The 144,179-nt window shown below is 44.9% G+C and overlaps 1 protein-coding gene and 1 long non-coding RNA gene across 2 annotated transcripts in view; both read right to left on the reverse strand.

The window, feature by feature from the left end:
* Positions 1-8,920: 8,920 nt before the first annotated feature.
* PRKCH (protein kinase C eta) lies at positions 8,921-116,220 on the reverse strand. The gene is made up of 14 exons (XM_042863459.1): positions 115,780-116,220; positions 92,069-92,132; positions 74,963-75,113; positions 74,158-74,192; positions 72,692-72,780; positions 70,565-70,694; positions 69,594-69,721; positions 67,280-67,423; positions 66,406-66,579; positions 52,862-53,016; positions 28,300-28,438; positions 27,214-27,402; positions 11,171-11,314; positions 8,921-9,852 (listed from the first exon to the last, which is right to left on the reverse strand). The coding sequence occupies exons 1-14, from the start codon at positions 116,137-116,139 to the stop codon at positions 9,706-9,708; spliced, it is 2,049 nt and encodes a 682-aa protein (XP_042719393.1). The 5' UTR covers positions 116,140-116,220; the 3' UTR covers positions 8,921-9,705.
* A 24,478-nt stretch (positions 116,221-140,698) lies between these two features.
* Positions 140,699-144,179, reverse strand: part of LOC122175261 — a 15,990-nt gene continuing 12,509 nt past the window's right edge. Inside the window, exons 2-3 of the long non-coding RNA XR_006177365.1 lie at positions 141,113-141,184; positions 140,699-140,710 (exon numbers count right to left, since the gene is read on the reverse strand). This is a non-coding gene — a long non-coding RNA (uncharacterized LOC122175261). The remainder of the gene's footprint in view (positions 140,711-141,112; positions 141,185-144,179) is intronic.

The raw sequence follows: 144,179 nt of genomic DNA on the forward strand, positions 1-144,179 counted from the left end.
CCCAGTCCACCATGCCTCCCTAGCCACCTTCCATGGCCTTGTTGACAAAGAGAATGAGGAATAATTGAGGCACGGATGGTGGTGCTGGTAGTCCCCAGAGAGCAGCACCCTCCTCTTGGTGGAAGCATGCTGCCCATGCTCAGCCACCGGTGATGAAGAAACACTGTGGAAAGTGGCTGTACACAACAGATTTGGGGATATCCTTCCCACCAATGCATGGGTCAGCACATGGGAAAAACACAGAATGTTCATCAAGGGCTTTTTGCCACAGGTGCTTGCTCCTAAACCAACTCAGCTCCAAGATATCATGCTCTGTCTGTAGAGCAGCCATGAGTCATGGATGCTCACAAATCCATTTCAATGCCTTAAGATGAGTTGCGGGTGCCACGCAAAGCTATAAACATTCACACCCCACCTACCCACCAGGCACAGCTCTGGTACCACTTTCTCACCTCCATCCTCTCACCCACAGGAGAACAGGCAGAGAAACACCAGGGATCTGCCAAGGAAGCAAACTGCCCTGGCAGCCCTTGTGCAGCTGCTCACTTGCCCCGCACCAGCCCAGGATCGCAGGCACCGTGGGCGCTTTCCCTGTGCCAGTGGTGCAAGAGCCACGGCCCATTGCATCACCCTGTGCCATTGCCTCAAGGCACGGCTCCAGCACCAAACCTGGCAGCTCCCCGGGGCGGGGGGGGAATGTTGGCAGCAGGCTCTACCATATAAGAGGAAATAGGGAAATGCTTCCTTTGTCCTCTCCAAAATGCCCGGGGTCTGGAGACATTTCTGGGCCGCGCCAAAGCCAAGATCTGGTGAACAGAGACAGAAACACTGTGCCCTCCTTGGAGAACTCAGCACAAGCTTGTATCTGCTTGCAAAGACTCAGCCCAGAAGGACAAGGGTTTTAGTTGCTTGAAAACGCTGTGGGTGCATATTCAGATTTACCCATTATGGACTGGGTGATTTTGCCCAGCAACGCTTCCTTGCAGACCAGAAATTAGGGCTGAAGTGGAGCAATTAGCATCTGATGAAGGAATGAGGAGGTTACACTTTAAGGTCAGGACGGTTGTTTCTCAGCAAAGCGGAGCCTGAACGCTTTCAGGAATTTCTCAACAGTACTGTGAGAAAGAAGTTGCTCAGAACAGCAGCTCCACTTGGGCTGGAGAGTGCTTGGAGATGCTCCAGCTCCTGCACGGTCACACTGCAGTGAGCTCCATTTTCCTTGCAAAGCCTCCCTGGCTGCATGCAGCCTGCAACTGTGCCACCAGCACAACAGGGGAGGTTTAAAAAGAGTTGCAAACATCATTCATAGAAAAATACAACTACAAAGAGCTTCTGGCCCAAGGGAGTCCCTGGAAGCCCAGGGATAATGGATACCCCTGGTCAGAGACAGGTCAGGACCTCGGAGCACCCAATTCTCACTCGGGCAGCTGAGGCAGGTAGAGCCATCACTGAGCATCATCACTGTATCACACCCACAACTCTTAGGCCTTCCTTTGTGGTCTTTTCTATTTTTGACCTGCTATCTAATCGTGTAAGCCGCTTTCCAGAGCACCTAAAGCATTTGCAGCATTTGTTGACCTCCACCTGGTGCTCAGCCCTTCCACAAAGGGCCAGGAGGGAGGTGGAAGAGACAGGTTTGGTTTGACCTGGTTTCCTCACCCAGTGCTCCACAGGTTTTGGATAAAGCCAGGTGGGCATGGGGGCAGTGGCCGTGCCAGCTGGCACTGACATGTTTGCTTGGTGGAGACCCAAAGCAACATAATCAACAACGCTTGTGTACAGCTCTTCCCACACAGCAGGGCCTGAACCAGACAGCCGAATCACTTTGGTGCACTCAGCTCCACAACAAACAGTGGGCGTTGGGTTTAAAGAGCGTGTCACCATGACCTCAATGGCCCACTTTGTGTGTGGTGGCATGGAAGGGAGCCCATAGGTGAAAAGGCTTAATTAGTAATACTGCAAGCTGATTAACCAGAGTCCATATATAGGGTGACCTGCATCTACTATCACTTAGCATAGTAATGACTAAGTACAGCCCGTGGTTTAAATATCTCCCTAATGCTAAAGCTAAATGCATCCATAGCCCTAACCCTCTAATTGAATGATTCTAAATATGATAGATTAGCTTTCCATCTCATTATATGCATCTAATCAGAGGATGAGGGCGTGTATACCCTGAGATGCACGGTTTTTCATTTCTACTGCACTACAACAGCAATTACAAGAAAATTACCTGTATACTTGGGCTTGCCGCACACTTATCTCGTACCTCATCTCAGAAAGCTGCCATATTCACTTCATGATGGTAATAAAACCAAGCCACAGAATCCTGCTTCTATTTGGACACTGAGACACAGAAATGTAGGTGTTGCTTTCTGACTTCTGCCTGATGATCCTAAAGCAGCGCCGGGCTCCTGCAGCCCCATGACTGCCCCAGGCAGCAGTGTGCTCTGGGAGAGGTTGGAGTAGGAAGCAGGGCAGGGTCGTGGCACAGCAGTTTCTTAGGCTTTGACTGCTGATACTCAGCTAGGCCGGATATTGCTGCAAAATCTCCCGCTTCCAGCCACCAGCTGTATGGGGTGCTCTCTCAGGAGCTGCTCACTGCCCCAGGAACTGCTTGCCATGCCCCAGCCTGGGGACACGGGTGGGTGGAGGACGGAGGCGATGAATGACCTCATCGCCTCTGCCAGTCCAGCCGAGCACTAACGAGCTCGCTCTGTTGAGGCTCTCACTCCAGGTTGGGTAGCTCCAGGCACCTTGCCTCGTGCCTTGTCTTTTGTAGGAACCAGTCCCACCATGGGCTGGCTGCCAGCGTTGGGCTTCCATCAGGATCTCAGCAGCGTCACCAGCTCCTGGTTGTGCATGGTTGTGGGTGCTTCACTTCCTCTTTATTTAAACCATGTAGAGGCACCAGAGCCGAAATAGAGACCCAGAGCACCTTTACGGACACGCTGGCTGATCCAGACCCACACAGATAGGTCTATATGCAGACACAGACTAATTCATCACAGGGAGATGAGCCACATGGTAATTTTCTCATTTTCCACTCAAGTGTCCCAGGCAGCGATTGCAGTTTGGGGATTTTCCAGCTCAGACAAATTACCAGGCTCCAACAATGTAGCTGAGACAACCCATTTTTGGGTTATGGCATCTTCACCAGCTTGGCAATAGCTGAGCTCCCTTCTGTCTGCACCAGGAAAATGCCTGCTGTGCATCAAGACTCGGGGCCATGGTAAATTGTTGCAGTGCAAGGAAAATTAAAGGAGTAAGGGCAACAGATTAGAGAAGGCATCCTGAACTGGCAGTGGAAATTCTTGCTCATTAGGAACAAAACCAGAAGACAGCTTTCAATTTCCAGGGTGTAATTTAGACCCTGGCTCTATGCAGCAATTTTCATAGGTCTGCATGGAGCCCCAGTGACACTCAGTGATGAAGGTTCCCCCAAGTGGAAATCCAGGCTTAGCTGAGCAAGTCTAGAGGCCATACTTGCCTTTTTTGCTCCAGTTAAAACTGAATTAAGAGTATTGGGAGTGACCCAGAACAATGTCCTGTGACACAGTGACATAGGGCTCACTTGTCCAGTCTCAATAGGCAGCTGCAAGCAGGTTTTTTCCAGTGTCCAGTGGACAGTGGAAAATGCTCTGCCTTCTCCATGAAGAGAGGATTAGCGAGGAGTAAGCATAAAGGGCCTGAGAAGTGGCAAGAGAAATGCTGCCCCAAGGAGAGCAACATGTTCAGATCCGTCTATCAGATAACAATACTCAAGCACAAGCCCAAGAGTGTGTTCACAGAGCGTAAGAACAACAGTGACTCAGCTCTAGATGAAATACTTACTCATCCCTACCACTGCCTCCCTGCCACAAGTCAGAAGGTTCTAGCTACCGATGCTGTGTTCACTCCAAGTTTGGGAGACACCAACACCCCAGAAGCTGGAGGAGATCTCAGTCAGAGGCTTGCTGTCATTTGCAAACACAATGACCCATTTCTTAGGGTAAATGTGACATTAAGTCTCATTTCAGAAGAAATCTGTGGTTAACACCAAGCTCCAAGGCAACTGAGATCTTCTTCCTTCTAGTTTTTGCATTTGGGAACAAGTAAGACTTGTGCAAAAGGTAGCTCTGGGCAGCAGACAACAACTAGGAGCCCTGGAAGTGTCCTGCGTTAGAGTCTAGAATTAAATAAGATGGAAAAGTATAAAATCGCCTCTCATGCTCAGTCCAACCACAGAGCACCTCAGCTGGTCTCCAAGAACAGCATTACTGCCAGTTATCGCAATGCTTTTCTGCCTTGGTCTATTTGGTGGCTGCACTGCTCGTGTTGCAAGTGTTGCACAGTTTTGAGGACCTTGAAATCTTGCTCCTGGAATGAAGTGAGATGAAGAGGGAGCAGGTTTCATTTAAGAAAAAACACATTTCTCACTGTCGTAGAAAAACTGAAACCATGACCCCAGCTCGCATTAAATGTTAGGAAATGAGAAATCAGATGAAAACCAAACCCCACTTTTGAAGAGAGGAGAGGGAGGGAAGGGAATTCTGGAGGAGCTGAGTCACCAGTTTTGAGCAATCCTGAACTCAGTGCTAAAATCTCTTATCTCCACTTTTACAAAACTCATTGCTAACAACAGCTGTGGGAGCTCAGAGCTGGAGTAACAGCAACCCAGAATTGTGACCCAATTCTCAGAGGTCACGCTCCTGTCCCTTCTCTTTCTTAGCTTCAAGCACTTGCACAAGAGGGGAGATAACCGGGCTTTCTCCCACAGCTTCCATATGGACATCACTAGGACTCTGGCTGACTCAGGGTCTCCACCATCTCATCGAAGATTCCCAGGTGCCAACACTGCTTGGTAACCATGCACCAACCCTTATTTATTGTTCCTCCACGCTTTTTGACCTCCTCTTCCTCCTGTGGGCTTGGCTTCATCAGCAGAGGACTTCCAGTTGGCGATGGCCTAGGGGCGATCCTGAGCACCGTGCAGTGAGTGGGGATGGATGAACAGAAGGCAAAAGTGACATTCTTGTGAAGGACTGATGCAGGAGGTCAGCAATGCTGCTCGACGAGCTCTACGCACAGCAACGATACAAGTCATCAACGCCTTCCCCAGCCTTCCTCTTCACCTTCCTCACTCCCATGTTGCTAAATGGGTTTGGAGACAGCGAGGCAAGGAACCACACAGTGGTGACCATACAGAAAGAATAGGAAGAGGCAGAAAAATATGTAAAACCCATCACGCCTTCTGTTCTTGAGGTTTTATCACTCATCTTTTGGTATCTGGCATTTCTCCCCAAGATCCAATGCCTGGATTCTTGTCAATTCACAGACTCCAGCTTTCATCTAAAAAAAATGTGATTACAAGACATTCCACCTATTGATGTGGAGAACTGCAAGTCAGAATCTGAAATATTCATAATCCAGATGTTAAAAAAATGAAAAGATTTTGACATTTATTATTTTGGAAAGCTCTTGACTTCTGAATGAGCTGTGATTTTTAGAAGACCTGACTCATCATTTCTGAATGCTGGGGTTTGGCAGCCTTGTGTCTATTTAGTAATACAAAGCCTTACTTGCAGCTTCCAATAAGAAACCTAATGGCATGATAAGACAGATTTTTATCTCATTCAAGTCATTTCTAAATATCAGGAAATTTACTTAACAGCAAGAGCTGTAAAAGCTGTGAAATGATTCCCTGGGGAGGAGCAAAAATCTCATGACTGCACACTGCTGAACGAACCAACAGCTCTCTTCTTTCTGGCCAGGATGGAGTGGATGACCCCAGACACATTTTCCCCTTCACTTCTCTTGGCTCTGGCTAACCAAGTCCTCATACTGCAGGCACTGAAGCCTATCTCCTATCCAGCCGGGGAAACAGCAACGTCTGCAGAAGGAACACTCAGCTTCAAGCAAAAATACCGTTGGCAAACCATTTCACAGAATCACTGAGGTTGGAAAAGACCTCTAAGACCTAGTCCAGCCATCAACCCACCCCCACCATGCCCACTAACCACGTCCCTCAGTGCCACATCACCACAGATCCTGAACACCTCCAGGGACGGTGATTCCACCACTCCCTCTGCAGCTGTGCCACTGCATTAGCCCTCTTTCTGAGAAGAAATATTTCCTAATATGCAACCTGAACCTCTCCTGGTGCAACTGAAGGCCATTAACTCTCACTTAGGACTTCACAAAGAGAAAGGAAGCTGTGCCAACCTCTGAGAATGTACACAAAACATCTTTATCCAGCACTCAGAATTGAATTTTTTTACATTAAAATCCCTTAGGCACTTGGAGTATAGTGAGATTTTTTTCCCACTGCCTATCAAGTAGTGGTATTAAAAATGATGGCTTTGGCAGCACAGCCAGTATGAGTAGATGCAAGATGATTTTAATCTATTCATTCTATACCATCTGCTTCTTACCCTCAACTTTCAAAGGCCTCGAATGAGATGTAGGCCATTGACTTTTATAGCTAAATTTCATCAACCTCTTTGAAAATGAAAGGATTGCGCAGAAGACAAATTTTGAGACATCAAAGGGACCTTCCCTTTTCATGCAAGCACTAAAAGCAGTGCAATGGGAACTAATTACAATTTGCTCCATTGCCAGTTTTCACACTGGAGCAAATACAAGCATTTTATGCTTTAAACCTTGCAACCTGTGTCTGCCAGCTTACACTCCTGAAGCCAGAACCAAATTAATAGGCTAAAACCATCTTGCATTCACTCAGGCAAGCAATGAAGCCAGAAGAGCTGGCAGGCTAGCTCATGGAAAAGCTCTTTTTTCCCCCTTCCTGCTTTGTTTTAAAAATCAACATTTTTTTACATATTCAACAGCAGTGTAAACATTAATTCAGCTTTTCCAAAAGCAGCTCTATCGCACAGATACTTTTACATGAGCTGATCTTCATCTGTGCTGCTGACAGAGTTTGGAGGGAGTGCGGTTGAAATGGCAGCTACTCGTAAAAGTACAGCAGAGCTCACGGATCTCGGCCAAATGTGGCTGACTCAAGATCTGCTGACTCGAGCGGCTGAAGTCATCACGTAAACAGGCAGGCAATGGAAGGGAAAAGCTACCCCGAATAGTGAAGCAAGATCCAGGTGAAATTGTGAAAACCAAAGGCATTATAGCAGAACATGAGACTTCTAGTCCCAACATGCTGTCCAGTGAGGTTACGGGTAGGGTGGAGTGACCCTGACGGCACTGGAAATCAATGACAAGTGAAGCTGGGGAAGAACTTCCCTTTGATATTTCATCCCTGCCCCATCAAGTCAAAAACCTCTAGGCCAGAGCAGGCATTGGCTGGCCAGGGCGGGAGCTCTTCCTGCTCTGTAGGATGGCCTCAGATGCCATTTTACATCTTCCAGTGACCTACAAGCCTCAAGCTCGTGTGAATTTACACTTCACACAAATCACAACGGCACACCTACAGAAGCGTCCTAGTTTCCATTCCCCAAGCTTTCAGGATGGATTGGTTGGGGTGGGATGTGTTATTCCAGCACAGTTCTCCAAAGGTGTATCTTCCACATGCTTTGTGCCATCAGTAGTATAAGCAGAGCTGCTTGGACTCTGTGGTTGTGGAGACAGGATCAAATGTTTTGATGCTGAAGACAACATCAGCTCCTCCAAGAGGAATCAGTCCAGGAGGTTTCCTGAGCCCCAAGGAAAGCACAACCAACGAAAAGCTGGGATGTCACCAACATGTTGGCAAGACCACCTGTCCCTTACTGTTCTCCTGCACTGATCTCCAAGGGAAGATGGCTCATTCATAATCCTCAGCAGAGAGTGAATCAAAAAATTGTCACAAAATTCGTAAAAGGCTGCATCAAAAGTTTTGGTGCTCCCAGTCTCAGTGGTCACATTTGCTGCAACTGCCCCTGGGAAGCCAGCAATGCTGCAGTTAGTAATGCTGGGGCTACTTAGGGTCACATTTGCACCAAACACTATGCTTAACACACATGCCAGTGAGATGCCACAGTGACCCCTTCACACAAATGCATTCATTCCTGTACCACTTCTTCCTATATAAGAAGGCAACTCAAGCTAGCTTGCACATCTGGCTCTTGGATTAGTTTTCTGGATATCCACTCTTCTTTCTTTCACACCCATCTGTCCTTCCTCCTCTCTTGCCCCGCTTTGATGAAGCCAGCTACCTACAGATCAGCAAAGGCCTGAGAGCCTGGCGGGATGCAATACAGCCAGAATATGTCCACGGAAGCAAGGAGACCAGAGGATGAAGCCATGTTCAGATTATAGAGAAAATACAGGAAATAAGGAGGGAGGTGTGGTACAATACACAAACACAAAGGCAAAAGAAGTCCAAAGGTAACAAAACCTATGCTGCACCTGCCATACAGTTCAGTGGAGGGTTTAGGGGTAGAAGTAAAAGGTAAAAGTAAGGAAAAGTAAACACCCTCTCAACAGTAAGTTTGAAATCCTTCTTCTCCTGTAATTCATCAGCCCAAAAAGAGGTTATAATACTGACATAACAGCTTCAAGCCTAGCACAGAATGCAAAGTTGTACCACGGAGCTATAGGAAAATCATTCAACTCTCAGAGGAGCAGGGAAATCACAGAAATATCTCAGTCTGACTTCTGTCTGGTTTTCACAAACAGCACTAAAAACCTGCCTCCATCTGCCTGGCAGAGGCTTGAGGATGCAATTGAAAAGAAGCGCTCCTGTGAGTAACAAGCCCTTAAATCTAAGCCAGACCAAGTCACCCTTTTCTCAGATAAGGCTTGTCATTCTCTTGAGAGAAAGTCTTTCTTTTACTTTACTTACTGGTCAGCAACTTTGAGGGATTTCTCAGCTTCACAGCTCCCATCACAATAATGCTACAAATTAGCAATACCACTTCGGATCAACATTTTAATGAGGCACTAAACCCACAAAAGGGGCTCTGTATAGCATAATTAAATAGAACGGGCCTAAATAAACAGTAAGGTTTTACTGGATACATTATAGTTGAAAACAGCTGGGAGGCAAAGAATGGAGCATTGAAGATGCATGATGTAAAAAGGCATTTCACAGAATGCAACACTGAAACTTTTCATATCGCACAAACGGTAAAACACAACCAGCACATGACTTCCCTTTGATTTGGAAGAATCTGTGTGGGCACAGGGCACTTGTTTTTTTTCCTTCTGCCAGTTAGCACAATGAAATATTTCACTTGCAAACCCAAACAGCGGCAAAGAGAGTCATTTGTCCTTTGGAAAGAAATAAATACTTCAGAAACAGGTAAAGTCAGCAGGAATATCTGGTTCAATCAGGCCATGGGATGCTGGATCATGGCTCTCAAACGCTGGACAGTGCTGGACTTCACAAAACAGCCTTGCAAACAATCAGAATTCTTACAAATCTGTTTGGCTCAGAGCTGCAAGACACTTGTTTCGTGCTCATGTCAACTCCTCAAATTCGCTGCAAGCGATGACATTCAGGCTGAGCCAAATAGCTCAGCATCCAATTCTCCGTCTGCAGCAGCTATTTACAATATCACATTTGTTCCACCCTGTCAATATTTGATCCAAGAGCTGAATAAATCCCACAAACACAGGAAGGTTTCGATTTCACATTAAGGTAACGTCGACGGTGGTGCTTCTGTATCATGTAAAGTCAGTGCACTGTTACTCTTTGAGAATGAAATTTCTGGTAAACCTGGTTTTCATTTCATCCCCCCCAGTCCTCTAAGCAGCCCTTTCTCAGAATCGTAGCTATTGCTGCAGTTCTGGGCTTGTGAATGAAAAGTTTCTAAATTCATCCTGGTTTATCATTGGAAGAATTCCTTCTTCAATGGGAGTCAGAATGGGCTCCTCTTTTATAAAATCGGGATCAAAGTTGCTCACGTCATCTTTGGATTTCTGTCAAATGGAGAAGACAAAGGGAAGAGATGTCACAAGTATGCATCATCAGCTTGATACTCGCTTTGCATCTTTAGCCCAGTCTTTAGTGCAATGAACCGTCACCTCAACAAAGCTTACAGAGATTTTTCTGGGTCTGTACTGGGAGCAGCTGAGTGCCCCTTAGAGCCTCTTACAGCGTAAAGCCTTTTAGAGTCTTTGCAGGCTTTTGACAGGCAAACCTCTCGCTGATTTAACTGATACTGCTGCTGAAGGGTTGCCTGCCTTGATGCAAAAGGACAGGGCACATAAATCAGTCCCTTTCCTCCAGTGTTAGCACAGATCAAGGCATTCAAAATGGTCCATCAGCAGTGTTCCCAATTAGCTGACTCCACACAGTTCTTCCTCATCTGCAGTGCCTCAGCTGGGCTTGCTGGGGGGTACACTCCTCTACATGCAGTCATTAAACTTACACGATAATGAATTATGAGGTAGCAGGAAGATGGCTTGACTCCAGGTGTTGGACTTCTAGCTTCACCAAAGTGGGACTGTTTACAGTGTACACACACAAATTGGGCTCGTGACACATTTTCACAAGACATATGTTTTCCTTGAATCCAGAACAAGATGTTTTATCAACTTCTAAGTCTAATGTTTCCAGATTTGGCCCAGATCGTGGATGCACTAAGGAGGATTCCTTTGTCTTTGATTAACATTAAAAACCAATCAAGTGGCTGATCCTGCACCGCTGCGGTTCCCCTGGATGCCCTATCCTGCACGCACTGAGCTCTGTGGAACAGGACCAAGCTGCCCACTGCCGTTAAGAGTTAGCAGTGTGACCCAGCATGAGATACAGCCAGCCTAGCCAAAAACTTCAAAGGCAGTGAAGCCATAGAGAGTACCCTGGAAAGTCTCTCCATAGGGAAGATGAGAACATTACAGAGCATCATTTTGGACATGTGGCACCACTGGCAAAATGGGCAGCACTGGTAGTGGAGCAGGTAGAACGAGGATTATTTACCCTGTTTTACATGTGGGCAAGGCAAAGGGTAGCTAGGTGCCTGACCTGCAGCACAAACCTGCCTCTTTTGGCACTGAGCTGACTTTGAAAATCCAGCATGGAGAGGAAAAGCAATCTGGACAACGTCATTTGTCCAACCAGCAGCCAAGCCAAGACCAGAGACCTCACCTTCTGCTTCCCAGACCAGAGCTTTCAAGTCAAGGCTGCATTTCCTCCTCCGCCTTTTGGATGTCACACCAATGAACCTGCTTAAAAACCCCAGCAGAGACAAAACAAAAACAGGCCCCTTTCTTTCCCCCACCCCTCCTTCCCACATACAATTCGGGGTCTGAATGGTGGCTCCATCTGGCGCTGGTTCAGCAGCTCCCAGTCCAGCTCTTTGAAGTAGGGGTGCCGCAGGATCGCGCTCTCACCACCCAATGCTGTGCTGCCCAGCCGCATGCTGGGGTTCTTCGTCATGAACTGCAAAACAAAAAGGGCTGTTTGTTTCCTCCTGCCCGGCAGGGCCAAGGGAGAAAGACCTATTAGCGGTGGCACAAAAGCTTGTCCTCAGCTTTCCTGTTGAACCCAGTTGCTGGCCAGACTTCTCGATTTCATTGTACTGGAACTGCATGCAAGGAACTTGACTCATTCTCTAGAGGAAGAAATCTGGGTGTATTTCTCCCTGGTCTCTTATTATTTCAGTCAAAACCTTGGTAACCACAACAAAAAAAGAAAGTTGAAGTGCATCACTTGTAACGTTGTAGATGTTACACAGTGTCTGGGGTGTTATTTATTTCTGTATTAATTTCTGAGGAATACAAGCTCTCACTCAATGCTGTTCACCCACCAGCCAGGCTTTGGATGAGAGCCTGTCCTGAGCTGTGTCTTTTTCCTAAGCCTCAGCCCGCTGAAGTGCAGCCAGAAGCCTACGCTTTCCTTCCTGTCATCTTAGGAAACAGAAAAAAAACAGAGAGGCACTGGCTTTCAGAGTTCCCAAAACTTTGAGCAGATGAATACTTACAGGTGACTGTCTCCTCCTCTCAATGGTGAAACTCCAAAAGAGGGCTTCCTTTTGTAATACACTTTACTCTACTACTAGCAAAAAGAAATCTGAAACTTCAGCCAAAGCGCCCTGATTTGACCAAGGAGCAAAAGGAAAGCCATAGACCGTGCACACAGTGTGAGAGGGCATTGATGGCTGCCCTCGTTAGGTCCCAACAAGAATGATGAAGTGTGAGTGCTTCAGATATTTCTTAAGGGGAAGGGAAATATTGGGGGAGGAGAAGAATCCTTTCCCAAGGCAGGAAAAGAGCTAGTGTGCTTGTTAACTTAGGATTATAGTTCTTAAAAACTCAGTAACACACAATCTTTTCCTTCCCCTCAAGTATTTCTAATTCGTAGGAGAAACCAGGTTATGTTTAAGCTGGGAAAATAGCTGCTTTTATTTGCCTATTGAAACAGCAACATAAAGCAAGCCCCACTCTGGTGGAGGTGTCCAGACGATTTCCTCGAAGATGAAAGAGCATTATGTTTAGCAAATAGCTGAACCAGCCAAACCAGACAATCGGTCACTGTTTCGGGAATGACCAAGTCTGCTGCATCTGGGCTGTGAGGAAATGAAAAGAAGGGGAGATGCAGCAAGAAGCCAACTTGTTTCTGACTGCAGGAGCTTTTCAGCAGGGACAAACTCTGCTAGGTCGAGAGGATAAAAAGTCTGGTCATTCCATGCCTAGAGAGATGACAGAGAGAAGAAAGAAGACTGCCAGAGTACTCCCCAGGGCTCTGTCTGGGGGGGCCTTCAGAGCCAAAGATGAGGGGATATCTGCAGCTCAGAGACCTCACAGGACCCCAGAATCTGGTAAGTTGGCACAAAATCCCAGCTCCAATGTGACCTCTCCCCATCCTGACACCTCTCAGGACAGGTACTGCCACTGCATTTCCTATGGCAGAGCTGTTTTCCACCATCCCACCCCAAACCATCAATACAAGCACTGCTGAGAGCATCTAGGTTGTAAGAGCCATCACCAGGACAGGAGCAAACCAGCATGGCTCTCCCCAGCTGGGGTGTCCACATGCTCTCCTTGGATTCTTCACTCATGCAGCTTTTTCAAGGCCAAGCCAAAGGAACAGTACAACTTCTATTTTTCCATGACCCTTTCAACACTTTTTTGTCCCTTCCTACCAACAGAAACCAAACACAATTTGCTTCCCACGGGACTCTGGCCCAAAATTTCTGTGTAATTCTGATCTCCAGACAATATCTTGGTTTCCAAACCAGAAATAGGTCCAATCAAAATCTCTCAAGAGACTTGGTTCAAACAAGCCTTTTCAAGTCTTTAACTAAACTTCTCTGGTTTGCAAAACATGCCAGAAATCTCCTGGTAAGCCCATATTTCTCTAGAAATTCCCTGCCCAGATCTTTGTCCCCACAGATGGATATCTGCACCTCACTAGCTCTGATTTGCATTGCTGGAACATCTAGAAAGCTCAAACAAGATCAGAGCTCGCTGGTTCTGGGAGTGGTAATGACTGAAAGAGTCCAAAAGACGAGGCAAAGAGGAGACAGAGAGCTGGGAATAAGGCCCATATCCCCTGGCACCATTATGCCAGGAAGCTTTTGCTAAACGTGTGTAAGGAAAAATCATGTAAGACTTCATCTCTGGAAAGTTAACATATTTTTCTCAGGTTCCCATTCGTGCGCAACCGTAAGAGACCAAAACCTAAACCAGACTGCTCATTCCCAGACCAGTTCAGGGCCCTGGGATATGAAAGTGTGTTTACATTCCTATTTGCTTGCTTTGTTCAAAATGATGCCAAAATTGCACCAAGCAAAGGCATCCGATGCAACAAGCAGACAGCCAATGTAAATGCATTCCTTACTGCTTAAAACACCCCTTTTGTTAGGATAAGGATTAGCCAAGTGCCATTCCTTGAGGTGGGCTGTTTTGGGCTCTGAAAAAAAACAAAAACAAGAGTCAAAACAAAGACTGTTTAGAGCTGACCAGCTAGCTCTAGTTTGTGTGCTCAACCCGTGTATTGAGAAACCTCAGCTGACACCAAGCGTCAGGCAACTCTAGGCTCCATCTGCTCATGTCTGCTGCACAGAGAAGGCAGGAGGTGAGTGAACACTTCAAACTCACCCACTGCTGGAACACGTTCTCCTCACTGGCTGCTGAGAGTGATGCTGAGCTGCTGCAGAAACTCTCTGAATTAATCCTCACCACAAAAGCAGTAAGCTGATGGATGGGATACACAATCAAGCAGCACAATCCCTAGCCACCAGGCACATGCTCAGTGCTGCTGCCTCTCTTCATCGGTAAAAGCAAGGTGCTAGAGTGACCCACCAGCACTCAAAAGATTTTGGCAAGGCTTTTTAAACTCCCAATAGCTTCTCTCTCAGATAATGCAACCCTCTGAAGTGAGCTAATGGAGTGTACGTATATCATGCACTCTATAATGAGTATCAATGCAGCACGAAGAGGCTTCTCTTTCATGGGAGTCAACCTCTAACAATCTGCTTCAACAAAAGGGTGGGATATGATTTCAAAGGACGACCTCTTACTGTTAACCTCCAACCCTGATAAGTGTACTGTACACTGTGCTGAGACCTCTTGACTGCATCTGCGCATGGGAACTGGCACTGCGAATGTTGCCTCCACAAGTCAGGACGTGAAACACACTCCTGTCTCCAGGCAGCCACAGCTCCCTGTCAGATCACTCAGCCTGTGAATGTGCTTATATGTCCACATCCAGCTGCTGTGACAAAAAAACAGATAACAGCCATTGCTGCTCTTCCCTTGCATGAAACGTCCTGGCGAATTTTGGAAGCAGCAGGCCTGCCTCAGCAGCCTGGTGAAGGTTGGGCTGTCTTATCCGGGAAGCAACTCCAGTCCTTACCAGACAATCAAGCTGAAAATCAGATGTGCAAACCATGATTCCAACAGAAAGAACACTGCTTTTGCACCTGCTGTCTTGTATAAGAGATATAAATTAATATATGGCATTATTGAAGTCAGTTTCCACAAGAACATACAGCTAACACACTCAAAGCCTACCTGAATTCACCAGAAATTACTGCACTGACAAAAAACTGGATGATGCACTTTGCATTATACAGGAGGTCAGAAAGAAAGAAGAATATAATGACCTCCCAAGGCTTAAAGTCCACAAACTCTTCTCTCTCTGTACCTGAGGCAGCACTGACATTTCTCTGCTGCAATAGGGCAGTATCTGAAAGCCTGTCTCAAAATGGTTCTGGTATCTGATGGCATTTAGAGCACAGCAAACAAAGAACTAGGGGTTTCTGAGGAGCTTAATGACAAGCCCAGCTTTCATCTCTGAAATAAGTACCTGGAGCCTGTACCCACAGCTCTGACCATATAAGCAGCACCTTTGAAGCAATCAGCAGAATGACAGGTAGTGCTGGGTGCTCAGAGCACAGATGCTGCCCTCTACACAAGGGCAAGCTGTGCAGGGAAAAGCTTTTTGGAAGTGCAGATCACCTTTACTGCATTCAGAAACAGTCAGGCTCTGGGGCTGGAAAAAGCCTTACAGAGTGTTGGCTGCTCCTGGCATCCACAGGAAGGCCAGGGTCAGACTCCTGCTTTACAGCTAGGCTCAGGTTGGGTAGTCCTAAGTTTCCTTCCAAGTACAATTCTCCAGTGTTTTTGCAGGTGGTGAAAGATGTTCTGCAGAAAGTTTTCCATGGCAAAATGTAATCTCCCAGTGTTTATTATCTCTAATTTTGCATGATTACCCAAAATCCATAATGAATGTCACCCTCTGGTACGCTAAGTCCAATGAAGAAACACAGAAAAGTCCAACAGCAACACCAACAAAGCAAACTAGCAACGTTTCTTAGCAAAAAGAAACACGTCATCACCGAAAATCAGAAGGCCTCCCAGCAAAATCAATAGTAGGTCAACCAACTTGAACTTGGCCACCAGGCCTTGGCTATGATCACATCCAGCCACGGGTAGTGCAAAGAGCACCCCTGGGCTAGGTCCCTAAGGGCAGACTGGAGCAGGGCTCTCACTGACCTCAGCCAACCCCTCAGTAACAGCGCAGCCAAATCCAGCAGCAGGAAAGAGCCAAAAACATGACTTCATGAAGCCATTTGAAAAACATTTACTGAAAGAAAATGCAGCAAGTCACGACAAGAAGTGAAGAGGTGGAGATCAGCCCCTGTGTGTGAAGTTACAAGGAAAAAATGCAGAAGCAGCAGCGCCAAGCAGTGGGAAAAATCTGCGTCAGCCCTCGGAGCTCAGCCCACGGCAGGTGAGGGAGTGCAGTGGGGCACAGGGCCCCACATTGCTGGGACCATGCTGGGAAGGGTTGCAGTCCCCCAGCTGCAGGACAGGGCTGTACCGTGCTTCTCCAGCACTGCCCACGTGCTGTGCTGCAGCTCCCGTCTCAAGAGGCAGCAGCGTGTGTAAATGAGTGCAATGGTTGGAGGTCTGTGAGGGGATGTCTGTACAAGGCAGATGTTTGTAGGTGCTCATTTCCTAGTTTACAGGTTCCCCCTCTCAATAGTGACATTCTGATAGGTTTCTGGGTAATTCATTTGCGCGCTATTTGCATCAGGATAATTCATGCTGTGAGTAATATTACGGCGAATAGATTCCATGAAGTTCCTTCATGTTCTAGGAAAGCAGCAACAAACCCAGACTCCTCCATGGAAGAAACGCTCCAGGAATACAATCATTCCTTTCACACTGTCAGCCATCTGGAAGAGGAGTCCATTGTTATTTCTTGTGTTGAAGAACATCTTGGATGTGCCAGCTCCCCCCAGCACTCTGTTGCACTTGGCAGAGTGCATTCACCTTGAAAGAGAAAGCACTGCCCCCAAGCAACACATCTGTTAAATGCAAGCCCACAATATTCCCCATCTTGCAGACTGGCAGGACAGAACCAGAGGAACTCCTGCTTTGCTTTGCTGAGCCCAGGGCAGCCTGCCATGGGTATGAGAGCAGATCTTCAGTCCCACCTCCTCACCACAACTACTTCCATTTGCCTCAAAATCTTCTTTACAGAACTACAGAATCGCAGAACCACAGAAAGGCTTGGGTTGGAAGGGATCATGAAGATCATCTAGTTCCAATCCCCTGATGCAGGCAGGGTTGCCAACTACTACATCAGGCAGCAGCCCAGGGCCTCATCTGTGGCCTTGGGCTCCTCCAGGGATGGGGCACCCACAGCTCTGGGCAGCAGTGCCAGTGCCTCACTGCCCTCAGACTGAAAAATTTCCCCAATATCTAACCGAAAACTCCCCTCTTTTGGTTCAAAACCACCCCTCCTCATCCTATCACTATCCACCTGTGTAAAAGTAGATTTTTAGTTGATTTCTTCAGGATTGTGCATATGCAATCATCAATCCCGAGCTGTTAGAAGCGAGAGAGATTTGCCAGTTCATGACATTAACTCTTCCTGCCTGCTGGTGCTCCTCGTGTTGCTATCCAAGTGCAGACCAGCAGCAGAGAAGGTTAAGGCCCCACAGTCTCCCCTAGTAATGAGGGACAGCGGGGAGATTGCGAGATACTGAACATGCTCGTGTTCATTAGGACTCATATGCTGAACTAACAGGGCAGAAATTAACTCGAAAGGAAATAAGATTTCTCAAAGATCCATTTGATGTCAGACAAAAGGGAATCGTTACATAAATAGAGCAATTACTCTAATTAAGGCTTCTCTCCATGAATCTCCTGATGGAAGGCTGCAGTTGCTGAAAACAGTTTGGTTGTCCATTATGTAAGGCAAACAGGCCTGCAGTCTGAGGTTTCACTACCCCTCATCCACCTCTAACAAAGAGAAGAAAGATGGCTCTATGGCTCCAGTTGTCAAAGTCTATATTATTTTTAACGACTGGAAGTCAAGAGGCTTTAGTATAGCAGGGAGACTTTTTTATTTCTTCTTTTATTCTGAAATGAAACGCTGCTCTTTTGAGCCAGCTTTGCATTTTGCTCTCTTGGGCAAGGCTCCTACCTCCCTCCATTGCTGTCATACCACAGTCTGGTCCCACTGACCACTCTCGACTGCTGCCTCAATTTTACACCGAGGATTTGCTCTGACAGCAGCCACTAATGGCCATGCAACATTTCAGCTTCCCACCCCGCACACAGCAGGATCGATTGCCAAAAGCCATGACTTGCACCACTGCAATCCACTGCAAGCAGGGATACATGTGCATGTGGCACCATGACCCCATCCCGGGGTCCTGGTTCTGGCTCACAGAACTGTGAGCAGGTGAAATCCTCCAGTGCTAAACAGGTCTGGTGAGCACAGTGCCAGGCTGCAGCACAAGACTGCCCTGAGAGCATTTTAAAGGGGAAGTGAAGGAAGAGATAAAGACAGAATGAGAAGTCTCAGTTATTTCCCTCTCCAGATAAAAAAGGAATGGGAAGGGAGGTAACAATCAATTGTCAGCCTTGCTCCTAAATGAACTAAGGCAGACAGAGCACCTCACATATGGGACGGACGCACCTGGCTCCACATTTCCTGGAGGTTCAACTTTGCTCACTATCATTAAGTGAGACTAGGGCCAAAAATAATCATGCTTGAATAGTTACACACTTTGTTGCTGTGTTGAAATCTGCCTCCCTGCCTCCTCCCACCCTATTTAACTCATCCACACTAATGCAGAATGAAAAGGCCACAAACATTAGACGCAGGAGCCTTATACTGGGCTCTGATGATAGCTAGTGATTTTAGACACTCCTGACTTTGGTACTCATCTAATAAATAATACAGAGAAATTAACTTTAGTCATCGGATTATTTAACATAGGTTTGAGTCAAGATGTCACTCTATCAACCTGTGTTTTGAGAACGAATGGGCACAGCCCAGCTCCCACAGCCCAGCTCCCACATGGGTCACCCGCCGTACGGGCTGCTTGGAGCTTCGATATCAAGCTGCTGTTGTTAAAGTGCCCCAGTTGGATTATGGATACACCATGGGGATACGCAGGTCAATGACTAAATCAATACATCAATCAGGGTAACACAAACGTGCAGAGGGAATGAGCAGCGCGCTCATTAACGGACAGGGGCACGATCCCACTCTCCTTTTAACCAGCTCTAAGATCTCCCTAGGGTTCCACAGGAAAACAATTAATCCTTTTCTGATAGTCTTGTCAAGAGGAGCCGGGAATTTATTACACAACCCTGGGTGGCCTATTTACATAGGGTCAAGTACAAAGGGGACTGAAGTGCCCTAGACAAACCTGTAAAGGCCAATTAGGAAGAAAAAAAAAAAAAAAAATCACAGGAAAATACTTCAAAGGAGCACTTTCATGGTGGTTATATTTCAATTCTTCTAATTTCAAAGTTCCTGAAAAGACACAGTGGGTCAGAAAGGTCAATGCTGGGAGGACGAGTGGACAGAAAGACCTACAGCCCTGAACAACTGGGACAATTGGAGATTTACGGCCCCGAGGGGAGCGCTGAGACCCCCCAGCTGGATGCACTGGCTCTCCATGGGCAGAGATAGCCCCAGCCGCAAGGAAGTGGTTATTCCCATGTCCAGGTGGCAGCCGGGTTCTCAAGGGAGCTCTCGTCCCTTCCCCAAGATTACCTTGTAATGAACTCCACCAAAACACTCTTGAGGGTCTATAATCACTGTGTTTATCTGTGGCAGAGCTGAGCAGTCAGCCCAGGCCGCAACTTTTAGGCTTGGCCACAGAAATTGCCTCTTCCTATGCACCGAGAGCAAGCAGAAAAAAAGAAAAAGTGGAAAATTGGCACAATGAATGCCGCTTCACTTTTTTTTTTTCTTTCTAAATCTCTGGCAGGAAAGAGAAGGATGAATCATAATTGCCACAACAATAGGCAGGGTTAGGAGCTTTTGTTGTGGAGCAAATCAGAGCCTGCATGCTGTGGGCTTAAATAAGAAGCCAATTTCAGCCTATTGAGAAAGGAAAGGTAAAAGATCTGATGACAACTTCAAGATGAATTTGGCATTGGCAGGCTATACAAGGATGGCATTAGCTTTCCTTCACAGTGAATTATTCAGAAGCATGAGGCTATTACTGCAGGGAAGAGGAACACATCGGAAAGGAGTGTGATCAATCAACAGAAGAGATTAAGATCACTGGGGAATGCTGATTGCTTTTTAAGAATTACATGGCAAAGGGACAGGACATTATAGTAATGGAGATGCCAGCTCAGGCAAAAGAAGTAAGACTCGGCTCTGTCACTTAACCACACCGCATGTTTATTGCATAAATGGTTCAGACAAGAGGCCGTTTAAAGCTGCAGAATTCCTTCTTGCTTGGGAAACAACCGGCTCCAGGGTCCTGCTTTTCCTGCAGAGGCTCCAGAGCCAACCAGGAAATGCAAGATGAAAGCATTTTAGAAAACAAAACAAAGAAAAAATGTTTACACAGATCCGGCATAGAGTTTCAGAGAGATTCAAATATCTGCCCGAGTGTGACAGCCAAAGCTTAATCAAACTGTGAAAGGGATTTATGGAGCCGGCCAGCTCTGAAGGGATGCCAAGGAGAATAATTTATTGGAATATTTGAAGGCATTTTTAATATCTGCCTCTGTTAGCTGTCTCCTTGGCTCTGAGGATAAAGCAGTGAGCCCATCTCACTCCCTCTTTGATTTCAGTGGGTCCACCACTGTGTTGTTCCTTTTCCTTTTAATCTTTGTTTAAAAAACACTCCCAGCATCTGGTTCATTCAAAACCAGGTTCATTCTGACTATTCCAGCACTGCATGTGGAACAGATTATGTGCATTTTTCTGTCTGTTTGAAAGAGCCCAGCTCAGATCTGCAGGATGCAAGTGCAAAGAGGAGCCAAACTGACTGCCCAGGGCTGAGGGAAAAGGTGAGGCAGAAAGGCAGTGGGAAGCACATATGTATGGTGCTTGGATGTGCCAGGCCAACTACAGTAAAGGTGCTCTGAGTCATGCATTGTTTACTGCAGCATGCAGGGAGGATTCAGGCATCTACCGTGGTGTCTGAGCTGATGACAGTTCCTACTAGTTCTGACTTCCCAGCCTTCCCAGCATCCAAGTGTGCTGGACTGCAAGCAAGCACAGCGAATGAAGAGAAGGACCATCTCCTAAGAACAGTTCAGAAGACCTCATCCTCTGTATTGATGTTCAGGGAGCAGCTGTGGAGAGCAGGCAGCTTGGAGCATGCACATCTCTTCACTCAGATGTCTAAAAACCAGCTCTTTCTTTCCACTCTTCTGTCACTGCAGGCTGTTTGCTTAGATTATGTTAAAATCTGCCTCTAAGTCTTCCTGCTGCAAGAACCCTGGCCTCTCCCTTCTCTCCACATTAATGACATTTTCAAGTTACTTACAGGCTTGGGGCCAGTCTGGTTCAGCAAGTGCTCACCAACCAGAAAACCTTCCTGAAAACAAGCTAAAGCACACACAAAAGGGACGCTCACCAAGACTTTGGGTGCTCATAATGTTATCCCCTCACCATGCAGTTCACTCCTCCTGTACCTCAGCTCAGTCCTCACTTTGTTTTCTGCTGCCGTGCTGTGTGGAGTGCCCTGAGCGTATTTGTTTTGCTTCTCCCTAGTCTTTCCTCTCAGCCTGTTACAGTAAGCTCTTGTAGCACAGCCCAGCTCTCCAAGGGCTCTGCTGGAGCAGTTATCCTGCATTCAGCCAGACTGACCTGCCCTGTGCTCTGGGCATGTGGGTTAACTGAAGCTCCTAAGAATTACTTCACAACAGTGGGAGATTATTATCCTCAATCTGCACTCTCCACGGACTCGTGGATTTAACTCTTACACACACAAAAATAATAGTAAATAACATTTATATCTCATTCGGAGTCACCACTTACAACTGTACTGAAACAAAGACAAACACTGCTCATTTTCATTGGAAGAAGGGAAAGTGAATACAGAACATTTAGTTTTTCCTTGCCCTGCGCTACTTGCAGATTTAGGGAAGAATAAAACTGTAATGTACCCACACTTTTTCTACTGTTATTTAACATCTTTCTATATATGAATATAAAAAAAAAAACCAACCATCACAAAGCACTTCTACAATTGACTACCCATGCTCCCTAAGTCAACCTCTTGTTTTAAGGCAGAATTTGGCCCCATTTCCAGCAATATGCATGCTTCACCCTCCCCAGCTGGAGAGAACTTGCCTCTGGAGCCACACACAAACGACTGCACACCTGCCACCAGCACTACATTGCTGGAAACTGGAGCATAGGAAGTTCCGCACAAACATGCGCAAGAACTTCTGTACAGTGAGGTAACGGAGCGCTGGAACAGGCTGCCCAGGGAGGTGGTGGAGTCTCCTTCTCTGGAGATGTTCAAGACCTGCCTGGATGCCTACCTGTGCTACCTGGTGTAGGGAACCTGCTTTGGCAGGGGGGTTGGACTCGATGATCTCTGGAGGTCCCTTCCAACCCCTACAATTCTGTGATTCTGTGATCTTACATTGTGGGAAATTCTCCTGTGGCCCTGCCTGCTCTGACATTAAGTGACAGTGGGACCGAAGACAGCCTTGTATTCACTTCTCTAGGCACCAAAGGAATAACAAACTCCTACAGGAAGTTTTGAGCGGCTTTTTTAACTAGCAAGCTGAACGTTGGCCGAGTGGTTGAGAAAGGGCCCCAATACTTCTTTCCCACTGAAAATTAAGTGACTTGGTGCCATCTGCACTACAACGTTCCTGAGCGGCTTTTTTGCTCTCCAGAAAAAGCTGTGTGTGCTGCCTCCTAGGAGAGAGGGCTGAGTTACACTGCCAATGAGCTCGTGGCATTAAATACTGCTCTAAGTACTAGCTACACAAGCTACAAGAGCTAAGGAACTCACAGAAATCGTTGAGTTTCTTGTCTTTGGTCTGTCATGGGCTCACAGAAACGGGACAAGAGGCTTTTCCTTTTAGATCAGGCTTCAAGGCTGTCTGGAGGCCATAGGGTTGGATTTAAAGTGTGGCACAATCATAGAATCACAGAATCATCAGGGTTGGAAAAGACATCCTCCAAGTCCGACCGAGCCCAACCCCACCATGCCCACTGCTCACATCCCTCAGTGCCACATCTCCGTGGTTCTGGAACACCTCCAGGGACAGTGACCCCACCATTCCCTGGCAGCTGAGCCACTGCACCACCACTCTTACTGAGAAGAAATGTTTCCTAACATTCAACCACTTCCCCTCCTGCTGCTCCCACACAATCTCGCTCCTGGCTGCTGATGAAATCCAGGCACAAAATCCCAAGTCCCTTGTGCTCCAAAAGCCAAAAATGTATCCATAACAGTTCGGCTCAGAGCTGGACCTGGCTTCAGCTGACCCACAGAGCATCATTATCTCCACATCTGAGCTTGAAGCACTAATTCACAGATGGTACAGCCCCTTGATGTTAACTTAGCAACAGAAAGGGAATTCAAAGCTAGAGCAAAGCCTAAGGGAGCTTAAGCGTGTTCACACCTCAGTAGTGTCAGAGTTCACAGAATGCCAGAGGGGGGAACTGAACTCAATGGCCCAAAGCAGCAGAGACTGCACTAAACCAGAGCACTTCCCTTTTGACTCAGCATCACTTCCAGGCTATTATTCTCTAGAAAAACAGATGAACTTCAAGTTTTGCTTTAGGATCCTTTTCACTGTATTGCTGGTGTCGTGTCTTCCCCGAGACATGGATCAGGTTTGCTTCCTCAACTGAAGTCACTAATCCTTCCATCTCTCCCAATCCTTACAGTAATGCTCATCGTGCTAATCCTCCTGCATCAGTGCTACCTGAGCCAGACTACCAAAACCACAGCCTCTGCATCTTCCTCTTCTCTTGCCTGATGTTTATTTTTCACAAGAAAATCACTCAGGGGAATCACTCTTTTTGCTTAGCTCTGGTGGTGCTTTCTCCAAAGCACCAGCTGGAGGGCAAACAAGCATCAGTCTGACTTGGGTCCCCAAGAACAAGTCCCCCAGCCACGTGCCCGAGCCTCACTTTTTGAAGCAACATTTCAGCTAGAGCAGAAGCACTTCAGAGCTGACATTATGACTGGAGGTTGGTACACAAATGCTAAGAGACAACCTCAGCTTCACTGAACCCAGCTACGACAGGTTCAGAAACTCAGGGTGCAAAAGGCAGAGCACTGTTAACACTTCCCCAGGGAGATACTGCTTTCTAACTCGTGCTGTCACTTGGATCGGAGAGCAAAAACACCAAGTTGCAAATCCTCATCCAAATTTCCAAACCTTTTGGCCAATCACTGCTATCTCAGAGGATTTGTCTGCGGAGTAACTCAATAGACTTTGTCCTCCTCTCCTCATCTGACACCAAAGAAAATCCCTGCAGCTTTCCCTGTGAATTTACTTCCCGTTACCCACTTTTGAGCTCCAGTTCTCACTGGAAGGTCCCTTCCTTCCCCCGCCCAAACAAGCCTGCCTGTTATAAACACAGCGTGACTGCACTGCATTTGTAAATACGTGAAGCAAGTGAAACACGCAGCCAAAATATCACCCTGCTTATGGGAAACAAGAGGGTTGTATTTCATTTTGCAATTCACTCAGCTTAATCCCCAAGCCTCCAGCTGCCTGGAAAGCCACTTTCTTTGCTCCAGCACTTCTTGCTAGTAACAATTCACAAATTCAAAACGTCAACGTGCTGTAAGAAAGCAAATCCCAGCTGCACTTTCACCGTAAAAGACACGGTCCAGCAGTCTCTGCTCCCTGCCTGCTCACAAAGTTTCTCTTTCACAGCCTCTTCGTCATCAAACACTGGTGATTACTTCACTGATAGCAGAGTATGTGAAAGAGTTTCTTTTACAGGCACAGATCGTGTAGCAGTAGGGCCAGTGCTTCTCTGGCATGCATTGTTACTATGGGTAGAGATATGGAAAAATAGAATTCTTGAGGGAGAGGGCAAGAAAGGATCGTAATCAAAGCAAAACTTCTATTCAGACTGAGATAAAGTGGTCTAAATCCATTCAGCAGTAATTTTCCTTTTCTGCAGATCCTTCCTGCCCACAGGCAAATCCATGCCCAATTGGACTTGCTTGACCAAGAAGCAGAAGACCTCAGTTCATGTTCACTCTGCCTGATTTGAATCCGTTACTCCCTAAATTTCCCAGTGACTCACTCCAGTCATGCAAGGTACTGTACACATATGGGGTTTGGGATTTCCCAGTTCCCTGCTCTGGGAGTACTGATTCCATCCAAATCCTGCTCATGTACACGTTTAGCTCTACCCTGCTTCCAGCACTTCAACAACAGCATCAAGGACAAAAAAAACCCCAAACCATTACAGATAAACAGATAAAGAAAACTTCTTTTAGAGCCCAAATCTTTCTGATTTGAATTCTAAGCATGGTCTCAGGGCACTGAGGCTGTTTTTGTTTTCCTAGGTACTGGTGCTCAAAAACATACCAGTAACACCCACTGCTCTAAATGAGGGCCTAAGAACATATCTTGGTCATTATCAGGAAACTGCAAAGATGAACAGCATGCAATCTTCAGAAATCAGGTGGTTTCTGATGAGGGGAAATTGGTGACACACAATTATGGTAAATGAAAGCAAAACGAAATAACAGCATCCATGAAACAGGTCCTAAAACCTATTATCCTTGTTTATAATGAAGCTCTTCAAGAAAGCAGGCTGATCAAGTGCTTTCTAAACCTACATGCACACATTTGTAGAGAACCTCTTAGTACCTACACCTAATCGCATCTTCCTGGCAGGGGAATTTGATTTTAGTTGCAGAGCTTTGTACCACTCAAGAGCTAAGTGAATTTTCACTTGTTCTGCTCAAGGTTATAGGCCAGAATTTTCAGTGAGGAGATAATCCAATTATTGAGGCTATTAAGGCTTTAGCCTGCAACATAAGAGACCCTGGGTTTAATTCCCTGCTCTTCCATAGACCTCCCATGCCATATAATTGCTTATTATCATTTCTGCCACTGCAGCAGTTTAGTGCTCTGATTTTCCTTACTTTTAATATCATGGGTTAGAAAGCACTGCCACAGCTGTAAATCAGGCGTCTCTCATTCACTTTCTTTTGAGATAAACAACACAACAGTGATTAGAAGGTGCTCACATAGTAATGACAATGCTGTATCTACAGAAAATAATATTAACATTAGAAGACTACAATAAGCAATTCTCCTTAAAGATTCTGGCTACCAGATTAAAGCCCTGACAAAATCAAACCCTCCTTTGAATGGTTCTTTAAATATTTAATTTCTCCATTTCTTTGAGTCAGCACTCCACACGTTACTATAAAATGCCATCTTATCCAATTATTTCTTTGACCTTCTATTACCATTTAGTAGTACCAAGCCTTGAATACAGCTGCGTTCGCAGTGCTTTGCAAGGAAAGGACATACTCTGATCCTTCTCTTACACGAAGTGTGCTTAGAAATATGAAGAGATGTGATCATGGGCAAGAACAAGTCAGTAGCAGAATAGCCAAGTTAGGGCTCCTGACTCCTAGGTTAATGCCTTTGTCATTGACTCATGACAAAGTCAGGGATCTCCAGTACACTAGGCACTGTTTGTACATGCAGAGTCTGACATCTAAAAAAGCTTCCTTCTCACATCAGAGGCAAATATGTGAGACACAGGATAAGAGAGGTCCTGGGAAAATTCATGTAACAATAACTAAGTATAGTCTGCAACTGCTCTCCTCAAACAGTTTGCTGTACAGACCCTCCCTTTTTTCCCCCAAACACAAAAATCAGAACCTTATGTACACAGGTAGGCAGTGGTCCCCAGGGGAAAGCTGATAGTACCAACAGTCAGAACAATGGATTATCAGGAAGTCTTCACTTCACTGATGCTTGAGTCACATGGAAATCACAAAATCAGTGAATGGCTTGGGCTGGAATTGACCTTCAGGACCATCTAGTTCTAGTCTCCCACCATGGACATGGACACCTTTCACCAGACCAGGCTGCTCAATCCCCCATCCAACCTGGCCCTGAGCACTTTGAGAGATGGGGCAGGCACAGCTTTGTTGGGCACGCTGTGCCAGGGTCTCACCACCCTCACAGTGAAGAATTTCTTTCTCATATCTCACCTAAACCTACTTTTTTTAGTTTAAACTGCTACTCCTTGTCCTATCATACAGTCACTGCTGGTAATACTGTATATACCTGCTACTTCTGTTCTGGAAGATAACCATACGCTGTAAATCATTAAGCCAGCAAGAGAATGCCCAGAAAGGCAGATAAGTACACACTTTGCTTGCCAAGTTGGCTGCTGGACTGTATAAAGGACATAACTATGAAAGCATACTGAAGTGTGGCAGGATATTCTTTTTTAGTTTATCTTTCAGCCCAAGATAAAAAAGGGCCAGGGTCAGGGAAACCGCGATTTCTGAGCGCCCATCCTCCAGATCTGTTTCTTTTGGCTAGGTTTAGTCTGAAGAAAGCCAGGACAGAATGAAGACAGCAAAGGGAACTCACTGCTTTGAGGATTGCCACTGCGTCCTGCTGGAGCCATGATGGATAGACAACTTCATCGTTCAGAATGGCCTCAAAGAGGTCGTCTTCATTCTCCGCCTCGAAGGGTGCGTGGCCACACAGCATCTCGTACAGCAGCACACCCATGGCCCACCAGTCAACATCAGGGCCATACAGCATCTCTTGTAGAATCTGGAAAGGGGATGAGAATGACATGTCACCCCTACAGGTTCCTAAACTGAGCCAGAGAGGAAAAGACATTTGGAAACATTGCAGAAGATCTTGCTGTGCCCTAACGGTTCTCTCTGCTATGCTGGCTGGATGTCCACATGAACTTCCAACTGGGAACCCCCTGATCCGCATTAAGGTACATCGGCTCTATTAAATGACTGTACTAGCCTGGCTGCTCACTGGGTCAACAATATCTTAGAAATGATGCTAGAGTTTATCAGGAGGAAAAAAGACATTTCAGCTAAGCTATCTGAGCCTCAGAGGTGGCAGAGCAGCCATGTGCATGAGCTATACTGCCCTTTCCTTGCCCCTGGGAATGAGATGCTTGCACAGCTCCAACAGCAGCACTTTCAGCTGGAGTGGGGAAGGAGCATGAGTGTGTGAGAAATGCACAAACACCAACCACAAACAAAAATTCATTTGTTTTGAAAGGAGGATCTGAAACCCTGTCAAAACATCTGTCAGCATCTGGAGGGCAGATGTCCCTTAAAGAGCTGTTTATTAATTTTGTAGTGAGGTTGGTGAACAACAGGGAAGGGGATAAGATAGAAAAAGGAAGTGAGAAATGAGGGAGAATGGGATGTCCTTTCAAATCAAGCTGGGCCAAGATCTGTATATGCCTCTTCCTCAAGTGTTTTTGCAGTTGTAGCTCCACTATTTACCTCACCTTTGCATAAGAAAAAGATATGGTTACCTTGGTGCCTCATGTTTTGTTTGCACCAGGGACCAGTAACAGAAGCGTGCATCTAGTAGGAAACCTTGCACCCAGCAGCCAAATAAGATCTAACTAAAGACACCAGAGAGCAGACTGGCTGCTCGAAACTGACGTTTCATGGCCAAATAAAAGATTCCTCATACCTCTGGAGCAATATAGTCTGGTGTACCGCAGAAGGTAGCTGTGGTAATGCCATCGTGAATGCCCTCCTTGCACATTCCGAAGTCTGCCAGCTTGCAGTGTCCCTCATGGTCCAGCAGCACATTGTCCAGCTTCAAGTCCCTGCAACGAGACAAGTTGCTACGTGCTTGGAGCAGCCCCAGCACAACTGGAGGCAGCGTCCCAGGCCTCAGAAGCTTAACCTGTAAACTGGACAAACCTCATCGTCATTAAAAAAAAAACAGAAGTAAAATAAACAAAAGTCACGCAGGAGGGGTCTTCTTTTGATTCATCTCTTACAAAAGGGAGGGAGGAACGAACACTTTTCTGCCAAATTGCATTTAACACGGGTAGATGCCACACAAGTTTGCCCACATGGCTTTCCAAACACACCACAGGCCTGACCTGCTCACTCACATCTGAGGCTCAGAGGAACAGAGGTTGCCAGAGCTGTCAAATTGGGTAATGATGCCGTGATGTAGGTCACCATACAGGTGACACGCTGTGATTTGGCAAAGCACCGTGCTGGGGGAGCACATCCTCTCAGCTCCTGATGGTGTAGCTCCCAAACTTCCCTGCATGGAGGCAAACTTGACTGATAAACCCCACCCACAAATTCTTGAAGTCTTTAAAATCTTCCCAGCAGCATCCCTTCCAGCAGCTAATGCAATCAACTATTTCCCTCTGTAGTGCTCGTTGGGGCAGGGGCTTCCTTGTTTCATACCTGTTCCCTGCCATGAAAGTCCTGGAGCCAAATGCCATCAGTGAGCAAGCTGCAGAAAGGCACATTTTCGAATACATCACCTGTAACTGCCAGGAAGCACCTAATCAAAAATAAGGCTGCCAAAATGACAAAGTCTTCAGGAAGCTTATCGGGAAGAATGCCTTAGGGAATAGCCTGCAGTCATAAGTATCGTCAGGAACAAGACCAGAAAGTACAGGTCATCTGCAGACTTAGGCAATGCCTTCCTAAAAATACATACTAGCTCTTGGCACCTCTGCTTCTCAGCTGTCAGACAGGCTCTAGGCACCATCACAGATGGAGAAAAGCAACTATGATGGGAGTGCAAATAGGTCACTTTTTTTTTTCTTCACAGTTTGAAGAAAATTTGCATCAATGAGTGTCCAAAAACATCCTGGTAGTTGAGCATACTAAAATAAAAGTTTATGCTGCTTCCTGCACAAGATGCATTTAAACATCTCCAATACAGAATGAATTTCCAGCTCACAGCTCACTCACAGTAACTACCTCAGCTGAGGCTACCCTTGACCAAGAGTTCTGCACAGCCTTCACAAACGCTCTGAGACAGGGAAGTGTTACCATCAGTATTTTACTGACATGGATGACAGGCTTATGGGCCTAGACAAAGCCCATTTCAAACTCACTTGGGTGCCCAGAACGAAACAAAAAAATCTAATTGTTTGAGGGTCTCAGGGCTCCTTTTTATGAAATCCATGCTGGAAATCTAATCAATTTTGACCTCTGATTAGACATCTATTTTCCTGGAAAGGAAGAGCAATGAGGAGAGTGGAACACAGGTGGCATTCCATACCAATGTGAAGATATGTGGGAGAGCTGAAATCTGAACCAGCTTGATCATTTTCTATCCTCTCAAAGTGAAAATCAAGTTGTTGACTGATGCTTTGCATCAGCATTCTACAGCCCACACTACCACCAGAAGCCTCTGCAGAGTTTGAGACAAGCTCTCTCACCTTTTCACCACATCCTGCCCTAAAGAGATACGAAAAATTATTATTAGCTTCTTTTGAATGGCTAGGTAAGCAAGGGATAGAGGTCACAGAGTTGCCCATATTTGCCAGAGCCAAGACCGAACACCGACTTCCTGAATATCAGTTCAAGATCTTAATCATACGATCACACATCCCCTCTCTCCAACTTTAACACGACAGAGCAACAGAAGCCAGTGAAAACCCCTCTGTCAGGATGCTGCCCTTCCCAGAAGGTCATTGGCTATCTGGTGGCCAGTGAAATTTGGAGGTCGAGGACAGTGCCCGTGCTTGTCTTACACTGCACTATTTGCTCTGGGTGGGATTGCTCAGCAGAAGATACTTATTTTTCTCCTTCTCAGAATTAAGCATAACCATTAAGCCGTGTGGGCAAAGGATTAGATGAGCACAATGAGCAGTATTGTACGTGCTCGTCCAGGACAGTATGTCTTCAACAGCAGTTTACAGTCAAAGCTGTTGCTGCTCTTCCCTGTGGTTACTGGCAAAGCAGGGAAGCCCTCCAAGCATAAGGGCAGGCCTTGTTTCCAGGAATCTGCAGTGATGTGGTTGAAATGCACGGTTTATTCTTGGCTTGGTGTTAAATGCAGCAAATGCCTTTTCAGCCCTGGGCAGGCCTGACTTTTTAGGGAGGGTACACCTAACCATGTGACCAGAAGGAGAATTTTGGTGAACCTGCTTGGAGATCCCCCTTCCAGGCCTCCTCCCACTCCCCAAAACATCCGCCATATCCTGAAGTGCTTAGGAAACATCTCAAAACACACCTTCGTTACACCTGAGCTAGAAGAAACGCAGCTATGTACACAGACTAAATGAAGCTACAGTTGTAGAGTCACAGAATCACTACAGTTGGAAAAGACCGCCAGGATCTCCAAGTCCAACCCCAGCCCACCCCCACCATGCCCACTGCCCACATCCCCAGCGCCACGTGTCCGCAGTTCTGGAACACCTCCAGAGACGGCGACCCCACCACTCCCTGCGCAGCTGTGCCACTGCACCACCACTCCTCCTGGGAAGAAATGTCTCCTAATATCCAATCTGAACCTCCCCTGGCACAGCCTGAGGCCATTCCCTCTCAGTCCCTCATGCACAGCCTGAGGAGCAGAGGCAAGAACCTGGCAATGGCAGGGCCTGCATTCCCTGCTGGCTGCACGATGCAGTGCCCTCATCGCAGCACTGAGAAGGCAGGAGGTGCTGCAGGCGCAAGGCCTCTCTGCTGCTTGACTCTCTCCTATGACCAAACAGACTTCCCAATGCTCTTTGCTGGCCAAGCCTCCATAAGGCCCCACACAGAAGGCTTTATGGAGCAGGTCTGTGGGCTGGCCCCACAGCAAGGCCTGGCCATGCAACTCTAGAGCAGGTCCCTCCTGCTACGCCAGGCCCATCGAGCTGGGCCTTGGTTTCACTGCCTTCACAGACTGCAGCAGCCGTAAGCTCTGTACTGGCTGCTGTATGCTGACAGCTCTCCCATGCATCCCAGCACATGAACCAGTGTGGCCATGTGAGAGGAAAAACACAGACAGGTTTCCAAGATTTACAAGGAGCTCTTCATTTTAGCAGCAAGGATTCCGGGAAGCTGATGAAACTGGAAGCCATCCAGCTCACAGGGCCCAAATCTACCTCATTTCCTTAATACTTGCATTTTCCATTCAATATTTTTAGCAGTTCCATGAAGCAAGAATGGCAGAAAGGTTCTCTGAGGACTGCGTTTCTAAGGTCCTGATGGGGCTCTGCCTTAAGCCTTTCACTGGCAACCTTCCCCTGGAAAACAAACTTCATCCCGACTCAGAAAGGCAGCCTTTGTCCTCACATGCAGTTGTGGTACATTGGGTTAACAGCGTCGTTTTATTCTAGACCCAGAAGAAATGACAAAATGAGCTGCCTAAGCGTCCTTCACCGAGAGAGGTGTTCTTCACATCACACATCTTCACACATCAGCCACTTCAGTCTGACATTTGTAAAAAATGCTATTACAATGGCAGATGATCCAGGCCTTTCTGAGACATGTCAAATACAATTTCCCAGCACCAGCGAGTTTTGCCAATGAAGAGGTGTTTGTTATACAAGTACCTGCCTCTTACTCTGCTCAGACTGCCTCACTCGTGACTTAGAAATGTATTTTAAAGGATGAACCTCTGCATTTTTTTCCTTCGTCTGGCTTCAGCACTCGGTGTTGCAAGGGCTATGCATGCAATAAGGAACTCTGCAGGAGCAGCTGGCTTCCCATTTCAATTGCCTCATGTTGAGGTCCTCCTAGGTTTGGAAATCCCAAAGGCACAGTTTAAAGCTCATAAAAGTCTAGAGATCCCATCTCAAGGCAAATGATTTAGTCACAAAAGATGTGGATACAATACAGCAACAGCTAGACACAAAGGGAGCTGCAAGGAGAATTACACTCCAGCCAAATGAGAACAAATATACATTTATATTGCATATATATCATAAAATACCCAAACCCAGAATTAGCCACATGATTTATTTTTTTGACATTCCTGAATGGGAACATTTTGGTTTTTTCAGTCTTCAGCATGCAAAGTAATTTAGATATTCCTTTGGAGTGAGCAAATGTGCTCTTAGCCTCCTTTGCACGCAGGGACTAGACTTCGATTTTTCTCCACCTCTTCTGTTGAAATCATTTTACCTTGCAGAAATACAAAAACCTCCATTACGATGAAGAAAAAATGTGTTTCTATTGCTTGCTTTCCTAGCCAGAGCAATACATGTTTCCATCTCCTGATGCTCCAGTGAAACTGTAATTCCTTTTTCCAGAATGAAACAACTTCAGTGGAGGAGAATGAAACAGACACAGCAGACAGAGCAGTGCAGGTGTTAAGGTACTTACCTAAGGGGAAGGATTTTCCAGCTAGAGGACCTACTCCAAATATGTACTGGGGACAACACATTTACACTAATACTTTGACTAAATGAGAACAGGAGGAAGCCTCTGATTGACAAAAGTCCTAAATACCTCTGTGAACAACATTCAGAGTTTTCCTTTGCATAACACCAAAATTGAAATATCTTGTGGTGCGTGAAACCATTATTCGCTCGAGCAGCAAAAATGATTTTAACAATCATTTTGGGCCCAACTGAAACTTCCTTTCCTTCCTTTCCACACTAAGTTTTGGGGGTTCACCAGCCAAACTTCAAGAATATAATTGATTTCACAATGCCATCTCCCACTGGTTTTGGAATAAGGACATCCAGATTCTGTTCCAAAGAATTAAAGAATTCTTAATTCTTAAAGAATTAAGCCTGGGAAAAGAATTAAGGAATTTAAGCAATTTATTTCTAATCCCACAAGTCTTAGGTTGTATAGAACTCACTGTTGCTTAAAAGTTTCTTCACAGAAAAGGATTCGCATCTCCCACATTCTTCCAGTAACAACCACATCTTTAGAATAGGGAGAAATATTGAAATCGCAAATGAAAAACCAGGTTACCAGCCTTTGAAAAAGGAAGCCACAAACCAGAGATCAGAAAAAGATCAAGCTGTGTGGCACTTGGGAAAGCAGCTTGAAAGCCTCAGGTTTGTTGCTGAATGAAATGAAGAGCGACTGCTCCCTTTCAGCCTCGGAGGCTTATTCCAATGCAACTCTTATGGTGCTTTAAAGGGGAAAATCAGTACAGGCTGAGCAATCCTGCAGTGCCTATGGATAGCACTGATTCATGGGAGCAGAACTGAAGGAAGAACCGAAGGTATCATACTGCACTGTTGTACAACAGCCTCTGGGGTTGACATGCTGAGATAGTAAGTGTCGCTTTACCCACCCACTACTATGTCTTCAAATCCCTCTGGGATTTAGTCTTGATCTCTTCCAGCCTCAGCTCCACAGTTAAGCAAAGCAAAAGATGTCAGAGCTGCATGTTCCATCCTTCAGGTACTGCATGGAGTTGCACCAAAACACAGCTCAGGGAATACAAAGTGTTAATTCAGCTCCAGACTTTCTTGAAAAACATTCTCCTGGGTAAAGAAAATGTTCCATCTAGTTTCCAGTCAACTTCTGAGATGCAGCGGCAAACTCAGGCTAACATGGGACAACCAAGGACAGCAATCAAGGAAGACTGGCAAGCTCTCCATATAAATGTAAGTAAATTCATAATTATGAGAAAGCAGGAATGAAATGGAGAGAAGTGCTCTTCTCCACTGCTACAGCATCCAGAAGTTATTTTTCAAAGCTGCCTGCACCTAGGTGTTCAGTGTCCATAAATATGGGCACAATTGCTCCAAACAGAACAGAATTTCTCATAAACAAATGAAAACAGAAGTATGATATCAAAATCGAAGAATAAAACTAAGATCCAGTCTAAGTGGCTTGAATGAGTAAAAACTGCCTGGGCAGTAGAATAAAAGCACAATGGATTACGGGCACCCAGCCTCCATACAGGCTCTTGCAGACAGCAGGCTGGCATGCAGTGATGCAACTTGTGCTCACGTTAGGGCCCAGACACAGAGCTTTGGGAAATTCATGCCAAGCACATGGCCAAGGACTGCTCTGGAGGGCAGATGGATATTTGAACCTGTGCAAGGTCTCATACCTACCTGTACCTGTGCCCACCAGTGTGTCCAAAGGCACTCTGCATCAGTCTTATGCACTAGCTAGGATAAGACTGATTAAGCCTTAAAATGCACCCTTGCTTGGCTGCTTGGACTTCAGACTAAGATCTTGCATCAAACACTTGCATCCAGAAGTGCTCTATTATTATGTTTTAATCTTAAAGTCAAGCAGCCCTTCAAGCGTAAGCACAAGTTTCTGCAAGCCCCCAGCCCCAGTAAAGGCAGCGCTGCGTGTTTTCTGGCAGAGATGGGCTGCGAATGGCACTCCAGGCTTCCCCTGTGCCCAAGTCCTTCCTGCTGCCAGGGGATCTCTGTAATTCTGTTCCTGTGATCAGTCCCGAACCCACATTCCCTGGGCTGCTGCTTTGGAGATGAAACAATGCCCACATGGCTGACTTCTCTTACAGCAAAGCAGCTGGCAAGCTGGCAGTGCTCAGGATCCAGGATGTCTGCTGGTTTGAAACACCAGCAATCCCACCTTCCCTCCCTCTGGGCACTTTGGAAAAGTACCTGTGGAAGCTAACACAATTACTGACATGATTTCATTGGTATTGAGATGAACAGGCATGATTCACCCTCCAGTTAAATTAGAGTGGTAGGTTAAAGTATACTTGTATAGACTACAAAAACCCCTGGCACACCGCAATATGTAATCACACCTTCCATCACATTGGTGGGTCTGAACTCAAGGGGCACAAATCCAGGGGGACTCCAAAGCTGCTCCAAGTGCCCTCAGGGTCAGGCACACCTATAAGAGCTTCGCCTTTACCATATGCACGGCAGCTAATGAAAGCTTCCACAGGCAGCTTTACAAGGGCAGAAAGACATTCTTGTGAAAGGCAGCAGAGAGCTGGGGCCATTACTGCTGAAACACAGACGCGCTGGAGATTGCTACATAATCCCAAAGATGGTGCAACCCTTAGGTATTTATATGTCCACATGTGTGCGGACCTTTTCTTTTTTATATACATGTATGTGCATATATATTATTTGCAGCACTTTTATGTGGTATTCTTGTCAGGAAAGAGGAGTTACACTCCAGGTGTTTCCCAGAATCCCAAAGTAAATGTCTCATTTACTGTGGGAAGGAGAGAGGTGGATACAAAAAGGCTTCGAGTCCTCGGTATGCACACCACATACAGCTCTCCGGATGAGCTGCCAGGCGGAGTGCCGAGCCCTGTGATAGACTCCTTGGTCCCACTGGGCAGCAACACTGTTGGCCCAGAAGTCATCATTTGCTGAGTTGCTCCCAACAGAGCTTCTATTTTATCCCTGCCAAAAAAAGAGGGAAAGAGAAAAAAACACAAATCCAAACTACAACATTTCTTTCTGTGAGTCCCTTTGCCTGAAGTCTTCAGAGGAGGCATATGACAGACTTGAGACCTAAATGCACGAACGAGACTAAGAGGTGGATTTATGATGGATGGAGCCACGAAAGACTAAAAAGCATATGCCTGTTATGTCACCTTGACAAAAATAGAGCAGTGCTGACTCAAAGTCTGATACAGAAATTAAAATAAAATCAGGCCTATGTCTGCAGTACAACGTGGTCCCAGTGCTTCCAGACGGACGGAAGATTTACCCAACGAGATCAACGCCAGCTACTCACAGCCCACCTCAGAGCTGCTCTGAGGCCACGTCCCTGTAGGATCAGTACAGGCTCACACTGCTCAAGAGGCTCCTCTCTCCAGCAGCACACTGAGATATCCTCGTGTCACCACTCCTGCCACTAATCCTGCCCTATGGGAATTAGTCAGTAGTTCAAACCCAAGTGACTCTGCGCTCACCGCTAATCTCACAGCTGCTCATGAAGTCTACCCTCCCCACGCTCAGTCTTAGGAGAACACATTTCACTCCAGCAAACACCAAAAGGGAAAAAAAAAAAAAAAAGAAAAAAAAAAAAGAGGCACTATCCACCATGATTTTATGTGCAGACTGCCTCTAACAACAGCCTGGGCAGCAAACAAACCTGTATGGGCATTTGTAATGCCAACAGCACTTAGTGGGGAAGAAGACACTCCCGCACTGAACCTGTATGTCTTGTCAGACTTCTTCATATTTGTATAACATAGCTAAGGTTCACTTTACTCTGACCCTTACCCCAAATCTTGGGAAAACAGCAGAAGATGTCCTATCATGTTCAGTCAATTTTGGATTAAGTCCTCAGGAAAACAACAACAACAACCTTCCTAAGGCTCTGAATTACAGATCCAGATTTATGAAGCTAAGGCTATAGGCACTAATCTCCTTTCTGTAATGGAATGAACAATGTTGAAGACAAGAGTATTCTGTATTTTTAGAGGGGATTTCTTAAAAGCACTTTGCTTTGGCCTGTAGATTTCCACTGTCAAATTTACTATTAACTCTGGAAGGAGCATTACTGGGACAGAACGGACAGTTTGCAAAATCACACCAATTTTCCTGCACACGATGAAAAAGCAGTCTCAGTGCTAGAGACACACTGTGGGCATAGAGCACGCAGATGTCACAGCCCTGCACAGGAGGGACAACTGCCTGGCCCCAGCAGAACAGATTTTAAGTATGCTTCCTAGGAGATGCTGTCATTAGATGTTTATGGTCATTGCTGAGAGCACCGACTCCTTTTTCTAAGGCTCCAGTGAATCTGTGGGCAAACAAAGTGCCCTCCTCACTGCTCTGATCTCTCTGCTTTTTGCCACAACAATCACTTAAACAGCAGCAGTGAAATCAGATGGAAGAAGTATTTGCAAGAGTGTGGTGAATGGGTCATTATTCCAAGATTTAGTTTCTCATTTCATGTGGTTTACTCTTGCTGTTCTCTCGTTACAAGGAATTCAATCTAGGCTGTGTGAAGCCCACATACCCTGGATAAGCAGGGCAGAGCCAGGTAAACTCCTGGCTGGGTACGCCTAGCTCCCTGCAATTCCACTGCCACTTCTGGGGACTCCTCTCAGCTTTGCATCACAATGTCAGGGATGAGATGCATCTCACTGAGTACCACGCTAGCCAGCCGGCAGCAAACAAAAGCCACCCATGAACAATTGTCCCTGCTTCCATCAGGTACCTAACCTATGAGACTCTTTGGTCAGGACTCCCTCTTCAGCTAGCACAGAGAAAGGGGTGCTTTCCTGAAGCAGTTCAACCCCTCTGAAATTTGATTTGCCAGCTGGCAAGGCCAACTAAGCTTGTATTATATATTATATTGTATTATATAATAATATATATATTATTATATATATTATATAATATTATATATTATATATAACCATATATACATATATATATATATAACCATGTATTATATATATTATATATAACCAATGTAGGTGCCTTAGCTTTCTGCTTGATGGCAAGCACAGCAGAAGTAACTTAGAGCTGCAGGCGATGCTCAGCTGACGTGGTTAGCATGCTCAGAAAGCTGCCAGCTCCCCACTCCTGTAACGTAGGAAACGAATCAGAAAATGAAAAATAAGCTCTGTCCCAGGGCCCCTTTCCTTTCATCATCTAATAAACAGGGTACCAACACCATGGAGCAGACTAGGAAGTTTATGTGCAAGAGGCACAAAAGGGCACTTTTAGGATAGGAACGGGAACAATGACTAAACTCAGAGTGCAGCAAGCTCTAAATATGATGGAAATTTGGAGATGTTGCCCATGTGTCTTTCAGTCAGCTGAAAGCTGACTCAGAGTCAGTTCACACTGTGACTCCATGTGCTCACTCTTCTCTTCAGGACCAGGACACCTCAATTACTGGAAGGTATCTGGTGACTGGTCTTAACTCACCCTCTTCAGGCCAATACCGGATTTCAGGAATCACAGCTTTTACTATTTTAACTAGGGAAGATCTGAAACTCTCAGATTCCTCTTTACATAAGCCTTTACTAAGTTCTTTTTTTTTTTTAATTATAAATCTCTTTCTACAGGAAAGATCTGCACTGACCTTACTTCTAACCTAAGAAGACAAAAAACAACAGGGAAAACAAATCTTTGCTTACAGTTGTGATGATGTCACACCAGATCAAAACTCAAAATTAAACATACTGCATCTGAACAGGACAGAATTGCAGAACAATATGCATTTTCTACTACAATACAAAAGTTAGCCAACTTGAAGGGCAAGATGTTTTTCAAAGAACCTTTTGTCTGTCCTTGCTAAAGGTACAAAAACCCAGGTGACATCTAAAGTGCTTTGTTTTATAGCTCACGTCCCCATCAAAGTTTAGCACATTTCACCTACAACTGTATATTTCTATTTTGTGGCAGGAAAGCAGTTCTTAATGTTATTGACAATTCCAGTGGGTTCTGCCATCAAGTACTCCAGACCCACCTACACAAGGAAGTACAGCTACTCTTAGATCAGTCTATTGTTTTCAGATACTTTCCCCATCAATAAATAATTGCTTGAGGACTAATGGAAGACCACAGAAGCTCAGGGGAAGTAGGACTCACTACTGACCTAAGAAAAAGGAACAAAAAGCAAATTATTTTAACTTTCACATGCCAAAGTGCATCATCCACAAAAGATACATTAAAACTTATGAATTTGTGAAACTCTTCTAGATAGGCTATGCAAGACAAGGAATAACAGAAGACCTGTATCCTCCCTGCACTTTAGGAACACTATATACACATGTGGTTTATCTGACCCCTACTTCTGTTCTCAAGCAGACCTTACAGTGTTTTACTTTACAGATGGTTTGCAAATCTCTTTATGATTTTGCATGCAAACTGACTTCACAGTGGAGCTGTGAGAGCAGAGAGGTATGGGGGTGCAGCAGCATCCTTTGGGCTGGACCACAAAAGGAAACTATCCACACCTTGATATGGAGACCACTTTCACATCAAGATTACATCCATTTGCATTGGGAACCAACTTTGAAACACATGGCTACTTTCACTTTTCACCCCACATAGTCCCTGTGGTGATTTGGGAAGCACCATTACGATAAGAAATGCAAACCCAGCTTCCTTCCCCTTCTTCTGTACTATTTGCATTTCCTCACCCACGCCCGCCTCCACAGCCAGCCCTGCTTTAGAGATCTTGGCCCTCGGGATCTGGTGCTCTGCCCTCTGACCAAGAGCTTGTGGTCCCTCCTGGCGCCAGCATCATGGCTGCAATGGCTTAAAACAGAAAACGCCCAACAAAAAGAAAACCCTTATCAACAGCTTTCATTCCCCCACAGCAACCAAAGCATGCTGCCACAGCAGCTCTGCCCAGACACAAGAGTGGGAGCAGCTGACATGCAATATGATGTTTGGATGCAGCAGGAGCTGCCCCAGAGCTAATCCCAGCTTCGGGGATCGGGCAGAAACACTTCCTGCTGCGCACCCATAGATGAGGCCGTACAGCAAATTTATTCAGAGAGCACTGCTTTCTGTCTCAAGGGGAGGTGCCCCACGGCCCCACAACTCTGGTGCCCACGCTGCTTTCATTCCAGAGACGCCGGAGCTCTGACACCAATGAAGCGTTACTCAGACGCGCGGTGGCTGCTGGTTTTACCAGCAGAGCTCCTTTGTCCTCAATTGCCCTGGGCAGCTGGAGCTTTTTCTGGCATCTGATGAGCAAGCCTGTGGCTTTTACTTCATGTGCAGAAATGAAATAGCATGTGGATCTGGGCTCTGTTTTTTCCTGAATCTTTAAAGGAATGTGCTCATGTTTAGCTGCTAAGCTACCAGCAGAGTTGCTTTTATAAGCTAAGGATAAGCGTTCTTGCTGTGGCATCTTATCCAGGAGCATGGCACTACTTTCCTGCTAATACTACTTTTCCTACTACTTTCCCATCCCATCGTTGACTTTGGGGTGCTGGGCAGGTAATGATGCAGCGACAGAGGGGCAGCCAGTGCCTCTCCAGAGCTACACCCAACCCCAGCCCTGCACATGGGCACAGCCACAGCCCTCACCAAGCAGAGGACACCATTCCACATTACTTGTGTTGCAAGCAATTACAGGAACACAGACACAGACACTGCCCAGATCACCTTGGACAAGCTGCGTTGAGGCTCACGGTGTTGAATTTCAATGCGTTTACTTGTACTGCACAGTCCCTGCTCTGCAGCACTGTCCCATCACACAGGGTGAGCCATTCCTAGGATCAAGTACCATTGAGATGAGCAAGGCTGGAAAAATCTCCCCCCTCTACCGCACAAATGCTATATGGGCTTGTCATTGGTATAAACCACCGATTACTTCACAATTTTCCGGCAGCCGCAATCCACATCATCAGTCGGCGTGTGGGTTGGGCTGCATACGTGTGCAAAGTGCTTAAGTGTTAACCCTGCAGTGGGCCGAGAGGAAAAGCAACCGGCACAGAGGGCTCGCAGAGCAGCCAGACTGTGACTCACAAGCAGGGTACACAAATGCAAGGCTTTCCGAGAGGCAGACAGAGAGGTGAGGAATTCCTCTAGAGATTCATCCTAACAGACAGACAGATGCAAGGAAACGCGGCTCACCTTTCCCATAACTGAGGCAGGTCAGGTGACCGCCCTGCCCAGGGAATTGCTGTTGTCCAGCTTATTGTTTTCTGCCTGGCTAAAAAGGGGATAATAGGAGACTAATTGCCTCACTAGAGGGGGGGGGGGGGGAAAGCAGTCTGGAGTGACCAAATTATTTTGTAGACTGTTGTTGTTTGGGTTTGTTTCCATCCTGGCTTAACAAACATTAATGACTTCAGTTGTATTTGTACGGGGGAGGAAAGCCATTAGGGTGAGAACATGGGCTGCACAGAGATCTCCTGCTCAGCACACCCCAGCTGGCCTCTACAGCCATGCTGGCAACAGTGCATTGCAGCCGTCTGTCTGTCCATGCCGGACGTCAGAATGAGGACAGCAAAGAGAAACATCACACTTTCCTTTCTCATCTGTCTGACTTTAGCAGCTCCAATACTTTTGGGTGTTAGTTGCACTCAGCAACCTCTCCAGAAGAACTGCTGCATGAGGAAAAGGAAAGGAAAGTTTCCCCAAAGAGTGCATGTTGCAGAGTAAGGCACTAGAACCCAAAGCCCGCAAATAAAGTTTGGTTATTCGGATTTTCTTCGTTTACAGAAGCAACAGTGAAATTTCTGAGACTACATCTGGTGTCCAGATTGACAGAATAAATCGTAAAGCCAAGGCACACAATTAACGTTGAAGCTCTTCCTTACATAACGGCACCTGGGATGCAGCCATTCACTTGGCCAAGACTGTGAGTGGCCAAAAAAAGCCCAGAAGTGAGAAATGCCTGTGCTATACCAGTGGCTACATAAATCCTCACCCATTCAGTGCAGGCTTCAGGGAACTGGGGATCAGGAGCCTACAGGAATTCTGAGCTCACATCTATAAACCAAATCTGCTGGGAGACAAACATCTTCTAACGGGAGGAATGCCACCAGGCACAGAACAGATCGAGCCATCCCAGGTCACATTAGAAACATCACCAGCGAAGAGGTGGAGAAACTCAGCATGAGTTTTGGTTATAAGAAAGTGAAGGGAAAGGGCAGGTTCCAAGACAGCTCTCTATTATTTTGCATCATATTTTTAATTTTTTTTGTCTAGTTAATCACCAATGTGAGCCATAGGCGAGCTGAGAGGTTTCACTAGGTAAAGAAACACAACAGAGACTTTCCACTCATTAATCAGACGTGCCTACTCAAACTGCAGATCTTTCATGGCCTCAGAGGCTCAAAAGCCAGCCTCACTTCACTCTGACTGCTTTCCATCACGAAGCACAGGTTAGCACTGCCTTCTTGAGAGCAGACAAGAAAACAAGTTTCAAGCAGCTCCTTCACAGATTAAAGCATCTGTTTGGCAGATATGGTGCTACAAAGGCTTATTTGGGCAGTTTTTAGGGATACTGAGTTCAGACAGCAGATGAGTTCAGTTAGGAGTTACACTAGTCACTAAAACCCCAACTGGCTGCCATCAGTCAGCCATCACAACGCTTCCATTAACTCTGCAGCTCAAGGCACGAGGACTTTGGGCCCTCCACAGGCAGCAGGGCATCATGTAGAGGGAAGGAGTGCTGGGCCACACTATATAAAGCTATCCACTGCTGGCTCCATTTGCACAATCAATTAGTTCCTTCCAACAGATCATGGCACTCAGCCCCTGTTCCACTTTGCCTGCAATGAATATGGGTACAGAGGCTGTTTCCTCTTCTCCAATGTTTGTGGACAATCCTCATCACCGACAGTGGGAACAGCCAGAGCTGGATTCCCTGTTTTGCCATGTCCCAAGCAGCACAAAAGAGACAGAAAGCTGTAGCCCTCCTGCAGCTTCAGTCCTGGCCCTGATGAGTCCCCGTGGAGCAGAGCCAGCAGGACCTGCTCCTGCTCTGTGCCCGGGTTGCTGAGGCAGAGCTCTGACCTCGCAGTGGGTGGGCTGTCTCCTTGGGAGCGTGGCCAGCTGGCAGAGCCATGGCAGCTCCTTGCCTTCCTCATCGGTGTCAGGGCCGGGCAGAGAGACAAGAAGGAGAAGCCCGCTGCCAAGATCTTTGCTCCTTTTGCAGAGCAGAGGCTGAATGCAGAGATTCTGGCCATAGTGTCACTGCTTGAGCACCAAGTGTTTCACCAAACAGTGAAACAAGAAATACTGAAACAGCAAGCTTCAGCTAAGAACAGTTATAAAGCAAGAAGAAAGTTTAAGAGAAACACACTGACAATGACAATAGCTAAATTACATTGACGAGATCAAAATCTCCAAAACACAGATAAGCATACAAGAATCCCTGAGATGCTGGCAAACTGAAATACAAAGCACAGTAATTAAGTTTCAGGCACAAGCGAACGAGGATACAGGACCTTGCTTGGCACTTGTTACTTTTTCATGCTCAGGTAAATGTCAAAAGGAATGTAACCAGATCCAGAGAAGGGAGGAGAAAACCCAAAGCCTTCTTGCTAAATGCCATGCACCAGCTCAGCCTCTAACACGTGTCCCACACAGCCTGCACGCTGCAATGTGCTGCAGCTGCACGGTGCCAGCACTTGCAGCTTTACTTGAATGATGATAAAGTTGGAAGGGACAGCTTCCTACTGCCCCTTCTGCCACACAGATCTGACAGTTCCCTGGGCTGGCTTGTGCAGCTAACACAGCTGTGCCCAACCTCCCACTCATCCCCTCCTCCAGCCTCCTTCCACAATAAACGAAGCTGTGACCCACTTCAGCAAGGCACCACAACACTGCTGCTCACCGCAACATGGCACAGAGCCTGGGCACTTTGCACTGCCTCACCTTCCCTTGCAACATGGTGGTTCAGATGTGAACATTCACATTCTGACTGTGGCACTGAGGGACATGGCTTAGTGCGCCATGATGGTGACGGGTTGGTGGTTGGACTGGATGATCTTAGAGGTCTTCTCCAATGATTCTATGGATGAGCTTTGCTCCAGTATGCCTGGACTGGAGAATTAGCTAGCAAACAGCCTCTCCAAGCTGGAGGTAATCTTCCTGATGCAGGAACATTTCAAACAGTTGTTTACTCTCTCTGCGTTTGAGAGATTTGTGAATGCTGCTCGACCTGTTAATAATAAATCATGTTTCTGAAACATCCACTGATGCAGAAGAAATCAGTTCAGAGCGTGGTGCACCTCTGCAGTTTTGAACATATCACACCTTGTATACAGTTGAGACTTAAAGACCTGCTGCTGTTCCCATTGTTATTCAGCTGGAATATCTCCACTACCTCTAGAGGAATAATAATCAGGTAATACAATTTTGAGACTAAACTGTGCCTTTAGGCACAGCCTGATAAATGGGAGGATCTCCATGCCATTAACACCAAAAGTGTTATGACTCAGAGGCCAAATGATGAGTAATGCTCTCCCCTTTCTTCACAGGAACAGGCTTTGCAATTTGTACCCTGTGCTGTGCCAGCAGCCAGCTACAATTGCAATAGCCTGCTTGGCTGGCACGTACAGGGTAGGAGCAGAGCTGTGCCTGCTGGCCTGCTTGGGGCAACACGGACACAAGGTGTGCTCCTCACCCCATGGCAAAGCCGGGCTGCCGACTCGGTCTGACAACCAGCAGTAACAGTGCCCACTGCTTCCTCCTAAGGTGGTTAGTAAAGCTTAGGCTATGGCCAACAGCTGCAAGGTGCTGGACAAACACAGTGAAGGAATCAGAGCTGCTTAACACCTGGAATTTCCAGCTTGCAGAATCACTTCACATTTGAAAACTTGCATTATTTGCTGGAACAGAAGTAACAATCGTAGGATTTTCTTCCCTGGAAAGTTTTACTGTAAAACAGACAGTAATTACTGTAGCATTAACAAATAATACTATTATTATTTCTAGTTTATTTACGTAAACATCACAGGCAGCTAGTTATTTTGAACTTGAATCTTTGGTGCTTTGGTTGCTCCACTACCATCAAAAGCTGCTGGATGACTACAAAATCCCTCTGTTTGCATAAAAACAGCGCATCTACATGCATAAACGAGTACCTAGCCATTGGGATCACTGGCCAAGGAAATATCAGCAGCTCCTCATCCCTGGAGGCATTCAAGGCCAGGCTGGATGTGGCTCTGGGCAGCCTGGTCTGCTGGTTGGTGACCCTGCACATAGCAGGGGGGTTGAAACTAGATGATCACTGTGGTCCTTTTCAACCCAGGCCATTCTAAGATTCTATGATTTTGATACCATTCCAGAACAAGTCAAATTCTTCCTCGAAAGCCAGGGCAGTTGCTGCAGGCCAACTATGTCAGCAGAGCTGACTTCTCATTGTCACTCTTACATCTCTAGCAGCTTCACTCACCGCAATGTGTCGTACTGCCCGAAATCTTCCATTTCAGCAAGCCAGAGGGAGCAGATGCAACAGCATTTTGTTGGCATAATCTTTGTTTTAAAAACATTGTAGAAAACATTCATTAAAGTTGACAGGGACCTTTTCCTCAGCTATAAATACCAGCCTCCCTAATGCTAACTCATGGGTCATATTCTCTGACATTAATGCTGAAAGCTCCTTCAATTCAGTGCATTTCCAGAATGCAGGTGGGTCCAAAGACCAACCAAATGACTGGATTAATGCTGGGATGCTGGGAAATCACTAATCGGAGTGCTGCTGATATCAAGGAAAAGTTAACAATCAGATGAGCACTTCTTGATAAAGAGGCTGCAATAAGCTTTAGGTGTAGTTTTAAAAGTAAATCTTAACAACATTTCTTAAAATCACTTTTGTTTTCACTCATTCTACTTTTCATGCCCTTCACTCCTCTAAACAGAAATGAGAGGGCAAGAGAATTGGTATTTGTAGATAAGACCATTTCTTATTTTCAGAAACTCTAATGTACATATTTCCAGGTGCCCTGGGACCTAAAAATTTGACTCTAATTCCGGGCTTCTTCTTTTGAGAACTTGGCTGTAATCATTATATGTAGCAAATTCATAAATAGTATGCTTTCTAATTGTGAAATATCTTCATAAAAACACAGTAGTCCCTAAAAACACCAGAAAACAATTAACATTTAACTGCTTATCCCTGCCACACACGAGCAATAGTGCTTTTTTCCACTGAACTGGTACCAGGACTACCAAGAAGCACAAAGCTCTCATTTCAAGCATTGGCAATGAGAGTCCATGTCTCACTGTGCAGCACACAAGCCATTACATGCAAAAGCAAAGCTACACCAAAGAAGAACAAGAGTAAAAGTACCAGGGACGTACATTTAGGTGAAGGTTATCCAGCCCTGAGGCAGCTGGATGAGCCAGACAAACTCGAGGCCCCTTCGAGCTCTGTATTTAATGATTTATACAAGCTCATTGTGTGCAGAGTTTGCAGGTTTCAAATCAATCCCTTTAAATAAGCATAAAGGACAAGTAGACACCAGCAGAGCCAAAAACTTCTGTAGGCTATTCATTAGCCCTTAGTCATGTGGAAAGTTGCATTGAAGTTCACAGACTACACACAGTGGAATCAATGGGGCACAGAGATCTGATCTGCGGATCTCAAAGCAGGACTACTCTCGGTAAGCACAACTGTAAATCAGGACTGTGCTGTCTTCACACTGACTGATTCAAAGCGACACGGAGCTGTGAGAGGCTGTGTTTTATCTCTGCACTTTCCATCTGATCAAGTGCAGACAAACAGTGCTTCCAACAGCACAGGCAGGAGCCCAGCTCGCAAGTGTGCCACAACCACATTTTGGTGAAATCACTGTACACAAGCTGCTGACTGTCACACAGGATAGCTGCAGACATTACCACGCTCCCCACCCTGACGGACATTCCTCCGTATTTTCTGAATGAAGCACTTCCAGGTATTCCAGCATGAAGTTCTCCCTCCTGCACTAAGTAGCTGCTGCAGGGACCAGGCTGCTGGTATGCCATTCTGCGCCAGTTTGTAGCTTCTAGCTGATTTGCTTCACTTGTTCACCGTAAAATCAGTTTACACCATATTCTTTCTGCTCTCCTAACAAAACAGATCCTGCTTTTTTGGTCCTTCTTACACGTATCTGCTGCAGCCTTCTCAGCCCCAGTTCAGGAAAGCACCGAACCCAGGAGCTCCCTCAGTTGAGGTGTCAAAGAAGCAGGAATCCCTCATCCCTCAGCTGAACTTATGCCACACCAGAGTGAGGAAGCATTGAGCACAGCAAAGCCTACCTACAGGTGCATCACATGTAGCAGGCTCACACAAGAGCTTTCACAACAGCTGTCCAGCTTAGTAATAGCTCACAAAACAAAAGATTCACCTGTATTTGCTAAGAAAACAAAGTCACGCATAGCACCTAAGCAAGGCAGCAGTAAGCAATCCCCAGCCAGCCTCCCACCAGGCAGTTTGCCTTGCAGGGCAGTGCTATCAGCAGCAGACACAGCCCACCTGCCTATTCACATCCCTGGGAAGAACACTTCAACTTCAGGGGAAACCAGATCCGACTCCAGATGTGAAAAGGAGCAACATGAGATGAGAATAAACAAAATCATTAGTTGCAAAATAAAGAAACAGAGGGAGAACATGAGAGATCCTATGTCTACAATGTCTTGACCCATGGAAAAAGCAAACAGCAAACTAATAAGAGCTGCTCTGTTAACAGTGACTGTGTAATTAGGAAAGGCATTCAGCTCCTGTTTTCAGCATGTAATTTTAAACTGATTCCATTGAAAGAAACTTTAGTGTTGTTTCAATTAATAGAAGTCATTCCAGCAATACTGTTCTCCTGAAAAGGCTTATGTAAACCTCTCTCCAAATGTCACAAGCTTACTGTTTGAATTGGCTGGGAATTAACCTGTCGCAAAAAACCACACTGCCTATAAAAGCCACCAGTCATGAGACACAGAGCTGCAGACCTGACCGGCCTCCTACACGAAGGAAGGTGATGATTTCAGAGAGTTGGCCAGCACCCAGCAACCCTTCCAGATCTCAGAGGAAAAGCTTTTCCTGTCCTAAGGAGCACCAGACACATGAAGGTGATACTTTCAGATAACAGACAAAAAATTAAATGCTTGCCATTAATGAGCCTCTCATATTTTCCCCAAGAACTAGTGCTCAGCCCCGAGGCGAGACCACGTGCTCATTTGGATAATTGCATAATTATCTTTTGCCTTCAAAAAGGACCACGCATGCTATTAAGCACAGTCAAGTCACAGGATCTACGTAACACTGCTGCCCTTATCTCAGTGCTGGTAGCACAGCAGAGCAGATTTGGTGCATACCATCCCATGCTCACACGTGTGACATAGCACAAGCAGATCCATGTACCTCTTCATGGGCCAGCCACAATAAAAATCAGGCAGTCACAATGGCATTGGAGTGGGTTAACCAGCACAAGCTCTCAGAATATAAGAAGGGTTTTTATCTGTGCAACAAGCAGGCCTTTTCCAAGCTTTCCAGCCCTGAGCTTTTCTGGCTTTTCATCACCTGGCTTGTCTACACACCTGTGACACACCTGCTGCTGTGCTGTGCTGAGGTGAGCTGGGCCACACAGTCCCACACCCTGCTCTGGCAAAACCAGCCCAGATGAGCAGACACTGCTTCTGGTTCCAGAAAACTACTAGCCCGAGGCTAGTTCAGGTACGTCACCACATACTGCATCCTGTGTCACCTCCACAGGTAGCAGAGACATTCTGAAAAGCAGCTGTTTTATCACCCCTTCATCCTGACAGTGAGATACAGCTGTAGAGACAGAAAAAGTAAAAACAAAATCAAGACCGTGCCACCGGGTTGGTTTGATGGCTTCACGTTGATGCAAAAAGGCTGTTATCTTTCTGAAAAATAAAATGTCTGCAGGGTGCCCCTAACCCTTTCCCCCTCAAGACAACCCAGTTTAAAAACCACTTCATTTCCCTTCAACATGCAGGCATGATGCCTTCATTGAGGGTCACCTCATGGGCAAGTGAACATAACCACAAGCAAAGCTGTGTGCCACCGTATGAACGGTTTGAGGGCAGAAGGGCCCATCAGACATTCTCACATTAACACTACTTAGAAGGAAAAGCCCTGCATTTAAAATAAACCCTTATAATTACTTACTATCCCTTTGTTTTCAGAAGACTGTAAGTGGACAAGCTCATCTGCACTGTGTAAGCCACTGTGCAGTCTCACACTGCTCGGACTGAATGCTGTTTTGTTTTGCTCCCGCCATGCACAGAAGTCACAGCATGCTTCCCACAGCCTGGGAACTGCACACAATCTTCACATAAAAGTCACAAACAAACCTACCAACCTGCAATAGGGCCTGGCATGCTGTTCTTCTTTAAAAGTGCCATTAAATAAAGAAGCAGTGCAAGAAGTGTGCCCTGTGAGCAAAGATTTTATCTACAATAACTTTCATTACTACCTAACCTTTTCCTGGCAACACTGAGCATGAGCTGATCCTAAGCATGTCCTTCTCCCACCCCTCTGTGCCTAGGAGTGTGCAATATGGTATGATTTGATATGTTGAAAAGCTCATTTTCATGGCTGCATTTGTTCCAGCTTTATTCCTTGCATGATAGGATATAGGACCCTGCTGTACTTGTCAACATTGTGTTTCCAGGAAGCAACTACAAATAGGCACAGCTGAGATGATAGCTAAACCTCTGCTTAGGGCAAGCCAGGCATGTTTCCTTGGTAAGGCCAGGAAGCCACCTCTCCTTTGCCATGCTGCAAATAAGAAGGAAAAAAGAGTATCTGTGAAACTGAAAGCTCACTTACAGAAAAATCACACAAAAATATGCACACACACATTTATAGCACATCTATTTTGGCCAGAGCTTAGTAACAAAAAGCAAACTTTAAACAAAGTGAGAAGCAACCACTGAAAATTTCAGTTACAACATGAAAGTCATCCTATGAGAGCATCTTTCCAGCATCCAGGCTGACTTTGATCTTAAAAGGTCACATCTAACCAATACTGTCTGCCTGAGGAACTCCGTTCTCATGGGCTCACAGCAGCAAAGCAGAAATACTGCACTCCAGCTATTTCAAATCATGTACACGTGGCCAGAAAAGAACTCAGCAAACACAGAGCCAAAGTGACAGATTTCGGCTGCTTATCAATGAACTTTCAGGGCTCACTCCCAAAACTCTCTGGCATTTCAAAATGCAGAGAAAACCCAGCCTTTGGCAGGACGTGTTGCAAAAGCTCGATGGCCCTGTACAGTCACAGTGTTAGTAAATGCAGGCTGTCTTCTGAATTGCTTAATCTTGAAGAGAGTGGGGAAATACTGAATTGTTATATTGATGGTTAGCCCAGAAGGAAAACATATGACACAGTGTATTCTGGGCCAGTGACTCTTACTCCACTGACCCTGGGAATCCAAAATGGAGAGGCTCATTGAACGGCTTCTGGCAAAACACCTTCTGCTCAGGTTTTTCTGGTCTCTTTCCCCACTCCTCTCAGCTTCCTGAGAAAGCACTCCGATTTAAAAAAATAAAAATAAAAAAAAATCATCAAACCCACTCAGAGAAACGCAATGATTCTCTTCCAAGTATTCCCTTCTGATCTGCAGACTCCCTTCTGGAGCCAATTTCACACACCTCTCCAAAGGCCAGGTTTGTGACCCAACATCAGCAATCACAACTATGACCAGCAGCTCTCTTCCCTTATACCTTCCAGAAAGGAGTCTCCCTGGCTAATTAAAAAGTCCAACCCCCTCCAACATCCACCCCATGCAGCTGAAGCTACCTGACTCCATGGCTCAACCAGTTTCACAAGATCAAAACCTGTGCAGTTGTTCAAGGAGCTTTTCAATTACTCCTCCCACTTCTATCATGACTTACAGGAGCACTTGAAGAGTGCCAAAACCCAGAGGGATCGATTACTTCTTCCCTGTGACAGGCAGTGGGCTGGGGTACAGGACAAGCTGGAAGCACCGTGGCATTCCATTACATGCAGACACAATTTTGCTGCTGAATGATTGACAAGAACTATTGGATGTCACTATTTTAGGGATAATGTCATTTGCCTAATTATCTGGCAGCATCTCTCTTCAGCAGCTGGCATTATTCACAAGGGAAGAATTAGACTGAAATCCAGCTGTAGAATAAGCAGATTTGCTATTCCACGCAGACAATCACCATGTTTTAGAAGCTCAGTATGTATGGTATATATCAGTGGTAATTTTCATACTCCCAAGCCCTGGAGAATATTAAGATGATATTCCTTCTCTATTTTACTGTGCCATATGCATCACATGATTTCATACTTCAAAATAATTTAATATTCTCTGCCTTCATCTGACCATCTGTTTTTTATGGGACTCAAGCCAGGAGGAGAAAGAGAAGTTGCCTTACTTGATTTATCCTATAATCTCACTGTAGCAAAGCACCTTCTGCACAACCCCTTGGGCCAGTTCAGCTCTCAGCTACTCAGATTTTAATGCATCAAAACTTGGGTTTATCTGACACGGCAGAACACACTGCTAAACACAAAACAGCATCACCTGAACTAAACTACCCCAAACCCCAAACCAAACAGCACTTGGCCCAACCCACAGTCTTGAAAGGGTACTGACAGACACTGACTCACATTGGAATTGGCCCCATATGTGGGTCACAGCTGTGCAGCTTTAACCAATTCCTCACTGTTCTGGCATGCCACAAGTAGGATTGAGCGAGGCCGTAACAGACCATACCCAAATACACATGTTTTGCTAAAGGAACCCAGGTAACAGTATCCAAATGAAATAACTGACTGTTCCTCCTTTCCAATGCTATGAAGGATGCAAGAGGATGCCAGGGGTTATATAAAGCACGTCAGAAACACCTCTCTCTTAAACTAGACTGTCTCACTACTGATATCTCCTTGCTACAGCATCCTGGGCCACCCCAGAACAGCTCTCTCAGGGGATGCTGACTGTATGGGTATCCGGGTCAGGGAGGCCACAGAGCAGACTGGCTGTCTGATCCATGCTGCCTGCCCCATGCCTTGATGCTTGAGCTGATAGTAGAGCACTTTGGCAATAGAGAAAGGAAAAAAAATTAATCAAACCGCCCTCTAGGGTCCTGGGGGAGGACAGAACAAGAGATGCATGTACGTATGGGAAACGGCTTCCTGAGAACAGCCTTGAGACCTGGAAACAGAGGCTGACGCAGGGAGGCAATGCTGCTCTGACTCTAACGCAGAAGGAAAAATGTGAGACACAGACACAGGCAGGCAGAAGAATCTCCCCCTGTAGGACCAAGGCTGGAATGAAAAGACATTTAGTAACTGAGCTGAACAGCACCGGACAGGCAGGCCAATTTCATAGGATTTAAGCACAGGCTCGCAGATAATACAGGGAAATAAAAAGGCTTGGCTGTAACCAGCACCAATTTGCCTTTAAACAACAAGGCACACAGTAGCAAAGGCAACAGCTCCTTGTCTTTACCTCCCAGAAAACCTAAAGGGTTTCACCGAACACTTCCACCTTTGCCATCAGTTTGGAATGTGCTCCACAGCAGCAGAACAGGCCCCCGGGCCTTGGGTCTCTGCTCATCCAGCACCAATGACCCACAACCAAAAGCACAAACACGGGTGCGCAGAGCAGGGCCAGCTCTGAGCAGACGGGCAGCCAGATCTGCAGAGTCATGTGAATTTACACCAACACAAACACCTCGTGCCTTGAAAGGAAAACCTGTTTTCTTTGCATTTGCACACACATTACAGGAAAGTTCTCCCTGAAGACAATACAGCAAGCAGGAATTTCACTCCCTCCTGGAAACTGGATGCACCTCGGGTATTTTCTAGTGGGAAAGCAGAGGTGCTGTTATCCCAGCTGACAACTTGTTCCTGGTGGGCAGCAAGAGACAGTTATTCACTCAAGCAGAAAACTCAAGCTATCATCTCAGCCACGGGGTTCAGACAAAGAGAATGAATGAATGAATGAAGAGCTCACCGATAAATGATGCCTCTTTCATGGAGAAACATAAGGGCTGAAATAATTTCTGCAGCATAGAACCGGGCTCGATCTTCATCGAAGCGACGCGACTTCTGAATATGGAACATCAAGTCCCCGCCATTTACGAACTCCATCACAAAGAACAGGCGATCCTTCACACACGCAAACACAACAGACATGAACAGCATTAATCATCTCCTCCATCAGGCTTAGAAAATTCTATCATCACCCGAACATAAACAGATTGAGACCCGTGGAGACCGATTTGGGGGGGAAGAATTAAGCCAATGTCAGGAAGATCTGTTAATACCTCCTTGCCATGCACTCCCCCCACCGCCCAAAATTTTGCCCCCAGAAACAAATTCCTGTTCACACGTGGATCAGGCATATCAGCAGTGCTGATACAGAGGGTTTGTTGAACTGGTTCCAGCAGCGAGATGTCCCTTCAGCAGCACTTTCTGAGCCGAGCAGCCAGGAAACTGCTGAAAGTCATTCCCTCCTTACTCATTACAACTTTCTGGGGACAAATGTTTCATAGTACAGCGTGCAAAGCCAGACAGCAGCTTTGCCTCAGCAGCACGAGAGCTCTGAACATCAACAACAACACTGTCCTTAAGGTATCCTGACACTATTTCTAGGGAACACACATTATCTTATCGATACGGATTTACAGCCATCCACTGCATGGCAGCTGCCTTTTAGGCCTCCATATTTTAGCCTTCCTGACAGGTCTGATTAAACCAAAGATCACTGTGTGATGAAGGAACTGATAAGGACAAAGCATAAACCAAAGTCTCTACTGGGCAGCAAAGCGAGCAGCTCAATAAAGTTCAGCCCATTAACCACAGCTGCTGGTCTTTGAAGTTTCTATTTTAGCTTTGTTCTGGATTTTGCACAAGTCTGCAGATAGGGAGACACTTGCTTAAACTGCAAGTTCAACAGTCTGGGTGCAGGCTCAGCGTGTGCCAAAGGGTGCTCACGTAATTGAGAGAATGGATACACAACAATTTGCCACAAAACTAAACCCTAGAATTGTTTTAGAATTTCCCTCTTACACGTTTCAGGACATTTAGCACTAATTGTTTCAGTTTTACCCCAGGCAAGAGGAACAAGCAGGCTGCAGAGCAGGCACAAATTTCACGTGAGGCCAGCCAGCCCTGCAGTGTACTATATGCCCTTCTCTCCCCACAAGCCCCTTCCCAGGTCCGATGTTAATCATCTACAAGCTGGCTTTAAACCCTCTCTAAATTTAAGAGGATGAGCACTGTTATTCTCCACTTTCTGGCAGCCAGCCAGCTTGCAATGACTACTAATGCAAAGGCATTAACATCCTGAGATGTACACAGAAAAGCAACCAGGAATCCCTTCAACCCTCTCCATCCATGAGTCTCATAGTGGAAGAAGACAGCTTGCTTCTAATCACCATCCTGGGTTTGGTTCAACAGCTCCTTCTGTGCTCCTTCGAGAAGCAGCAAGGCTAAGATGGGTGCACACCCAGCAATCTAACAGTGCATGCAGTACCATGGCCACATGCTGACTGCTCTTTCCAGTCCATACAGACAACAGCACTTCAGTGTTTCACTCTGGCTGCATAGGTTAGGGCTGGTTGGCTGTGGCAGTAGTCTAGCTAGAGCAGCACACACTGCAAACCAAGTACCAACACTGGATCTTCAGCTCACATCGGATCTGTAAAGCCACACCTTTACACACAACTTCACTGCAGTTGGTTGGACTGGATGTGGCTCTGCCATGCCTATCTGCTTTGCAGCCCAGGTTTCACCTCTGCCATGCCAGTCAGGCCAGCTTCTACACCTCTTTCCCTCCTCCTGATCTCTCCACATGCCATGTGTTTATCTATCCCAGCTTGCCCAGACACCTTTACAATCCCACACTTAAAAAAAAAATAAAAAAAATCCCTCTTGCCAAATCCTCTGCAGGAAGTAATTTAATTTACCAGCAATCTGACAAGTGGTGTGTATTTATGTAAGTAATATGTATGCTTGTATAAACATGCACACAGTGAGGAATACGTATTTTCTACTCTGTGTTAAAAGTAAACTTCAGGAGACAAAGTCAACCCTTTCTCTCTGCTTCTCCAGTTCTGAAAGACTTCCATGGCCCATCTCAGACTTCTGGATGCACTTCTATGCTCTGCAGTTCTTAAAGGAAGCTCCTCCTTTCTTCTTAGACATTCCAGTACAAACTGAAACATTGTATCACAACATTTACGTTATTATTTACAGGGAACATGCAGCAGACATGAGTATCACTGCGCAAGTTGCATGGTGCTCGCAAGTGTGCTAACTAAGGCTAGTGATAGGACAAGGGGAAATGGCTTGAAACTAAAAGAGGAGATTTAGGTTAGATGTTAGAAGCAAATTCTTTACTCAGAGGGTGGCGAGGCACTGGCACTGCTTCCCAGAGCTGTGGGTGCCCCATCCCCAGAGATGCCCAAGGCCATGGATGAGCCCCAGGCAGCCTGAGCTGGAGGGTGGGGATAATGAGCCCATGATCTTTAAGGTCCCTTCCAACCTAAGCCATTCTATGATTCTCCTCTAGCCATGGTCTCATTTCATAGGCCAAGCATAAATAATCCACTATTTAATTAACGAAGTTCTCCTGTTTAGGCCTAACACAAATTTTGACTACCCACATTTTTATTTATTTATTTTTGTAATGTACAGCTAAAGTCTAGTTTTCTAACACAGAAATCCTACATAGCTGCTGAAGAGCTGGATGAGTATTACAGCTTCTTCATAACACAGCATGTGTGCACTGGCCTCCTGCATACCTGGCAACAAATGCCAGCACTCGTGGGGATCATGGACCTAAGGACTAAGCATTTTCACTCCTACATGAAGATCAGCTTGCCAAGCTACAAAGACCAACTCCTCTTCCAGGAATTGTTGAGAAGTAAAATAAACAGTGATATTTTATGAAAGAAATAAAGACAATTTGCAGCATGCAAAGTAAGAGTATACAAATAGCTTAAAAAGGGGGGGGGGTCAGGAAAGGGAAACCCTAAAATAGCAGGCAATTCAGATGCTTGCAAATCTAAGCCGGCTCTCCCTGTATTTCCTGAGCACAGCTGCTGCTCTGCACACAGGTGAGAGAAGGCTCAGGTGAGCTCTGCTTCACAGCAGGAGGCTGCAGCTCCTCTCTCAGGTCCAACCCCAAACTGCCAGTTAGAGCTGTGAGCTCCTCCCTTGGGGTCTTAGTGCAAATCAGGGGTAAAAGAAAGCTGGAGTGTTTTTGCCAGGGCTCAGCACTGAAATCCTCATGACTGCTTTCTGTTTTGCATTGCTCACAAGTTTTCCCTGATTTGCTATCTCTTCTTGATATTGGCAAAGGAAGAATGAGCATTTGAGTCAACAGGAAACGGTGACGCTAAAGCTTTCGCAGGACCGGCAGCCGCATGAGGAAATCACACTGCAGCCTTTCTGCACTGGGACAGAGGTTGAATAAAGCCACAGAGCCATTGTTACAGTAAACAAAATACACACTTGGAGGGAGCATTAATACAGTCCATGGAATCAGGTAAGTTCATAAAGCTGGCCTACAGCCAGAGATCAGCCCTGCCAACTTCACTGAGAGACAGCCAGTTGGGTTTCTAGAGTTGTTTGTTTAAATTTGAGTTTGCCATGCTGGGGCCATCTAAAGAACAGAGTGAGTGCCTTAAGACCAAGCCAGCTTTCAGGTGCCCTCAAACAAACTCCAACCCAAACACTGGTTTAGCCATTTGTCCACCCTAGATCTACTAGGAAGCTGTTTTGAATCCTCACAACTTTCCTCTTATTTCAGATTGCTATCACCATAGGAATTTTAATACAATCCAGACTGTATTAAGATTTGATTGTAACTTTCGGAAAATCTTTTCTCTGACCCAAAAAGGGCCAGTGCAATGGCTGATTTCTACCCACTTCCAGTTAAGAGCCATTCAAGGCCAGGCTGGTCTGGTGGTTGGCAAACCCTGCACACAGCAGGGGGTTGAAACTAGACGATCACTGTGGTCCTTTTCAACCCAGGCCGTTCTATGACTATGATAAGCACACAAGATCAGTGTCATGCCAAAGACCTCTGAATTCAGCTAGGTGAGAGCATTATCTCCTTCCACATTAAATAAATGCAAGAGGGCAGCACCACTGCCCCAATTCAAAGGGTGTGGAGGGAAGAGAAGGGGAAGAGATGCATTCCTCTGTGCAGACATCAAAGAAGACTGTGCCAGAGCCAGCAAAGTGGGTCTGGAGCAGTTCCGTTCATCCCTCAGCAGCACAAATCCCCCAGCACTGCTCCTGCCCACGCTGCTTCCCTGCAGGACAAGGACACAACCCAAGAGGAATTTCACGCAAGCCTGCTCTTTTGCTGACAGCTGTCATCCAGAGCAGTGTCTAGAGGAGATGGAGTGCTGGTCCAATGTGGTTTAGAGTAATGGTGCAGTCCTCCAAAAAAAAAAAAAAAAACAAAAACAGAAACAAACAAACAAAAAAAAAAAAAAACACCCAAAAAACCCTGACAGTGGAATTCTGCTAAGCTTGCATTTCATCTTTTTCAAAGTAACTCATGCACACAACTCCTTAGAAAATCAGCTTTGGACTTGATCTGAGTTCACTGAAGCCAAAGGGTTTCCCCAAGAAAGCAGTCGTTTTTCACTGTTTTGGCAGTATAAGCTCTGCAGAGCGGAAAGCAGGCTTTCAAAATTATCTTCATACAGAGACAGCTGTGTCACCGCTCCACAGCAAAAGTTTACTGCTTCCAAAAACGAGTAGAAGGGCTCAGAGAGCTTGTAAGCAAATTATTACATGATAATTACAAGAACTGGCAGGCTCCCTCAGTGTTCCCAATGTTCCCTTTCTCCCTTTGTGGCCAACAACCCCCACACAAAGCAATCTGCCCCAGGTCTTGCCAGGAACAAGCAGGACACTCTCAGGACTGGCCTTTGGGAGGCCACACGTCCAGCCCTGCCAGCAGGGCGAGTGACCATTATCTGGGTCAGTGCACTCCACAGCATGGGACCTGGAGGAGGAATAATAAGCAGGTCTGTTTCCCAGTATTTATTTCTGTAGGTGTAACACAACCAATAACACTGGATCGCAGGTGTCATCAGAATGTGAATAGCATGAGGGATGTGCAGAAGAGCTGAATCATAGCACCATGAAGGATGGAAAAGGCCTCTAACATCATCTGGTCCAACTGTGGACCTACCACCAATACTGCCCGCTAAGCCACGTCCCTCAGTGCCACATCTCCTCAGTTCTTGAACACCTCCACGGATGATGACTTCACCACTCCCAGGGCAGCTGAGCCAATGCATCACTGCTCTTTTGGAGAAGGTTTTCCTAATATCCAACTTCCAGCTGAAGCAGCTGAGCTCAGCCCCAAATTTCCAGGCGGCATCCAAGCAGCACTCAGCTGCAATGGAGCAAGGATGCTGATTTATGCCTGGCAAAGCTTTGGTCTTTTGATTTCATATCAGAGTGACTACATTCAGCAGAAGAAAAGCAATAGCTCCACGTCATGTCTGCTCAGCTGGAATTATCTGGATGCATCACTTACGCTTCCTAAACACAGTCGCAGTGATGACTGCCACCAGCACCCACCACCACGGCCCAAGACCCCATATAGACACAGTGGTGGAGGCAGTGGGCTCTGCAGCATGGCTCCATCAGCCATTTTCTCTCTGTGCTTCAGCAGCTCTCCAAGTACATACCAGCCTCAGCAACTGCTTACGCCAAGGAGAAATCAGACCACAGCAAGGAGGCATGCAGCAGGCAGCACCATACAGCCCAGGGCCATTGGGATCAGGATGTGCCCACCACATCCGAAGGGCAGAGAAAAGGAAGGTCTCTTTCTCTCATAAGGTTTTGTTTTCTTTTTTTAAGCCAGGAAGGGGTGCAGTGACAATTCAGACTGTGAAGCTGGGGAAGCTGCATTTCCTCTCAGTTTGATGAGCTGGTGAATGCACTTCTGAGAAGAACAGGTCACTTCCCTCATTTTTGGCTCTTGCGTCACTATCACAGCTGGGGAATGGGGCAGTTATTGCTCATGACCACACTGCTATTTTGTGCTGGTGGTAATAGGCACAATGCTGGCTTCCCTCATGCAGGCAGCCAGGCACAGAAACATCACCTAGAGAATAGCAAAATGGCTCTTGCATTAGCATAAATAAACTCTCTGGAGTCCCTGGGGGTAAAGGCTGCCTTGTGCACACATGTGCATGCAGCACAGAATTAACGCTGAGCTCATTCCAGAAGAGCTGTGTGACTGTCACAACCCAGGGCAAGCAGATGGTAGCCATGGGTTCCCACATGCTCCCAAATAATCTCACCTCATCCTCCACTTTTTGCCTGTCTTTTCTTACTGCTGGGCTGAAATCTCAAGCTCGCAGGCTGAGAGGTTTTGTAACGTGCAGTCAAAAACAATTATTTCTTCAGGACAATGCAGCTTTGGGAAATGCAGGTGAACCAAATGCACTGATTTCCTCCCCACCTCCTCACTTCAAGATGGTCCAATTCACACTAAGATTAGCTCATTTTAAGACCAAAAACTTTTACTCAATACATATGCAAGAGGATAATATTAAATCACTTCATTTGTATCTGTTTCATTAGCAACAAAAAGTCCAAAATCACAGACCAACCAGCTCATACCAAAAATCCTTATGGAATCCCAATTCAGTAGGGGGAAAAAAAAGAAGAAAGCCATTTTGGGCATTAAAATAAAACACCCTAGAAGTAGAATATAATGCAAGAAGAATTAAAAAAGAAATCAAATCTTACCCTCCAGAATCTTTTTTTTTTTTTAAATTAAGCAGCACAGAAAAGTACACAAATAACTGCTTCCCTCCTGAAGGACCAAAAACCAAAGGGCTGGCTGAACTTGAGGAATAAATCCAGGAATAAGGAGTGAGAATATATCAATCTACAGACATCACTTATTAGACAGAAATTTATAGGACATCTGCACCCCCCAGCTAGCTGCTGATATTGTGGTGTCTCAGAAGAGAGCAGCTTTACAAAGATTGCCACTTCTAAAGTTCAGAACAAGCTGCTGGAATTGCTGCTTCCAATTTGGATTGATCAGCTTGAGACAGCTCTGGCCTGTTTTCCAGAAATACTATTTGCAACATCTGCTGGCTTCAGACTGCACTTGGGGAAAGCCAGAGACCTCTGAAAGTTCACCTAAAGGTCTGCAGGAAAATCAGAGTGGCAAAGCAAGGGCTTTATGAATTCACCCAACACTGCCTGGAAAGCAATACAGGTTCAAAGAGAGTTAAAACTGAAAGCACTGCTGGGTTCAGCCTCAGCTAGTTAGCTCTCCTCTGAGTGCTGATAGCTTCTTTTTTTCCTTCTTTTTTTTTTTAATCCTTTCTCAGCACTAACCATCACTCGGTCATTCAGGCTATTTGTGAGTTGGTTTCATTTCAACTCTTTTTGTTCTGCAACTTTTTAGATTTTAAAGCCAAAGAAGAATATTACTTACGGTTTGCCACAGTAAATACATGCAACACAACGTCCCCTGGCTACCCTTGTTCTGAACTTGACTGTTTTGCCTAACAGGTACAGTCTCTCTCATAAGACACTGCAGACGGAGAGTTTTTTCTCAGGCTCATGGAAATGCAAGTAGCCAAAGTCCCTCCAGCGCCCAGGGCAGGAAAGTGACTGCAGCAGTGTTAAGATGATGGGAGCTAACACTTCAGGTCATATTTTCACTTCAGCTCATATCACCTCAGTGTGCAGTGTAAGCGTGGACACCCAGCAAAGTTCACAGATAAAGTCAGAAATGTCAGTCTGATCTTGTTTCACCTTCTGAAGCCAAAACTGCTCTGCCTACAAATAAAAACCATCCAACTTCCTGCAACGAGGAGACCACCAGAGGTGTGATAGTATACACCAGAGATACAGCTGAGCCTCTCTAACTTTAATAGTCTGACACATCTGTTTTACCAACAAGTCAGACTGTTGCGCTACTAAAGACATCACAGGTTTTTGGTGGACACCCACAAAACCACAGATCTGGCTTTATTCCATGTTACATCAGACGTAAGTCAGACAGAGACAGAAGAGGACTGTCCAGGTGGTGGTCATGAAACAGTGGTCGAGGTGACCCTGCACCCAGGCAGTACAGTAGGAGCACAAGGATGGAGAGAGGAAATTTCTCCACAAGAAGATAAGACATAATGGCCTTAAGTTGCACCAGAGGAAGTTCGGGCTGGATAACAGGAAAAAATTCTTGTCTGAAAGAATAGCAATGCAGTGGCACAGCTGCCCAGGGAGTGGTGGGGTCACCGTCCCTGGAGGTGTCCAAGAACTGTGGAGATGTGGCACTGAGGGATGTGAGAATGGGAGTGGGCTGAGGTTGGACATTGGATCTTAGTGGTCTTTTCCAACCTTAATGATACTGTGATTCCCACCATGTTAGAGAGGCCACTCCCCAAAAACCATGGCTTGTCTCCCCAAAGCCCCAGGTAAAGCACAAGCAACCCCAAGCCTGACTTCACAAAGGCTCTGCAGCCAGCCCCCAGCAGGATGCCTCCCTTTCTTGCCAATGTTTATGACCAAAAAGTGCACTAGGCCATACAAAGGCCTTTGCAGAACACTAAGCCTAGAAACAGGACGTTCTCATCACCTTCCTTCATTTGATTTAGGCTGGCAGCAATGAAACAGAAACACACATTGGCCTCTCAGCACAGTAGCCTGGGACTAGCACCAGTCTGGATGCTTAAGAAAAGGGGAAAAAGGACCAACAAGTCTACAGAAAAACATCCAAGCAGCATGCCTGGCTGTTGGGTATGTGCACGCAGCAAGCTGTATCTTCCTGATAAGCCAGGGGGAAGGCTGGGGGGTTGGAGCCTGGGAGATGATCAAAGCTCTCCTCTCTGCTCCCAAGGGGCTCCCTCTCAGCACCCTTCAAACATCAAAGAGCCCTCTCCATTTCCCTGTCTCCCATCGGCACGCTCAAAGGACTGTGTCAGGGCACTTGAGCATCCCACCAGGCACTTCTGCCAGTCCCTGACAAGCTCCCTCTTGAAATTACACCCTGTCTAAGGCTCCAGGTTAGCCTGAACATCAACAGGAGCTGATCACAGCCTCATCTCCCCAAACACCTGTGACACAATACCTGCACTGACCCTGGGAGCACTGTTTCAGTGCTCCAGAAACCAGCAGAAAAGAACCCTTTCCCTTCTGTGCTGAGCATCATATCAGCACACAGCTTGAAAAGGGGACAGAATGCTGAACGCCGGTCAGCAGGCTGCCCTCTGAGAAAGGTACCACCACTTCCATTAGCTGCCCTGGAATCCCCGCTGACCTCACCAGCACCCTGCTAACTATTACTTCTGAAGGACGCTTGTTACAGAAAGGCATGCTCTGGAGTCTCACTATTTTTGGAACAGCACAGGCAGGCTCTGTGCCTCAGCAACTGCCAGCAGAGCCACACGGAGAGCAAATCCATATAATGATCAGAGTAACAGGGACAGTGCTGGAAACAGCATCGCCTGAGGGATGGTCCCCTGAAAGCACCCTGTGGTCATGAGGAAAGAGATAAGGGCAATAAACATAAAAGGCAGCAACCTCTAACCAGTGCTTCTGACACTATTTGCATGGGAAGCTGATCTCCCCCAGTCCTCCTCATTCTCATGCAGAAGAGCTGCGACAAAAGGATATAAAAGCAAACCACCTGTGCAGGAAGAATTGTTCCTAAACCCCAAAGATGACAGGATCTACTTATTGCAAACTCATTTTAATTAAAACATTCCAGGATCTACATTCCTCAGTGTTAAATTACTGACTTCATTATTTAAACAGATAGCTTCCTTCACCCTTTCTAGGCCGGTACTGTTAAGGTGTTGGATGACACCAATGCCAGGTAAACGGAAACAAGCAATTTCGGGTGCTTGTGACCCCTAGCACAGAATCCAAGATTACCCACAGGTCAGCCCCAGCACCTGTCAGCAACTCACAGATTACTGCAGCAGGAGCATAATCCTCTCTGACACTAAAGGGAGGTTTGTAAGGCCCTGGAAAAAGCAGAGGTAAACGGCTTATGCAAGGCTGAAAGTACTCAAACCAAAGCATTCAATATAAAAGAATTAAAATAACACAGATGTGTCTCTGTGGTGAGCAGGGAGATCTCACGCAGGTGCAGCTGGAGCAGGACCAGCACAGCTCCATCCCTTCAGAGGAAAGGAATCTGGAGGTACCGTCCCCAGCCGCTGTCTGCCCGGTGCCCAGCACGCCCAGGGCCGTGCCCAGTCCCTGCCACCCCGTTGTCTCCCCTTCAGTCTCTGGAAGCTGCGAGGCACCCGGCAGAGACAACACTTGCAACTCCTACCACCTAGCGGCTGCAATATCCCATAAGGGAGCAAGGAGGCTGTCAGGAGGTCAGGCAGCCTCAGCTCACCGTGGGATATCAAAGCAGACCTTACGCTGCCACTGAGATCACACTAAACAGAGATACTGCACAGAGGCAGCATCATAGAACAGAAAACCTTTCTGAAAACGATCGGCAACCGGTGTAAGTGCAGAAAAAACTCAGTTAACTCAAAACAGGCAAGCAAAAGTAGCAGCAGCACAGATTAACTCAGACAATGCACTGCTGTTTCTGGTACTTGTGCCAGCTCAGCTAATGCTAGATTACTAGCACCACACAATATCACGCCGTGCAGCACAGACATGCCCTAGGCTGTTTAAGTCAGCCCTAGGCTCTGCATCAGAACAGCTTGCTGGTGTAGGTAGAATATTATACAGGAGTGTGAATTCCAATGGCTCTAGCTCCATTCAAACATTCAAAACTCATTCTCAAAGTGCTGCAGCGCTTCAGATGCCTTTGAGGTCCTTCTCCTCAACTCTAATAGCTTCCTCTGGTACTGGGGATGTGGCCTCATCAGTGCCAAGCAGAAGGGATAACAACTTCCCAGACCTCCTAAAGCAGCCCAGGAGATCATTTCACTTATTTGCAATGAGTCTGCACTGCTGGTTCATACTGAACTCAGCGCTTAACCATGAGCCCCAAGCACCTTGCAGAAGGGATGCCACCTGGTCCCAATACACCTCATGGCATCAAGTTGCTATTTCCTTTTGAAAAAACAATAAGCCTCAAAATGGCTATTTCTCTAAAAAAAAAAATAATAATAATGCTAAAAGCAGGCCAAGCCAGTCATTATTTATCCAGAATCTCCACCCACTGCAGACTAGAGTCATGCTTGTTTTTCTTATGACGCGAACTGTTAATGCCACATTTTCAGAATTTGGACTGTAATTGTGATCCATGTGATGTGGCTTCCAGGTAACTGCGAGTGAAAATAAGTACTGTTTTGTGCAAGCCTCCCCCCAACTCCAAACACAAGAAATTAGCTTGGCTATTTTTAAACACAGCTTCAGGCCAACATTCTGTCTTAGTGATTACTCTGTCTTTCTCTCTTTCTCTCTCTCTGTATCTTTTCTAACAAATAAGTGTTAACAGAGGGGATAACCCAATGCCACGTAAAGAACGACCATAAACCCTTCATATTGTATCAGCCCCATTTAAGCCCTCCTGGGAGCACTTTGCCACAAATTTGCAACTCGGCTGTTGCAATCATTTCTTCATTATAGCAAAGGGATTTAATTACATCTTTATAAGCAATTTAAATCTGGTTGTTCTGGATTGAGGTGGGTGTCACTGTATGAAGAACATGGACAAAAGACACAATGAAGCGCATGAGTCTAAAATAAACTTTCCTTTGTTTCTGTTTTTGTTTGTTATTGGAGGGAAATTATCAATCTGGAGAGTGAAACAATACAGGACTCAAGTAAAAGAGTTACCTAGGAAAACTGGAAATAGCAGGGCCCTGCAATGACAAGCACCACTCCTTTGGGATCCTTTCAGAGACTGACCAGGCTGAGGGCAATGAGGACTGAGGGATTCTTCCCTTCCCTCCGACGAGAAGCTGGTCCAGAAATTCCTGTTCGAGGCACTTCTACCGTTTAGCAACCTCCTTTTCATTTCCAGTCTAACTGTATCCATGGCCAGTCTAGATTCATTCAATCTCAGCCAGCATCTTGATAGTTTTGTTTCCCTCCTCTGTGGCATCTGCAGGCATCAATCAGATCCTCTTTTTGCTTTCAATCTGCTAGCCTAAACAAGCCAAGCTCTCCCCTTTCTTCCATTTGCAAAAGACTCTTCAGTTGCCTCAACAGCCCAGCAGACCTTCTCTGCACCCAAAGCAGATTTCATCCCTTCTCTGAACATGACAGGTAGTACCAGTAGTGACCTTAAAACTTCTCTAAGTTCACTGAAAATACACAGCCCAGGACCATAGCAACAGGTTGCAGAAATGCTGCTGTCCTGGCTCTGACCGCAAACTGCTCACATCAATATGTGACACTGTTGATATCTTACAGGAGAAGTTCAGTAAGGCCATTAAAATTTGGGCCCTGCTTCTTCATGTTATTAAAGTTTCCTTGGCTACAAGAGAGCACAGTGAGCTTTATGCATTGCTTGTTATACAGTACAACTGCTCTGTGAAACTACACAAGCTGTATATACAAAATCCCCAACACCTCATTTCTAGTACATCAGTGTCCAACAAGGGCTCCACCCTAAATGAGCACAATTCTTGAACTCAATAACTGGCTGTTGCATCATCCCAATGAGAAGAGAAACAGGTGGGTGGCAGAACACATCTGAATATCTTCTCCTTTTCCTTTTTCCTTTTTTCTTTTTTTCTTTGAGCACATTGGGTTTACAAAGGAGTGAAGCTGCAATTGAAAGGGCGAGTTCATCCCTCCTCTTCTAAGGAGAAAACAAACCCTAATAGCATTTACCAAAAGACAAAAAGCAACTGGAAGTCAGCCCAGAAAGTCTATAAGAACTACACTGTGAAAATGCTTTGGTCCTACATAAAAGCTTAGCTCAGGGTCTCCCAAACTTACCTCACTGTGATAACGCTGTGGCCACTGCCACCTTCACAGCAAGTCCTGCCTACCACCACCTACATCAACAACCAGCTCCCACCCACATGCACACATGCAGAAGGAGGCTCCCAGCTGGACAGGCAGCACGTAGTCTTCCACTGAAGTATACATATCACAAGTGACAGCAGTGCTGTCTTTTGTCTTACATGCACGCAAATAAATACTGACTGTATAAGGATTTGACTCAGTGTCTACGCGTATCAGAAAGATCCCCACCACTAATCCGAGAAGGATCTTTCATTCAATTCAGAGCAGGCAAGGCAAAAGCAGTGCTATTAACTTTCAGGGAGGAGGTCAGCAGGGCCTGAGATCCCACAACAGGTCTGCAGGCATTTGCATTATGCACTCCATGCATAAACACGCTTCTATGAAATATATAAACACAGGCCTCCCTGTTACTACCAGTTTGTTAGAGAGCTTACAGAACACCAGGATTTTGTTTGACAAATGTTAGAGGTCCACAGCTCACCCCTGAGCAGAGAGTTTTCTCCTTTTTTCCAGGTGGGAAAAACACAGGAGAGTGCCCCTACTTTGAACGTGCCAGGCAGTATTAGGAAGGTGGCTTTCCACTGCCTGAGCTATACTTACAGGAGTCTGGAAGCAGCAGTAGAGCTTGGTGAGGAATGGGTGATTCCTTGCTAAGGAGAGGATGCGTTTCTCAGTCATGGTGCACTCAACATCGTCATCTTGGAGAATGACGTCCTTCTTCAGCACCTTCACTGCATAGAGCTGCCCACTCTCTTTCATCTTGGCAAGCATCACCTAAACCAAAAGAAGGGATGAGTCACAAGGGCTGAGCCCTTGGTCTCTTTGAGCAATACAGAGGCTGTCGTACCTTCTCACACTGGAAAGATCAGTTATCTTGTGAGCAGGCTTGTGGGTGCAAGTGAATCAGACAGTTAGCATGGGCATCAGTGCACAAGCAATGACACATACACTTCTGCCTGCAACAGAGTTCTTCCCATAGACTCCAATGCCTGCTTTGGGGCCAGATGCTCAAAATCATCCATGGTCAGTCAAACACCTGTGCCAATGCAGACCATCCATCCCAGTTGTCATTTCCATGTGCAATATTTTACACTGGCTTTGTGGCATAGCAGAGAAACAAAACCCCAGTCTTGCTGTGTTTGAAACTACTGCCTTGGCTCTATTAAATGAAGTTTTCATACGCTCCAAGAAATGCTGCTAAAATTAGTGCCAATGCACACACTCGTAGTGCTTTGGTACGGGACATGGCAATTTTGGTTGTTGTATTAGTTTTATTTTGTGATAACTCATTCTTTATGCTGCTATCAGATTTTCTTTCTCCATACATTCTCTAAGCAGCCTTGTCACACAGGGCTTACAAAGCACAGCCCACTGGGCAACCTGCGTGTCCCATAATTAAGTAATTTCACATACCTCAGAGCTTCTTAAGCAAGAAAGAGAGTATTTCCCCCAAAGAGCCACAAACAATGCTCACCTTTCCAAAACTGCCCTTTCCCAGTACACGAAGGAAGGTCAAGTCTTTGATCCCAAGTTTGCTCGCTGAACTTTCACTAACCCCGTTGTTATCTTTCAAGCTGCCTTTTCCCTGATGTCTCAAAGAAGATCTTGAAGCCAGTTTCTGTGGAAAAGAGTAAGTAAATATCAATCAGCATAGAAATTTTACTTTGCCTGATGTGATCATAGATCAGCAATGTAGGCATGCAGGACTTGTTCAAATGCAGTGCCAGGCCACTATAGAATGGAAAGTGTATGAGTACTGATACTCCACACAGCTGCTACGTGTGACCAGCCATCCTCATCCCTGTGCAGAGATGTGCTGAGACATCAGAACTGGTTCCTGACCCAGGCATTTTAAGCCGTAATCTACCCCACAGCAGACCCAAGAGACAAGTCTGCCTCTCTCCAGCCTCACTCCCCATAAAAATAGGACTAGTGTGGAAAATAAAGTCTCATCAAACATTAGAGGCCTACACCATTTCTGCAATATGAAAAGAGATGGTGAAATCTGGAATCTGAGAAGATTTCATCTGACTCTCTCAGGTTTCCACCCAATGTGAAACCTCTCACTAAAAGCCCATGGAGTTCAGTGGGATCCGAACCTCAAAGTATTTTTCTTTCCCATAGCTGTCTTCTTCCACTGCTGCACATTTAAATGAGTACTGTTCACATCCATGCTAGCAATGTCCATCTGCACTTTCAGTTCTGGCGTGCCTTTCTACAGCTCACGTTCCTGCCCTAAATGAAGACCAAATCAGCCTTCACTGTCCTCAGTTCTCAGTTCTCCATACTCAGTAAGAGAATACAAAGAAATTGAAAGCACGTCTGTTCAGTTTGTTAGTTCAAACAAAGTCATAGGGACTTCTTGAGCTCCACCTTGCGATTACTCCGGTGTAATGCAATGTTCCTTCCATGCACAAGACCACCTGCCTTGCTGCTACAGGAATGGTAGCCCCAGCCACGCAGACAGCAGCAAAAGCACTCAGGACAACAGCCAACAAAACTCTCCAATTTAACCTCCTGAACACTAAACAAAACCTTAAGCTTACATGTAATAAGAGGAGATTGTTTCCTGTTCTCCTTTTGCTGTACAGATTACATAAGCAATGAATGTGAACAAGTGCTGATTTTCACAAAACTAAGGTGTGGGGATTGTAATTCCTCACAACTCCAAGAATATAGGAACCCCGAAATGCGACAGCATGAAGAAGGAAAATAAGAAAGTCTGATTTTGTATGAACCAACTGAAGCCAAAAGGGGCAGCACAGCTTAATGAGCACACTATGTTGAGATAGAGTGATGTAGCCCATCAGTGGAGCTGACTCACATGATCAACCATGTCTGGCAAATACCTTTTCATTTTGAATTTACTTTCTTAGGTCAAATAAAAATGTCTAACTTTTTATTAAGAGCTACTGGTGTCTCAAGCTCAAAACTAGCAAAGAAAGCTTCATGGAAAGTGACTTGTTATTAAATAACAGCCCTAGCTTCTAATACTGCATATAAACATTTTCTCTCAAGCTCCGATAGCGTGTTTTAAATTCTCCAAATACATTCATATATACAACAGCTGGATTTTTAGGATGCCTTAAATACTGACAGCCAGAAATCGTACATCTAGGTCCCAACTCCAGCAGCAATCTCACTAAGACTCTAACTTGCACAGCAGAGATCAGAGAAAATGATGTGTTGACAGTGATTCAGGTTTTAGCTGGGGAAACTGTGGTGAACAGTGAAACAGTCTTGCCCCAAATTACTCAAAAACAGCAACAAAGCTGTGAAGAGAATGCAGGCCTCTTGCTGAGCTCTTCTTTTGCTCTATCACAAGTAAAACATTCAGACAGTGCATCTGTGTTTGTGGAAAGGTTGAAGACAGGCATAGCGTGAATTACACTGACCAGTGGTAATCATCATCAGTGGAAACACACCGACCATGGAAGAGTCAGTGGAGCCACACTGCTGTGAAACGTAAACAAAGTGACATTTAGAGAGTGATACCGAATCATAGAATCACCAAGGTTGGAAAAGACCTTGAAAATCATCCAGTCCAACCATCTGCCTACCACCAGTATTTTCCCACTAAACCACAAAACACATCATGCCCCCACCAGGGTAGAAGACATTCCTTTTCCAGGGGAAATTTTTGCCACAAGAGCCAGCAAACAACAGTCTATTCATGCAGCCCACTGCCACTTGCTGTAATTGAAGTCTCCAATTTCTCCTACACTCACACAAACTGGATTCCTTTGTAAAGGTTTAAAAACAGAGGAGGAAAAAAGAAAAAGACTCACCGAATTTGGGGAAATGCTTCCTGGTTGCAGGCCCATGCACGCCAAGGTTTTAGCAAGCTCTGCTGAGTTCACCCCACAGTTTGGTGCAACATTTGCTTGACATCGGATGTGGACATTCATTTTACAGACTGACAGAGGTGATGGTAGGTGTGGAAAATAAAAGCAAAGGAACACTTAGATTAACTTAGGAGGCTCTAAAGCTAAAAAAAAATAACTTAGCAATGGACTGTTCTGCTTCAGGAAATATACTGACCTCATTCTACACTGGGCCTGAAAAAAGAGTGTATTTTTGCTCCTGATGTAAGACTCAACAGAATAACTTCCCAAAAAGCAGATATGCATACCCAAATTCTCCAAGTAGGGTGCTACACTACCTGAAGCTATTCATAAGCTCAAACATGTTTGAAGTATATAAACGCCATTGAAGCTATGCCTGCCTATAAATCAGGATTTATAATGCTACAGAATTAGCATTAAACTTCCTTTCCATCTGCAGATATCTAATCTTAAAGTTACACTGTTCACTGGGAAACCAAAAACCTTCTTGCTCTCACTCAGAGACACACGTACACCCTCTTGTGGAAGATGAAGGCAAACAGAAATCGTTAGTTACCCATTCAATTTTACAGTTCAGAACACCAAAACAAAAACATGGATATGTTTTGTCATCAATTAACAGTGTGACAGAGTTAATCAACTCCCAAGTAAAGAGAAAAATTAACGCAGGAAGAAGTAATACTCGTGCAAAAACAATTCAACAATACAAATTGACCAAAGCTGTGCTGAGAGTAAAAAAATCAATGTCCTGCAAATCTGAGATTAAAAAGTAGAGCAGAATGTCTGTAATTCTGGCAAAGATGTGTATCTACTGCTTGGACTCCTCTAGAACGTTGCACAAATCAAGGCTACATCAAGTGTCTATCTAAAGTACACACATTTTGGTGAAAAGACCACAGTAAGAAGCTGCTCACTTTTACACTGTAGGCCTTGTCGCATAATGCCCCAGAGCAAGGAACCGCAGTGGTCACAGAACGTTGGGACTTTGTAGTTGTGGACGCTGAACTTATGAGGAATGTTGATGCCAAACCTCTGTTCAGTCACCTGAGGCACCAGAAGAAAAGCACAGATTGAAATATTCAAGTACACACATATACTGATGTTTGTTTACGTATCAACATTTAACTGCAGAATTATGAAAATGAATGCAAACCACAAAACATCCCAATCCACCACTTCACTGCCCTGGTTTACTTGCCTGGCAGCCCAGAATATCTGACAAAGCAGATTTTAAAAAGGGCAATTTTACATTCTTACAACAAACTGAGAATTAGGAAGTGAAGATTACTTCATCACAAACCTATCATACTCGAGTGCCAAATGTAAATTGCAGCTACAGCATTTTGTAACCAACCAGTTTCCAAGTAATGAACTTACATACTATGTGCAAACATTTAACTTTATGTCCAACCACTGACTTTATAAGAACCAAGGAATCATAGAATGGTTTGGGTTGGAAGTGACCCTAAGGATCTTTGAGTTCCAACCCTCTGCCACAGGCAAGGCCACCAACCTCCAGATCTGACAACCAGGCTGCCCAGGGCCCCTTCCAACCTGGTCTTGAACACCTCGAAGGACACAGCATGCACAGCCTCTCTGGCAGCCTGTTCCAGCACCTCACCACTCTCTCTGTGAAGGACTTCCCCTGACATCTTATCTTGACCTTTCCTCCTTGAGTTTAAAACCATTCCCTCTTGTCCTATCACTATCTACTATCTATTTATTAGATTTAGCATGGAATAATTTTCTCACTTCCTCCTAAAATTCTTATTTCTTTTCTCCTCTTCCTCGTTCACTTCAGACCCACATTTAGCTTTACTGCTTGCTCTCCTTTATAAGCTTATATTTTTTTCAACTGGGGATTGTTCTGATCTCAAAGACACCTTAGAAAATGTTACATCATCTTAAAGAACCCATTCCCATTTAACTTCTTTATTACTTCTTAATTTGTGCTTCAACAAGCAAGTGTTGGAAGAGCGACAAGGGGAACCCATGGCCTAACAATGCTTGAAGGGGCCACTGAAACAGTAAGTTTAAAGCGTTTCCTCCTCATCTCTGTCATCTTTTCAAGTAGCTTAATTAGAATCACAGAATCATTAAGGATGGAAAAGACCCCTATGATCACCAAGTTCAATCGTCAACCCACCCCCGCCATGCCCAATAACCACAACACTCAGATATGTTATAAACCACTCACAATCCTACAAGATGGGTGACAAAACTGACCACTGAACTTGCACTTTAGCCTTAAGCATTTTAGCTTACTTCCATCTGGTTTGTCAAGGGGTCATCTTAGGAAGCCTAGCTCAGCAGTTCCAAGTTAAGAAACAATGAGGAAAGGCAATTGCACGGATGTGCCACAAAGAAGGTTTCCACATGGGATATAATAGAACTACCTCCCAATTACAAACATTTCAATTGAATTTTCCTCAAAGAGTTATTAAACAATTTCCAATTACAGAAATGAGACACGCAATACACAGTGCAGTTCTAGGTAGGGACATTACTCCTGTTAAATATAGCCAGAACTAGCACACACAAAAAAACAACCTTTGGAAATGCAAGTCATGCAAGGGTTTCTTTACTACAACATAAATAATTTTGTAGAGTAAATGTATGATGCAATGACTAAATGGGCACTTTAAATTACAAGGAGAAAAAAAAAAGGCAAAACAAAGAGCAGGGGTTGGATTTTCAAGCCAGAGAAATCCACATTGAGAACTGGGTCCTAAATTTTGATGATGACAATCGTGAAAATAAATTATCAAGGAAAATGGTTGCTTTGCTATATCTTGATGTCTTTGCATGAAGAATCTTCCTAAATTATATACTAGTCCAACTATTTAGTGGAATGAACGGAAGAACAACCAGATGATACTAACCTGCCCATTGTAATGGTAGCGATGCATACCCCTACCATTCTTCGTCAGCTTTAAATCCATGAACGAAGGGACATGGAATAAGTTTCATTATGGGAAAATGCCCAGCCACCCAGACAATCCTGAGTTATGATGACTCAAAATAACAAACATCATTTTTACCTTGAGATCGTTCTTGTTCGTATTGTTCTGGCACGTGCAAGCTGTAACAATTAGATGATGGCAGCGCTTGTGTACAACACAGGTGCACACTAGGAAATAAAAGAGGCATGCTGAAAAGAGCTGTCGAAAGACTTGGGACACATCACCACAGAAACTGGTTTCTTTAAGGATCAGTTATATCATCAGGACACAATAAAAACAGGACAAATAATCAGGCGGCTCAGAATTTCCAAAATCTCCTAACAGACATGAAGATTTATCTTCAACTCATTTCAACAGAGATTCTGCACCAGATCATTCGCAGCTGCCATAAAATATGGGTGATGCCCACAGAAACAACACTGTAAAACGAACGCAAAGAACTGCCGTTGCACATTATCACATGGTATTTCATACATCACACACAAACACAGCTCTGAGATACCAAAAGCCATCCCTACATCTCAGTAACACGGTGCCTCTCCCACTGGATGAGCACTGACAATTAGTTCGTTGGTAAGGCTCGGTGCAGTGCTGGATCTGGGATAACTGCAGCAGAATAGTGCTGTGTCTGGCTAATCAGCTAGCCCTCATCAAGAGCGCTAATTAGCCCTGAAGCACAGAAGCGTTCTCTGCAGCTCTGAAGCTGGCTCGGCTGGAATGAACTTGGGTTCCTCCACTCCATAACCCAACATGCACTGCAGTCACCAGTAAGAGCCATAGCTACTGACTATGCAAGGAGGTTTTTCTAATGGGAACTACAAGTTGCAGATACATTTCAGAGCTCCACACTATTCTGTTTGTTGTTGATTCAAGCTTGCACTCACAAGGGTCTGAAAAATAACATTCATTTTCACCCAGAGATTTTACGCAGGATACCTATTGCACAAGAAAGAGACTGTGTTAAAAGGGCTGAGTGACCATGCACCCGTGAAGCGAGTAGCTCTTCTTTCTTATCACAGAAAAATGGGAAGGAAGAACAATAATTAGGTGCAAATGAGGACCACAAACATCTATACAGCTACTTCGCCAAAACATGCATTCAGGATGAAGTGTTGCACCAGGCCATGAAACTATCCTTTGAAGTCACATCCCTACTTTCACTTTGTTTAGCCACAGAGGGAGAGATAGGAATAAGGTGGCCATTCAAACAGAGCAACTGTGCCTCAGTACCAGTCAGACACTGCACTGAAGGGATGTTGGGTCTCAAGCCTAGTCAGGCATTGCACATTTCAGGTGCAACTCAGTGGATCTGTGCAGGGGGAACACTGTGGGTGAAACACAGCAACCAGATCCCTGTATGTCTGCATGAAAATGGGTATTACTCCTGCAGGCACTCGAGGCAACAGCCTGACAGCTGCTCGGCTTCAGCTGGATGTGGGAGAATATGAGTGGTGATTTCAGAGAGGCTTGTAAGCAGCAGCAGGGGGAGCGCTCCTGAGACAGCGTAACTGACAGACACAGAGTACAAGAGCTGAGCACCTTACCTTGGCACTGGTATCCCTGCTTCCCAAACACGCCCCTGTTCAAAACAAAATATGAACATAATTTAACATCAGAAAGCCAGCCTACCTGTAGACCACTTACAGAAAAGAGTGGTCAAAAGACAAGAGGATCCCAGATGACCAGATCCCTGGACTGAAACAGCACAGCAATAATGGTGCAATTCAGTATGGGCATGCGTGGTGACAGCACAGCACTGTCAGGGCCAGAGTTCAGTGCAATGCTGTCAATGTCCATTTATTCCTCACATTCCCTCTCACTCTAGGTTCTAAAATACTGTATTACAACACCCATCACACTTATTTAAACTGATCCCAACAGCCCACATGCTCTTATTCTCTCTCCCACTTCACACTCTTTCGAGATATATAAGTTTCTCTTCTTGCTCTGCCTACTCCCCCTCACATATCATCCCACACCTTACACCTTTGCTGGCTTTTCTGTTCTCTGGCATTTTCACTAGTTTTTCAAGCTCAAACTCTCTTTCTCTCTGTATTCTCCAGTAAGCAGAGCTTACTTCTTTCTTGAAATAACATCTGCACATACAGGTGAGGAACACCGTCCTGTCTCCACACTTTCCCTGTTGGCTTTCTGCAACCAACCTAGACATCAGCTCTGGCCTCTCTGCAGAAGACTCTGGTTTGTAGTGTAAATGCACCCTGCCAATCCTGGTGGGCAGGGCAATCACTTTTGTAGCCCTTGATGAGTTCAGCATCTGGAACGGCACATCCACCGCCAGACTACGAAAGGATTGGAAAGTCTGCACCACTACTACCGATCCATTCTTACCAGATGAACTCCTTGCAGTGTGAGCAGTAGGTTGGCTGTCGCAGGTAGGTAGCCATGAATTTGTGCCCATTCACCTGATGCACTCGCCTTCGCATGGCCCGCTGGCGCTTCCGAGTGAGGTTCTTAAAAATGCGATCCCTCTGGAGGGTCCCTATGCAACAAAAAGCAACAAAGGTTTAGTGCCATCATGCATAACTGTCACCACAATTGAAGATTACATTCTTCATTTAGAAATAACTGCACCTTCCCACCTTTCTCTCCCTCCTCTTCCTGTTGAGACATGCCACCAACCCATTGATTCACAAGCATAAGCAGACCAGAAGCTCAAGGCTAATGAGTTATCAAGACCCACAGCTCTTCAGGCAATAACTTCTGAAAATCTGACTGCGTGCAACAGATTGACCATCTCTACAGGGCAGTGCTGAGCCAAAGCAAGCACTGTTGGTGCTCATGCACCTTCATGCTTTGCTCCTGTATCACCATGTGTTGTGCAGTATGTGCCGTTCTCCTTTTTCTCTAGAGAGCTTGTTTTCCAAAGGGTAGATAATATTTTATAGTTCTGAAGAGCAAGACCTCAGGAGCTGTAGGCATTTAAGAACCCCATCATCTCAAAATTGTTTTGTTTTGTTTTTGACAAGGTTTAGGTAAGCCACATCACAGCTTCCAAGTAAAGCTCATTTTACATAAAACAAGTCCCTTTTAAAACACAAAGCTGAGCTCTCAATCAAGAAAGTCATTCTCATACAGCAACAGACATCTGACTTGGAAATCGAAGCTTAAAAGCCATCTGGTTCTGGGACCCTTGTGCAGAACAAGTCAGACTCATCTGAGTATCCCAGATCAAAGCCTCATCTGGGCCACGCTCGCCTCAGAAGAAATAAATGAAATTCAGTTTTCAAGTTAGTTGCTTTCCAAGGGATAGGCTCAGGCCCCACTAACAAGTGCATCTTGAGAACACAAGCTGGGGTCTGCTGCAGGACTCCTGCCTCAAGGGCAAGGTGTTACAGGACAAAAGCCAGCTACTGCCAAACCCATCTGCAGAGATAGAAGGGCACAGGAAGAGGCAGGCGGTCTGAGAACTTCCCAGCCCTCTGATCATCCCAGAGCTGCTGAGCAGCAGCAGTACCCAAACACAGCTGTTACCCTACCACTTCATCTACCCACTAAAAGGGGGCAGGGCATTTCTCTGCTTTCAAATGGCTTTGTTGATGAACCACTGGGAAAAAAAAAAAACACCAAAAAACCAACAAAACAAAAAAACCTGTCAGCCTGATCAAGGCTTGAAGTGTACGAATCCCACATCACAGGCATATTTCCTGGTCCTTTTTGTAAGAGTGGAGATAAGGGAAGCCATCCCTGCACTGCACAACCCAGCCACTTCAAAGGGATGCAACACACATGATGTATTCCTCTCAGTATTCTTGCCACACAGGTTTCGAAGCAAAGCCAGCCATAAAGCTCACATGTTTCTGCTGCATTCTACCAGTCATTCCAGTACGTGTCCCTTCCCTTCCACAGGCACTAAAGGGAAACTTCAGACCTGATGACATAACTGTGACACGGAGGTCAGCCCATAACACAGCTTACATTTATTTTTAAAATGGAAGCATGTTATAAATAAGGATTTTCTCACGAAAACAGAAAAAGGATGTGGTATGGCTGATTCAAGCACTTAAAAGAAACATGCCTTTTTCACTGCTGAGCTTCAAGCAGTTGCTCAGAGACACGGGCATAGAAAAGCCTGCCCTTTTAGGAAGTGCTTAAATATGTATTTAATTCTCACTGAAGTCAACAGAACTCAGGGGACCACAGGAAGTGCCAGACTGAATCAGAACATCGGTCCATCTCGTTCAGCATCCTGCCTGTCAGCGGGCAACCAGAAACACATGACAGCAAGATGGAGGAACCCTGCAGCTGTGAGGCAATCGGCCTCTTTTCCCCACACAAGATGTCATTTTGATCTCCTGAAGTGAGAGCTGACGTGCGGAGGTTTAATATCCCTTCCCAACATTCAATCATCATTGCACAATTTCAATAGCCTTGTTATCTGCCCTAGGAAAACATGACGAGGAGGACTTCAAGAGGTCAACCAGTTCATCCCTCTTCCCCGAGAGAGATAAAGAGCCAGCTCCTTCACTGAGCCCAAACTTCACATGAGAGAATAAAAATAAAAATGAAATTTCCTTGTATTATTTTGGAATTTGCCACCTTCAAATCCAAGTGAACATCTCCTTGATCTAGGTGTAAGCATAAACACAAGAGCTTTTCTGAATTAAAGCCACAAACCTCAGTTGGCAAAATCCCCAGTGCTGGAGTTCAGAACTTGTGCTTGTAAGCAAATTACCTAAAAAAGCAGCCCAGCCTCCAGCTTGGTTCATATCACTGCTCCATTAGGAGCCCAGCAGCTCTTGCTCTTAGGATCAAATCTCCCATTTACCAGAGTTTAAGAGAACATGTTCCCCATTTGGCTCATGTTGTCTCTGCCTGCACTGGTGAATCACAAGCCAGGCCTGTCCTGAGCCTTCTCTTGGCCTCCATCCACTGACACATTATGCAGTGCTACAGCTTCCAACTTACAGACACACATTAGGTGGGAATACCCTTCCCTTCCCAATCATCCAAATAAGGACCCTTTAGTTACTGTTTTTTGAACTAACGTACAGTGCAATACGATCCTATGATTCACTTTTCATTAAAACACACGCCATGAGTCAGTTGAGTTTTGGTGGGTTGGTTTTGTTTTTTCAGAACTTTTTTTTTCCTAAACACCATTATGTACATCATTAATATTTAAAGCATTTCTCAGATTTCACATTTTCCCACAGTGTAGTGCTGTAGTGTGTACCAATTTCTTCAGATACTGCACATCTTATAGGTAATCCTTGTCCATGCTTACATCCACTTCACATTAAATTCTAACAAATCTAAGCTTTGCAGGGCCTGCAGTGTTTCTAACAAGCAATCAACCCCTCTGGTTAACTGCTCTCCCATTTCCTGATGCTTCCTGGAGTGAAGATGGGCAGGATTGCCCAGCACACCTCGTGGAGGCCATCTATCACATGATCTGACCGATCCAAATACACAGCCACATCCCATAGAACAAATCTCCAGCAATTCCACGAACCACACCACAGTGTGTGAGCTCATCCCTCTGACAGCACACTGCTGACAAACACACCTTCTTGCCAGCAGCCAGCCCTCACTTTAGCCTGCCCTTGGACTGGATGACCGACACAGCATCAGTCCCCACACCGGTAGTGTCATGGGACACGAAGTCAGCGCAGAAGTTTTCCTGTTCTGCGTTCTGGAGAGTTGCCTACAGAATTTGTGTTTTCCTCCTGTTTGTGGACAGCATTTTACAGAACAAAGCTGCTCCAGACCACTTAAGAAGACACAGACATTCAAAAGCCTCTAATTTCTGGTAAAGCACCAAACCAACAGGTCAAATACTGTCATAAAAGCAAGCAAGTAATTTTACCCAGCAATGGGAGCTGTCTGCATTCATGGTTAAATTTAGATACCTGTAACTATGGGGTACTTACTGTGCCTAGCTAGGTGTAAAAGCAACCACAAAGTTAAATACTTCCACTTCCCCCCCCCTCCACTTGTGCTTAACACATGCTCATGCCAGCAGCGTACATCAGCACACATTTGCACCTGGCAGTAGTTACCTGTGCCTGCCTTCCCAGCCAGAGACATCCTCCTCTGTCTCTCCACACAGACCTTTAGGACAATTAAACGTAACCATTGCAACAGCTACTTATCCACACCACTGAATGCCATTACCCTCTACATCCAGCAAGCAGCCCTGGCCAGTGCTCAGCTCCTGATAGAGGAAGGACAAAGCAAGCTCTGCTGGAGAGAATTCACTCCTTCACAAACCTTTGTAGAACAGCGGTTTCTGTTTCAGTTATTTTATTCTAAGGCGTTTTTTTAGTTTAGCTCTCACAGTGGCGCTGTAACTGCAGCAGTAAGGGAAAGCTGCACCTTGCAGTAGCTCATCTAGCAGAGCCTGACCTTGCTTCCGCCATAACCACACGGGTGAAGGTCACCTAGACACATCCTACCAGCAAGTAGTACTGGGGGGTTTTAGAAAAGGAACACAAAAATCAGATGAAGTAAATGGAAGGCGGAGGGAGAACATGCACCCATCCTTTCCAGCAGTGCTGCAAGAGCTCTCTCAATCTGTACCCAAAGCAGGCTTCTTCACATTGACTGAAAATAAACAGAGGTTAAGCTAAGGTGTTTATTTTCCAAGCCAGAAAACATCCTATCTTATGAACAAATCCTTTATGAAGACTCTGTATCATTTAACCAGGAGTTATGGTTATCATCATAATCTCAAGGATAGTCAAAACCACAGAAAGCCTTTCTAATTAGAACCTTATAAACACAGCACAGCATCAAAGAGTCTGATAGCCCAATTCTGAAATGGGAAAAGTATTGAAAAGCTATGACCTAAAGCTGTATTTTCATTGCTGACTGTTCTGCTTCCCCAGTATACACACTGTAGATTGAAAATCTTTCTTTTTTGCAAATGTTTAGTTTCCATTTCCAGAATTACTTGAACACAGGAACCTGCCAAGGGAAGACAGCCACATCCACACAGAACTTGATAACTACTTGAGATTTCTCTTCCACTTCACAACCATCCAAGCTTCTGTCCTGCAGCTTCTGTCAGTTTGTGCACAAGAAGAGAGATTAGTTCAAATCCCAGTTGAGGTTTATTGCAAAGCAGACACACATGGCGCATCAAATAGAGGTTGGGACTTATGTTTGAACCAGCTGCTGCTGCTTCCTCCTCTGAAAGTGGGAGACATTTGGTACAAAGACCAAAGAACTAGCTGGTGCTATGTTGCCTTTGCTTCGGCAACCTCTGATTAATGTTCCGTTGTAAAGACAGGACTGGACTGTCTTCTGCCAGCACTACCCAGAAAGGCCATTTTAATGGGCAGTTCATCTTTTATGATGCTAACTAGTAAATACTGTCCTGAAGGACAAGGAGGAAAAACGATGCTCTGACCCTCCAGAATAGGAGTTTTCCTGTTCATCACTATGGAACAGAATTCTCAGCAGTTTTGGAGATGCACAAAATGTGAAATCATCCTTGCCCCAATCAGAGCACCAAATCACATGAATTCTGTAGTCAAGGCAAGGCCTTTGTCTCTCATGCACGTGCTGAAGTAGGGCAAACCCTCCTTCCTTCCTTCTTTCCTTTCCTCCCTGCCAGGCTGAGGACATAAACTCATCTCAGCTCTAAGCAGTCGGTAGTATTTGAGTACAAGGCTGAATGATGATGGCTGCGTGCAGCAGCAGGGAGAACAGGACCAACAAAGTTCAATCAGCGTTAGCAAACATGACAGCATGCAGCTACTGCTATAAATCCCACTACAAGCTTACTTCTAGAATGATAAAGCAACGCCAAAGCCCTGGTGCCAGCAGGTGAGGAAGAGATCACAATGCTGAGCAGACATACGTCAAGCACTAAGTGCTAAAGATGCAGGAGGAACAGCTGCTTTTTATGTTTGCATAAGTTCTGTGAGAACACCAGAAGGAAGAAGACAGTTTGAGAAACTTAAAGCTACCAGCAAGAGTGTATGCTGCTGCCATGTGAGAGCCTACAGACCAACTGCGAATTCTATACTGGTTATTTTGCATAGTATTTTACCAAGATTGCCATGAAGCTTTTCAAACATTCTCCACATCTGCTTTTACAAGTCCCTTCTGGGATTTTTTTTTTTTTTTTTTTTTTAGTAAGCCTTCCTATGGATGTTGACAGTTACAAAGAAAGCACTGCAATATATTGTGCAAAGCTGGAAAGTATGAATAGAAAGGTTTCTTCATTCATTTCTGCAGTGAGTATCGGAGTATGGAGAATAACAAAGGATTCAATGAACAACATGAACAACCTCATGCCACGGAAGACCGGGTTCTGAAAGGGTTCTGAAACTGCATGCCAGCTAGCCTGTATTTGATGGGACAGCCACTTCCCCAGACTTTCCTCTCCCATCTCTTTACAGCTACACCACTGTGAGAGAAGGAAAAGGACGACTCCATTTTCCATCCTGCGTGTGTTTCTCTGCCAGCAGTGAGAGATGCTTTCCTTAAGTTCATTTTTATCATTCCATCTCTGCAAGTTTTTGCATTAGTTTGGGGATATTAACCTCGCAATACTCTCCTGAAAGAGACACCAGGCTGGGATGATAACATGCCTCAACATGCACCAAGAGAATATGCCAGGTAAGAAGGTTTCTATTTTGTATTAAAGGAGAAGCCTGAGAGCGCAGGCATCCGCAATACTGACCTGAGCCCTTCAGAACCAGAGACCATAACTGGAAGGCCAGCTCGTACCTGTGCCTGTACCCAGCAGGAGGCATGCAATACCCATAAGGCTTGGAAAAGCAGGGTAGATCAGTCGGTTCACATCAAGCCATTGGGTGGATACGAGTTTCACTCTGGCTGCAACTGCATGTGATCTCCCAGCTGCCGCTGGTTTGGGTGAACACACAGCAGCCCCAGCACCTCTACCTGCTCACCATGGCCCACCCACAGCCTCCGAGACACCAGCACAGCCCCATGTGCCACCATAGCCCCATCCTGCCATGCTGAGCTGTGTTAGAGGCAGACAACAGCAGCAAAAAGCCCACTCTAATTAAAAAAGAATAATAATAAAATTAGGTTGAACTGCACTAACAGCAAGCAATAGCCAGTAATATCTGCTTTGCAGGCAGAGCAGTACATCTGCTGGCTGAACAGGGCCCAGGTGGCCAAGAAGGCTAATGGCATCCCAGCTGGTATCAGAAATATTGTAGTCAGAAGGACTAGGGATGTGATCCTCCTTCTGTACTTGGCTCTGATTAAGCTGCAGCTCAAGATCCGTATTCAGTTTCAGGCCCTTCACTACAAGACAGACATTGAGGTATGGAATGTGTCCAGAGAAGGGCAACAAAGCTGTGAAGGGTCTGGAGCACAAGATCCTTCAGGAGGAGGAGCAGCTGAGGGAATGGGGATTATACTGTCTGGAGGAGGCTCATGGGAACCCTTATCACTCTTTACAACTCCTTGAAAGGAGGTCGTGGTGAGTGGGAGTCAGCCTTTTCTCCCACATAACAGCAGCAGGAAGAGAGGAATGGTCTTAAGTTGTGCCAGGGAAGGTTTAGTTTGGATATTAAGAAAAATTTATTTTCCTAAATAAAGAGTGGTGATGCAGTGGCACAGGTGGTGGAGTCACTGTCTCTGGAGGTGTTCAAGACCTGTGGAGATGTGGCACTGAGGGACATGGGCAGTGGGCATGAACGAGATTATCTTATAGGTCTTTTCCAGCCTTAATGATCCTACGATCTGCTTGTAGCCTCAGATTTACCATAAGATGGGGAAAATCTTCCCCTTCACTTGAAGATGTGCAAATACTTCTAGCAGCGTGGTATTTCTTACTGCATTACTCATAGAGACTTAACACACTAATTCCTCCTCCCCTCATTACTTATACTCATTATTATTTCCTCCTGCTTAAGCAAGTGAATTTCCATTGTAAAGCCTCCTCTTAGTCCTTCTCACCTATTAAACTGAAGAGAAACATGTTGAGATGCGATTTACTAAGAAAGGAAGCCATTTAAGCATATTATTCATTAAAAACAGGAAAATAAAACTAACAAAGCAACCCGGATCTCTTCCACGATTAATTCATTCACCAGAAGCCCACAGTGTTAGAAGATTTCAAACTACGCTGCCCTGGTGAAGGGCACAAGTAGAACCCATGGAGCGACAGCACTTACAGGTCAAAGTTACCCAGCTCTTGTGCAAAATCCTTGAGAAACACATAATTGGCATGCTGGGCAAGCAGCAGGGAGATCCTGAACTTTCCCCTCATCCTGATGCCCCAGGGCTTGCATGTGTCGTAACAACCAGCAACTCCTGCTCATGGGCAGCTCCACAGCAGGATTACAACATCCTAGCAAGATGCCATACCTACACAGCATGGCACGTGCTCTGAGATGCATCTATTTTTAAACAGATGCAGTTTAAAGCTACTTTTAGGTAGATGCTCTAGGGACATCATTCTTCAGGGCTACATGACCAGCTTCTGGATGAAAGTCAGCCAATTGCACTGAAACAAGAGTGGTTTTACACTCAAGTTTGCTTAAGATTCACGTATTACTATTTAGGCAATGCAACTCTTCCAGAGAGATGCAGGCTGAACATCAGCCTCAAAGAGGGGGCACCAGAAATATATTCTTTATGTAACATGAGGCAAAACGCATAATGAAACTGGGATGAACACAAAGCCTGCTGCAGCAGCTTGTATCCAGAAGGACCCAACATCTTGCAGCAGTCTCAGAAACTGCAACCACATTACTCAACATCACAGCCATCCCTGGGATAAAACCTCAAGTTTCCTTACTAAGGGCGCTGCACCTTTCATCAGGAAAGCAGAATGTAACCAAAAGCACAACTGGAAACTAAACAGGAAAGGATTAACTGGGAAAGTTAACTAAATCAGACAAATTAAACAGTCTCCCGTTCTGCTGCTTAGGCTGCCAACTGCTGTTGCGCAGTAGCCATCAGCCTCAGCCTCTCCCAAGCCTTTGCTTGGGCTCTGGCTTTGTACTGGTGTAGAAGGATGACCAACGCCTGAATCACCTCCACCTCCGTGCAACAGCTGGATCCTCCCGGCCAACTGGCCACCCTATGGCTGGGCGGACCGTGCCCAAGCACTGTGGCCGCACGCTCGGCTCCGATTGCACCGCCGATCCCTGCTGCTCTCAAGATTTCCATATGGCAGCTTGCTAATAAGTTCCCGAATTGCAACAACCTTAAGAAGCGGCTTGTTTACCATGTCGCTCTCCCACGCAGATTCCCACACATCACGGGCTGAGCGAAACACTGCCACAGAGAAGCACTTGTCAAAAATAATAATAATAATAAGTTCAGCCCCTTAGTGCTCCAAGCTTGCTGCTGCCACAAAGATATTTGTCAAAAGGCAGCACCTCTTCTCATCGAGAAGATGATGGTAGCGTTGCAAGGAAAATACCTAACCCCCTCCCCAGCTCCTCCCCAACAGGGTTTTCCTGCTGCAATACACATTTTTCCATTTCTGAGACACACTTCTGAGATTTCAAAAGCAGATGTCCCAAATCCATGCAAATACAGCTTCTAAGAATGCCAGATGCTACATGTAGAGGGAGTTGCTCGCACTGGCTCAAGATCTCTTTCTATGCAAAGAAGAGAGACTCATGGTCAGGCTGGACCAGGCTCTTAGCACCCTGATCGAGCTGTAGGTGTCCTGCTCATTGCACACATGTTGGAACTAGATGACCTTTGAAGACCTTTCTAACTCAAACAACTCCATGATCCTAAGGACCTGGCAGGTTTCACCAGCCCCATACCATCCACCAGCACCACCAACCAATTTGATTTTCACAGCTCCTTCCACTGCTGCTCCTGCCTCTGCAAGGGCTCTCCCATCTCACCCCTCTCAGTCACAGACATTCAATTCAGAGTTGGGTGAACATGATCCAAGTCACCTTCTCCATCAGCCTGTGATGAACACCTCTGTCTGCAGCTCCTCTCTTCTTTCTCCCAGTGCCTCCATGGAGAAGGATCACGTGGAAAGGAAACTTGTTTAGGCTCAAAAGAAACAGGATGGAAGTCAGAATGCAGTGCAATATTCACAACAATGCACTTACACTGATTTAAGCAGCTCCCCTGAATAGCAGCACCCTGTTTCCTTCTACAGTCACCTCTCAGCTTGATCAATATCCAAATCTGGTTTGCTGTGCACCCCACAAACAGCTGTGCTGGTACAATGTAAGGTGTGAAAACAAGCTGGAAGGAAAACTAGCCAGATTTCATCGTGCTTTCTGTAGGATCTGTGTCACTAACAGCCAGCGAGACTGAGCTGCGAGACTGCCCAGATGTGCAACATACCATCAGCTCTTTGGATGGGATATTGGTGCCCCTCTGAAGGACTTGCTTTTCTTGCCTTATCCAACATTTGGACGTGAAACACAGGACCTCAAATAACGCAAAGTAAAAACATGTGCAGGACCAGACGGGGGCCCAGATAACTCACCACTCTCTTAAGGGCCAAGAGCTGTGCACGATGCAGATGAAATGCCTTTCTGCCTTTGGCTAGTCTGCAATCAGAGATCATCATCATGATGCAATCATCATGAACATATAGGAAGGCCAAACTTTAGATACAAATTCAAGCATTTCCTTGCATTTCAGGGTTTCAGTTTGTAACCTCAGCAATGAAAAGGTTTTGTTTTTAAGATGATCTCTCTAGTTTTCTAACAAAACAAAAGCATCACTGAGAACAAGTTCACATCCACTGGAAGCACAGCAGTTTTCCCCTCTGCTCTCCATCTGTGGCCTTGGGCACACAGCACTGATGACAGAGGGACACACTGGCTCAACAAGTTTCACAGCTAGACGGCAGAAAAGAGCTGAGATTCCGGCATAAAAACTGCTCCACATTCTAGCTACAAACAGGCTCGGCTGGTCTCAGCACTTTTACTGATGCCCTTCCTTGTCCCTCAAGCTCCTGTCCCTGCTCTCCTCTTTCCACCCCTTGCAGAAGTTCTTCCAGAATGGCTGCCATATCTTAATTCAGAACACAAACTGAAGAGTAGAGAAGACAGGAAAGATGATGTTTAAATACTGGAGGAAGTCTGGGCACATACAGAGTTGCACGTAGGTGGTACAAGTCCCCATCCACCTTCCTACCTTGAGTTTTGTACCGAGCAGCCTGTCCCAGTAACCTTCCTTCCCAAAGCCTCTCTTAGATTGTGAGAGAAACCCTCAAGCCTTGCACAGAATGACTTATCTATAGGTACATGTGTCCTGGCAGCACAGCACAGGGCTGCTGCCGTCATCCCCGGCCATGGAATCACAACCCCAACCTCCAGCAGCTTTGTGCTCTACTCCTTTCAGCTCGCATCTGCCACTCTGCTTCACTAGACTACAAACACCCACTCCAACGCACTGATGTCCTCCAAGGCCGAGCAGATAGGTTTAAGCTCCTCTGGGAACTAACGTCACTTCTTCCAGGAATCACATTAAAATAAAGCAAAATAAAATCTCTGCCCTTCATCACAGCCAGGAACTGAAATCCCAGAGCAGGTTGCAAGCTTGCATATTTATATCTAGGTTTCAGAGCCTAGACAAAACACAGCCTGCTGAGGAAGTAAAGTTAACCCTAATATTGCTGTTTATGGTACTTTTACAGTGTCTGAATATCTGTGTAATCGGCAGATTTTGGCAAGCTAACAAAAAACCTCTCAGAGGCTTGAGATTTAATGCCATGGCTTGGAGCAAATCAATCACGTTCCAGGAAATGAAGGTGCTCCTGTGATCACACAGTGAGCTGCTCACCTCCTGCCTCTGCATTCAAGCTTCTCTGCAACATCAAGCAAAGCACTTAATTTCACAGAGCGCAGACCTTCCCACAGTCAAGACAAAGCAGAGGCTTTCCACCTTACTGAAGATGTCAGACAATCACTTCCAGTAATGGTATTTAGTAACCCAAATGCTGTTTTTCAGAATATTCAGAGGCACTTCATTCTGAACAGCACCTCCAAATTCTCTTTCACAGATTCACAGACATGCTCAGGTTGGAAAAGGCCTTAAAGATCATCAGGTCCAACCACAATCTAACCAAACTACCCTAACTCTAACAACCCTTCACTAAATTCACGTCCCTGAGCACCACATCCAAACGGTTTTTAAACACACTCAGGGATGGTGATTCAACCACCTCCCTATGAAACCCCAGCTTTGAAATTCTCTCCTTGGATCCTTAATGTTGCTGACAAGCTTTAAGGTTCTAGTGCTTCACTCGTGGGATTGTCTTGTGCTTGTTACCCTGACAGATGCTTTCTGGCTAGGCTGAGGTTGTCCTGCCTCCCATACAGAAATGCTCAGCATCAGTGGATGATGCTCCTGGTCTCTGTAAGAACACAGCCTTCTCAAGGGTGCCCTCTGGGTGGACTTCTCCCCTGTAAGGCTCGATGCTGTTCTGATCTACTTCCATCTGGAAGAGTAGAACGGAGCCAACACAGAGCACATCTGGAAACCCCTTGTCTGCAGCATGCATGTGTGCGACCAGTGTGAAGCAATCAGATACTGGGGAAAAAAAACTACAAGGGTACAGCAAAGCACCTCCCTGCTGCTCTATCACACCAGACTTTGGGCTAGGAAAGGCCTCTATATTTTCAGACTGCGTGCCTGAAACAGCAAAACACTTTTTTATCCTGTCTTGCACTGATACTGCCTGCTTAGATCAGGAAGTTCTCTGTGCAGTGTCTCATATGTGCCTTAAAATTGTCCAGTGTAAGTTAGTAACCCAAGAAGAGCGGCTCAACACACTGGAGGCTGAGATCAGGACTGTTTCCAGTCTTGGTTCCTACTTTCCAGTAACTATTTTCTTTCCTTTAAAAAGCAACATGAAAACAGACTTTACTGCAGTTCACAGAGGACCAGTAAACATCTTTCTTTCCTCCCTCTTGTGCAAGAAGCTAATAACGTACCTGCAAAAGGAGTCTGGCGTGGCTGAGGAACCACACTGCTGCACACAGCAAAGATTTAGCATCAAGGCAGCATCGTTTCAGACTTCAAGGGTGCAGGTCTTACTGGTGCCTGCATGAGGAAATGCTGTTTCTTAAAACCATTTAACACTTGGAAAGCACATTCTGAGAAAAACAGCAGCAACAGACAAAGCGCACCGTGCTTGAGAACAAACCATCCCAAGTACGCAACGTGACAGCCACAAACTAAAGAAACATTTCCTGCTTCAGAAGTTTGGGCTCCCGTGCTGCCACAAAGCCTATCCACATTAAGTATTTAGCAATGGGTGCTATATCTGCTCTACCATGTCACTCGGCTCTTCAATATTCTCTTTGTTCTATTTCTTGCCCAGAACTCAAATTTATCTTTGTCTTTCCTGACGCTGGGAAAAAAAGAAAGAAAGAAAGAAAAAAACAAACCACAACTTACCTCACATCTCTGAAATTAAAAGTCAACTTCACACCAGGATTATCACTTTGAGTGGCAACATCAAAAAGAAAAAAGACAAACGATAACAGTTTGAACCATTAAAACAGAAGCACTTCATTTTCTACGGAGTTTGCCTCATTCATTAATTCAGTCAAATAATTGCTTTGTCTTAATTTCATTAGCTTTGCTCAAAATAGCAAACAGCAAGAGCGGTGGCAAACAGAGGGCAGAGCATCACAAGCTGCAGGCAGAGCCCCTCCATTCTCCAGGCACCCAGCCTGGCCTCGATGCACCAAAGCACAGCCAGCTGCTCACAAGCAGCAGTGCTAACTTCCCACCCATGTTCAGAAGCACTGACAGCATAAGTTCACCTGCAATCACTGAACAAACACAGCCCCCCCCCACCAAGCCCACATCCCTCAGTGCCACATCTCCATGGTTCTTGAACACCTCCAGGGTCAGAGACCCCACCACTCCCCGGGCAGCTGTGCCACTGCATCACCATTCCTGAGAGTTATTTCTCATAATATCCAACCTTCAGAAAGATCTGAGGATAAAGTAACAACATGAGCACTGACAGACAGACACTAACGCAGTGCTGCATTTTAAAACAAGTGAAGAAACACAAATAGGTAAAGAAGCCCAAATAGCCTCACTCCTGCCTCCTCTGGGACATCCTCCCCAGAGCAGAGCCAAGCCCAGCTGGACACCCGGAGATGGGATTCCAAACACAGCCCTGCCCTCTCTATCCATGCCAAAATACTTCAGGAGGCAGTGACAGATGGGCATATAAGAATTTACAGAGGACTAATCTGTAAATCTGTGCCAACTGTACCATTTCTATAGCACACATCTTCAGACTGCATGAATACTTCTTTCAGATACACTGCATGCAGTCACAGAAGCAACATCCTTCTCTGTTCTTGTTACAGATAAAGTAGAACCAAATTAAAGCTTTGGCCAGAAGATCTATCCATCAAAAAGAAAACAACCACTCCCAAAGCCAAGTAAAGTACAAGCTGCCAAAACCACCAGGACCATCTATTTTGGGTAAGTTTTCCAGGACAGCCAAGTAATTGAATCAGGTGTACCTAATCTTTTTTAATTCTCTCCTCCCTTTTCTTTAATTATTTTTTCAGTCTTTCACTTTACTGGAATTACATGGTGGTGCTTGAGACTTGGTAAAGTTGGCCATTTTCCTAAGCAAACAATTATCTTTATAAAAAACACCTCTGAAGTGATTCACGAATGATGCTCAGTCAGCTTTTGCAAAGGAAGATGCTCCCTGCAGCAAACACCAGCTCCACCACATTATCCTCCTGTCTCCACCACCTACTGAAAGCAGTGACAAAGAGATGCTGTGAACACACAAGGATGCCTCAAGGAACGGCTCTATGGGCACCACCAGATCATTCATTTTTTTTTAATCTGACTTTTGTTGCAGCACCCTGTCACTACTGCTTTCCAAGCAGGAAACACAGTGGAGTGGCACACCTGGAAGAAGTCAGTATCTGCACTTACACCTGCCCTGGATTAGGTGCATTCTTGGAAACTTGGTGACCATGCTTGAAACTAATCAGACAAGGAAAGCCCCAAGAGCCATCACTGATCTTCTTGTTCTGTAAATCCATATATCTTCAATTGCTAGAGAGGAAATAGAACTGTATCATTTCCCATTTTGCTCTGAAAGCAGTAGAAAGATTTGACTTCATCTCACCCTGTTAGCAACAAGTCCTTACAGCTTAGCCTCCAGCATGGCTTTCATCCACACAGTGGATTTATGCTCAGGTCCAACAGTCCTGCTCAGCCTTGCCTTAAGTGGCCAAGAATGGCCACAGTTGTGCATGGACATGAACTGCCACGCTGCTCAGTAAATGCCCTATTGTTTAGTGACCTTGATACACCATTTTTTTCATCATCAGCTTTGTTGAAGACAATGCTGTTTGCAATGCCATTTCACTCCTGTTGCTTCTGAGGGGCCTCACAGTCCTCCAAGAGGAGTCACACCTCCTCAGTATATCTTTGCACTCTTCCCACTCCCTTCTGACAAACAGAAAACTTTTCCCAGATGAATCCAATCTGCATATATCCTTCAGTCCCCTGTCAAAGCAAAGTTGTGAGGCACGTCTCCCAGGAGAAGAAAGAGTAAATTACCTTTTAACATTGTGTACATGGGCAAATGCAAGAGCAGTTCCCATAACCCAGAGTTCATATACAGACAGAAAGAGGTGCACCCTTTTTGGACAGATACAGAAGTGAAAGTTGAAGTAATTCTATGTGGCTTGGCCAGATTTATACAGAAGATGAATTTCACTGGAAAACTGAACACAGGTCTTCCTCACCCTGCTGCAATGCCCGAAGAAGAGGACGTTCTTTCTTCCACTCTTATTTCCTAGCCCTCTGAAAATAAAGGAAACAAACCACATTGCTGCTATGGTGAGAAGCCATTGGTTTTCTCTATAAATAAAGTCACACCATTTGACTTCCAGTGTCAATCATAGCCTATGAGCATCAGGATACTCTACAAACACACAGAAAGTACTGTTCATCAGTGCCTTCGCTCCCACCTCTCCTTCCCAGCACCACCACCACATGCTGTAACACTGGAGTGGGACAGGAGCTGCCACTGCACCTCAGCTCAGGTCCAAGCCAACATCACTGCTATTCATCTCACCTGCTGCCTTGAGCCAGCACTGTGTGAAGAAACCCCCACCCCTTTGCAGCCAACAGTCTCTCTTCCCCATCCATGTGACCCACTTTTAGCTCCATTTAGGTACATCTAAGGCAGTGTGCTAGCCTGGGGTTTCCTTCTACCTGTGGGCACTGTTCTCTCCTCCTTCCTCTAGCTCTGGTTATTAAACAGGAGATAACACCAACAAAAAAGTGACAGTCTTCTGAGATGCCCTTCAAGAATTTGTTGTTCTTCCTTCTAGTGGTCATTTACAGACATGCAGCACAAAAAATAAAATGCAGTTGTGCAACTGTTACCTCAGGAATAGGCAGTGGGACCTGAGAGGCGCACAGATCCACATGAGATCTCCCCAGTTTTGTTTTGAAAACATCTACTCAAAAAAGAAAAAACAGCTGGATACATATTGATTCAGGTTCAAAAGTTCCAAAAGGACACAGCTGCACAAAGCAGAGCTCTCCTGTGCATCACCCAAAAGGAAGCTGAGTGCTTCACTAGCAGCTATCTGGGCCCCAGCACACAACAGGCTACAGGCTCAGCAGGACTGGCATAGCTCCCCAAAGGGTCACAGCACATCACAAGCTTAGATGCAAACCCTTGTTTGAAATACACATGTGTTTCCATGATAGAACAAGAGAAAGCATTAAAAACATTAAAAATTCAGCACTCCAAGACTGCAGATAAAGGGCAGCAGAGCAGATCTTGCCCTGATTCTTGGCTTCCATATAGGAGATACCTCCCCAAACACAGTCCAGGCCACAGCTAAAACAAACAACCACCATGAAGTTGGCCTGAGGAAAATAATCTGCCTTTTTTGGAGGCCCATTTCAGACTTCCTGGGCTTTTCCAGCACGACTCACCTCCATGTGTAATCAGAGTTCATTGCTATCACAGTAAACAGCAGAGAATTAAAACCACCACACAATAAGTGATAGTTATGGGAAAAAAAAATGTATCTGCTCAGATACCTTTTCAGGAATCCTAGGATTTTTTTTTGGTGGAAAAGTTGCCCTATGTTTCCTGTGCAATGTGAACCCTGGAAACAGAATAGGAACCATTATGGAACAAAAGTCACCCAGAAGTTTTACATATGTTCTACACGCTCACTTGCCCTTCGAGAAGCACTCAGATGAAAAGTACACGTGGCAAAAACAACCTGTTTCAAGGACAACCTCAGATAAATAAACCAGGCTGAATGTGACACAACTCCCCAGGTCCAAGATCAGAGCAACAACAGAGCAGCTGGACTACAGCACGAGAGGTTAGCAACAGCCCTATCCTAACCTCCAGTCACTCAAGAATGCTCTGTGCATAGTACCCCACAGTACTGAGTGGGGAATGGCATTTGTTTTATAACTGATGGCAATAACATACACCAGAGGTGAACCCTTTATGGAAACAAGCCAAAGGAACTCCCTTACCTTCCGTGAAGCTGCCGGTAAGAGTAATGACGACAAACACTTTACCTTCTGGTTCCAAATCCACCTGAAAAAGCAAAGGCAACATTAGGAGATTGTTTTTCAAGGCAGAGAGTCTTCTAATCAGGATTTTTCAGGACAAGTCCTGCCAGCATTTGCTAAGATCCAAGCTGCATGCGGCTCTGAGCAGCCTGGTCTGGTGACTGGCGATCCTGCACACAGCAGGGGGTTGAAACTAGATGATCACTGTGGTCCTTTTCAACCCAGGCCATTCTGTGATTCCACAAACTCCCGAGCACACCCTTAACGTTGTAAGAAATTAAGCACCCATCACCCAAATTGTTCAGTGCATCCATGGAAAAAGGGTGAATCGAGTCCCCAGTTTTTTAAGAAGCCCTAAATGTTGAACAGTCTCAACCACGCTAGAATAACAGCCAATTCTGTCGAAAGACCCATGTATAAATGCATGGTGAAGTATATGCATATTTTTTCCCTATTACATCCCATTAAAAATATTTCAGACTCTCAAAATACCATAATTGCTGGGGCAAACTCCTATTTCTGATATCAATCACTTTTTCACTTTAGACCATAGAAAATAGGAAAATTAGGGTTGCTCCCTGAAGACTTTTAATCTAAATTAGACAGAGACACAGAACGTTATTTTAGCAATTAGAGATTCAATCCCAGAGTTTACCAACTTACTCTTGAAAGGAGGTATTTATTTTTTTTTGTTAGCAGCTTTCTAACTTGCAGTTGGAATTTTTAATTAAGATCTTGCTCCAGTTTTTTGCTAAAAACCACTTGGTGAACAAAGTCACAGCTAAGAAATACCTGAAGTTTGCGTCAGGCTCCTCACACAGGAATCTCACTTAAAGGCACATTCTCCCCATGCAAGGATAAAATTAGCAAAGTGGAGCTTCACACCTCGTGGGTACTTTTGATCTGCAGAATGGGAGTTCTGAAAATAGAGCTCTCTCAGTGGAATGACTAAACGTGATCACTTCTAACTGCATTTGCTCTCATGCTGTCGCCTTTTCTTGGTTCAAACTCTTTTTTTGCTGAAGTACAGAAACTGTTCTCAAGTTATCAGGAATTCGTTAGTATGAGTAGAAGCAATACCGTTAAGGAAAGGAAGGGAGAACATCTTACTGACCTGACTTCAGCTACAGACCAGAAGTGACACCCTATTAATAGGATGCAAACCACAGGAACTAAAACTGCTTGGGAAAACCCTGTCATGATGTTAATTTTATGGGTGCCATGCTTCCCAATCCCTAAAGAAGACCTGTACCTCAGCAAAAATTTCAATATTTAGCTTTGACTCAGAACTAATTTTCAGTTTGCCTGGACTGACTACTGGACTGGCTGTGTTTGAACAGCCCTCTGCCTCAATTAATGAAGACTCTTCCATAGAAACAACTTCAACTCCTGTGGTATCACAGACCTTTTTTTGCCTAAATTCCAGTTTACTGTGCAGACACGTAACTTCATACAGGAAGAGTTAAAACAAAATGTATAGTAACATATATCTACAACATACAATCACCCAAACTGATCTATGGGCTGTCATGATTTCAGGTCATAGGTCCTGTCTCTGTGAGGCACCTTGCTTTCCCTCCTGTAAATGAGATTCCCCTGCACTAGCTAGCACAATCTCACAAAACAAGGAAAAATGTAGTGAAAGTATCAGCAGAAGATTTAGGAGAGTTATAAAACAATCTCTCTTCCTCCAAACTTGGAGATTAAAGACCACTGAGATCCCCTACACCAACTCAGCAGTGCTCACGTACCATAAGTCAAGAGTGCTCAGGTTAAGAGGCTGTTGCTGCACTCAAGACCTACTCCTGGTGCATGTTGGCAGGATCTGGATCTAACAAAACACTGCAGCTGGACGGCTCCAAAATGAGGACTGAAGCCCTAGAAGGTGTCTTTGGCAGAGCAACACCCGCAGGGCGTAGGGCTGGCAGTGAAACCAGCAGTCTGTATTGCACAGGAGGTCAGACCAGGCCATCTTAATAGACTTTCCGGTCTGACACGGATAACAGCAACAGATAAGATACAACAAAATAAAATAATTAATATACTACTGATAGAAGCCTGCCTTTTGGACCTGCCATGATCTCCTTTACAGATGAAATCTGACCAGCAAACCATCAGCCAACACAGCATCTGAGATCAGTTCAGAGATACGTGGCAAGTACCCGAAACAAAAAATAGACTCTGACCCAGAAAACCAAAAGCAAAATGAGCTTCCCACACCTGATCACAGACCTGCCCAAGACGAGGACACAGCCGCTCCCAACAGCATCACCAACCCAAGGGGTCACGATTTGTTTCAATGCTGCACAGGCTGTCCTGTCCTACGGCTGTGCAGTGCAGAGGGGCCCTGTGCCAACTCCTTGGGATGGGATCTGCAATGCTCCTATAAACCAGGGCTCACAGGATGAGCAGCTTCTAAACCAAGGCCCCAGGGCTAACCTCCACCATCCCCTGCTATACACCTTCATTATCACCTCCACACATTCTTTTCTTCGCAGTATTATCTGTGGCTGCTCAAAGACAAAACCTATGTTTTTGCAGAGAAACAGGAGCCACGATATTATTCTTGACAGAGCTAGTAAAGCCAAAATGTGCCATGAGATGGTGAAGCCAGTGGTGGGGAGGCTCAGAGAAAAACTCAACAGCATGAAAACAGCAAACATGACACTAAGGAGCCGTGTATGAAATGGGAACAGAAGAACTTTATCATCTGTATGCATTTGAACACAATCTCCAGAGAACAGGAAGTGACATTAGAAGCACGTGCTTCTATGGAGAAAAGTTTCCTAACGCCAAGATCAACTTGGCACAGGATAGCTTTCTTTAGGTAAGCATAAATTATGTTGGTAAGGCGTAGTATCAGAGCAGAAAATACACCACAGTAGAAGTAACATACTGGGAGAAGCAAAGAAGCTGGAATTTTTCTGTACACATAGTACTGAGAATGCAACAGGGTACTGACCTCCAAGCAAATCCCACTGGTGTGGGGTTTTTTTTGCGCAGCATGGTGCACCAGCAGGAGATGGACATGTATAGCTGTAAACAGCCATCGTGCTCACCTGTCCAATGTTTTCACACCCAGCTGGGGTGGCTTCACCCACCACAACACCTGGGTGAAAAACATGGACTTCCTGGCTGTTTCAAACGGAATGTGGCAAAGTTTTAACTAAATGGGAGAGGAGCATGAGCTCTTCAGAGCAGTGACACCTTTAATCACCACTCTTCTAGCTCATGGAAACGGAGGAGGGCATGGTGGATGCCCCCATCCCTGGAGATATTGGCTTTCAAGGATCTTTACAGGTCCCTTCCAACACCAAGAATTCTGTGATTCTCTGCCACACAAAGCATGGATAAGACTGTTCAAGTTCAAGAACTCCCTTCAGATCCATTAGAACACCACTGGATTTTGGCCGAGAGCTAAGCATATACTTTAACTTCTGATGAACTTTACAGACATACCGAAAAGAAAACAAGTGCTGGAGGATTTTGGCAAGTGAGCTGGAAATGAGCAGGTAAAGAGTGATGAGCTCAGCCACGGTTTCATGGCCGCCTCATTGTGCAACACAGCACTCTGGCAGCCAGGCCCAGCGCAGGAGCACGGAGGACTTCTGTCAGTAGTTCAGACTGCTCACAGCAGCCCATGCCTAAACTTGCTCAGATTGCTCAGCTCCGTGTGACTTCAAAAGGAGCTGGGAGAGATCTAGTTCCCACAGGAGGGGCCCAGGCAATCATCTCACACACCTTCCCTCCAGAAGCTGTGTCATTCCTGACAGCAGGGCAGGTGTTATTAATTCCCTGTGTGTAAAAATCAGACCTTAGTTTAGGCACAAACAAGGGAAGAGATGCAGAGAGACCAAAACAGGACTCCTTAATCATATGCCTCCGCATGTATTAAAAAAAAAACAACTAGTCGTGCGTGATTCATCAATGGCAGAGAGGTTTGGAAAACAATTTCAGAAGGAGGCAACGTATCAACACCCAGCTGAAGCATCCGCTGAACTCGAAGAGCAGGTATAGTCACAGCCTGGCAATGAGCTCAGCCTGCCTCCCAAACCCTGCCTGTGGACTGGAAGAGCTGAGGCTGCCTGGTGCCTGCAGGTCTCCACAAAGCAGAGCTGTGAAGGTGGGAGTCAGCAAACTTCTGGGGTGAAAAGACATTGGCAGCAGTGAACATCAGCTCCTGTAAGATTTCTCCTTTTAACTCCCCTCCGCTGCACACATAATCCTAATCTGAACCACGCAGAAATCATTGGGAATCCTTTTATTGTCTTTGAATCTGACACAGACAAAAACTGCATTTACCCTGGAGCCCAGAGCATCCTTTCTCCCATTGCTGCTCTGTCCTTTCTTCCCCACAGGCACAATTAGTAAGCCTCCTAGAAGTACAGCCTCCTCCTGAGCCCATGTCAGGGCTGACGTGGCTTCACAAGCAGAACAAGCCAGACACTTGCAGTGAATAAAGCAAATATAAAAGCTACCTGGGGAGTTAATTAGCTTAATTAAACAAGTAGCTATACCTTTTCACTTCCTACATCATTTTTACATTTAATTAACAGAACTGCATATATAATCACTCATTTGCAGAGGCAATTCCCAAGGCTCTGTTCAGTCTGGAAGAATCTGGGTTAGTCTAAAGCTGGTTTTTCACATGCCTCTAGTTACTTCTTTTCTTTTTTCTTGCTCGAGTTCCTAACAGGTCATGCTTATGGAATGCCAGTTCTTTCTATATTTTAATAGCATAGCACCTCCACCTGAGCATGCCTTTGTCAGGTCAAGTCATAACTTTCTCACCCAAACATGTTTGGATTCATCAGTCCCTCCTGGACATTTGAAGCCTGATAGATGCCTGTTTATCAAGTGAAGCACATTAGAAAAAAATCTCCAGAATTCTCTCATTGAAAGAGGATTTTGCATTTCCACACCACGAGCAGATTAAGGTGCTTTTTCCTACAAATGTACAATATGCATTAGTTAGGATTCAAACCAGCGTGCCTAAAAAGCCAACTGTGCCAACTGTCATCTTCATCCTGCCAAGGCTGGCAGGCACTTACAGCAATCATCTCTGCCCAGGGCAGATGGGGACATCCCTGAGACTCACTGCAGGCTTACTGCATGGGAGACCCTAGGTGATGTCATTTGGGTCAAGGCACAGATCCCAGCCCTCATCTCACCTGAGATGTGAATCAGACTGAGAAGCACTGGGATTCTGCCTGGCCACCAGAAAGCCTCAAACCTCTACATCCTCCAGTGTCAGCAGACATCCAAGCTTCAATAGGGAAAAGAAACCCTTCCAATGACTCTTGCTGCTGTGTGTTTAACTCCGAAAGTAAACCCACAAATGGGTGGAAAGTTAGTCTCCCTCCTGACTCCTACAACCAGTTCTTCCAGCTGTTACTGTAACATTGTCATTCTAATTTTTTGTTCCAGGACAACTGTTTAAAATATTACTTTTGTTTTCAACCAGGCTGCATAATTATAAGCTGCATGACGGCCACAACCAACCATGCATAACTAACCACTCTTAGCTAATCCCAGACTCTTTAATCAATTTTAGCCTGGTTTCACTCGAGCGACTCCCCACCTCAAAAGATTTGCTCAGAACAGTAAAGGCTGCAACAAGACTTACCCTTTCCCATGAAAATTCCTGCCAAGAAAACCTGTTCTACAACACTGAAGTTTCTCAAAGAAAGTACTGTCCCCAACAATACCATATCCTATCAAAAATCTGTTCCCTCAGAAATTTAAGTCGAACTCAAGGCAAAATCAAGCAAAGTCACAAGTGCACTGATGTCCATTATAGAGAAGGTTTCTCACCCACAAATCCACGACAAGCATGAGGATAGAAACCTCTAGGACAGTAGGTGGGCTGGGAAGACAACACAGAAGATGACCAGACCCTAAAAGTGAGGGTGCATTTCTGAGGGTACAGCGCAGCCCACGAGTGGGACAGCCCTGCAAATCTAACCTCAAGCAGCTCCCACCTCGAAGCCTTTGCTGTTAACTCAGTGGGGCATCTCTCACAGCAGGCCTGCAGGCTGGGGGAGGAAGGTAGCCTCGCTTCTGAGCTGTCAGCAGGTTTTGCAGCCCAAGCTGTGGTGACTGCGGTGTCCTGAAATCTTCAGGGCATAGCTGAGCAAAGGCAAGCAGCTTCCTGCCCTACAGGGCCCCACAGGACACCTCCATGCCACCTGCCCTGCTGCTCCACATGGCGTACATCGCTGTAAGCCCCATGAAACAAAAATCATGTGGGCAAGACGTATTTTGCCTTTCCTTGTCACACACGTGTACCAGCAGAGGCCTCGCTCTTCTGCACAAAGCACTAAACATAGAACTTGCATGGTGGTACCCATTACTGGATTCTGCATGTCCTCCCATCCCTGGATTCTCCTCTGGACCATCACAGCCTTCCTCCTGCAGCTATTTTGTTGGGATTTTCAGGGAGTTGGTGTTTTCCCCAACCATTTCATTTCCTAAAAAGAAGATCATAACAACAGTGCTGGACCACTAACTCAAAGGACAGCAACACAAGGCTTTGTTTTCAGCCATTTGGACACTTGGTCCATGGGATATGCCCATAGAAGCATACTGGCCTTGTACATGCAATGTAGCTGCCTGCAACCAACCACAGGTAAAACAGGCTGAGAGTGGGACAAGGTCTTGGATCTTGAAAGAACTTAGGATCTTTGGAAAATAAAAATAAAAAACACCCAAAAAATGACAAGTCACACACAGACACACACACACACACACACACACACACAAAACCTTCCCTCTGATTCAATGGGGAGTAACAAGTCAATGAACCTCTATAGACATATGTTTAGCAAAGGAATCAGAATTATTACCAAGAAGACAAAAATCAATAGTGGGACAACAGCTGCTGTGCCACTGTTTAGCTGAGACACTGTTTAGCTATGCAGTGCTCTGGACACATTAGTTGCAAAAGGATGACAATGAGAACTCAAGTTTTAGATCTCTTGTTAGGCATCCATCGCAGAAAGATATTACTGTCTATCACAAGGCCCTGGAGATGATCAACAATCACATTTTTCACCATCTTTATTAACGCAGCACAACTTGGCAGAAAAACGAGGAAGTTGTGCCAATTTTGCTGCTCATAGGGATAAAGAAATAAGTCAGCGATGGCTGCCAAGCAGGCATGTTGGTGGCACTTCCGTTTGGAAGCTGTCCAAGGGCTGCAGCAATGCGTTTCCTCAAAATAAACACAACACTGCTGAGCTTATCACTGACAGAATGTCCCTCGATGAGGAGACGGCAGGTCAATGCAAGGCTGTGCACCCATGAACCAGCCAGCACGCAGCACTGGGGAGAACCAGAACAGGCACTGGATGGAAACAGAGAGACAAAAACAAACAAACCAAAAAAAAACCTAGGCTCTTGCTCTTGAGAAGACTTCCAAGGTACAGCATTCACCTGCAATTTTAATTAAGCTTATTAACAAATCTAAGCAGGCTTATGAATCATTTGCGGTGCTACATAAAGCAGCAAAGTATGCACTGCGGCCTGAAGTTCTCTATCAAGGTATTCTTGTTGGCCGCCTGAGGATTGCCAAGCACACAGCTACAGCTATAAAGCACTGTGTAAGGTCAGGGAAATCCATCTGATTGCACAATGGAGTACAGGGCCCTCAACATTCCATGAATTAATCCAATCCAAGGCATTGTGGACAACTAAGAACAGCAGCAACACTAAGAGCCCACCTGCAGTTGTCTTCCTAGGGACTTGCTCAATTACACGCTTATTTTACTCTCCTTACTTGGTGCCAGAAAATATTTTCATGTTCTTCACATGTTTTACTGAATAATATTGAATTTCTGAATTTCTTGAAACTGTTCTCCATCAGGCATGTCACTATTCCTACAGCATATTCCCACTGTACGTGGCTCACTTTGGTGCACTGCTGCTTTCCAATTTTCGCCCATAGGCAGCAGCTTCTTTTTAAAACTAGGCCACAGCTGATGAGATTGTGAACTGCTTCTGTAAGAGCCTCACCTCTGAAGAGCCAAGCCCATCTTTTCAATAGCAATCAAAACATTAAGTCATACTGATATATGAAAAAGGCAACCTACTGGAAAAGCCCATCATGCTTGATCACTACTAATGCGTGATATAAAATTGAGAAAGGAAAAAAAAAAAAGGATCTCAGAGTGTGATTAGATAAATATGTAGGTGTCTACAGCTTGAATGCAGGAAGCTGGGGTTCCACAGTACAGAGATTCAAACGTAAACTGAAAAAAAAGTCTGCAAAGGTCTTGATTTGCAGGTGTTTGGCCCTTTCCTCATTTAGATATCAAATGTTTTGGAAAAGATTTGTACATAGTGGAAAGCCTTGTCATAACCCACACTCCACAGTTGGGTTTCTTTTCATTTACTGAAAGCAGGGCCAACAGCTCTGTTCTGACCTTCACCCGCTGATCTCAGCTCCACCTCCAGAGTTGCTGAAACACCACACTGGCAACAGCAAAAACCCAGATATGGCCACAGCGCCTGCTTTTGCATAGGGGAGCTCCCTGCTTCTGCATCCCTCTGTCAGGCAAAGCGAGGTCCAACAGGTCATCTGAACTCTCCACCTCTGCACCCAAAGATCTCAACAGCCCTTGAGGTGCCAGGGGAAACATTACGCTGTCAATGTCACAGATGGAAAGTATGGATGTATGCAGGTGGCATGAGCGCAGCTAGAAACTGTGCTTGTGGTTTTCAAAAGTCTCTCCTAGCATGCTGCACAGCAGGCTCTCTGACCTGCAAAACCACAGGGCTCCAGAGTACCCATGAAAGCAGCACGTACCTGACTTCAGAGGGGCAGATGTCAAGAGCCAACTTACTGCTCTTTTAGTGCAAGAGAATCGGCCCTTCTTCACCAGAATCCATCACTCTCTGTGACTACAAAACCTTGCTCTAAGTGCGTTACTGGGGGAAAAACAAGAACCCTACACCACAAATGAAAAAGCACCCCGTCAGCATCACAGTGAATTAAGTTGCATACAAAATCCACTTCTCAGCACTATTTCTAAAAAAAGTATGGTTTCAAACAACACCTCTCAGAGGCACGCCAGTCTTTAGAACCAAAGATCCCACGATAGATGTCCCATTTAAAGCTTTAACTGTATTACTGATCTTCAGTGAGGATATGAATAGGAGAGATTAACTGCAGCAACTTTTGAAACCTAGAGCCTACCATGGGCTGTGACACCACAGAGAAGGACACCTATGCTCTGACCATTCTTTCCATATTTTGAATTCATTTTTCCCCCCTCACCTGGCAGTTTCTTAGCACTGAAGCAATTATAGACTAACTTTTATATCCAGCCAGCATTAATCCACCACAACTCCTTTCACGTTCCTCGTTGCAAGATTATTAGCAACATGATTTGAGACAGAAGGAATGAAAACAAGCTATCAAAGTGTGGTGTCATATAGGAGAGAAGCTACTTGAGCCATAGGGAAAGATGGAGGAGAAGGTTAAAAGCATTTTAAACTGCACACTAATTCCTCTCCCATTCCCAGCCATGGCCCATTGCATTGTCTAACATCTGCTTGGTACAACACATCCCAGAACATCATGTATAAGCAGCAGCAACTTTTAGCCACTTAACCAATCAGATATTTCTGAAGGTACAAAAAGGAGTGCCAAGGCATGCACTCCCCCAGCATTCCTGAAGGTATGATGCTCACTCGTGGTGACCAGATGTTGCTGCTCGTGTCTGCACTCTAATCCCATGAGGTTCAGTGATGAGAGTCATCACCAAGCCTTCATGCAGCATGAAGAATATTGGTTAGGATCCAGAATGCAGCTGACAACACCCAGAAAAGATACGCCATTGCCAACATTTGCTTTGCCAAGTTAGCTCATGCCTGTTTGTATAGAGGTTTCTCTTTGCAGGCTTGATTTTCTGTTTTAGTGGGATTTTTTTTCTTTGGGGGGGGGGGGAAGGGGAGGGAACAAAAAAATATATTTCTGCACAGTGGCAGCTAAGAAAAGAGTGCATAGATGAGGTTCCTGATATGGAAGGACCAGCTTGTGTTCATACATAAAGCATTAGGGAAAAAAAAAAACAACAGTCATGAAAATCCTGAGGCCAAACACAGCAATAAGAGACAGACTGTCCAAGACCAGGCAATTTTTAGCCCCATCACATCTATGATTACAGTTTTCCTCTTCTCCCTCATGGGAGAGGTGATCTCACCATGCACTTGTGACCATACAGTCATAGCTGTGACTCCAGCAAGCGAGTCAAGACGGGAAGGAGCTGAAGAGCAGCAGCCTCCAGCCTTCCTGAGGCTTGCTGAGTGGGTGACAAGGTGCCGTATCACTGTGGGAAATGCTGACCCAGCCATCTGCCTCCATCTGAAGGAGGATGCGCTTCTGTGTTTTGCGTGTGACTGCAGGCTGACAGGCAGCACGTTACCATCTAACAGCAGCACGCTGCCATGTATTTCCCTTTTTTAATATTTCTTTTTCTCTTTCCAAAGCATGGCTTCAAGATGAGAAAGCATTTCTCAATATGACCAAGATGCACTTTAGATTAAAGGAGATTAAGAGAGGAGCAGGGAAGGGAAACCCAGAAAGGGTCTGTAGAGGAAAAGGTCAGAACGCGGCTTGAGGAGTCAATCAAAATGACAAATTAATGTTGGTCTCATTCCCATCTGAAGCTCAACATCACCTGGATTTAATGAGGTCTGCAAATCTACAGACAGGTGTTGTCTCTCCAAACAGTTTTTGCTGGGGAGCATTGCAAGACAAAGCACGTGGCAAACCTAGCTAAGCAAAAACAGCACAGGCTGTTAGGAGACCATCCTACTTAGAACAATCACCGTCATATTCCCTCCTTAATAAATATTTTGTTCCTTTGTAACAGAAGGCCTGGCATTTTATCTGTGCCACAGGTGATCCACGTGCTTTGCATTACAAATGCATGTGCTTTTAGCATCAGCCTGCTAGATAATACATTTAAAAGTATAAATCCCTCTCTGGAGAAAAGCATTTCCCCACCTGAGTGGCACAGCTGATACAGACCTCATGCTCCTCTTCCCACTGACAGAAAGCCCCTGCTTGAGGGGGAACACCCTACCTTAATTTCCAAAGTAAAATCATATTAATTCCAGGAAAAGCCACATCAATTTTAGTCTTACAGTCTTAACCAGACAGCTTTCACCAGCTGAGAACAGAAATCCCCCAGACAGCATTTATATTCTTTCAAAACAAAATCAAATAACTTCCTTTCTTTAAGGTTTACTAAGCTCTAAAGTCAAGAAGCCAAACAGTTCCTCTTGTCTTTACAAGCAGCGTGTCTGGTGAAAACCCTGGGAGGAAAGAAAACTAAAGATATAGTCCTTCTAATGACTGCCATACAGCCAATGAAGTGAATCATTACAAATAAAAGTCTCTAAAAAAGGGAATAGCTGATGCTATTCATACGCAGTATCAAAGAGCCATAGATGAGATGACAGAAGCAAAGAGTTCGATCCTTAGTGGGGAAGTCCTTAACGAGCTGAATTGGAGCTACTCACTGGACCTTTGCCAAAGCTGCACAGTCACTTTCAGCTTTTTATAAACCTAAAGATGCTCCTCGCAGTTGAGCAGCACTTGAGCGGCGTCTGGGACATTGCCATACACAGTAATACAACACACCAGAGTGGTTTCAGGTACGGAGATACAAAGTCTGAACATGCGATGACCCACTGGAAAATGTGTAGTGAAAGGTGGAAAGATCTGGTGCTCTTCAAACACCTACACATCCTGACTGCGGCTTCGAAGCGGCCACAACACTGTCTATTGTAGAGCACTGTTCCTGTGGAAACAGTTGATAAACAGACTTTAAGGAAAGAGGTAAAAATAAGTACAATAGGAGATTTTGTCAACTATCTATTTACTGGAGATCTATACGCAGATGTATACATAGATGTAGATAGATAGGTATAAGCAAAATGGTCCTGCTCTTACTGTTGACAGCCAACAACATTATCAGGCACAGATGCAGACTATTTTAGAGCAGCTGAAGTAATAAAAAGGAAACACAAACTTCTCTGCAAATAGAATTTCACATGTCCGTAACTTCTAATAAAAGGGGGCTGCTTCAGCCAGTCTAGGAATTGAACCACAAAACTTAGGGTGAGAAAACGTTGAGGATCTTTTCCGTGGTCAATGAGATTCTTTTACAGTCTTTCAGAACTAGAGCACGGGGCATCAGGGGATAAAACCAGGAAGCCTCAGTGTTTGCTCACCTTATCATCCAAAACAGGAACAAGAGCTCCCAAAGCCTTAGGAAAAAACAGAACTGATATTGCTTAAAGAGTGAGTACTGCATACCCAACTCTGAAGCAACTCTCTTTGGAGTAAGCTTTTTTATATATAGAAATAAATCCACTGACCTTGTATTAATCACAACAGCCCTTTCTCAATGCAAAGGGAAATGACAAACTTAGACGGATGCACCAGACACCTCCTGAGATCACTTCCACAAAAGCTAAAACATGCAACAACTTGAATGATCTTTCCTTCTTTTGGAAGGACGCTGCCCAATACCCTGCAGTTTAATTCTTGACAACAGAGTAATTCTAACTCCAAGGTTCTTCTAACAATTCTGAAGTTCTAAAGTTCTTAACTCCAAGACTTTCATCCATCAAGGCAGTGACTAGAGAGACAACAACCAGGAAAAGGGATTTCTCCTAGATAGACACAGGGCTAAGTGAGAACTGAAATGAGTATGTGCCTCTCAGCACACACATACATATACAGGCACTACTACACCACAAGCATCAACGCCCTGCACTTCTGCAGGGGTGCAGCAGCCGGCCATTTTGAACCAATAAATAATTAACCAAGCTCTTCAGTAGACACTGAAAGGGAAAAGTCATTTTGGTATCAACGAGAGATTACAGTCCCCAACCCCCCTTTTCCTCCGGACGTCAGCACCCTGCTGCACAGGCAGCAGAATGGACTCTGCTTTCACGTCTCCAAAACCACAGCTCACAGCCCACTGCATCAGCTCACCCTGCTTTTGGTAGACGCTTTCTTCACCACACAGGGCTGTGAAGTTGGGTGGGTGGCAAGCAGCACCATGAGCACAAAGTGCTCCAGTTCCCCTGAGGCACAAGAGGACAAAACCCCACTGGGTACCCTCTTACATCTGCCCTATACAAGCTGCCAGAGCTCTCAAGGCACAGCCCTGCTGGAAAAGGGGCTCTATCACGACTGAATGCAAAACTCATTCCTAGTCTGGGTGATTTTGCAAGCTTTCACCCAGATGAGAAGGGTTTCATCACTAGCTAGTGTGTGAACATGTTTTGCCTACAAGGGGCTGAAAGCCTCTCTATATGTGCTTTTTATATGTGCTCTATATAGATGTTTTATTCCTGAGCCTGACAGACACTCCAGAATTAGTTTGCTCTCTGTTTCAACACTATCACCGCAAGACTGCAACTGTCCCTGAGGATACAGACATTAGAAACAGCACGTAACAATAAACACAGGGGTCCCACCGCCCTTCAGGTAAAGCTGGAGACCTTGGCCACAACCTCCACAGATCTAGGACTTCCAAAACAAACCACATTGTTCTTTGCAGCCACTCTGTCCACTTCCTTTTTCCATATTACACCTTCTTGCTTTCAAATGGAAAGAACAGGCTGGCTAGCACGGCTCCACAGCTCAAGCAAGAGAACATAGCACTGCTGGGCTCACACCACAACTGCAAAGCAACAGCTTGCAAAGGAAGGTGAAGTATGTTTCTTCGTAGAATCAAGAAGATGGGAGAGAACTTTCTGTTACCTTTATTGGCAAGACAGGCTAAATGTTCCTTTATGTAATTATTGGAAAATGTGGTCAGAATTAGCTATTCTGGTTAAGTACTGATGGGCTATATTCAGGGGGGTGGATGGCTTATCTTAGGTGGGTTTCTAAACAGTTTTGCTCCAAGCCAAGAACAATACAAGCTTGTTGCTCGTATTGTAGCTACTAAACCACCACAATTACATCTCACTACTTTAAGAAGACTTAATAAAACAGCATTTTTCATAGGGCAGATTTGTGAGCTGCCACATCATGAATTCCCTCCACAAACAAAAATTTTAAGGAAGGAAATCTGTTGGAAATGAGCCTAAAACCAGTGACCAATAAGTCACCCCTCTCACAAGCCCGTCCTGGGAACTACTGTTCCCAAGAACATACAAAGCTCCTAAATTCTGATTCTTATTGTTATCTGCTTACTTTATAACAAAGAACTGACTTTAGGAGTCAATCCTGAAAAATGATGATAGTCAGCAGTGCTTCTAGAGAGCCCTGCTAGAAGGTGGCTGATGACCCCACACATTTGACACCTCCATATTTTGTCCTAGATAAAACCTACAGCATGTTCCAACTTAGTCGCTTTGATAGAAACCCTTCCATATATCAGGACCATGCAGGGGCATCTTCCTTGCATGATTACTTTTGGTTTCAAGCTTAGCAGCAAGCTGCCTTGCAGAATAAATTCTCAATGAATTTATTAATGTTAGATGCCTCAGACTGTGAATGACCTGGATAATAAAGTCATGGCACAGAAGCCAATTTTTTCCTCTATCTCAGAGCTCCATGAACACATTGTGCTCAGTAAATAATGTATAACCAGCCATCATAAATCTTTGTTGCATATAGAAAGAAAAGTATGCCCAGTTCTCCCAACTGTGTTGGTGCAGAGCAGGCAGCATAGTTCCGTCAATGCTATTGGGAATCACTGATGTAAACCTGGCAAGTGAAAGCAGAGAACACTGGGCTTTTGTTTGCTGAAATCCCACAGAAAATGCAGACACACTTTTCATAAAGTAACACTTTGCAACTAACGAGAAAGGAGGAAGATGGCTTTCATGTAGTAATACGTAATTTAGAATAGATGCCTGAAAGAAATGAGATACAGAGAAGAGATTAGTGTGACGGTCTGTAGCCCCATTTCTAGCCTTCCCTCAACATACAAAAGATCATAGAATCAAAGAGTGGCTTGGGTTGGAAGGGACCTCCACCCCCCCTGCCACATGCAGGGCCACCAACCTCCATATCTAAAACTAGACCAGGCCGCCTAGGGTCCCATCCAACCTGGCCTTGAACACCTTCAGAGATGTTTTGCTGTCTCCTCTCCAGATTCAAAGCATTTAAATGTAATGAAAATCAAAGGAGATGAGATACAGGAAAGCATTCAGTGAATCATTTCCCAGACTGCGCTACTTAGATCAGCACACTTTTCTCCTCAGTCCTGGGCAAAATCTGGACAAGCTGTATGGTCTTGTTTGCAAAGGGAAATAAATGCAGTACAAATTAGAAATTCAAACAGGATGAGCTAGTCCTTTACCAGTTGTTCTTGATCTAGGAGGCCATCCTTATTCTGAATCAACTCAATGCAGAACTGAATATATTTAATATTGGCTAGTCTGGATGTAGAGAAATACTATGGAGATTAAATCACATGTACAAAAGCTGACTTTAATACTACCAAAAACTGCAGATTGTTGCAACTGTTCTGTCAGGTAAAAGCTCTTAGGAGTGCAGCCACCCCATGCTCATTTTCACAGACCTAGTAAACCTGTCACCTACCTTCCTGTCCAGGCTGCAGAGCCAGCCAGCTTCAGAGATCTGCCACAATCCCAAATGATCCTTCTGACAGTGTCTTTCTCTCTCTTTAACACCTACAGCACTCAGCACAGCTATGACTGGTTCTTAGAATCTACTGAAAAACTGCAAATATTTTCTCTCCAAAAGCAATAAGGAAAGATTTGCAAACTAAGCCTCCTTTTGGTGCTTTAAGAGGTGTAAGACACAAAAGAAAATGGAGATGTAGTATATGAACAGTTAAATTTACAAGTGATTTCTTGCTTACATGGCAGGATAAAATTCAATTTACTCATGAGAGAAACACAAAGGTCAGAATGGAGACTAACGACAAACCAACAAGAAAACAAAGAAGCAAAGGGAAAACAGAAACCACAGAACAGGCCAGAGAGAGGGCTAAAAATCAGAAGTGCCACAGAAAGGGATGAGCTGCAATTTCAGATGAAATCAGACCGGCTGGCAGTCAAAATCCTGCCCTTGAAGATGGCTGATGCTAAACACAGAAGAGAAAGGCAGGAAAAGCAGTGTTCAGCATGGAACTATCATCTCAAATCTCTAAACTCTTGGATGCACGCTGTCAGGTTATCTGTCAGTACAATTCTTACTATTAGCTGTGATGTTCTGCAATAGAACAGATACATGTCCTGGTGTTCACATCCTCTTCCTTGCTAGCCTGCATCAGAGAGGTTACAGGGCTCTGCTGATCCGCTAAGTGATTTTGCACTGCACATCATTTTATCTTAAATAAAGAAATAAATAAGAAGGCACCGCAGACATGCAGCACTTGTGTCCGGTATGGACATATTTTCCTCCCCTTCCTTCCTTTGACAGAAATACACGTATTGCAAGAAATTAAAAATAAATAAAAGGTCAAATGATTTCCACTAAGGCCTATGCCAGCATTGTCTTGCTAGTTAAAACAAAAATAAAATTCAATCTCTCTCCCACCTCACAAACTGCTGTCAGTTACCACCACCCAACTTCTGCCTCTGTACCAGCGCTCCTTCTCCTATCTGCTCAATGGAAGGAAACCTCCCGCAGAGCTGCCTCCCTACAGCTGACTCAAACACAGCTACCTAATGAAACTCCGTTCTTAGGAAACTTAGTTGCTCTACACCAAGAAAAAGGTTTTATGTAGTGTCATCTCCAGGTTCACACTCCCCTCCCTTCTGCCAACATTTTTTTTGTGTTGGCAAAGCAGGTGGGGAGCTATACCTGTCTGCTTGTACTCTGGCACCAGCTGCATCAGCCCAAAGGGCAGGTCCACACAGTGCAAAGGCACGCAGAAATGATTTGCACCCAGTGTCAGGGGAGGTCAGCAGAAAAGCCAAACTCTTGTCGCAAACATTTGGCCCTGCACTGGGGCTCACAGACTTCTAGCTGGTCTTCATCTGTTTATAAGGCTGTCCTCAGAGACACAACCTGTTTGCCACTGAGATCTGGCACACACACATTGCACAGACCAGGCAGTGGTCAGCACGAGGTCTGCAGACCTCTGGGCAGCCTGGAGGTCAGGCGGACCTCTGCTTAATGCCCCTAGCCTAGAGCAGCAAGGGCACCCAAAGCCTCACAAGGGCAATGCAAAAGCCATTTTTCACATCACCTTGGGCCCAGCACCGACGCTCAGATTTAAACGCAACTAAACTTGGCTTTTACCTGTTCACAGACTTGTGTAATCACTGAATCTCTAAGGTTGGAAAAGACCTCCAAGATCCCCCAGCCAACCCACTCCCACCATGCCCACTGCCCACATCTCTCAGTGCCACATCTCCATGGTTCCTGAGCACTTCCAGGGACGGTGATGCCCCCTGGGCAGCTGTGCCAGCTCACTGCACTGCCTTTAGAGATAGCACAGGATGGTTTTCTCTGCAATTGACTCCACTGAGTGATCAGAACATTTCATGACGTCAAAGAATAACAAAAAAAAAAAAAAAAAAAAAAAGGCACTGCAGAAATTTATGTCGTTTGTCTGGCTAACTCTAAGTAGCTGAGCAACATTAATTGGATGCTTCAGGAGGCACTTTGTTTTGGATGTGCATTTGCTATCTCTGATATAATTAGAAAACAAGCCTTTCCCTCATAATCAGACATGGCTCCTGGTACCAACCGAGGGCAATGTCTTAGGAGAAGAACAAATACTGATGGGCTGTAGGGCGACTGCCTTCAGGACACCAAGCCAGGTATTCCCCAGGGCTCCAGTCTGCTTCACTACAGCCACACAGACAGCACAGGGGTGGAATAAGCAAACAAAATAAAAATTGCTCACTGTCTCCAGAAGAAATGAAGCCTACAGTATGGTTTGACATATATTAACTGCATGCCTAAATAGGGTGAGATGTTGCAGGCAAGAAGGTGTGATGCCTCACAGGATCCTTTACAAAAGCTGCCAGCAACGATTCTGCTTGTCTTCCCCCCAACCACATTGTTACATAAGAGGTCCCTGACTTCTTGATTGTATTAGCAAAGCACAATAGCTACAATCATCCTAAAACATCAAAGGAATTTTTAAAAGGAAGGGCGGCAGTCTTACTCAGTTCAGTAAGGGACATGCTTTCATATTGAATTACACTGTAAACCCGTAGACTTTTTAACCTCATTTCAATAGCTTGAACAGCCCCCTTGACAATATCTTCTGTGGAAGGTTACTGCCTACAGGGTCAAAATGGCTAGGAACCAAGTCATTACCCAGAAAATACTCAAAACAGAAAGCCTTGGATGGCCTGGATGAAACATTTTAAGAAAAAAGACCTGTGGTAAAAGCTAAAAATAAAAAGAAAGCAAAGAGGCTGAGCTCCCCCCACCAGTGCAGCAGCAGGGGCCACACAGAGCACAGCTGGGCCAGAAGCTTCCTGTGGTGCTCAGAGTGCTGTGCTGCAGTCTCAGCCTCGCTTCGCCTCTGCAAGTGGCCCTGCACCCACCACATCACTAGCAAGGGCTCCAGTAAACAGCTCCAGAAAGCCTTGGGTGACAGCAAGGCATGAGCTCCCAGCCAAGCAGTACAGGGCAGGAAGGCAGGCTCCTCCCTGGTGCACCCAGAACCCTTCCCAACTCCAGTCATGGCAGCAACAGGCACCTGGCTGAACAGAGGAGAGAACTTAGTGTCCTGCTGTATCCAACACAATTCAGGGCACGAATGCCAGTCCCACAAATGCATGCTGGCATCTTAGTGACTCCCATCACTGGAAAATGGATTTTCTCATGGTTTGACCAAACCATTCCAGCCTCAGACTTCCTTAACTGGAAAGAAACAAAACAAATGAAAAAAAAAATTCTCAAGCAAAATGCCTTTATTCTCCGAGGATGCTCACAACTGTCAGACAGGCCTTTCCCTAGGAAAGACCTTGTCAATGAGAGAAATAAAGGAGTAGCTCTTCTCAATCTCTGATGCTGAAACAGAGCAGCAAGCATGCAGCCCATCACAATGCAATCAGCTTTGCTCTCTCTCTCACCTGCCACACTCAGCAAAGCTGATCACACAACACAAGCCAGGATTATATAACCACCTAACAAATAGCAACCTTTTTTCTTTATATTTTGCAACTTTCGTTTCAGGCTGCAAGGTATGTTCAGGTAGCCCAGTGCACTGGACTGGTGTTTTGAGGAGTTTGTCCATACACACAGAGCACAACTATCTGCCAAAAGAAAGAGACAGAGATGAAATCCGGATAGCTTTCAAGAACTACCTTCTTGAGATGGGCTGTTCCCATTCAACAGCCTAACTGCCTATCAGAAATAACAATTACAGATACAACTTAAGACTTAACACAAAAAGGGGATGGAGCTTACTTTACTCAAGCCTATTTTGCTATTTATGTGCAGCACAACTGTCAGAGATCTCCACTGTGTGCATGGAAATGGGAAATCACACAAACGAAATGCTGCTGCTCTTTGTACTTGTGGATGGAGAAACCATTATGCCAGCTCTGCAAGATGCTCTCCATCCCACAGATGAGCACAGGCTGACACAGACAGGTAAGCAGCACAATCCTCTTTCTGAACTCAGACAGCCTCATTTGACATTCTGCTCAGCAGCTGCATTGTTCTCACAGATCTCCATTTCAATCAAGCCCTCACAAAGTTCAGAGTCCATGTACATCACAAAATGCTCTGTCAGGGTCTATAAAATACTTTGGCTTCCTGATGCCAGTTTTGTCCACCTGGAGAATACTGCAGCAAAGTGGGAGCTGGAAATCACAGGAAAGGGTACAGCCGGAGGAGTTTGGGTTAAGCAATGGATGGGGATTATTTGTTTTAATCTCTTCCTGCAAACAAATCTAGCTGCTCTCACACGAGCACATGGGAACAAACTCATCAGGAAGTCGCAATTGGCTCATTAATCTAATAGTCCATCTGTTATCTAATTTCCTTCAGTATACTGTGATAATTTGCTATTTCAAGATTGAGTCACAGAAGGTTTAATTTTAACTCCCTGTTCGAGTGCTAGAAATTACAGATCTACCCACAGACCAACCATTTCTACAGTCATAATTAAATCATTCCCAATGCCGTTCAATATCTTCTGTAAATAGTGTCTCTCCAAGCTCAAAAACAAGTTCAGCTACTACATAAACCTCATAGGAGTAACTCTGCATATTGTAAACCTCTCTTTCAATTACAACTCAGTACTACAAATGATCTGTTGTCTCACTGACGTTTCCTACACTGTACTTGGAGATAGTTAAAAGAGGAGAAATTCCCTTCTAAAGGAGTAAAAAGATCTCATTACACACAAAATTAAATAAATGCTTGAAAAAGAGAGAAAGAAAAAAACCTCCTGCTGTAAATCATGACTTCACCTCTTACAGACAGTAACCAGCTGGATTCTCTACTACTTTGCACCTGGCGGGGTCATGTGCACCTGTGTAAAATGCTACCATTCAGGTTTGCACCATTTCACACCCATTCATCCACAGGAAAACGCCTACCTAAAAGAAGAGTACCGGGGAGACGGCCGCTGGTTTCAGCTGCATCAAATCCTGCTCAAGGAAGGATGGCATTTAGCTGGCAACAGTCCTAAAAACATCTGTCATCTGACCAGTAAATGTAAAATAATAAGAAAGGGACAGCAGGGTCTTGAAGCTAATAAGCTCTTACAGAATTGATTAGTGTGAAGTTTGTCTACTGCATTTGACAACATGAAAATTAAAATATATGTATTCTGTGGTAATTTGTTTAATAGAAAAACTTCAGGAAAAAATCCAAACAGTGAGAAGAAAAAGGCAGTATATAAACAGCATCCAGAATGTGGATTTTAATTCAAAGTATGACCACAGTACCCCATCCAGCACTGAGGGATGACTCAAGCATTACCCAGGAGACGATTCATGCCCATTCACTGACTCATCTGCATAAATAGTTGGGGTGATAATTGCAGTGATGTACCTGCAAGTCACCAGGGAAGCACCAAGGCTTACACACAGATTCCTCCTGCTTCTCTCTGACACTTCCTATAGCTCTAACAAAGAGGTGGTGACAAATGCCATAACCAATCGTTTATTTTCCCTACAGAAGAAAACCCACAGTGATTAACAGAACAGGAACATGAGGGCTCAAACCAAACTCAGGCAGTATGTGAACTGGAGGACTATCCCAGGTAGTCTCCAGCTGCCTCCTGCTCCCCTCTCCATTTCTCCAGCTGCCCTGAACTGCATGGCTGTATCAAAGCAAGTGCATTTGGTATTTATCAATATATCCTTGTCCTTGCAACTTCTCTGGAAAGTGAACATAAACACTGCATTTCAAGTCAAAACAGGAAAAAAAACAAAACAAACAAACAAAAAAACAGAAAAAACACAAAAACAACAAACATTCCTTTCTTCCCTCCCAGATTTCCTATATTAACAATTCAAACTTCTTACCAACTCTGCTCTGCCTTCTGTTCCCTATCAGGATACCTGAAGATTCTGGGATGCTCTATCCCCCAGGGTACTCCTTATCACTGTTTCTCAATCATTTTGTATTGATGGACTACATAACTTTAGGGAGAAAAAAAAAAATCTAACTGCTATCACAGTGATTTTTATGTGCAGCTAAGCACAAGCCAAGTTAAACCCTCACCAGTTTTCCCCTCACTTCATTTTTCTCCTTCCTTGCCTGTATCAGCGTACATGCTTCTGTTTAGGGGTTGGAAGAAGAGCAGTATGAGCGATTTCAGTGTGCAGATGTTGCAAATCATCATAGAACCTCTGTGGTGCCTTTCCTCATGCCAGCAGCTCATGGACTTTGTACTCGCACAGAGCAGCACTTCCTATCCTTCAGGCTGCACAAAACCCAGTGACAGCCTTGCTGGATTTATCAAGACATATTAAATTATCATGGCAAGACAATGTTCCCACTGTCATCATGCAGTCCTGTCTGCACGCTATACAAGAAGCTAACAGAGCACATCAATAGGGATGGGAGGAGAAAGGGACAGAAGACAAACACTTGCTCACCCTGCCCACTAAATCCACCCTAGTTGTACTTTTTTAGACGCTGACTGGAAGGACAGAAGCAGCTCTTCATCTCTGTCTGTGTGCCCAGATAAATCACAGACTGATGTAAACTGACGTTTAACACACTGACTTCCCACCCCTCTGCACCTCTCAATGCAGGAGTTCACAGGACACGCACCCATCCAACTTTTCCCCTCCCCAGACACCATATGAGAACTTGAAACTGCTTGGCTGGATATATAGTGTGCCCATCCTAAAAAGCAGCATCTATGGAACACGTGGCTGAAAAGAAGCAGTGGACCTCCAGATATGCGTGCATCTACATCACAGGCAATGTTACCATAGGTGTTTTGGTAGTGTAAATAAGGCCACCACCCCACAACAGGGTGCCCAAACCTACCACACTCAGGACTCAGTACACCAAGGAGCTAAGGGCTCTCTCAACAGCAAATAGGAAACACTCCCAACAAATCAAACAGGAAGAAAACCCTCAAAACCACAACCTTATATCCCGAGTGCTGCATTTGCTCAGTCCCACAGGCTATCCATACATAACCCTGTTTTATCACAAGTCACAGGGACACTTTCTCTCCACTGGCACAATCTGGGAAACTCAGTGTGCACCCACTGGGCTAACCCCAAAGAACGTGATACCCAAGAATACCAACAAACAGCACCAATATAGGTCTATTAAGTGCTCCTGCAAATGGTCTGTATTTCCCTGTAGCCACCCCAGAGATGGAGCCTCACACCTTAGCCACAAGCAGCAGCTGAGAACTGAAAGCACCAGCACTGTCCCAGCCATACCATGCAGATACCTATCAGCTCTCTGCTGTCAGTTCTTCCTCCCTGTCTGATTTTATTGTAGTGGTTACCTGACCACGTGAGTTGAACTTCCTGGTCTCTCAGTGCTAATACCTGTATTAACTTTAGCAATTCTGAGTGTTTTTTCTGCACACTCTCCACCCAGAAAGAAGATATATATTTATTTTAAACTTAAGACTTACGAGCAAACTATGGTTTGAATCAATACATTCATTTCCTCCAGCTCTAACGTGCAAGAAACGAAGGCATAACTTTAGAGCCTGTCCTACCCCTCTCACTCACCATTATGACTAAAACATAACTGAGTTCTCTGGGCTGGATATAAGCGATGTGGAAATAACCTAAAATTAACCTTAAGTGAAACCGTGTTCAAGCAGTGCAGCGACGCACATAGCATATGCAGGACAGGTCCTGCTGTTCTGCTAAAAAGGCACACAGCAAGCAATTGTGCAAGGTGTAGATCTCAGTACAAATACATCCACCCGAGCATGCATACTTCAATGTCCCTGTGTGCTCAGCAATGAGGGAAGGAAGGCACGCAAGCCTGTGAGTGCAGGTGTACTTTGCTGCTACGTGCAAGGCTCCTCAAGAGACTGCACAGCACTCAGCTGCAAGGCTGAGCCTTCACGCTATGACAGCGGTCCCCAAACGCACCAGCTTTCAGCTGTCACCACGTACCCCCTTCAGTCCAGCACCAACGCGAGGAGATGCACGACGGCACACCTGCACGCACACCGCGCTGCGCGCGTCTGCAGCACAGGCGTGCAAGGACAAGCCCCGTTCTGCCTCCATTCATTCGCAGGAGCCCAGCTACTCACCCAGCCCTCGAAGCTGTCGCTGGGGCCCGCCGAGCGCAGGAGGTCCTGGAAGTGCAAGGTGCAGTTGGCCACGAAGTCATCGTAGCCTATGGGGGTGTCGTGGAAAACGGACAGCTCAATCTGATGGCCGTCGGTCACCGTGGCGGAGAACTCCTCGTTATACGTGGGCTTGTTGGTCTTCTGCTTGGTGCTGGTCTGCCCGACGCGCACCTGATCCACGCTGACCGTCACGTAGGGGTCCAGCAGCTGGTAGCCCTTACGGAACAACGAGTGGCGGAGGGACCAGCGGGTGGGCTGCAGCCCCACAGCCTCGCCGATCCGCACCTTCAGGTACCCGTTGAACTTCATGGCTCCGGACATGGCCACCCCCCGGGGGCGCCTAGGAATCCGGAGGACAAGCGGAGCCGCGTCTCGTCCCGTCCCACTTCGCCTGCTTAGGGGGCCGGGCGGCAGCGGAGCAGCTTCCCCCGGGCCATGCCGCGAGCCCGCAGCCCCCGCCCCGCGCACCGCCCACCTCCCGCGGCTGCGGGTGGCCGCTCCGCCCGGCGCGGGGCTCCGCTCGGCTCTGCTCGGCGCGGACACCTGGAGTGTGGGACGGCGGCGGGAGGGGAGGAGCCGGCAGCCCGAGACGGGAGGGCGGGCCCGGGGTGGGAGGGTAAATTCTTCACCGTGAGGGCGGTGAGGCGCTGGAACGGGTTGATTAGAGAGCTGTGGGTGCCTCATCACTAGAGGTGCCCAAGGCCATGGATGGGGCCCTGGGCAGCCTGAGCTGGGGCAGCCAGCCTACGGCAGGGGCTGGAAGTAGATATCTTCAAGGTCCCGTCCACACAAAACGGTCCTAAGATTCTATGAAATACTTGCATTTAAGAAGGAAAACGCATACAGCAAATACAAAGAAATGTTGCTTCTGCTAATGCGAAGTTTACAGTTACAACCCGTCTTTTGGAATTAGCTGTGTGTGATTAACATTTTTGGCACTCTGTGTGCAGGGTTTGTTTTGGGGTGGATTTCTTTCTGGTTTCTGCATGCAGTTAATGAAAGTCAGAATTAAATACACTTAATTACGTTCCAAATCTCAGAGCGTGAAGCAGGTTGGGAAACTGCAATATCCTTCCTTCCTCTGCTACTGCACAGCCCAGCCCACCTGCACGATGCTGTGAGCAGCATGTGTGGTCACACAACGGTCCCACCTGGCTAAGAATACAAAGCATGGCAATGACCATCCTGCTGGGTCCCACAAGGGTCGTGAACCTCAGGCACTAAATAGACATGGGGGCAACTCTGCGGTGCCCTCAGCTGGGATTTTGCTGAAGGAGATGTGGACCTGTTGGAGCACATCCAGAGGAGGATGACAAAAATGCTTCAAGGGATGGAATACCTGCCTTTGAGGACAGGCTGAGTGAGCTGGGGCTGTGCAGCCTGGAGAAGAGAAAGCTCCAGGGAGAGCTGAGAGCAACCCTCAGTAACTAACAGGGGGCTGTAAGAAAGAAGGGGACAGACTTCTTAGCAGGAACTGTTTTGATAGGACCAGGGAAATGATTTCAGACTAAAAGAAGGGAGATTTAGACTGGATGTAAGGAAAACATTATTTTATGGTAAGAGTGGTGCAGCACTGGTGCAAGTTGCACAGAGAGATGGTGGTTGTCCCATCCCTGCAGACACCCAAGGTCAGGCTGGATGGGGCTCTGAGCACCTGATGGAGCTGTGGGTGTCCCTGCTCATTGCAGGGGGGTTGGATGAGATGGCTTTCAAAGGTCCCTTCCAACTCAACTGATTCTATGATTCTATGAACTGCTTTCCTCGCTTCCCATTGCTTTGACTCCTCCTGGCTGCCCTTAGCCCAGCAAGCTCTATTCCTGTAAATTAACTCCTTCCTCACAGCCGCTCTGTGCAACTAAAGCTGCACAACTGCGAAGATAACATTCTTCCCCTTCTACCTTCTCATTATTGCTCCTCTCCCATCTTCCTGCTGTCTTCCATATGCATTTCTTTTTGTTTTTATTTTCTTTTACAGTTCCAGACTATTGCTCTCCCCTCAGCTCTTCACCTTTCACATTCTGTGCGAATGATGGTTTCCCACCCTGTTTTTTCCTTGCCCTTTTCTCCTTCCAGACGTCTCATATTTCAGAGGAGACTCCCGTCTCCCTCCTCGGGACAAAGCAGGTGGAACAGGTTCAGTCATGGGATCATTTCTCACATGGAGGCAACAGTTCTGCCAGGAACACTTGTAGATCCTTAAAATCAGACTTCAGACCTGTGTCTTTGTGAGGCTTTTAAGTTCCATGATCTATGGCGATTAGCTGAAGATAAGAAGCATTAAGAATTCTTGAGCTTGGTTGTGTCTAACATAGAAATTGCCAAACTGATGATATCCAGACACTGCATGGCCCAGGAGCTTGCTGTCAGCAGAGGCCAACTCCAGGTGTTTAGTTTAGTTTCTTGGTATTCGCTGCTACTCTTCTTTCATGACACCATAAAATACAAAGGCTCCTCATTTACCTTCTCAAGAGCATCACTGTTTGTCATTTTGCACTTTCATCTCCCCTATCTTTCTGAACCAAGATCTGTCTCTTGGAATCCATGAGTCTGGACAGATCCTGTTCTGAGCTGAATGATCAAACCTGAGTTCTTACAGAACTCTGTGTAATGGCTGCAGACAGAATCTGAAGACAGAACTTTAAAGTACACCTAAAGTACAGCCTGAACTTCCACAGGATGAAGCTGAAGATCTTATGAAGGCTGGAGCACCTACTTCCTGAGCTCCAGATCATCAAATCACGTGTTTACTGTCACAGCCAGGGAGAAGACTAAAATCTGCTAGATAAATGTTCTGTGCTGTTTCCTTTGCTTAATCACATCAGCTGAAGTTTTCTGTGCACTGCAGTTTAATATATAATAGATGTAGGAAATGGAACATAACTTCTTCTGTACAGTTGTGCGTTGTGTGTTGAATTCTCATGTGATAACATGATTCCTGGAGCTGGATCTTTAAAAAAAAAAGAAAAAGAAAAAGAAAAGAAAAAACTGTGAAACTTACGGAAAAAAAGAGGTGAACTGTAATGATATGTTGTCCCGATTAGCAGCAGTACCTGTTGCCATCCAGTTTTCCATTGGAGGAAAAATAAATCCTGTGCAATCCTATGATGTGGACCTAATTAATTTTGTTTATCCACTTGAGCCAGGCTGGAACAGATCATCTCAAACATCCGAACCCATCCCTGCTCTGAATCCCAAGCCAAAGCCCAAATGCCTGGTTCTCAAAAAGAACTGGCCAGTGACAGGAGGGCAGAGCATGCCCTGCCTGCTCTCCAGACATCCAAGCAGCAGAAAAACATCCACAGTTCAGTATTTTCCTCCAAGAACCCAACACTTGTGTGCTCAGTGACCCTGCAAGGCTGAATGCAGCAGCACCATCTGGTGATGGCCGCACTGAACCTCCGCGCACAGCTCTCAGTGCCAGGCAGGAGATGAGGTGTCTGCAGAAGCATGAATTCCCTCCTCATCCCTGGCAGGAGCTCGGAAAACTGGCTCCAGGCAGGGCAAGTTGATTCATTTTGTGCCCTACAAGTGTGCAGGGAGGCTGAGCCCTTCCTGGCTCTTCCTGCCCAGCTGCGTGGTTTCCTGAGCGGTCGGATGATGACACATAGTCGTTCCCAAAAAGGGCTGTGAAGAAGAGTGCACGGATGTCCTGGTGCTGTGCCTGAGCAGCAGGATGGCAGGCAGCATGCCATAACAGCACACACAGAATAAAGCACAAAGCTGAGTAATGGGCAGACGACAGAATAAGCAAACAGGGAATGGGCACTCTTAGTAAACTTTTATCACTCCGGAAGATTTTAGAGCAGTAGTGGAAAACCCCTTGGGGAAAAACAAAACAAAACAAAACCAAAAAGAAAAAAAAAAAAACAGCTTAGTGCTCGCTGATTATCAAAGAGACAAATAATTAGTAATTATTAAAAAAAACTGCAAGCAAAACCACCACGTGGGCACTGTACAAATGATACATCCATACCACTGATACTGAGCACAACTCTGTTTCTCTCAGTCTGAAGAAGTATAAAGTAGAATCTGGAAAGGCACAGAAAAACATGGCAGAGGTGATCAGAGGTATGAAATGGGGCTGTGGAGGGAGGGAGAGGGACTGGCTGACTTGTGATTTCTCAGTCTGGGAAAGAATGACTGCAGGGGAACATGTTGGAGAGATCTGTACAATCATAAACCATACGAACTGGATGAACAGGGAAGGATTTTTCATTTTCTCCAGCTTAAGATCTAAGGGGCACTTGCTGAAATTATGAGGTAGCAGGTTTAAAATGTACAGAAGCAAACACCTTTTCACACTGTATATAGATCCAGTATAGAATCCATTGCCAAGAATGGAGGCCAGAAACATCAACAGCCTCATAAGGGGGCTAGACATTTATAGAGGATGGAGTCAATGGGGCTACTGACCAGAGACAAATCCTGGCTCAGGAAGTCCTTTGACCACAAATTGGCAGCTGGGAGACTCCACAGAGCTAGGAACACTGTGTTTCTCTTATTTCTTATCCTTTTCTACTTCAGCATCTAATTTCTTACTCTGAAGCCTCCGTTACTGGGCACTCTATAGAACAGTACAGCTGAAGTAGGATGGAGGGAATGAGTACTGCTGTTCTGATGTTCCCCTTGACTGTAATTTCCATATCTCAGTGAGAAAACTCAGGAAAGACACTTCTTGAGACTGACTTAATCACCACTCCTGCAGACAAGCAAATGGCCGAAGAAGGGACCAGCTCCCTGAGATGACTCTTGCATTCTTCCTTCAGGTCACAGTAACCTTAAGGATAAGTTTATGCAAGCTCTCTCTTGTGATTTTGGTATCCTATCTGGAAAACTTGCAATTTGGCTTTGCAAACAAAGCTTATGATTCAAGTTTATGATTTAGGCCTGGCCTCGTTTCACACTGCAGCTACACACAAATTAAAGCCCATTCATGCATCATGTATAAACCTCCACTTCCTTTTCCCTAGCAAAATGTGCAGTATTCCCTTCACTAGTAACCTGTAATTCTCTAATAATTTGGTATCGTCTCCACCTGGCAAGTCAAGGGCAAATGCTTGGACTACTCCACTTGAAATGTCCAACAAACACTGGTTACATTCAGAAGTGAGTCTGTAAAGTGATGGAAAAACCTTGGCTTTCACAACCACCATAGCAAAAACACTGCTGACATCTCTTGTAAATGGAACTGCAGTTAAATACATTTTAAGAACACCAAAAGTAAAAGAGCTGTAGAGGCTTGTGAAGCAGGAACTAACTCTCTTTGGTTCCCCTATTAATTTTAGTCTATTTATACAACTTCTCTTTTATAGTTTTTTTCTTTTTTTTTTTTCTATAAGAGTGCTTGTTAAACTTCTAAATAATGACAGCTGCTAAAAACTGAATATCCCATCTGTGGAATCATCTGTGGTCTGGGGGAAGAAAAAAAAACACAGAAAAAAGATCTAATTCCTCTCTAACTATAATAATTATGGGATTGATCCAAAATTCACTGAAGTTAAAAGCAAAGCTGCCACTTATTTAAGTTACATAAGAATCAGCCCTGGTTTGTACGTCTGCTCTTGCTCCTGATTTATATCAGTGCAAACTAGGAAGAGAGATTTAGCCTAATATTAGTTTTTCTTATTTAGAATGTATGCTTATTTTCCACTGCTAAATTGGAGCTCACCTGATCCTTTTTTCTTTTTTTTAAGCACCAAGTCATTTTATAAAGTGCTGGTATTATAAACTGCAGAATATAGTTTATAAGAGCACCAACTCCTACAAGCCAACCATTAATACAACTAATGGCCTGTCTGTTGTACTAAACTGCTCTCATTTGTCTGGGTCCATTAACAAACGCAGTGGTCATTAACAGTTAACAGCAACTCAGTTATTAGATTTTATTACTTGTACAGGAAACACTGGAGAACAAACGGATTATTTTGGTTTACGGGGGTTTCTTTCTTTCCCAACAGCCTTGCCTTATTACTTATACCTTAGCTACTTGCTTATTCCCAGACGTAACAGACACACTCAGAAATGGGTTCAAGTCATCCATGAGGACAGTCAGTTCACGTGCCAGCCACCCCCAGCCCAACAAACCTCCTTTACATCAGAGCTCCAAGCTATCAGGCTGCAGGGGCTCGTTTTTCTGATATTTCTGTATCTTTCTGTTGGGTAGCAGCTTCCATCTGCTTGTAGAACAAGGGGATTTAAGTAAAAGATACTTCAGTCTGTATGTAGGAGGCTAGAAAATCATAGAATCATAGAATCATTAAGGCTGGAAAAGACCACTGAGATCATCTAGTCTGACCGCTAAGCCATCCCCATTGCGCCCACTAAACCATGTCATTCAGTGCCACATCTCCACGTTCTGCTTCATTCATGATTACCTCCCTCAGGCTCTCTTTCTGTCTCTCTCTCCCCCTCCTTTCCTAATTCACTGAAATCCAACATGGAAGTTTAACTGCGTATTTTACTTCCTCCTAGTTGAGACTGGTGCATCAAGTAAAGGTCATCTCTTTCTGCCTCATACAGACATTTAGCCCAGACGATTGTAGAGGTCTACAAATTAGCTTTGAGCCACAGTGTTGCTCATGTTTGCACATGAGGAACATTATTCAGTGTTATCAAGATTGGGAAGACCTTCCATATTCTGAACGCTTAAGAACCCTGACATACATCTTACTTGTTCTGCTTTCTTCAGCCTGATTTCAGCTCAAAGCAATGGAAAAAACAGTCCCAGTGTTATACTGCCACAAAGAACCGGCAAAGGCTTGTCATGAAGTGGCTTTCATCAAGCAGCTTTCTTCACCTGTATTGCCATGAGGGAAGAGACACCCAGGGATGTGCTGTTTGTCTTCTTCGGAAACAGGATCTTCCAGACTCCCACCAATCAGACCAGACTGGTGTTGCAAGGAAGCTATCAGTACTGAGATGGAGATACACGCAGTGGCTGTGGCTTACCTTCTCTGGGAACGGGTATATTTTATGACGTAGAAATAAGTTCTGAGCTATTGGACTTTTTCTACTGCGCTGCGGTTATGAACGGTTTGTATAGTTGTAAGTTCTCTCCTCTTACAAAGGCACAAGGGCATACCTAGTATGAATTATACTACTGACTCAGTAAGGGCTTTGGTTAGTCAGAAAGATAGGGCCATGATCAGCACAGAGGCACAGTGCATCCACAGCACACGTGATCCCAGAAGATGCTACACTGCCTGAAGAAGAAAGCCACACTCTTTCATATAAAGTGGTCTGAGCATATTGCACTGGAGACGCCCTATCTCTTCTCATGTGGCTCATGAAGGGGGCTCTTACTACGATTTGATTACACGCAAAGCAATCAGAGGTCCATAAGAGAGTGCACATCTGGCCAAATTACATCAGTCCACTGCCACTTGCAAACCCATTTTGATGCAATGGCAAACAAAGAATGCTATACAGCATCAAAAGGAAAAAGATGAGAGATTTTGCATAGAACAGACTCAAGACATTGCATGGCCATCCCAGGTGATTACAAAGCATTTCTACCACCCCTGGGCAGAGATTAAAGCCTTTTCTCTATCTCATGCCTGTGTTTTGGTGGTATATGCGTGGAGAAGTGCAGTGCTGTGGTGTTGGACGTTGAAAGATTCAAGTCAGCTTATCTGCTCCTGCCTATAAATGAGACACTTTGGTTACAGCTTCCCTCCTATCAGCTTCTGATAACAACTTCCTTCCTACCCTCTTTCCCAAGCTAGCACGTGCTAGCAACTTGTGCAACAGAACCAGCTGGGCAAGAAATGTGAACATATTTAAGAAGCCTGAGATATGTACATTATACCACTAAGAAGCTGACTCAGTGGAGAATTGCTAGTAATGGCTCCAGATTGTTGGGCATACATGCATCCTCCTTACCTTGCAGTGACAGGGAGGGGAGAATAAAAAGAGCATCTCTGCCTCTTTCATCTCTCCTCTTTCTTGTCTTTCTGCCTCAAGCTCCTCTGGTAGGAGTGGGTTTTAAGTCACCATGCACTTCAAACAGTACTGCTCTCACTGGAGCATTTTTCTTTCCCCAGGGATCTAGGTGTCCGTCAGTAGAAGAGATCCTGTCACAGCAACTGAAGAGCATGTTGTGATTTGTTGGTGCACCCAGCCATAGCACACTGACAGGTTGATCCTTCCATTTTTTGAGTGTTGTTTATTCTCTTCATGCTGTGCTGCTCAGGTCAGAAGCTACTGCCTAAGCCAAGTTGCTGAGCCTCAGCTGTATGTGGTAAGAGCTTCACTTTCTGCTTATTTTAAAAGGGAGGAGAGCGGAGAATCAGGGCAGGGCCTGTTGCTATGACAGTATGTAGCTTTATTCCAGATCTAGGAAACTTAGCCCCAGTGTTCCCAACTGGAGCAGCAAGTCTGAGTCACAGCCACCAAGACTTCATCCCTCAAGTCAATGCATCTTGGATACAGGGCAATGGTTCTGACTTTGGATACTCCTACCATAGCCTCATAGTGCCTACTGCTATGCCACGGACCAGAGGGACGTCTCCAGGGGTCCTTCAGCTGAGGTCTATAAGATAAAACAGAGAATGGGTAGGTTCTGAGCATTAGGAGTTGATTGGATGTCAGTCATGAAGTAAATAAAAAGCATGAGGGTAAACACCACCAGGGCATTATAAGGTACTGCTGTAGGACAAACAGAACCTCAGATCTGTAACTGGAGTTGCTGCTGGATCTCCATCACCAACGATGCAAGGTAGAACTTCTGAACCCACAGTCTGAATGGTACCCACAAGCAGACCTTGTCAAAGCTCTTCTATGCACAGGCAAAAGCATTTCTGTGATACTGACAAGTATCACAAAAGGTCTGTATTACAGAACAGAGAAGTTCTAAGTTACGCTAAGACACAGTGAAAGGGGTTCATAGGTGTGAAAACCTGGGCTTGTGCTCCTAAGGTAACTACAAGAAACTTACATGTATATAGCTCTGCCATCCTACTGGAGACTGCTAGATGAATGGCAGAGGGAAAAGAAGGGTAGGGTATATCCAGCCTGTGTGCCTCCAGATCACCAGCACAGCCTCCCAGCTGCAGCAGACCTTGTGCAGGTGCCAACATCATGTCTCTGGGAGAGGATTTCTGCCAGATATGGAAAGCTGGGGGTTGTGTTGCTGAGGAGACTCAGGGAAGTTTGGCAGCCAGCTCTGAAGGCTGCCATGTTCTGACCCCCAGGAGACAAAGAGACACCCCATCTGCTTGCACTGAGTGAGAAGTAATCTCTGTGAGAAATCAGCACCAATTGTGCCTAATTGCATGGTTCTCGTGGGAGAGCCTGAAGGAAGTAAAGCAGTGATGGACGGTGAGCTCGGTGCACCAAACCACTGCAGTGGGGACAGGAGGTCTGTTTAAGAACTAGCACTCCAAATGTCCCCCAGATGTGTTTATCTAATATGAATATTGCTCCCTAAGAAGTTGGATGTTTTTCTTTTCCTGAGCCATTTAAATTTGATTATTTTTTTTAAGTCCTCAAAAGACTGAACTATGACCTGCACTAAAACAATAGTAGATATTGTTTAGCAGTAAGTAGGCTAAAGAGGAAAGAAAAAGAAATGCATTAAAGTGATGGGACTGTAATGAGTACATGCTGCAGACTCATTGTATTAGCTAATAATACCTGAGTCGACTCCTTTAACGCTGGCAAAGAATCAACAAGCCCTCAAGGTTCTTTTGGTCAGGGCTTGGTCTTTCACTTTCCTGCAGTGTCTCTCATTAAATTCCATTTTTTTCTCATCACAAATAAATAAATAAATTAAATTCCATCTGCCAAGAACTGCACATTCTTTTCATCATCTCGAGTGCTGAACCCTGTACCACTGAAATGAAAGAGTTCACCAGTAATCTCTATTTATCTGTACATTTTCTTGTGACCACAAGAGCTATTGTCTTTCATACCTACAGAGCAGATGGAAGTTGAAAAGCAAGCAGGAAAGGGTTAGAATGAACGGAGTATACTCAGGTAAATGTACTATAGAGAACATCATGATGAAGAGTGTGCAAAGGGAGAAAGGAACAATTACCTGAACTAGGTGACATGAAAAAGAACCACACAGGAGGTGTTGGGCATTATAAGACTTTAAACTCTATATAAGGCATACAGATTTCTTTCTTCAGTTCATTACAAAGTACTCTCCTCTTAGTTCAGAAGCAAACCTCTAAACATCGCCCAGCATACCAATACAGTGCTGTGGCAGGCCTGTACTTCTGGGATATGCTGTGCACAGATGTGTCCCTGTGTTTCTGCTTTCCTCCTTACTGATAGCAAGAAAACATGCTGTGTATGCACTTCTACTGAGATTTCTAAGTCACAAATCTGTGATATGAAGATTCTATCCCAAGTACTCCTTGATATGAATTGTGAGATTCCTAATTGCTTGGAATAATACCTATGTGGGTGCATACCTACGCATAAAAGTTACCTGCATGTCTCCATCCTCAACTCCACAGGAGTTACCACAGTGACACTCTTCCCATCTTTTCCATAAGCTCAGACAAAAAATACCAACGTTGGTTCAAATGCAGTCCTCTCTCACACATGGCACTGAGAAATTCCAAGATGTCTGTGAAAACACAGAGAGAAACACTTGAGGAACGGTGGTCAAAAGATTTCTGTCCATCCCATTTCTGCTGGGAAGCCCCAGGCTGTGCACAGATGCTGCAAACTGTACACATGTGGGTGTTCCTCCTGAGTTGCAATTCACTCTGAAATAAGCAAGGAAGAAAACCAGTATCTCAGGATTGCTCTAAAACTTCAAGGCCCTAATCCAAAGTTTTAGAATTTATTAAACATTGAGAAACCAAAAGACACAGCCGCGCTGCTGAAGGGGAAGTAGCCCATGCACGCAACACTGTCAGCCAGAAGCTGTAAGCAGAGCGAAGAGAACCAGGTTTTTGTCGACTATCCAACGCCTCTAGATGGAGCTACCCCTTCTCTTTTCAAACCAAGCAACAGCTAATGAGGCACCACTAGTCATAAGGCACAGAGGAATGCAATGCTTTGTAAGGGAAGGAAGTTTAGCATTTCCAGCAGTGCACACATCTTTTTGTATGTGTGTTTTCCTGCCGTTAGATGTTCTGAGGTTTTCTGCAATCCTTCAAGACACAGGGCATGCTACCCATATCCTTCTACTACGTTAATAAGTTGCATCTTCCAGAAGAGTAATGCTGGGGAGTGAAAAGATTGGCAGTACTCTGTTGATTGCTGAGATGTGAATGCCACCAACATGCCAGATCCCCATCAGGACAGAGAGCAGCCATGCTGATCTGTCTTACTGGTGTAGTACGGACTGCCAGAAGCCTGGGAGCTCAGCCCAGTGCTGACCCAGACCCTTTTGAAGAAGGAAAGACTACAAAACCTAGGGCAACAGGAAGAGTGTCTCTTCCTCCTACAATGGGGCACTTCACCTCTGAAAGGCCTATCCCTTCCGTGCACCGCGGTACCCTCAGACTTCAGTCTTCCCAGCTCTGAAGACCATTGATCACACAACATCATGCTCAGCCTATGGGCTCATGTGAGCCTGGAAGGCACTGCCACGCCAGCACTGTGGGCAGGTAGAAGGAAGCACTAACCATATTACACCACTCTTTGCATCCCTGCCCTCTCTTGGTAGCGCCCGGTGCCTGTTCCGCTAGAGGGTACCCTCAGCGCACTGGTACCGAGCCTGGAGCTCAGCTGGATGCTGTCCCTAATGAAACCTGAAGGCCAGGCCCAGGAAAGTATAAGGCAAACTTTACAGAAAAGCATGCTGTAATTTTATGACGGGCTTTAATTTGACTTTGTTCAGTCAGAGCAGCCCCCTGGGCAGGCTGGGACCGCACCACACCGTGTACGGCTGTGCTTTCAACTAACAGCTCTGGCCTGAAATGTAACTGTTAGAGCCTCACGTGCAATCAAAGCTGCAAATGACCCTGGGGAGTAAATGAAAAACAGCAGGAGGCCCACAGGAGCTCATGTTTAAAATACATATTTAATTTTATTGGAGGGATAAGAGCAAAAATGTTCAGATCTGTAATATTATTTATATTACAGCAGTGCCTAGGGGGAACCAAATGAGCACAAGACTGCCCTGCGTTAGGAAGTGGGCTGTCCTGCAGAACTTGCTATCAACATCAGGCATAATGGGGAAGGAAAGCAGACCAAAGAAGGACAAAGTGCCATCCCCACAACACCCTGCAGATGGAACAGAGCCAGGAGGATTCAGGTCGCCCAGTTACCCTACCAGGTACCTTGTACTGGTACAAGGAGTACCAGGTACTCCTTGGCTCACACTTTCCCAAATGCTGTATGTGCATTGCACACCCTGGCTCCTTTGTTCTACTTTTTCAGCTAGGATACAGACAGCTCTTCTGGAAGCCACGTCCCCTGCCACACAATTTCAGCTAGACTAAAGCAGGTCACAGCAAAGAACCAGCATGACCAGACATTAAGCTATGACTTAGCAAAAAGAACCAAGTATTTGGAAATGCCACTCATTTCCACGTCATTGGAAACCAAATCCAGCACTGCCAGCTCTGACCCAGTTCCTCCTATATGCCTTCAGACTGGTGGCTATGTCTGCACCTGCCATGTTCTAAGAAAAGCTGGGAAGGATTCAATGATCAGTTTGGCTCCTGTAACTCACTGTGCTAGTTTTCATCCAGTTCAGGGCTGTCGTTCTGAAAATTACTGAACTTACGCAATTTCACTTCTTTCACACTGAACTTCACTTCAATGGCAAGAAAGGACTCTTGGCTACTGTTCCCCACTCCTGGAACCTGCTTTTCCTGGTGTTGTCCAGACTGATGTTAAGATCTGTTTTGCTTTCTACTAATCTGGAATCTTTAATTTGCATTCTTACACTACAAACCACAGGAAAAGTTTTCCTCTCTGATTTATTCCACTAGCATCCACTTTTCTACAGTCTTTCCCTGCTCACTGCTCCTCAAACATCAGTGAAGATGGAACACAAAAGGTGGATGCCAGGTCAGTCAAACAGCACAATATTGTCCCAGGTTAGAATGCATTTTGGGAAAAAATATACAACCATATCATTTAAAAAAACCTCAGCAACAGCCTCAAACCATACAACAGCTTCTGTGAGTATTTGGATTTGCTCCACACATATCACTGATACAAAGGGTTCATTTTATGAAGGAAATGTTAAGATGTGTAAGGGCCTGAGGTCCCTCACATCCCCACAGCAGATACGACAGAAGAATGCTTAACTGGTAGGGCAGCATCTTTCTGCTAAAAGATTCTGCTGAATCAAAACCCTTGGATGGGAAAAGCACTGGTTTCCTCTCAGCTCCCAGGGGAAAGGCAGCTTAGCCCAGGGTGGGATTTTGGTCAGCGTCAGACACAGGCCAGCAGACAAGACACAACCAAGGGATCAGGATGTAAATCCTACACTGGCAAAAGAACTTGGACTTTGGTCTTCAGCATCTCCCTGGATGCCCTACCACAGGACTATCTGCTCTTCTGGCACCAGCTCTCTTATTTACTCAGCATTTCATGGAATCATAGAATGGCCTAAGTTGAAAAGGACCATAACAATCATCTAGTTTCAACTCCCCTTGCTATGTGCAGGGCCACCAGCCATTTGTGTAGTTTAAGGAAATAAATAAATAAGGTTAAAAAAGAGAAAAAATCTTCAGAGGGTGAAAAACTATTACTTGCTTCCCCACACAAAGTAATCAGCACCTACCTTGCATGGCTGAAACCATGATGTCTGAAGATAGAGTTGGATGGAAGGCATTTTTGTGCTCTGAACACTGACTTGATTAGAAAGACAGGAAAACCTGTGTGCAGATACATCTGTCCTCAATGAGTAATTACTGCAGCCCCACTGGCATCTGCAGGGAACTTTTTTGTCTGAGAAAGGGATACAGGGATCAGAGCTGCAACACTGTGCTCGGCTGCTATAAAACTTGTCCAAAGGGAGTCAGTGGTTCATTTCCCAATCAAACTTTAGTTTTGGGATAGTGGTGAGGGGGGAATAACCTAGGACAGATTTCTCACATAAAATTATATGATGTGTTTTTGAATAACATGAATGTTTCTGATGTATGTGTCTATACAGCTCTGCCTGTAAAACACTTCAGGAGCCTCGAGCACAAGATATGTTCTGACATAGGTGGGTTACACACGAACAAGCAAAGCAGTGATTGCACAGCCACACACTTCCCCAGTTTCTCATGGGTTGTTAGATATCAGAGAGAGAACCTGACTTTCCCTGTTGGAGCAGCACGTGTGTGCCTGGAGCTTTCCCCCTACATTGGTTGGACTGATTTACAAATGAATAGCAGATGGACAGCTGTCATTTCCCTGCTGATTCTGACAGGGCTGCACCCTTGCAGCAATCAGTGTTGCACCTTGGCATTCTTCTTACAATAGAGATTATTTGTTGCTGAATCCTTCGTGCTCCATAGCATCAACGTCATTCTAATTACCAAGGCAGCCAAGTAATATTCCTCTCCATTTACATATATTTGTAGAACTGTAACCAGAAAGAAAGCCACAAGTGACTAGGCCAGTAAACAGTGCAGTTTGCTGACTAGTGTTTGTTTTATAACCTTTGGCACATTTTGATATGTACATAATAATAGTTCTTAACCCATAAATAATATTTTACAGAGGTCACACTATAGTTATTTAAGTTCAGGGGTTTATTTCCCAGAACACTAAGTAGCTGTGAATGAATTATGTTTAGTCTGATCTGCCACAGAAGGGTCATAAACTTATAAGTTGTAGCAAACCATGGAATATTACTCCTGTATGTCAGGCAAACTGTAAATGTTAAAGAATAATGCTTGATAAGGGGAAAGTCTTTTTATTTTGTTAAAGTAATATTCGTTCCTAGGGAAAGACTATAAAATTTCATGTTAACTTCAGTGACAATTTGGGCAATCTCTCCACACGCAGCTTGTGATTTCTGCTCATTGCATGGCTGAGAGGCTGCAAACTCCATCCTGAGCTGGGGATTTTTTTTATTCTTGGCTCCCTTTGGCTTGCAGTGTCCCAGAATTTACAGGAGGTGATCAGAGAAAATTTTGTGCCTTTGCACTTGGCTAATAAAAAGAAAGGGGGATCATTACATGCTGCTGATGGCTTGTTCAAATGCCTTGGACAAAGAGAAGGCTACCACTTTCTTTATTAACTCTGCTAAATACACAAGGGCAAGGAGGGAAGAGAACGAAAGTAGGGGACTTTGATCACTTCAGAGCTTCTCAGGGTCACCTAACAAAGGAGGGCAGAGCAGAAAGTGGGGGTGAATTTTGAAATGAAGAGACAAAAACGCTGCACGTTCTGGGAAAGATGCCTTATGCAGGCAACAGGAGATGAGGGCATACTTTTAGAACAGAGGGATACTTGCTAAGTGTAAAACCAGCTGAGATTAAATAAATCCAGCCAAGAAGGAGAGGAAATGTCTTCTGAGTCCTGAAGAGGAGACACAGACAGGAAAGGTGAGCGAGCCAGACACTTCCTTCCTTTATCCCACAAATGCACTGGAGAAAGGTGAGGGCTCCCAGAAATCTGAAAGGTTTTTAAGGGATGCCTTACTTAAGTCTTGGTTGGACTGGATGATCTTGTAGGTCTTTTCCAACTTTAGCGATTCTGTTACTGTGTGAAGTGGTGACAACTTCCCAAAACAGCAATAAAGTGCAAACCAGGAGGATCAATAATAAAGATCAGATCATTCCGGTTGGCCCAAATATTCCGACTCCAACCACTTCACTCCCACTGACTTCAGGGGGCCTTGCTGTGAAATTCTAGCCAGCCTGGAGACTTCCAAGAAGAGGAGATAAATAACAATAAAACAAAAAGCCACCAGCTTCATTTTTCAAGTTGGCGTTGCAGCGCTGGAAGCCGACATGCAGGAGCAGCTTTTGCGAGTGCAGAGGCGCAGTGGGACAGGAGCCGGCTCACCCCCCAGCTGAGCTCCTGTTCCTGGAGCTGCGTGAAGGCTCTGGTCCCTGCTTCCATCCATAATTAGCCCTGCCTAAATGAAAGCTTGCATACCAGTAAAGAAGATTTTAAAGTAAAAGTATGACTAAGTTGTTGAGTTCTCAGTGAAAACCAACAGGAGATGCCTGGCTTGTTTGGTTGCCTTGAAAAACACCAATGAATATTACTTTTAAAAAACAACGACAATTAATTATTATAAAGAAGGAAAAAAAAAAGTTATATATCCTGGCTTATTTAACAAATTTAAGAGCAAATGATTCTTTGTCTATCATAGAATCACAGAATGGCCTGGGTTGCAAAGGAGCACAATGCTCATCCAGTTCCAACCCCCTGCTGCGTGCAGGTCACCAACCAGCAGCCCAGGCTGCCCAGAGCCACATCCAGCCTGGCCTTGAATGCCTGCAGGGAAGGGGCATCCACAGCCTCCTTGGACAACCTGTTCCAGTGCCTCACCACCCTCTGAGTGAAACCTTAGAGGGAACTCTGTGGAACTGTCTTGATCATAATGCGAGAATTCCAGTTCAGAGGTGTTTTCTTATGATGCCGAATCCAAATTCAGCTGTAATTTCTGGGGGTGGAGTTCTACCATCAAGGGCTGCTGCAAACAACATGACCTGTGAAACCTTGTTCCTTGCAGTTGTCCCACACATGGATCACCCTATGTTTAACACGACACTGTTCAAGAGTTGGAAGTTGAAAATACAGATGTAGGAAAAAATGTGAAGTCAGGTAATTTTGTTTTTCTTTATCCTTAACTATAATTTCAGTTATACTTTGTCACTGAGTTTATTTATTGAGAAATTCCAATTCAGAGAACTGCGAAATAAAATAATTTGACCATTCATCCATCTCCTGTGCCCAAAGGTATTTGAGAGCAGAGATTTCATACTCCTTCATAGAATCATTAAGGTTGGAAAAAACCACTAAGATCCCCAACTGCAACCCAGCCCCCCCCCCCCACCATGCCCACTGCCCACATCCCTCAGTGCCACATCTCCATGGCTCTGGAACACCTCCAGGGATGGTGACCCCACCACTCCCTGTGCAGCCTTTGCCAGTGCCCAGCCCCGCTTTCTGAGGATAATTCAAACAACTGATACGTCAGACAGCTCCTGGCTGTGCTCTATGATGATCCCTTTCAGAGATACTAGCATGAGGTCATTTCTTATTGCCTGGATTTTAATTCAAGCATTTGAGATTACAGCAGATAACACCACTGTTAGACATAATGTGCCATTGCCCTCAGCTGGACTGAAGATGTGAAGGGGTATTCCTTTATTGCTAAGGCTTATACGATGAACAGGAGTGTGACTTTCACATGTGAAGGTCGTGTACTTGATTTGTGAGTACAGTGCATTTTGTTTCATTGTGGGAAAGGACAATTTTGGAAAACAAAGCATCTAAAAACCTGACATAATGGCCCTGATCGGAAAGAAACATTGGTTTATTGCATACTCAATAAGTTGCATTTACACAACTCTTTGAACAAACAGATGATGCCCTCGAGGATGCCACTTTGCTTTAGCAAAAGAAGAACAAAAGGCAGTTCATCTTCTCCCCAGTGGCCTTATGCCCATGCCTAGTTTTGTTAAACATACAGGAAGTCCTGCATCTGGGCCCACAGGCACGTTTTTGACCATCAGCTCCTTGTTACCCACATTTACCTGTTACAGATACAGCAACTCCACATATAGCTAATGGGAAGCACCCCTTTAAGCTGCCATTTTCCATGCTTGAGCTTTGTGCTGAACTGAAAACGTCCACTGATGTCACTGGGATTTCTAAGGGAATCCAAGCGAGCAGAGGCAATAGCTTTTGGCTACCTAAATAAAATCAAAGTGTCCTTCTGAAAACCCTAGCCCAGGAATTTTAGGCACAGCAGAAATACGAAATGAGACTCTTTCTTCTGCTACTACTGAATGCGTTATTATTCATTTAAGATTCCGTGTTTATCATTCCTAAACATGAATCACTTTCTAGCACTAGAAAACATCACTCAAGCACCATAATCTACAGTATAGTCATCATCGACTAACTGCCCTAATTAAACCTGGTTCTTAGAACTGTGGCTCCCCCAAGACAGACACACGTCAGATTCACAATATTTTCAGCATATCGTGTTTTCTTCCTAGCTTTCAACACTGGCGTTTCTTAATTCTACAACCTCATTATTTATTGATTATAATAGTGTCTAAAAAATCCCAAATAGCAACTTCTGAAATGGAAGCACAGATAAACAGAGATCTAAAAGCCCTGTAGATGAAAGACCCAGAGACACAATGGAGTTACAGCAGCTGAAATCACTACAGGTCAACAGAGCTGCAGTTACTGCATGTATTCCTAATCTGTTGCAAGAAAACAGAAAGTGCATCAAGTCAGATCTCTTTTTCTGAGTTTGAAGTGAATGTATTTTGTCTTGTTTTTCTTGCAGGTACAAGCATGGTCCCAGTAACAAAGCACCACTTAGCTGTGATATTAAGTAAGGTAACTCAGTAGGGCACCCCCTGCATCATCCAGGGTGGCATGTAATCACCCCATACACCTTGTGAATATGGGGTACTGTGAAGGACAAGGTCAGAAGTGTGTGCTTCCTACTATCCTCTGCAAAAAGGGCAGATTAAAGGATAATTAACATGCATTGACGTGCTTTGTGGCGCTTACAAAATGTGTTTTGCGTTATGTTTTTGTAACAGTTGGCCAGCAAACCTTGACCTGCAAGGGTTAGGATGAATACCTGCACAGCTGGAGCCTTCAGTGGCCAATCACAGACCTTCTCTCATCATTTCCCGTTTTTATAAATGTAAATATTGGAGGTCTCGTTTAAACCTTCAGAACCTAAACATGTCATCACTATTAATAACATATGTTATAAGACACCACATGCTGGCAAAATAACCTGCAGTAAATGACACCAAAAATATTGAAAAGCTTAGCATAAAATTGAAACTCATTAATGGTACACTGTGCAGCTTGGCATACAACTAGAGGCAAGCATTCCACACAATGGGACTGTGTGAGCGCTAACAGCAGGCTCCCACAAGATAAAATAAACTTGTTTTATGGACACAAGGAATTGATTTTTAATGAGATTCTGCTTGGCCATAACATCATCCTGGGAGGGTGAGCTGTTTTTCCCTTTGCCTCTGGTGCAAAATTATAGTTTGCAGAATAAAGGCACGTTTAAATTAGGGCAATGGATTTGCACCTTCAACATATTAAGTGAAAAGTAGGTGTTATCCCAGGTTTGGGTATAAAATGGTTGTTAAAGAGCCTACAAAGAAGATCTCCTCTTCCCCGTATTACCTATCTACATGTTCCAGGGTCGGGAGGTCAGCCCACAAGCAGAACTCAGCTCTTCAGGTTCTTTAGGAGATAAATGACCTTGCAGACTTATTTCCTGAGGACAGAAGATTAGCCAAAAAAATGATCGATCTCTCTCTTAGGAGAAGCTGAGTGTAGGCATTTGAATTTATCTGCTCATGTTCAAGTCTCACCTGTCTGCTAAGAACACATTTAAATCCAAAGAGGTTATCAAAGCTGCAGTTTGACACGTTCAGACACAGCCAGAAAGAGCTGCCCTGTTGCTGCTTATTCACATTTGATTCTCACTCTCTGTCACTACATCAGTTAAAAGCAGTATTAAAATAAACTCTCTGAAGCCCACTAGAGTCAAACATATGGAAGAAACAAATGGAAAGTGCTTTGTAACCAGGCAGCATTATGGGAAAAGCAGAACAAAAAATGAAAACAGATATCAAGCTTCCTCAACTTCAAATTCAAAGCATTTACTTTAAAAAGAAATCATTTTGCTTCCCAATTCAGTGTCACTTGGCCCAGGAGCTGAGTTGCACAGTGTTGTTGCTTTTCTTTCCTGTCTGCTGTTATGGTTTTCACTGTTTGTGTGCAATCATTGGCTTTTAATTGCCTTCTATTGCCTATTTCATTTGTCAATAAATAGAAAGTGCAGACCTATCACCAAAGGCCTTACATCTGTTTCTCATACATCTTAGCCACCCATGGTGCCTTAAGCTAAAGCTATCACCTACTGCTAACCAGGCTACCAGTTTATTAGGGTTCTTTTCCCTGCCCTTTTAAAAAGATGAAAGTTCCTAAAAGCTTTTTTTTGGGGGCAAGTGATGGTTGAAGTTAATGAAGTAAGCATCTGTTAGGTGAGAGAAGGTCACCCTGGGGTTGGGCACCTCCCAGCGGTGGAACTGGCACGAACCCAGCGATTAGTATGTGATGACAACACCTTAAAGATAATTAGTTGACAATGAGTTGAGAGCCTGTTAACCCCTTTAACACCTTATAGTTTATGATTATAATGAAACGCTTTGGGACAAAACAAAAGAGATCTAGTTTTGCTTGAGTGATTTACCATTTTGTTGTTGTTGTTTCACTTATCATGTCTGTTATCTTCTTCCAAAGAGAGAAGTTGATACCAGCAGACCAGAACACATTTCTTATCTTACCACTCAAGGCTGAAATGTAGCACCACCTTTTCCTTCCATTTTCCTCTATGGGCAATGAAGTGAAAGACTCTTTTCACTTCAAGGAGGAGCCATTGCTGGGATGGACATGTGGGAATAGATACACGTAAGCTAATGGCTTTCCTTATGTACCTGAAGGCTGAAAACTCAATCTTTTTTCCCTGCTCCTTGAAATTCTGATGGAGGCCAATTGGATTTGAGTCACCTGAGCATTTCAGTTGAGCTCACTCAGGCTTTCCCCAGGAAAAAAAAAAAAAAAAAAAAAAGGTAAATTTGGAACAGAGAGGCTTTATAAATCGTGCATAGTTAGGCAGGATCAGGCTGCACCTCCATTTGAGTGAAGCAAACAGGAAACAGCATTGATCATGGGTGTGGGGAGAGGACGAAGCAAATGGAGAACAACTGGCAGCCTGTGTGATTTATGTACGCTGGCATTTCCCATCTTCCTTCATTCACTCAGTGCTTTTAATCACAACATGAGAGCTCAAATGAACTGCGACTGGCAGCAGATACAGAAAGTGGCAATAGCACAGTAAAGTAAATCCGTGCACAACACTCAAGAAGAGCCTGTCTTCAGATTAAAATTAAAATTCCATTTAATTTACAAAGATGTCCTTGCGGCATTTTTTCACACAGGCCTAGAACAAGGATTGCTCTTGCTTTCATTGGGTTTAGTGTGGGACTTCTGTTGATTTTGGAAGCAATAGGCTATAAGTTTGGTGTGTACAGAAATACGTGGCTGTTCTATAAACTTTCTATAACGTGCCCATCATTAACAGTTATTAGAACGTGCAGTAGTTCCACACAATTCGCATTTGTCCTGTGCCTCCCACTTCAGCCCCTTAAAATGCTTTAAAAACACCCGTAAATTAAGTTCCATTGTGGCAAAACCTCCCTGGAGAGACTTTGATTCCCAGGTGACAGGCAAGGCGAGTGCTTCCAAAGGATCCCCACAGCAGTTACAACCCAGACCTCCTGGCTCCCAGCCTCACGCTTTACTGCTAATTAAATATGTCTAGCTTAATGCAGAAAATGTAGAGTTTTGTTATGCTTTTTATATTTAAAGGCAATATATGGATTCGGCACTGTATCAAATGTCCATAAATTCAAAAATAAAATATCCCCAGCAATTGCTAAGTAACTTATTAACTAACCTGTGGTACTGGTTAGCGCTGAGATTACAAAATACTTGCTGTCATTTACCTTAATAATTTTGGGAATAAAAATCTGCCATTCTCCAAAAGCTGAGATTCTGTTATCCCACACTGATTCAGTTCTCTGATGTAATCACCATCAGTAGTCAACATTTTAGCAGTGAAAAGAGCTCACAGTAACTTCATTCATTGAGCTCTCACGTTGTGATTGCGTATGTTAGCAAACATACGTAATTCGCTATTGTAGTAAATGGCTTATAAAATTAGATCTCCTGTAAGACAACATTGATTGTCTGAGTCTTGATTATTGTGTGTAACTCAAGGTTAACCAATTCATCTCCTCTGTGATTAAATACCAGATGGAATCAGATTCTGAGGTCTTTATATATATATGATACTATATTGGTCTTTATAGTTATTTCTCCCTCTTCCTGTAACCCTCAAATGCATGACTAGTCACAATGTTAAGTATAGAATTATTCATCTGACTATGAATTTCAAAAGCATGGATCATAATTAACAGTGGAAATAGAAGGATAATTTTACGGGCTGAATCACTATCTAGTATAAAATGGTCTGGCTCCACTGGCTTCATCAGAGCTATGGAAATTCATGCCAGGTGATGATCTGTCCTCATCTCTACACAGCATTTCAATCCAGTTGCTTCCTTTATCCATTTTTAAACTACTTCAGAACATCACTGTGGGGAACCCATCTAAAATATCTGTTTGATAATGAAATTCTCCATCAAGAGGTACAGTTCATTTTGAGTGAGGCACTTATCTACCTTCCTTGTTACTGAATCAAAAACATTGAAGGCTCCTGTTGATCTAAGCAAAAATGAACCCAGAAAACATTCTGCTTGGCCAGTTATGTTGGAAACCAGGGCTATGAAAAAGTTGTAAGTGTAGCTGGATGTGGGATGTGTGGAATTAATCCAGATATCAAGGAACAGGGCTCTTTCCTTGTACAACTCTGAACTTATTTCACAGACGCTTACAGCAGCGCTGCCACCATATTTCTCTGTTGTGGGGGTTAATGCAGCACACTTTCCAGACAGATCTGCATTATTCCATCAAATTCGCAGTAGCTGTTTTCTTTGTGTATGTTTTTTGTTTTTTAATCATAAAATATTTCCTTAAGGATTTTCAAGCCATATAGTAAGGGGTCCAGGCATTTTCGGCTCTCAGTGAGGAAAAAAGTCAATATACCAAGATTTGGGTACTAGGTATTTCCTCCCATCATTTAACTTCACAAATAGGACAAGCCCGATCACATAGTCTATACAGCTCAGATATTCTGGCGGAGCAACAATATTTTACCCATGTCTTATAACCAGGTTGGAGCATTATGAGCTGGACTTTTTGACAAGCATTGTCGTTACTTATTTTCACAAGCCTGCTCTACTACAGAGTTGTGACCACAGCCAAAATGTGAAGCCATGCAACGGTTGATCTCATGAGCATGTAGAGCCTTCCATGTCATCTTTCTTACTAATCAGCAAAGATCTCCTGGACCAGAGAAAAGCAGTAGTGTGTGTTCTGTTGTCCAGTCAGGAGACCGCTTTGACCACTCAGAAAAATGGTCACTGCTTAAACAAATGGCTTCAACTGAACAGGTTACCAGCATAAAGTCATTTGAAAAAAAGAAGATCTCTGATGAGCGGCACTGCAGATGGAGAAACTTTCCATTGGTACAGAACTAAATAAATACTCCTCTTTCAATGTCAGCAAAAGGCCTCCGCCAGCACGGCCAAGAAAAAGAAGGAAAACAGCGTGGGAGCCAGCACACAACCTTGTTTGGGGCTGCTAGAGACAGGAACGGAGTCTGATATGTTGCCATTTTCCATACACTGGCCATCACGGAAAAATAAAGTGACAGAAATAAACTTTGTGAGACTGCAGAAAGATGAACAAAATTTTCCAGACCCCCTCATGATTTTAAAGTTTCGAAAACTCTTGCTACACCAACAAGCAAATTTGCTTCCAAGCCCTTTTGCTGAACTTGACAGAGATCCTATCTACAGAGCATGGCCAGACCCAAATCCTCTGAAACTCAGGAGGATACTGAGAACATTCAGGAAGATGCTGCAATGATCTTCTCAGTAACAGAGGTTAGGAAAATACCTGGAGAATTCTCATCGTTTGTTTTGTCGTCTTTATGCTTAGAGAAGTTTATACAACTTGCAAGCTTCTGCCATTGACTTTCACTTTCAGATCATGCTAAAGATTCAAACGTGCTTTCTTCTGGAAGGGTAACTGCGTGCCTCCAAAGGTGGCTTGTCCTTATGTTTCTTTAATAGCTCCTATATTTGTCAAGTCCATCGCTATCTGCAACCTGTGTTTCAGGTCAGCAATGTCATGCAAATCCACCAGTCTTATTAGAGCTGCCACTAGTCTGCCCATGAAAGTCAGCTTTGAGAGATCTCTCTGTTTATCTGAAGGCTGTTCTGAAGGCTGTTCCAGTATCCACAGCTCACAAGCACACTCAGTACCAAGTAACACCTAACCTGTAATGTTCTCTGAATCAAGCCGTCTAATTAATTCTAAATTAGAAAGCCAAGTGACACAAGATCCAAAATAACGAGGCATCAAATCTTAAGAACCCTCTTTTCAAATGAAAGTGTCAGTGGATAGTTTAAATTTAAGGGCAGGAAAGGTCCTATAAAAGAACTTGCTCCACGGGAGACCCTAATCACTTGACATACCCACCCAAGGGCCACTTGGCACAGGGGGTGGAAGTTATAAAAAGAATCTCTTACCAGCCCTTTTAGGGAGAGACAGACACTGACCTTGTTTTCTGGAGGAGAAGACAAGGGAATTTATCCCAGAATTAGAAGGCTGTGAGTGAAGAAAGTGTGAGAGGGGTGAGGAAACTTAAAAAAAGCAAATATGCAAGATGTTTGTTTTTTCAGAATTCTTCTCAAAAGTTGAAGTAGCTTAACACTGTTACTAATGAATAAAATTTGAAAACATTACTCATCAGGAAACGGTGTTTCATCTACTATATGCCTTTAAAGAGATGACTTCTAAGGCTAGAGGGCATCCCATCCCTTGAGGTGTTCAGGCCAGGGTGGATGTGGCCCCGGGCAACCTGATCTACTGCCTGGTATAGTGGCTGGCAACCTTGCCCATGGCAGGGGCTTGGTAACAGATGGTCTCTGAGATCTCTTCCAACCCAAGCCATTCTATGATTCTGTGACATAAAAGCTTGGAGCTCTGCAGAGGGTATTCCTGCTAGTTGGAGTGTCTCTGAGGTCCTCTGGAGGTCTCAAGTGGACGGTAAGGTCTGTATTCACAAACAAGCACAGAGCAAAGGCATCTCAGAAGCATGTCAGACAGAGAAGGACAGAGGCCATGTTAGATACAATCTGTACCAACGGAAAATGAAGGATAGGGAGGCCTGTTGTAGTGACACTCACACAGGAACCAGTTATGCGTCCAGCTGGAGGACCTTTACTGGGGCCATGCAACATGCAAAGCTTAGTTTTTGTTAACATCTGTGTGGTCTAATTTTCTATTACTGTCAACAAGTTATTTCTAGGAGTGCCAGGTTATTTTGTCCATAAACATTGCCCCCATCACACATTTCTAATTTTAACCCTATTTGTCTCCGGCTGATTTACATTTGGCCAGAAGCAAATTACCTATTGGAAGCATTTATTGAAAATTAATTAGGTGGCTAAAATACCTCCAGCAGATTCTGTTAGCAGTGTCTGTTCCTTGTGGCTCTCCAGAATTCAGCATTTTCCAGCTTAAACACCTAGCAATTAAAAAAATCCATAAAGTAAATGATATAATTAGTTCCAGAATGGAACTTAGTCTCTTTGAAATCAGATGCTTTCTTGTAAGGCTACAGTACCATATAATAGCAAGAGGTTTACAGCGCCAGAGGATTTTTGATAAGCAAAAGAATAAGGACTTAACAATAGCTACGTCACTGCATGAAGCAAAACGAGGGTGTCCTCGTTAGCTTAAATTTGTTCAGTCATACAGAGTAACCATGTAAATACCAAAGTAGGGAAGAGGAAAGATGAGAAGGATGAAGTGAGGTTAAAAAGAATAACGCAGGATTAAATCTGAAGCAATCGCAGCACCCAAGAACATGGAAAATGCACACTCCTTCTCTCCAAAGAAAAACCAGGATGTTAACATGATTTACTGCAAATAGTTCCACAACATTAAAATGAGTTTTTATTTTCTGTGTGTGCTGCTTCAAAGAACAACTCTGTGGGCTCATAAAAATGCAGAGAACAAATAGGGGCCTCTAAGACCAATTTATATGCCATGCCCACTGTGCACTGAGACACATATAATCTGTAAAATGTCAGCTTCAAAGTTCCACAGAGATTGGTGTTAACCCTGACCCCCGACCTTGCCGACTCTAGCTGGGCCCTCATGCTCTCTTAACCAGCTGTTTTAGATAAATGTGCTCCATTTTTAAAGAGATTGTCTCAGAGTTTTACGTGAATAGTAGTAATATTATTAACTCTCGCTGAAAAAACCACCTTAACCGAGAGTCTTTACAGATGGGCCAATCAAAGTCTTACCCCATGCAGAGAGTGGTGGGTTAATAAATATGTCATTGGACTGAAAATATTTAAACAACACTGGGAGAAAAGAGCAAGGCATACGACAAAAGGAAAGCATATTAGTACTGTTTCCTGTCAAAATACACAGAGGAAGCACTTTACTTTGACCATTTTCCTCATAAAGAGACACGGTAGGCCAAAACAAACAAAGCTAAGGAATCTGGTTTATCCCACTGTTGGATGCTGAGGACTATCAACTTAAATGAAGTAAGGCTGAGAGACCCAATCCAGGTTCTCCTCAAGAACACTGTTAATTGAAAGTAACAGCAAAGGTGATACACGCCAACTGTGGCCCTGTCTATCAATACTTCCATCTCGTAAGGCCTTGTGTATGTTTTTCATATTTCACTTTATGTATCTGTCCAAAGTTGGGTGGGAGATCAGCCACTCACGGTCTGTCGGAAGTCCAAAATTATAAGGTAGCCTGCTGGTTTGGCAAACTGTTGACAAAGTCTAAATCATCCTTTTGGAAGGAAAATGTTGAAGTTCAAGGGCAGACAGTATATTTTAGACAACAAAGAAACAGCTGGTGTCCACTCATAATAAATAAAAATAAGTTGGGGTCAGAAATACAAATCAACTGGCTCCCCATTCACTGGGCATGAGCCAAAGACAACTGGAGTCAAAGGGAAAGCTCAGAATGATTTCATGAAGCTTTGACTCAAACCCATTGCAAATGGGGTGAGAATATATCCACAGATTTCCATGGCCTTCAGCTTTCTTCAGCCTTTCTTCAGCATTCATTTTTTGCTACAGCTATGTGCCAAAACTTTCTGAATAGATGAAAAAAGTAGAACACAACTCTTTAAAAGCCACAACAAACACAAATATGCTGAGTGGAGTTTATAAAGATGAAAGCAAGATTTGGAAATATTCATGGAATCACAGAATCATATTCTTGTTCTTCAATAAGTAAAAAGATTTTAATTCAAAGTACTTTTAAATTATTGCTGCCAAGTTGGTTTTGTGCTATACAGTATTAAAGACAATGCAAACCAATGTTCTCACTGTGTTTCCAAACTCCCATTCCAGCCCTTCTGTGTTAGCAGAAAACCGTAATGCTAAGAAATCAAATACATGACTGTCAGAACATACCAAGTTACAATGAAAGCTAATCTTTTCAGTACCTCTTCTCGATAAAGAAAATCTCCCTGTTGTGACCAGTTATTTGGTTGTTGCAGGAATACAAATAAGAACCTGATTCACTTACATAAACAGTACCCAGCCTGTGAAAGTAACTCAGGTGTAAGTATCAAAATGCCATTGACAAGAAAGCTAAGTCTTAAGCAGAATAAGCTTCATCCAAGCCTTAGCATATCTAAACATTTGCTTTCTGGGCTGTATTTCCCTTGAGGTTTGAAACTGTCCAAGTTCTTTGACGATGCCAATAAGTGAAGCTTGAAAGTTCCTTCCCTCATTATTGGATTCATGTTTTCTAAACAAAGTAGAACCTCCTGCTAGAAAATGCAACCCACAGGCAAGAGGAGTTGGCAGAGACACAATAGATGAAAACTTTAAATGAATGAAAAGAGAAACAAAGAGAGGCTGCAACAAATATAAAAAATACAAACAAAAACACATAAATAAATACGAACAATAAATACAGCAAATACAAATAAAACAGAGGAAACACTGGAATGTCTGACGGAAGGTCATACCCAAATCCTTTACTGAGGACTGGCCTGTAGCTGCTTTGCTTTCGTCAGTCTTCTTTGATACGTACACGTGCTCCTTAGAAAATCTGTTTGTTTTTGAAATTTAGAATGAGTTCAAATTACAGGCAAAGCAAGTTTGTGAAGGTAAACATTTTGTTTTTCAAATCCCCAAAATAGGTTGATAGTTTTGAGGCCTGTGAACTTTCAGAGTTTGTCCTTCCCCACTTGAAATGCTATCTTCCTGTTCTCACTTGCAGCAACAGAAATTCTATTGACTAACAAAGAAGCAAAAAAGGACACGGACACATGAATCGACCTAAATAAGAAACATGTTTCTCAACACTTGTTTATAGTAAAAATTCAATTATAGTTCCTCAGCATGTCTGAATGGTATAACAAAGCCCTTGGGAAGTGGTAGATTGTGTTGACTTCCATTATAGCTCTTTCTAGGAATAAGAAACTATTCAACATCCAAGCTGATCCTTTTCTTTTTTTAACCAAGAACCATTTC

This window comes from Lagopus leucura, unplaced genomic scaffold, assembly GCF_019238085.1.
Source record: "Lagopus leucura isolate 7727_CA_CO unplaced genomic scaffold, USGS_WTPT01 Super-Scaffold_1, whole genome shotgun sequence".
NCBI lineage: Eukaryota > Metazoa > Chordata > Aves > Galliformes > Phasianidae > Lagopus > Lagopus leucura.

Coding starts and splice junctions, on each gene's coding strand:
- PRKCH (XM_042863459.1), bottom strand. CDS start 116,139: ATGTCCGGAGCCATGAAGTTCAACGGGTACCTGAAGGTGCGGATCGGC. Junction 66,580..67,279: donor GAAAGGGCAGTTTTGGAAAG/GTGAGCATTGTT, acceptor CTTTTGGTTTAG/GTGATGCTTGCCAAGATGAA. Junction 28,439..52,861: donor GAAAGAGGCATCATTTATCG/GTGAGCTCTTCA, acceptor GTCTCGTTGCAG/GGACTTGAAGCTGGACAATG.